The sequence below is a fragment of the Lontra canadensis genome, unplaced genomic scaffold (assembly GCF_010015895.1).
Source record: "Lontra canadensis isolate GAN:19392208 unplaced genomic scaffold, GSC_riverotter_1.0 scaffold32, whole genome shotgun sequence".
Classification (NCBI taxonomy): domain Eukaryota; kingdom Metazoa; phylum Chordata; class Mammalia; order Carnivora; family Mustelidae; genus Lontra; species Lontra canadensis.
The window spans coordinates 4,365,470-4,494,940 of NW_022631026.1; the positions used below are offsets into that span (position 1 = coordinate 4,365,470).

The 129,471-nt window shown below is 50.3% G+C and overlaps 1 protein-coding gene across 2 annotated transcripts; it reads left to right on the plus strand.

Moving 5' to 3' along the window:
• Positions 1–29,621: 29,621 nt before the first annotated feature.
• Positions 29,622–110,490, plus strand: RNF144A (ring finger protein 144A). Of its 2 annotated transcripts, none has more exons than XM_032866784.1 (8): positions 29,622–29,640; positions 77,219–77,364; positions 87,249–87,353; positions 87,496–87,556; positions 93,155–93,362; positions 96,629–96,776; positions 102,239–102,328; positions 109,822–110,490. In XM_032866784.1, exons 2-8 carry the CDS (start codon positions 77,230–77,232, stop codon positions 109,951–109,953), a joined length of 879 nt encoding a protein of 292 aa, XP_032722675.1. In that variant the 5' UTR covers positions 29,622–29,640; positions 77,219–77,229; the 3' UTR covers positions 109,954–110,490. The 2 variants fall into 2 exon arrangements, with proteins under 2 accessions (XP_032722675.1, XP_032722673.1); XM_032866782.1 differs by lacking the exon at positions 29,622–29,640 and adding an exon at positions 61,459–61,475.
• Positions 110,491–129,471: the final 18,981 nt, after the last annotated feature.

Below are 129,471 nucleotides of genomic sequence, written 5' to 3' on the forward strand. Positions count from 1 at the left end.
TCCAAACAACTCAGGGAGCGGCTCTAGAATCACTATGATAGGGCTGGCCAAGTCAGGTTCTTAAATTCTTCTCTGCCTCAGCCCCAAAGTGATGCCTCGCCCCACCCACAGTCTGTTGAAGAAAACGAGTCTTATGTCACTGCCTAACTGCAAACGAGCTTGGAAATGTGGAGAAACATGCGGATATTTAGTGAGCATTAAATGTCTGCCCACAATTAAGTCCAACTAACATTGAGTATAATTTAATCATCCCTTCAGAACTGAAAAGGGCTCTCTAAATTCTGTTGAGCCACAAGGGCCATATTCTATTGATTGCTATAGAAAAGCAGTGTAATAAAATGTCAGAAGAACTCTGCATCTGCCAAGAACCTTGAGTAATAGCAGCGCTTACGCCACTAGCTAGCAGTGATCTTGGAATTGTCAAAGGCCACTTTAAACCTCAGTGTTTCTATATGTGCAACAAAAAGATTAAACTCGGCCTTCTCTCTGGTCTAAACGTCTATTGAGAATCTATGGCATTTCCGTCTGAGCCAGAGAGAAGTACTAGTTTGCAAGAATCGTGGAAGACATGATGCATTTACTTCATATACTTCAAATACTCCTTGAGTGCCCAGAACTTGTCCTTCCCAAGCAGAGTGTGGTGGTGAACAGGGCAGAAAATGTCTCTACCTTCTGGAAAAGATGCCAAGAAAAGTGATCTTACTTTGTTCTTGGCATAGTGACCTTCCTCTTTGTGACTGTTAATCTTAAAAACAAGGCTGCTGCTTATTTTACCCGCAAAATGAGTTTATTAGGAAGAGCAGAGAACTGCAATCTGGGACAAGCAAGCTATGGCAAAAACCACAGACAAGTCTACCCAGCAAAGGAGAGGAACGCTCTTTTGTGAAGGAAACTGGGAGGGTGGGAAGGCTGTTACCCACAGAAGGTCCATTGGTGTAAACTGAGAGCTGGAATGTAGTGACTCCTTCTTGGCTGAGCTGTGACCGTTTCTCATGGGCTGGGCTGTTGGCCTCGAGGAAAGCCTTCCTTCCTCCCTCGTGTGTAGTAAAGCAACCTCTACCTGCAAAGTCCCTCTCTTCCTGCTGGATTTGTGACTGACCAGGAGTGAGGGGGCCTGAGAGCTCCCTCCTGACGCCCCTTCAGTGAGGTATCCCCTTATTAATTTTCACAGTGCTGTTTATTTTACCGCCTTTGTATATTGCATTTTAATTTTTGTCATGACACATCCCTACATTGTAGTCACACATGGGCATATTATTAGCTGCATCTATCGGTCTGCTGGAGCAGTCGAAACAAAATAACCAGGGCCAGAAGCCTTAGACCACAGAAATGGATCATCTCACAGCTCTGGAGGCCTGAAGGCTGAGATTTAGGAGTTGGCCGGGTTGGCTCCTTCTGAGGCTGGGAGGGACCATCTTTCCCAGGCTTCTCCTAGCTTCTGGTGCTTTGCTGGCAAACTTCAGGGAGACCCAGTTGGTAGAAGCATCACCAAGCCTCTGGGTTCAAGCTCACAGAGCATCCTCTTCAGGTGTGTGTCTGTCTACCCTTCTTATAAATCACATTGGATTAGGGACCACTGTGCTCCAGGATGGCCTCCTCTGAATTAAGGACATCAACAACAACCCCGTTTCCATAGAAGGTTGTACCATGATGTGGTTAGAACTTCACCCTAAGACTTTGGAGGCACTCAAATCAACCCACGGCAGTGCTCTTAAATGACAGCAGGGCTGAATTTTTTCTCTCCACTTGTATTTTCTTCCTTGAAGTTTTGTTTTTCTTCCTCAAGCTATGATTCTGGTTGTTTTGACCACATATTTCCTGTGATAGTAATGCGAGCTTCCTTTTTTGCATCTTCTCTCCGGACTGCCTAGGAAAATTGCTGGAACCTTGCATTTTTTTCTAGCTCCAAGGGTGTTTGCAGAGCTGATGGCAGAGCTGCCTGGGGACAATCCTTCTTCATCCTGTCTCATGTGGACTTTCTGTGCATGGATGGGATTATTTGGGATGTGTAGGCTGGGAAAGAAAGAGGAGGCCTTAGATATATATATATATATATATATATATATATATATATATATATATAATTTATTTATGCATGAAAAACAGAGAGAGAGAGAGACAGATTAAGAGGGAGAAGCAGGCTTCCCGCTGAGCAAGGAATCCTATATGGGACTGGATCCCAGGACCCTGGGGTCATGACCTGAACTGAAGGAAGATACCCAACCTGCTGAGCTACCCAGGCACCCCAAGGAGGCCTTTGAGAGGCAGGAAGCAGGAGTGCAGATCTGGGGAGCTTTCCCACGAAGAGTGGCAGAGACTTGGCTTTGCCCTGTCCCTCTCGGGCCACCTGGGGCCCCTGGGGAACTGAGCCCTTTGATGGGCAACTGTGGCCAGCCTGCTCAAAAGGGATAGCAGGGCTTCGAGGAGACTGTCAGAAGACCTGGCCACATGCTGAGGGTGAATACGGGTCACATCCCTCATTGCCAGAACCATGAAACCCTCCTGATTCTTGGGTATCCCAGCCAAGAGAGTCAGAAGAATAACCGACATTTAGTGGCTGGCGGCTCTCTAGAAACAAGGGATTGCATCTAAGTGGATTTTATTTGATTTTTGTAGAAATATTTTATTTATCCATTTTGAGAGAGAAAGAGAGAGATGGAGAGAGAGGAGGGAGGACGAGCAGGGGGGAGGAGCAGAGTGCCCGACTGGGGCTCCATCCTGGGCAGGACGCTGAGATCATGACCTGAGGCCAACAGTTAACGGACTGAGCCAACCAGGTGCTTTAAATTGATTTTAAAAATAAAAGGAAGGACAAATTTTCTGTACTTATAGAACGTGTGATTATAAGTTCATACAAACTGTCGAAAATGTTTTTATTTTAAGCCACGAGTGTGAAGCTTGAGCTTCCCCCCATTTTCTGTTGAGAGGAGAAACTTGAGAATGGAATTCCATTTCTCTGGTTTGGGACCATGTATGGTGTCAGTCTGTTTCACCATCTAGCACAGAACCTGGCCTCTAGTAGGTAATCAAAACGACACTTGTTCCGTGAGGGAATGATGAGTTACAAACACTTAGGAACAATGGGTATCTTTTAAAATGGGCTTGACATGAAAGACCTCTGGGGAAGATGGCACCAGCTCATGACCTGTGAAGGCAATGGACTGAGGAGTGGACGTGACCTTGAGAGACAAAGGCAGCTTTTCCCTGGAGAGAACCAGGATGGTCGCTCCGAGGCAAAGCTCACAGTAGATGATCTCACTCTGTATTTATTGAGCACTTAGCATGTCCAGGGCCCTATGGGAGACACATAGGAAAATGGCTTCATCACTCTTCTACAGAATCTTGAGATCTAACAACCAGACAGTAAATATCCAAAACATAAAGTGTGACAGAGGACATGATCGACACAGAAACGAGCTTAATGTCTGACAAGTTCAGAGATCTGGAGATAGGGGATGAAGTCATCATAGAAAACAATTGTTTGAGATGTATTGTATGTAAATTTAATTATCACTCATGGTGTCCTCGTTCCCTGACTGATGTCATTAACGAAGACAGAGTGGGAATGAAGTCATACACAGGTCAACTCCTGAGCACACCCCGGTCTCAGCTACACACTCGGCTGAGAGCATGGATCTTCTGAGCACTCTCCCTGCCAGTTCTAGTCGCTTCTTTCCCTTAGAAATCCTATGCCCCTGTTTGCGGTAGAAATGATACCCAGTATGGACCCATCCAGCATGGAGTACATGGGCTCATTTCCATTCCTGGGGGATTTGCAGACATCCATCCATCTGCCCATTCATCGCTGGGTCCTGTCTGGTGCCCTGACCACATTCCAGGAGGGGCAAATACTGGTTCTGTGAGGAACCGCTCTCATCTCCTGTTGAGAGATCAGAGCAACCGAGTATTAGGATTCTTCTCACTGTGCCTTTTTCTTTCATTAAAAAAATAAAATAAAATAAAATAAAATAAAATAAAATAAAATAAAATAAAATTTATTTGAGAGAGACTGAGCAAGAGAGAGAGAGAGAGCTCCAGCTGGGGGTGGGAGGAGTTGCAGAGGCTGTGGGAGAAGCAGACTCCCTGCTGAGTGGGGAGCCTGACTGGGGCTGGACCCCAGGACTCTGGGATAAGTAACTGAATAACCCAGGTGCCCCTCATGGTGCCTTTTTCTTCAATAATGACACTTCTGTGAAGAATTTGAGAGACCTTCGAGGTCAGGCGCCTGTTCATGTCTTTGAGGAGGGGAGATATTGACCAGAATAACTTCTCAGTGGAGATGAGACAAATTTATGCTTTAAAAAAAGATGAGTATGTAGCAGAGGAAGATAACTCCTACACAGCCTCCAGGTGGTTGAGAACCTTGTATAATGGACGGAAATGGGAGGGATAATCGTTAAGGACTGCGGAGTCCGTAGAGTTTGGTGTATCAGTCATGTCGATGTCGCTTTGCGCTTACCTGACCTACTTGGTCCCTCCCCAGATGGTGATGACACGCGCACTCTTATCACCTGTGTCTCCCAGCCAGAAACAGGGCGGCACAATGAGATAACTCGCTTAAGGGGGTCAGGCAGGTGGAGGCATTCTAATTCAGAGCCCGCAGAGGCGGGGATGGTGTTGAGGAAGGCCGCTCTAGCGGCTGCTTCCCGGTCATTCAGGAGGGGAGTCCACGCGTTGAAGAGGCATTGTTTCACACACACCAACAAGTTTTGCTCAGGGTGCATGCCCGAGAGGCGCCCAATTCAGCACTTGGACAACTTCTAGCTCCTAGCGGGAGTGGCAAAAATAAATCCTGCAGGAATTCTGCCTGCCACAGTCTCGGACTGCACCGAGCCAGGAAGCCTAGAACAGGAGGTGGGTTGCTGCGCCCGGATCTCGGGTACCCGACCGTCCGGCTGGCTCTCCTCCGTCCATCAGAGCCACCAGGTGCTGGGATGGAAAGAGCCTTCCGGGACGCCTTGACAGCCCCACAGCCGGGTCCTCGGACGGCCGGGCTCGGGCTGCGCTTCTGCGCGCTCGGGTCAGGCCGGGGCCGCGCGGGGACTGTAGCCCGGCCCCACTGCCCGTCCCAGGGCTCCCCCATCGGCCGGGCCGCCCGCTGACGCCTCCCGCACGGCGAGGGCTGGTGTCCCCGCCCGAGTCCCCGCGGCCGCCGCCGAGCAGCGACCCCGCAGTCCCCCGCGCGCGGCGGGCAGAGGCGCCGCCCAGGGCGGGCGGAGGGCGGAGGGCGCAGGGCGGCGGCCGGGCGCGCGGCGGGCGGCAGGGGGCGCTGCGCGGCGGGCGGGGGCGCGGGCCGAGCCTGGGCGCCCGCGTCTTTGTGCCGCTCGCCGCCGCCCACTGTCCCCGCCGGCGGCGCGCCCCGCTGGAGGCCGGGCTGGGCAGAAAGGGCGGCTCCGGCGGGCGCGGCGCGGGCAGGGAGGGCGCACCGCACGCGGCCCCGCACACCCGGCCTGGGCGCAGCGCTCGGAGCCCCGCCCGCGGCCGAGCGGGAGCGGCGGTCCCCGGAGCCCCGGCCACGCGGGACCAGGTGGGTGACGCGCGTCGCTTTGTGTCGGCATCGCGGGAGCTGGGCGCGGCCGAGCGGGGACGCAGGGACGGGGCCGCGCCGGGGTCCCGGGCGCTGGGGGCGGGGCGGGGACGCGCGGGCTCCCGGCCGAGGGCGCCACCCCGGCCCGGCCCGGCCCTGCCCTGCCCTGCCCCTCGGCCGCCCCAGGCGCCGCGGCCGCTCGGGAAGCTCGGGTCCCGCGTCGCCTCCCGAGCCGGGAGCCGCTCTGCGGCGCTGCGCCCCCGGTGCCCCGGCCGGGCGGGCGGGGGCGTCTCTCGGGCGGGGACGAACGCAGGCCCGCGGGCCGCGGGGTCTGGCAAGCGCGAACCGCCTGGACGCGGAGGCTGCGGGAAGGTCAGCCCGGCCGGGTGCCGCGCGCCCCCGCTTTGCCCATCCCCGCAGCCCTCCCTCGGAGCCCTCCGCTCCTGGGGGTCTCTGCATCTGCCCTCTGGCGATGCCCCAGGTCCTGGCACCTTCCTGGGCGCCCAACGCTGGTCGCTTGGGCAAGGCTCGGGTCACGGGGAGGAAGGGGCTACTAACTGTACCCTAATGATCTCCATGGTCAGGTCTAGGATGGTCACTTAAAAAGTTCCCTCCCTGCCTTTCTTTTCAGTGAATTAAAAAAAAAAAAGTCCAACAAATACCCTGTGCTTGTCTTGTGCCTGGAAGAAGTCTGGGTGACTGAAAAGGGTTAGAGAAAGTCCCCAGGGGATATCCGGAGCGGGTGCCGCTGCCCCGAGGAAGGGGCATGTGACCCCTGCACTGGGAAGACCTCTGACTTGGACATGCCGCGATGCACAGTTGTGCCACGAGGCACAGTTCTGCCGGGAAGCTTCTTCCCTGGGAGTGGGGCCTGGGGATAGGTAAGGACATTCTAGTGAAGGGGGGATGTATGAGGGGGTGCCCCCACCCCAGATCATCCAGCGGAGGAGCTGTGTTATGAGGTCAAGGGCGGGGCACAAAGTAAGTCCATGCAGACAGGGTCAGGGCCGCTTTGTGAGGGAGGGCTCCTGAGTCAAAGCTGGAAGGTGGGGCAGGTGAGGTGTGGTAGGAAGGGCACCCGGTGGGAGGGAACTGCGTGCTGGAGGAGGGGTTGGGAACAGGAGGTGTGTGGGGCCAGAACCTTTCCCGTGGGTCTGAGCTTCCCTTCTCCAATACTGAGATGAGGAACCTGGTCCCTTGTGGTTTTCTAGTGACTTTACAATGTTTGTTTTTATTATTTTGTAAAGAGTGCAAAGGAAATGTGAGTGGAGATGTCTGATGGGGACAAATTACGGTCTTTGAACTGCAGGCTGACTTGGGTCTTGATCCGGTGGCGGTGGGAGCCCTTGATGATTTTGGAAGAGTAGAGTAGAATGAGTGAGCTGAACCCTGCTTTGTATCATGAAGGAGGTGTTGTGCCGTGTGCCCAGTGCTGCCTCTAGAGCCCGACCCACTCCCCCATCTCCCACCTACTGGGACCACTTACCAGAGGTCAGGCATGGTTTGCAGATCTCAGGAGAAAATGGGATGCAAATAACCTAATTTTAATGGGATGGGAATTTTCCAGATCCATCACAGTTGGAGTTTGGAGGTTTACACGTTTGAAGGGGCCCTGATTCTAATGCCAGTAGCTGGGGAGAGCTGGGAACTCCGGGGCTGGGGGCGGAGACACAGAGAGGAGTGCCTGGGTGGGCACCCACAGGCCATGCATGGAGGGGGGATGGACAACTGGCAGAGCACTTTGACACGCGTGTGCTTTAGGAGCACACGGAGTGCCCCTGGTCTGGTAGTGCGTCATTCCCACGTGCAGATCTGCCCTAGAGGCCGGTGCTTCTCTTGTAGACTTGGTGTGGTTTGGGACTTGGACGGGACCCCACACACTCTTCAGTCGAAGCTGCTGACGTTTAGCGGGGGAATCTGGGGCTCCGCCAGAAGCTGGGAGCCACGTCGCTTGTTTTTCCCATTGTGGTTCATAATTTGGCCCTGCTGCCTTCTTTTGTTCAAATTCCCCCTCCTCTTGAGAGCCTTTCTCTCTGGTGGTGAGACCGGAGGAGGCCTGTCCTGCAGACTGAGAATCACAGAGCTAGATGGTCACCGCAGATTCCTAGCCCAGCTGCTCATTGGGACTTGGAGGGAAGAGAGGTCAGAGACCCCAGCCTGGGCACCCCCACACAGGGCTGTGGCGGGCCTGGGCCTGGCCTCAGCGTTCCGGCTACAAGCTGTTCTTTCTCCTGCTCTGTGCTTGGGCTAGTGAGAATGGGGACCTGTCAGCTGCTCCGGGGGTCTGGGGGTCTGGAGTCACTCGTGGGGATACTGAGGCCTCAGACGCTAACAGGGCATCTGACCAAGCAGGGACCGCCCCCTTCCCCTGGATCTCTGGGTGTGGCATATCAGAAGGAGCCAGGAGGCTGTGAGCAGAATGGATTGCTTCCGAGGAGGATGGACCTTCTCCATATTCACTTGGGTAGCTTCCTACCTTGGAGATCCAAGAACTAAGTTGAAGGTGCCTTTCCTTAACGGCTAGGAAAGTCATCCGAGGTGATCATTCTCAGGACCGGCTTCCTCTGTCCTCTGTTTTGGCATTGCTGACACACATGAATAGCTTTTCTTAATTAGAGGAAGAAATTGAATTGCAGCAACTGTTCACATACTTGCTGGGGATTAGTCCGGAAGGATTGTACAGCCTCTGACCCAGCTAGGGACCAACGGCAAGGTCTTAGCCTTCTTTCGTGGCCCCAGATATTGCACTGTAAAACTCAGGTGTTGGCTGAAGTGATTTCCAAGATCCAGAAATAATGATGTGCTGTGTTAACGGTATTTCCCAGGAGAATCAGCATTGCAGGATAACTCACCAAATGCAACCAATTTTAGGGATTTTTCAAGAAGAGTGTTTTCACCTACAAATGATGTGTTGAGAGATAGGCTTTGGAGGTGGTGGTTCTTGGGGGTGAGACTGCCCATCTGCCTTTCCTCCTGGAATCTAAAATCTGAATTGGAGCATATTTCCTCAATGGCCTGGACTCTGAGATCCGGGCTTCCCCTGGGGAAGCAATTTGACAAGGTAGATGCAGTGTTACCAGGACAAATCAGTTCGTGGGTGGTGGGAAGTAGTGTAGCAGCCAACGTTTCCAAGTTCACCTAGCGTTGGCCACAGGAGAGAGAGGACACAGCAGTTAGCAGTCACGTGGCAGGTCCTGTCGCCTGATAGGGCCCTGGCTGTGGCCCCCGTTCTTCTAGGGCCCTCCACGATGGACACTGTGCCTGTCCCCACCTTGCAGAGGATGGAGGTGAAACAGAGAGTGGTTGGGTTGTCCAAGGCCAGGCACATGGTAACTATTGAAGCCCATGTGGGACTCAGGAAAGAATATATATATCCTGGGACCTTATGGCGGCCACAGTTTGGGGGGGGGGGCGCATGTTCTCAGACTGTTCTATGGGGTGGCGTTGGTGTGTAGAGTGCAGCGGGCCACAGTGAGGGGTTTGTCTGCTGGAGCCAGGGGTGCCAGAGTCCCCGTTAGCTGGACCACATGGGAGGGTTAAGGTCAGATTCTGGGCCTGGGAACTGCAAGCAGCAGCCAGGGTGGGCCAGGAGCTGAGGGCCGGCCGTGCTGCCACAGGCCTGTTCTCCAGGAGGCTGGCTGTCTCTGAGCGTCTTTCCAACTGGGATTCCCAAGTGTCAACAGTTGCTTTCATGGCTGGTGTCTTCTAAAAGGTCCTGCCAGTGTGGGGTTTTCCTTGTTTAGTTTTGGAGCCTCTGTCCCTTCACTTCCCTCCCCGCAACCCCCCCAGGTCTGCTTGCTGGAGGAGATTGGGTTCCGAGAAGGTGAGCAGAACCACGGCAGCGGCCATCATTTTTACAATCCGGGAACCTGTCCTCTTGCATTGCTGTACCCTGAGCAGGGCCGCTGTGAATCCCTAGGCCTGTCGCGGCCTATGGCCTGCTACGGAGGGCCTCGGAGCTGGGAGTCGGGCCCAGCAGTGCAGCTGCCGGCTCCCGTAGCTTCTGCCCCAACTGGCACAGCTCTGTGGGGTGGGGGTGGGGAGCCTGTGCCCAGGCCCAGTAGAACAGAGGGGAGCTTCGTCATTGACTCTCTCTCTAGCAGGGTTATTGGCTAAACAAGGTTTTGTGTCTGTCTTCGGAATACCTCCTACTTACGTGATTTTCCTGGGACCCTTTATGACTGCCAAAGGGTCGGGCTCTAAGCAGTTCTTTGGAAAGGGCATGTGTGACTTTGGGGGAAGCAGCATTTTAAGGCTCTCTGGAGGGAGGTGGGCCCGTGCAGGCTGCCTCAAGCATGGAGAGAATGCCTCCCAGACTTCCACTGCCCTCCTGCTGGTCTGTGGACCGTGCAGGAGCCCTTCCTCTACGGTCTGACTTCCTCTGGGACATGTGTTAACCGGCTACTGACGGGGTGCGCTCTGATCCTCCCTGTTTGCCCCCTGGTGGCTGGGTTGTCTGCGGGCTGTCCCGTCCCCCATCACTTGCCTTCCCCGCCGCCCCCTCTCCCATCAGGCTTGCCTGTCTCTCCCGCAGGAAGGGCAGCCTTCCAGGGGCAGAGAGGCTGGCCCTCTCCCCCAGCTTGTGGGTGATGGGAAACGTCCCCTTCCCAGAAGCATGCAGACCTCTGAATTAGGCACCCTCTTCTTCCTAGAGGTAAAACGTTCTCTTCAACAGCTGTTCCGAAGCCAGAGTCTACACAGGTACTTTCTGACTTTCTTGGGAAACATTTTGTCAACCCCAGTGGAGTCCCTCCTCATCTCTCCGTGGACCTCTTGTCACTTTGCTGCTGGGACAACCTCAGCTACCGCCATTGCTTGTTGGGTACTGAGTGTGCCTCCGGTTGAGCCTTTGGGATTCTTCACTGCGTGGCCCCAGCCCATCTCTTCGGGGTGGTTCTCCCAGCAGGCTTCTGACCGGGGTCCTGGGCGTCGTCCTGCCATCTCCGTGTGCCCCCTTCCTAGTGGTCCTTTCAGTCTGGGAACACGTACCGCCTTTCTCTCAAAGCTGTAGAATCATTAACGTGGGGCTAGAGGTGGGTCCACTCCCTGGGTGCTGGCATCTTGCGATGGGACACTGGACGTGTCCGGAGCACAGGCCGGAACTTCAGGCCTTGGGTCCTGGCCAGCCCTTTCCCTCCCAAGCCCTGGCTGTCCCTCTCCCGTCTGCAGGCCGAAACGTTCTCTCCTCCAGGTGCTTCCATAGCAACTTCTCCTTCACAACCTGTGACTGCACTTAAAACTCTCTCCTCTAATTTTAGTGGTTTATGTAACTGTTTGATTTCCTCTGCTAAATCATAAGCCCTACAAGGGTAACAACTTACTCATTTTTGCATGCCCCTAGCGCATATCATGCACTTTCTAAGTCCATGTGTGTTAAGTGATTGAATACAAGATCGAGAAGCTTGGCTCATGAGGGAAACAAAGAAATGGGATTCGAGTTTACGTTCTGTCCTTCAGCATGATCTGAGCTGCTCCAGAGGGTTCTCGCAAGGAGGCGAGTCCACCGAACAGCGCGCCCCGCAGGAGCGTCAGACACTGAGCACAGAGCAGGCGGGAGCGTTGGTTTGGGCTGGAGGATGAAGGCTGGAGCACGGGGCCCTGTGGGTCGGGTGCAGCACAGAAGGCCTTGCCAGTCCTGGGCCCTGTGGTTGTGTTGACAGCAGACCAGCTTCAGACAAGGGCTTGCTGGGCTGCCTGGAGGCACTCTGTGACGCTGGGGACGATGAGGCAGACGTGGGCCTTGCTCTGTGGGTACGCACAAGGACCACAGTGTGCGACCCTAGTGTGTGTCACGCGAACGCTGGAGACGGGCATCAGTGAGCGCAGACTTGCAGGGCAGAACAGCGCTGACAGGCAGCCCCGTGCCGCACGCCGAGGGGCGCGGGGTGGGGCCAAGCGGGATTTGTTCTAGAGGATCCTGAGTTCCCGGCTGGTGGTCAGAAGGTAAGAAGGTCCTTCCGCCTTACCCTTTGGGTTTTTCCAGTGGGAGACTGAGGTGCTCTGGGTGGAGAGGTGGTCGGGGTTCCTAGAAAGAGGGTCGGGGACACACACTGTGGGCCATTGAGTTACATGGTTCTCCCCACAGAGGAACCGGGAGGATCAGCTGCGACGATCCCAGAGCCTGTGCGCGGGGTAACTCGTATCCAGGGGTTCGGTTTCTCGAGTGTCTTGTGCTCTCCTTCGGTCTCTGGCTCCAGTTCCCTTTCACACACTTCGCACAGGCTGCGTGCTCCAGGAGCTTCACAAAGTGCGAAGGCTTCTGGGGAGCTCGGGGGCCCCTGAAACCAACAGTCCCAGAAAGTGATTTTTCCCGACGCCCCCGTTTGCCGCACAGTCGTCCTCGGGAGCACACACAGCAGCGCTCGGTATCCGAGCACCGTGGAAGAGAAAGAGCTTCCAGAAAGAAGACGTTCGGAGCTGGCGCCTTGGGATGGGGATTTATTGGCTAAAACTGTGTTTCCTTCTTCCTAACGGCTTGGCAGGCGCAGTGGCCCCGGTGCCTGGTGTGGATGAGACAGACCGGGCGCTCTGCTGAAATCACAGTCACTTCTTTCTTCTCCGCGTCTCAATGAAGCATCAGCCGCAAGCCCTGGGAACCGGGACAGTGTGGCTGTGGGAGGCCAGTGGCGCGGCGGGGAGGGCTGGATGTAGCGGAGGAAAGAAGAAAGGTGTCTGTATTCCCTCCGCTTGCGGGACGCTGAGAAACCACCTCTGTGTCAGGGTGCAGCGTCCGCCTTCCAGGCGTGGGCACCGACACCTTCCTGACTCGCCTCTGTCCTCGGGCATGGGGGCCGTCTCTGCAGCCAGCGGATGCCCCCCGAACCTCATCCCCGGTGTGATGTGTGAGGAGGTGGGGCCTTCGGGAGGTGCTTAGGTCAGGAGTGGGGAGCACTTGTGAATGGGGCGGGTGTCCTGAGAAACAGACCCCGGAGGGCCCCCTGAGCACCCCTGCAGTGAGGGCACAGTGAGTGGACGGTCGGCCTACTGTGCAGGACACCGGGCTCTCAGCAGACACCGAGTTTGCCAGCACCTGGATCTGGGCTTCCAGCCTTCTCAACTGTGAGAAACGGATGTCTGTTGGTTAGAAGCCACCCGGTAGCTGGGACGGTGACTGCGGCAATTCCAATAAACGCAGGTGGGCGGCAGCAGCCGGTCACCCGTTGTCCCAGTGTCGGGCCCGCCCTGTTGTCAAAGACCCTAGTGAGGTCACAGCCATAGATTCGGGGGGTTAGGAGCCCAGCATGACTTTTGGGGACACGATTTGACCTGTAACATGTTAATTATGTGTCTTCGTGTGCTCCCGTATGTTTGGCTCACGCGGAAGGCTCATGAGCAAGGACTTAGAGCACTGGGTTCATGTTTGTTTCCTCTGTGGTGGCGGGCAGGGGCATTGCTGGTCCCGGCTCTGCGGCTTGGGGCTGCTCACGAGGGCCACGTTCTGCTCTGTGGCTCCTCTGTCCTTGGTGTGGCACCTTCTGCCCTCCTGCTGGGCGCCCCGGGGTCCCAATGGCACAAGGTGCTGCAGGCTCCCTTCCCCGTTCAGGTGCAAGAGGGTGGCGGGAGTTTGGCGACACTTGTCCTTCTGTCCAAGAAGAATGGGCTTTTCGGAGGGCACCGTGGCTGCAGGTGAATGGGGAGCTGGGGGAGGGAGAGGCCACGGGGGCCGGGAGGATGGTTCTGGAGCGGATGGGACAGCGCAGAGCGTGAAACCTGCTGCCTGTGTGGGTGTGCCCTTGCTTGCTTGGCTCACCTGCTCTGCTTTGAAAGGTGGGAATCGTTCCGGGCGAGGTCGGGGTCCGTGTGCACGTGGCTCACGTGGTCTCAGGGTCTTGCCCGTGTCGCGTGCGCACATCCGAACCTTCCCCGAGTTATTTGTAGTTTTGGGCGCGGCGAGGAGCAGGGAATCACCGCCCTGTCCTGCTCATCTCTGTGCCCCTTGGCAGCCGGCCCGGAGCCTGGCACCGAGTAGGTGCTCCATGAGCATTGGTCGAACTTCGTAGGCCTCTTGCCCCTCCGAAGAGGCTTGAGTCCCAGAGCAAATTCATCTGCTGCTCCTTCCCTCCTCTTGTCCTGTCTGCCCGTTCCTCCGGCAAACCTCCTTGGTTCCAAGGCGGAGGAAGGGATACGCAGTGAGAGTGAGGGCGAGGACGAGGAGGGAGGGAGGGAAGGGGGCTGGGGAGGCCTTTCCAGAACGAGACGGGGTACGGGCTTATGTAATCAGCGGGCAGGTGTGACCCTCTTAGACTTCTGGGATTTTGTAAATTCCAGTTTCATTCCAGGAAAAACAGCCGGTTGGGACACCCAGGAGTCCCTTATCCTGTGGCAATGCCACTCATCCTCAGCTTTTTCCCATTTGTGCAATAGCTTAGAATGTAAGGTGTGTGTTTTTTTTCTTTTGTTTTTAATGCTGATTAGTCACGGAGTCCTCACCCAGGGACTGGACTCTGGAATAGGCAAACATGAGCATGTTTCAGAAGGAAGTGTTTTCAGTTCCTCCTTCTTAAATGAACATTCCCCTTGCCACAGAGTGGCCGAGGGGACAGTTCTTATCTGTTAATACTTTAATCACTCCCATGACTCCTTCTCCTTTGGCCCAGTGCCCTGCTTCCCTGACGGTGACCTTGTTTTCTCTCAGTTCCTGGCCACGTGCAGGCTTGTGGGTGCAGGCTTTCTCCTGGGGACCAGCTCAGGACCGGCTTGGGCTGTGTCCTGCCAGCCTGGCAGGGAAGGCTGCTGTCTGCAAGACCGGGTTTATCTGGGGAAGGCAGGACCTCTTCCTGGTGAGGCAGAAGCAAACCTGGGCAGAAGGGGGAGAGCACCAGGGCAGTAGGGGGCGCTGGACTGACCAGCATGTAACCTCTAGCTACCTGGGCTCCTGAGCCTGTGACCAGTCCCGAGGGAGCTTTCTGTGCATGTAGGAAGCACACCAGGTTTCCAGGATCTCATGTGAAACACAGAGTAGAAACGCAGAATACCTCAGTAATAACTTTTATATTGATTGCATATTGACGTGATGTTATTTATTTAAATAAAATGTTACTAACGTTAATTTGCCTTGCTTATTTTTACGTTTTTTAAAAAAATGTGTCAGGGGGCACCTGGGTGGTGCTCTCCTTGAAGCTTCTGACTCTTCATTTCGGCTCGGGTCATGATCTCAGGGTCCTGAGATCGAGCCCTGTGTCGGGCTCCCTGCTTACTGGGGAGTCTGCTTGAGATTCTCTCTCTCCTTCTGCTCCTCCCCCTGTTTTTTTTTTTTTCTCTCTCTCTCAAATAAATAAATCTTAAAAAAAAAAAAAAAAGTGCCAGAAAATGTAAAATCACAGGAGCGGCCTGCATTGTATCTCCTCACTGTATCTATTTCCTCACTGTAGCACTGGTCTGGAGGGACTGGTCCCCATGTGTTTCTTTGGGGGTTCACTGGGCTTTCAAGCCTCCACACCCCCGTGTAGAGGCCTCGGCTGGGGTCACCCACTGGCGGGCCGCTCAGTAGTGCGTGTTGTGCTGATCCGGGCCGTGTTCTTGTCACCCCCACTGGGTGTCCGGAGCTGAGGCCTGATGCTTGAGGTTCCCGCCTATCCCTACACCCTCTTCTCTGTGGCCTGTGTTACTTGGCGTCTACCCTTCAAGGGACTGAGCTCAATTTGGTATCAGTTCAGTTGGAAATATCCTTGGACTGTGTTTTTTTCAGAGTATGAATTGAGGCGATTGGGTTGGACAAACAACATCTTGATCTTTGAGATTTGCCTTGACTCCCACCTTGGCACCACGTGAATTGCTGTAGGTCCTCCTCATCCCCCCTCCCCGGGCTGCCCCTGTCTGTCTCCCAACCACCCCCCTCCCCCGCTGGTGATTTTCCCCGTACACGGGCACTCTCCCTACCAGCCTAATGGGATCAAGTAAAGTGCCCCCACCGCATGTTCCGCACGTTCAGGCCCAGGGAAGGCTGTTGGACAGAGCGCCTTCTTCCTTGAACCCCTGCTTTCCTAGCTGCTCCGTGTTTTCTCCTGCATCTTGGAAGCCTGTGTCTTTTGCTGGCCGGTTCCATTCTCTGGCCTGTTGTCCCTGGCTGGCTGCATTGCCGGCTGTCACCTGACATGGCCCCATGGTCCAGGGCATCCCAGGGTACTCGTGCCCCCACATCACCTGTTTTCTCCCACATCCCGCTTCCTTCTCTGCCAGGCACCCTGCCAGCCCCCCTCTGCCACTTCCTGGGAGCTCTGCGTGGCCCCTCAGGCCTCATGGAGTCCCTGAGCGGCTCTGGCATTTTGTGGATGACGTGGTGTGGAGAGCGCATCCTTTTACTCACCGGACACAACAGGCCCTGAGCCTCTGGCCTATGAGCTTTGCAAAATGAAATATTTTTAAATCTTGGAAACCAGTATTAGCTCCAGAGTGTTAAAAAAAAAAAACAAAAACCAAAAAACCTGGAGAATTGATGTTGACACACGTGTCCTATTATGTCAACAAAATATAATTGCCATTTAGTCAAGAGAAACTCAAGGCACAATTTTATAGGAATTACATTTAACCTGAAAAGACGGCATTGTTTACCGGGAGGTAAAACCTTTCTGACCAAGGTACTGTCCTCCATGCTTCTGTCCTCTCTGCAGCTCTCCTGGGCCGTAGAGCAGAGGCTGAGATGTCCACGTCTGTTTGTCACACTTTCTTAGGGTGCATTGTGGTGGGCTGGGTTCCTGGAGGGAGGACACATCTCCCTCCTGTTCCCAACACAGGACCTGGTACCCGCAGCTTCAGGGTGTTAAAGTTTTAACTCCACGCAATCCATTTAAAAAAATAAATAAAGGACTTTCAGATCTGCCTGAAGTGTTATGCGTTCTTCTTTCTGAAGCATCCCCACAGAGTGGTTTTTAAACTCAATGGCATCTATAAGCTGATCCCAAATGGCAAACGCCCTTAAATGAGCTGCTGACAAGAATAAGCATCTGGAAGCTGCAAACGTCGTTCGTATGATGTTCGTTTAAATTGTGTATGGCTCTCTCCTTGTACGGGCCCTCTGTATGTTATCAGTACCGTTCTGTGTATCTCCAGTCAGTCTGGTTACAATGTAACTACCATGACACAATAGTAAGTACCTTGGTTAGTAAGAAAGATTTTTCTCAGTAAACAAGACATTGTTATTTGAAAGGATTTCTAAGAGGAATTAGGTAAAAGGAACATTGGCTAATATGATGGCTAATCTGATGAAGGCTGGGACAGAACAGGAAGTGGTCAAGGGTAAATCACGTTGGCTCTGCAGAAGGAAAACGTTTGTAGGCTTGACTGGGGCCAGCTGAGGGGGAGGGATGGCTTAAGGACAGATGGATAAATGCTGGATTTTTATTTGCAACCACAAATCCTGCTGACAGTTGAGCTTTGGGGAATCTAGCCCAAGGATATGATATTCAATGTGGGGGAAAAGAAGGAAATAGCATTTAAATAAGCATTGAACAAATGCCTCTCATGTGTATGTGCGCGTGCGTGTGTGTGTGTGTGTGTGTGTGTGTGGAAAATGGAAAAACATCTAAGCAGTCCCAAATGGAAAACATCTAAGTATGGTTAAGTAAATATCCTGCTCTAATTAGATAAGATTTTTGGAGATTGTGGACATGGGAAAATGTTTATAATACATCATCAAGCGAAAACAACTGTGAGACCCAGTTGTCATATGCCAAGTGGTTCAAACCTAGAAAATATTCTGAGGAAAAGGGATCCTAAATCCTAAGGATTGTGGAAATTAATGTTTTTGATTTTTTTTTTTTTAATAGGGACAGAGAGAGAGGTGGGACAGAGGGAGGGAGGGACTCTTAAGCAGGCTGTAGGCCCAGCATGGAGCCTGACATGGGGTTCACCCCCTAGACCCCGAGACTGTAACTTGAGCTGAGATCCAAAGTCAGATGTTTAACTGAGCCATCCTGGTGCCCCTACTTTTTTTTTTTTTTTTAATTGCAGTTATATTTTACAGTGAACTAAATGATTCTCATTCTAAAATTCATTTAATTGTAAATTTTGCCCGCTGACATACACACATTTTATTATTTCATACACGACGAAGGTATCTTCCAGCAGATAAATGAACCGTGTCTGCAGTGGCTGATGGCTGCTGGGGGCTTGAACAGGAATGGGGAACGAACACGGAGAAGCCTCCTGTTACTGATAAATAACACAAGCCATCCGAACTGCCACATTTTTCCTGCAGGGCCCTCTTTCAGAGCTCTTTTATGTCCCAGCTCTGCTCATCTGACCATGGGCAGTTAACGTCAGGAGCGTGACGGACCGTGGGGCCTGCAGAGCACACTACCGCCGAGCACCTTACCGCAGAGCAGGTGTGGTCCCGGCTTGAGGGTGGGGTTGCAAGACTGCAGGGAAGGGGGCTCTAAATCCTGCTCCAGGCTTCAGATCGTGCTAGGTCTTCTGCAAACCTCGAGACTCTCTGTAAATTTCTCCTTTTATTCATCTAAAGAGAGGGAACAGTACTCAGATTACTTCCTTTTCGGGACTTTTGCAAGGATTGAATAGATCGTGAATAAGAAAACTTAGAGAAACCGTGGAAGGCCTAACCAAAAGGCAGATTCACAAGTAACCCTTTGACACTTTACGGGAGTGAGACGTGAGAGAGTGGGGAATGCTGCCTGCTGCACCTCAGTTCCCTCTGGAAAACACGTCCTAGTCGAATAAAATACTGCCCTTCTAGTCTTCGAAAACCAAAACCATCAGACCTGTCAAGACTGCTACACTTTAGCTTCTCAGCTAAAATGAGGACGACCTAAATGAAATAATGCCATATTTCCTCCTTTCGCTATATTTCCTCTTTTAATTGTTGTTTAGCTGTATGTTTTCGGTTAGGATGCCCAAAAACGTGACATTGCCGGTAGGCACAGGACATCTGTACTCATTTTACTCTTCACAATTTTAGCCTGACTGGATGTTTATCAATTTTATGGATCTTCTGAAGAACCAGCTCAGGGCTTTTGTTGTTTTTCTCTATTGTTTTCCTGTTTATGATTTCATTGATTTCTGCACCAGTATTTTACTGTGTCTTTTTTTTTTTTTTTTTTTAATTTTGGCTTGCTTTGGGCTTAAAATGGCTTTTCTAACTCTCATTTCCTAAAGAGGCAGCTTGGAGGGCTGACTTTAGATCTTTCTGCTTTTCTAATCTATGCATTTAATGCTATAAATTTCCGTATAAGTGCCGCTTTTGCTACATTGTACTCATTTGGTAACTTTTATTTTTATTTTCATTCATTTCAAATGTTATTTATTTATTTATTTATTTATTTTTTGAGACTTCTTCCTTGCACCAAATGTTATCTAAAAGTGTGCTGTTTAATCTCCAGATATTTGGGGATGTTCCAATTTTCTGTCAGTGACTTGTAATTTAGGACCATTGTGATGTGAAAGCAGAGCTTAATGATTTCGATTTTATTTTGTTTGTTTGTTTGTTTGTTTGTTTGTTAAGGTGGGTTTTATGGCCTAGAACATTCCCTGTTAGCTAGAGGAAAGTATATTCTGTTATTCTTGGTTGGAATATTCTGTGTGTCCGATAAATCAAGTTGCTTGTTGGTGCTGCTTTGCTCAGCTGCGTCTTGACTGATTGCCTGCCTGCTGGATCTGTCAGTTCCTGAACGGACGGACCGGGTGTCCGCTAGGACTGTGGATTTGTGTATTTCTTCCTTGCAGGTCTGCCAGTTTGTGCTTCTGTAATTTGGTACTCTGTTGCTAGTTGCATATACATTTAGTGTTGCTATGTCTTAGAGAACCGACCCCTGTATCCTTATGGAATGTCCCTCTTTATCTGCAGTGGTTTTCCTTGTTCAGAAGTTAGTGTTGTCTGAAATTAATTAACATAGCTACTCTAGCCTCTGCGGGATCAGCATTAGCATGCTCTGTCCTTCTCCAGCTCTCACTTTCAGATGGAGCCTTCCTATTTACAGTGGACTTCTTTAAACAACATAATTGAGTCTGGCTTTTTTATTCACCTTGAAAATCCCCTCTTTTAACTTTTAGCCAACATTTTCGGTTTACAGTTTACATTTAAAGTGATTCTGATGTAATTGAATTAATATCCATAGTGTTCATAATTGTTTAAGATTTTATTTATCTATCTATTTATTTATAATATTTTATTTATTTATTTGACACAGAGAGAGAGAGTACAAGTAGGCAGAGTGGCAGGCAGAGGGAGAGGGAGAAACAGGCTCCTTGCCAAGCAGGGAGTCTGATGCGGGGCTCGATCCCAGGACCCCAGGACCATGACCTGAGCTGAATGCAGTTGCTTAACTGACTTAGCCACCCAGGCAGGCATCCCTAAGATTTTATTTTTATGTGTTTATTTATCTTAAGATTTTATTTTTTTTTCTTTAGACATTTTTTTATCTATTTGAGAGAGAGAGAGAGTATGAGTAGGGAGGTGGGGCAGAGAGAAAGGGAGAAGCAGACTTACCACTGAGCAGGGACCCTGACTCTGGGTTCGATCCCAGGACTCAACACCCAAAGTGGAACTCGAACTTACAACTCTGAGATCAAGAGTCACATGTTCTACCACTGCCTGAGTCAGGTACCCCTAAAGATTTTATCTTTAAGTAAAGAGTCACAAATTCCATCCCCTGAGCCAGCTAGGTGTCCTGTAATTGTTTTTGGTCATTACATCTGGTCTTTTTTCTCCTTCTTTAACTGACTTCTTTGCTTCTTAATATTGTATATAACTCCTTTTCATCTCCTCTGTTAATATATCAGTTATACATTTTTGGTAGTTTCTAACATTTTTTTAACTTTCTAACATTTTTGGTGGTTGCCCCAGAGTTTGCAATATATGTTTGTTAAGTAAACTGAGCCCACTTTCAAATAATACTATATCACTTGATATGTAATGATGTTATCTTTAGACAGTATTGCGGGATCTTCTCTCTGTTCCCTTATGACTTTGCTCATTTCTCTTATCCATATGCTATAATTACCCAATACATTGCTGTTGTTAGTGTTTAAACAATTTTCTTTTAGATCAATTAAAAGTAAGAAAAATATTTATTTTATTTTTCTAAGTTTATTTATTTATTCATTCACTTGCTTATAATGATCTCTACAATCAACATGGAGCTTGAACCCCACCTTGAGATCGAAAGTCCCATTCTCTTCCTACTAAGGCAGCCAAGTGCCCCCAAAATATTTTATTTTAACTTCATTTATTCCTTCTTTCTTTTCCTGTGTTTATGTTGATCTGCATTTTTGACAAATCACTTTTCTTCTCTCTGAAGAACTTTTAATATTTCTTGCAGTGCATAACAGCTGGTAATACACTGCCTCAGGTTTTGCTTATCTGAGAGTGTTTATTCTCTCTCAGTTTTGAAGGATAGTTTTGCTGGAAATAATTGAATTTTAGGTTGGTAATTTTCTTTCAGTTTTTAACTATTTCATTCTGCTCTCTTCTTGCTTGTATGGTTTCTGAAGAGAAATCAGACCTGATTCTTTTTCTTGCTCCTGTCTTGGTATGGTGTTCTACCCCCCATCCCCCTGCTCTGGCTTTTTTAAAGAATTGCACTCTGTCTTCGATTTTTCCAACTCACCGCTCGCTATATGAGTAGGTGTACTTTTTCTTTTTCTTTTGGTATTTATTCGCTTTATGTTCTCTGAGCATCCTGAATCCATAGTTTGGTGTCTGTCATTGATTTTGGTACATTCTCAACCATGATTCTCACTTTTAAAAAAAAATAATTTTCCCCCTGTTCTCTCTTATTCTAGTATTCCCATTATGCATATGTTGTGTATTTTGAAATTATCCTACAGTTCTTGGATGTTCTGTTCTGCTTGTCTTTTAGTTTGGGAACTTTCTGTTGAACTCTCTTCAAGTTCACTGCTTTTTCTGTCAGGTATGCTCAGTCTTCTGGTGAGCCTGACAAACACATTCTTCATTCTATTTTTTTTGTTGTTGTTGTTTTTGTTTTTGTTTTTTAAGATTATTTATTTATTTATTTGACAGACAGAGATCACAAGTAGACAGAGAGAGAGGAAGGGAAGCAGGCTCCCCGCCAAGCAGAGAGCCTGATGTGAAGCTCAGTCCCAGGACTCTGGGATCATGACCTGAGCCAAAGGAAGAGGCTTTAACCCACTGAGCCACGCAGGCACCCCGGCATTCTTCATTCTTTAGTAGGGTTTTTATTCTACCATTTTCCTTGGTTTGTTCTTTAAAATTCCATCTCTCTGCTGATAGAACCCGTGTGTTCTTGCATTTTTTCTACTTTTTCCATTAGCACCTTTAACACATTCATCATGATTATTATAAATTGTCTGATAATTCCAGTGTATGTGTCTTCCCTGAGTTTTGTTGTGATGCTTGTTGTCCTTTCAGATTCTGATTTTTCTTGCCTTTTGGCATGCTTTGTGGATTTTTCGTTGTTGTTGGTATTTGGTGTAGGAACTAAGGTAAAGCGCCATTAGGGTGCGGTTTTAGGCTAATCTGGCTAGGAGCTGAATTGTGTTCATTTTGTGCTGAAGCCAGAGGTGCCTGAGGCTTCAGTTCCTCTAGGGCCTTGTGGTCTTTAGCATTTTCTCCTTGTTGAGTTGTGTCCATCTCTTGTAGATCTCTAACTGTCACTCATTGTGATTGTATGGGAGCCCGTTCATGGGCAGTAAGTTGAGGGGGGTATGTTCCGTATTCTCTTCATCAGAAGGATGAAACTTCTGTCTCCCAGCAGGCCTCTGTACCCAGCCCTCTCCAGAGTTTCTGAACTATTTTGTTCCTCCTTGGGTGAGCCGAGGAGGATGCAGAGCTAGAGTCAGGCCACTGCCCTTCCTCAGGTTAGGAGAGGCCTGTAGGATGAGTCTGTGAACCGTTCTAGCCATCTTTCATTTGGTTACTCTTCCCCTGGCCCAACTGGGAATGGGGTTTTCTTGGCTCTTTGCTATGAGAACCTCATGTGGGATTCCCTGGGAATGGGGGGTGTCAAACCCATGAACATGTAGGGGTGCCCTCAAGGCTGTGGCTCCAGCAACTCATGCAAATTACCATGCAGGTGTTCCTCCCACGTGTGGCCCCAGTAGATTCTCCTCCTGGTGAATGGGTCTTGGCTGTCACTCTCTGTCTCACCTCTCTCCAGATTTGGGGGGTTGGATTGCCCTGTGACCCAGTTTCTGATGGTAGCTTGAAGGGCTGGGTTGTCGGTTTGTCCAGCCTTTTTTGATGAGGATGTGACCAATTAGCTTCCCCATGCTACACATGTTGGCACTGAAACCTGTAGCTCCCACCCTGCGTTTTTTTTTGTTGTTGTTTGTTTGTTTGTTTGTTTTAAGATTTTTATTTATTTATTTCACAGACAGAGATCACAAGTAGGCAGAGAGACAGGTAGAGAGAGAGGGGGAGGCAGGCTCCCTGACAAGCAGAGACCCCGATGCAGGGCTCGATCCCAGGACCCTGGGATCATGACCTGAGCTGAAGACAGAGGCCCAACCCACTGAGCCACCCAGGGGCCCCTCCCACCCTGCGTTTTATACCCATGTGTGCTCTTCTTCCTTGTTCTTGTCCACTTATAAGCCCTGTGGAGGCCTGGCCATGGTAGTGGACATAGACTCTCACTATAGTGGGAAGCTGGCCAATTCTGTGCATGTAGGCTTTGAGTAAACCTGTAAGTAAAATAAAATGAGTCCTCTAGTCTCTTCCAGCTTTGGCCCCAACGTTTTCTTCTAGATGACTTACGAAAGCTTGCAAGATACTCTGCAGCCATTGTGTGTTCAGAATTTTCAGTCAACTGATAACCTTTGCCCTAGTAAGCAGAAAATGATTATCTGGATAATCTTTGCATGGATTGTTTCATTTCTCTGCCATCTATGGGCCATGATACAATTGGCTTACAGATATTAGGTGTTCAAATATTTTTGAAAAAAAAATTACAGTGAGTGACTTGGATAGAATATTTTCAGGAAATATTTGATGTAAATGGTAGTCTTTAAAACTGAAGTACAAAAGAAGCCACACACAAAAGGTGACTTAGTATGTTATCCCATTTATATGAAATATCCAGAATAGGTAAAACCATAGAGACGGAATGCAGATTGCTGTTTTTCAGGAACTGGGTGGTGGGGGGTGGGGTGGGCAATCCCTGTTTAATGAGTGATGTGTTTTGTTTTGGGGAGATGGAAGTGTTTTGGAACTAGAGGTGCTGATTGCGCATTGTGAATATAATCCATGCCACTGAATCATTTACTTTAAAATGGTTAATTTTATGTCATGTGAATTTCATGTCAATAAAAACATATATTACATTAAAAATTTAAAAATCTAGAAGTACAAAAACTTTTACAGTGCAATGAAATTCTTTCTGCTGCCCCAGGCCTTTAGCCTCTAATCAGTTTCTTCCATATACTTGCCCACCTGCCCCCCTTACCTCCCTTTATAAGTGGGAAATACTGCATATTGCTTTTTGCTACTTAATCTGGAGATTTTTTCCCCCTTATCAGGACATAAAATCTACCTTCAAACTATAGAGTCAAAGGGATTATTTTCCAAGTTCTTTAAAGTTGGTGTATGCTTTATCTCACCATTTCAACACCCCTCCCTTCGGTAATGCTTCTGCTCTAACAAGCTTCTTGTTTTGTGCCTGATTCAGTATCCAGTTGGGTAAATCAGTCAGCTCTTTGTGTGAGCAGGTTTAAAGCTAAGAATCAGCTTCATTTTTTTATGAGTCATTTCTCAGAATCAGGAGTGATGGTGGAATTAGCCAAATGCCTTTTATCACAGCAAGATAATTAAAAAAACAACTCATTTAATTAATTGATAGTCAATGAGCCAATGAATTTGTTCCATAGCTAATCTCACAAATGTCTTCATTGCTGGAGAAAGTATTTCATTTTCCCCCAGAGAAGACAAATGTGGAACAACTAACTGCAGGACAGCTCTAAAGGGAAGCCCGTGGGACCCTCTGTCCCCCAGCGTGCACGACCATTAGTGTACAACGCCTGTAGACAGAGATTGCTTTCTTGGCTCCGGACAAGACCTCTATTCATATTAAAGTCAAACAAATCGCATATGTGAAAACCTTCACTTATCCTGGCTGCTCAGGCTGAAATGCAAAGGACTGTGTTGACTTGGGGAAGAGAAACTTGCACATTGGGCAGCAGCTAAAAGAAATCCTCAACGTGGAAACTGAAAGATTGGGGGAGAAGTAAGAAAGATTGCCTTTGGATTCCTTTCGTGTCTGTGTGTGAGGAGTTGTAGGTAAGCGGGGCACTTTTTCTTCATGAGCAAAGTTCTGTGCTGGTGACTGGTCATCATTAGACACCAAGTCTAAAAGTGCATCCATCATGGAGAGGAGAGAGAGACAAGGAGAAGGAGGATGAGTCTTCACTAACCAGTCCTAGTTTAGATGTGAGAACAGGCCCCACACTGAGGATTTGCTTCAGGGACCTGAGAATGCAAAGCAAGGGGGTGTTTTTGTAGGATTTTAATTCGGAGTTGCAATATTTTGCACTTAATGTGATCTTTTGTGAGACCAAACAAAAATATTTTTTTCCTCAGTGTGTATTATTCCATGGGCAATATACTACATCAAAAATCTTTAGCTAAAAAAAAAAAAATCTTTATCTCTAAAACCTTAGAGTTATAAATGCAGAAATTAAAAAAGTTCAGTTGGGAATAAAATGAAAAGTAAAATTCCCTTTAGTCTAAAATGATTATCAATGGGTTTTCCCTTTTTCTGCATTCTTCTAGAAAAATTATGTGTGAATGCATTACTTAAATTTATGTTCACAAATTGTATTGTTGTATAAACGTCTTGTACTATGTCTTTTTATTTGCTGTTGTGTCTTAGACATCTTTTCATACCAACCCATCCAGGGCTGGCTCATTCTTGACTTGCATGGATGACACCATGTTATTTATTCACTTTGTCCCTCTTGCTGGACATTTAAGTAGCTTTTCAGTGTTTCCTCTTTCAAAGAATGCTACCAAGACTATGTTTTTACATACATAGGAGATATTTTTGCCAGTCTATCTGTAGAATAAATAGGGTGGCACGTGTGGGCCAAAGGTGTGCGTGTTTTTTAATATATATATTTAAAGTTTTGTGTATTTATTTGAGCGAGAGAGAGAGTGAGCAGGGGGATGGGCAGCAGGAGAGAATCTCAATCAGACTTCATTCCCAGGAAAGAGCCTGATGTAGGGCTCAATTCCACGACCCTGAGGTCATGAGTCAGAGTGGAAATGAAGTCAGAGCCTTAACCAACTGAGCCACCAAGTGCCCCTGCATGTTTTATATTTGGATCTATTTCCAAATCATTTTAAAAATGGCACCTATTATTATACTCCTAAAATAATAAATGAAATTTCCTATTACACCACACTCAACAGTATGGACTTTTTATCCAGCAGTGTTGAATTTTTAATCATTGCTGGTCTGATGGCATCTTTTTTCTTCTTTAGTTTTGAGGTTTACTTTGAAAGGCCTTCACCACTCCTAGTTATAAATTTAGTCCTTTTTTTTTTTTTTTTTTTGTAATCTCCGCTCCCAACACAGGGCTCGAACTCACGACCCTGACATCAAGCCCATTGAGAGTCGCATGCTTCTCTGACTGAGCCAGCCAGGCGCCCCACATTCCATCCATTTTTGTGTCACTCCTACCCGGGATCTCAGCGGCTGGTAGGAGGGCAGAAAAGGTTGATAACCGAGCGCGTACCACTGGGCTTGAGCTCCACCACCGTCTGTGCATTCCTGGCGCTCTGCAGAGCTGCGCGCTAACAATAGCGGGGCTTGTGGGGAAATGTCAGGACAGGAACTGACCGCTCACATGCCCTGCGGCTTCAGAGGCCAGCCAGTGCTAAGAGCAGCGCCTGGTACCCAGGCCAGCGAGCTGTGTTTGCAGGCTGCCGCCGCTCATACTCCACATGTATGAAAAGGCCCGGCGGGAAACACGGCCACATTTTAGCTCCAGCCCGGTTGTTGGGCTGGGGCAGCACGGGAGTGGGCAGCTCCCTGGCCCTGGGGCTCCGGAAAGGATGGGTCAAGGGTCTTTGCAACCTGCTAACAGCCTGAAAGCCCACACGGGCTCCAGGCACACCCCTCTGTGTCCAGAGCTCTGCAGACGGCTTCCCTTTATACATCTTTTTAAAAGGCAGCTAGAAAAGTCTCTTGTGGCCCGTGCGCCAGCTGAGCAGAGAGCTTCTCTTTCCTGCTCAAGATGCTAATTCTGTCGCCCAGCTCTTCTTCCCCAGGGAAAGTGGCGTAAGCAGCCAGTCAGAGACTGCATTGTATTGTGTTTTGTTGGAAGGGTCTGAATTTATTGCCAAGTAAAGGCAGAGAATAAATTTGCCAAAAATGCGGTCAGGTTTTCTGGAGTCAGTATCTTGATGTGTCAGGACCAAAGAGGGGTCCTTTTCCACAGGTGAAGAGGCTGGGCCTGTGCCAGGCGACGCGGGGGGCAGGTGGGACCCCCCCCCACCTTCACAGGGAGGCTTCCTAGCCAGGAGCCGGGTCTTGAGTGATGCAGGGCTGAGGCTGCGCCTGGGAACACTTGTCATTTTAGCCACAGAGCAGCGAGGAAGGAGTAGCTGTGGGTCTATGCACCGGGGCATATCTCACGTCTGGTCACATTTAAACATTTGCTGCTCTCGGATGCCCCTCTTTGAAGTGACTAGAAAGACAGAATTGATTTTGTCCTTTGCCCCCTGAGCAGACACGCCTAAAAATAAGCCAAGTTCAGATGTTGGTGTTACGTTCCTGAACAGGCACTGCACTTGAGAAGAGAGTGGGAGATCCAGGCGTGATCTTGCCTTACTCAAGCTTTTTCCAGTTGATGTCTGTCTGTTTGTTTCTAAGTGTATTTATTTCAGCAATCTTTACCCCCGATGTGGGAATCAAGATGAACAGCCAAACGTTCTACCAACTGAGTCACCCAGGCGCCCCTGCTATTTCTTTTTTATTAATAGTTTCACGAGGTACAACTGACCATTTTAAAGTACAGCTGACCCTCGGGCAACACAGGTTTGACATGCGGGGCCCACTTATACACAGATTTCGTTTAATAAATACAGTACAGTTCTGTCAATGTACTTTCTCTTCCTTAATGATTTTCTTAACAACATTTCCTTTTCTTTATGTTACTTTATTATAAGAACACAGTATACAATACCTCTAACATACAAAATATGTGTGACTCGAATGGTGAAAATTTTATGTGCTTATTGGACATATCGGTCTCTTGTTTAGGGAAATGTCTCTTCAGACGTTTTGCCCATTTTTGATTTGGGTTATTTGTCTCTTCTTTACTCTTGAGTTGAGTTGGTCCTTTATATAATCTGGACAGATACTAGGTCCCTGTCAGTCGGATGTTTTGTATGTATTTTCTTACCTTCTGTGAGTTGTTTTTTTAACCTTATTGATGATGTTTTTTTGACACCTGAAATTTTAAAATTTCTTTTTTTTTTTATTGTGTGTGCTTTTGACGACATACCTAAGAAACTGGTGCCTAATGTAAAGCCACAAGGATTTAACTCCTATGTTTTCTTTGAAGAGTTTTATGATTTTCACTCTTACATTGAGGTCAGGCCTGTTGTGGGTTAATTTTTTGTGAGAGGTATAAAGTTTGTCTTGTGATTCATTCCAGGTGCCGAAAAGACTGTCACTTACCCTTTAAAACGCCCTGACATTCTTGTTAACAACCAGTTACCCGTTGATGTATGGGTTTATTTCTAGACTGTCAGTTCTAATCCCGTGATCTGTGTGTCTGTCCCTATGCCAAGGCCACACCATCTTGATTACTTCGGCTTTTTTTTTTTTTTTTTTACATCAGGAAGTAGGACTCCAACTTTCCTTCTCTTTCAAGGTTCTTTTGGCTATTCAAAGTCTCTTGCATTCCCATATGAATTTTAGAATCAGCTTGTCAATTTTAAACCAACAACAAAAAAAGAGAACCTGGGATTTGAGTAGACAGGACACTGAATCCAAAGATCAGATCAAGGAGTATTGCTGTCTTAACAACATTGTCGTCTGACCCTCGTGCACAGGATGTCTTTCCATTTATTTAGGTCTTTGAATTCTTTTTTTTTTTTAAGATTTTATTTATTTATTTGACAGACAGAGATCACAAGTAGGCAGAGAGGCAGGTACAGAGAGAGGAGGAAGCAGGCTCCCTGCTGAGCAGAGAGCCTGATGCGGGGCTCCATCCCAGGACCCTGAGATCATGACCTGAGCTGAAGGCAGAGGCTTTAACCCACTGAGCCACCCAGGCGCCCCTGAATTCTTTTAATGATGTTTTGGTAGTTCTCAGTGTATAAGTCTTAAACATCTTTTGTGAAATTTATTTGTAAATATCCTATTCTTTTTGATACTATTCTAAAATGGGTCTCTTCTAAGAGTTTATATTTTTTTACTCCATTCTACCAAATTCTGCCTTTTGATTGGAGTGTTTAGACCATTTTATATAATTACTGATAAGGTAGAATTTATACCTGCCATTTTGCTATTTGTTTCCCTTGGGTCCTTTGTCTTTTCTGTTCCTTTTCCCCTCTGTTGTGTCTTCTTTTATGCTAAGTAGTTTATAGTACACCATTTTAATTCCATTGTTCCTTTTTTAGAATATGTTTTGGAATTATTTTCTGAGTGGTTGCCTTAGGGATTACAATGAACATCATCTTGTCTTATTTTTCGCTTTTCTTTGGACCTGACTGTGTCCCTGTAGGAATCCAATCGGGAGAACTCTGATGGCTGTGACTGGAAGGGGAGTGGCCAGAAGGTGCAAGCCAAGGGGTAGTTTATTATCTGAGAATTATCTGTGTGGGTGGATTTATCTGTTAACTTCTGGGTGGAATTGGGCTGTTAATACCACAGACCTCTCCAGTGAACCATGATACTTCTCAAATGTTTGATTCCATACAGTTTTTGGTGGGTCCGTCCATTGCCTTCCCTCCTGGCTTGGAGATGTGAGAGGCCGGTGCTGGCGTGGCTGAAGTCAGCCTCGTGGGTCTCGCTTCCTCCTCCTTCAACCTGTTCTCTGAGCTCCTGCGCTCTCCTCACGTTCCCCAGGTGCCCAGCCCTCTGCTGAGTCTGGCACGCTCGCGGTCCCCAGGGCTGGAGGGACCCCGGGATTTGGGCAGAAGACAGTTCCTCTCCTCCCCTCAGGACTTCTCGGAGGTAGTTTTGAAATTGGAAAATGAAGGCTTGAAAACCTTCATGTATGTCTTAGTAGAATCTCGGCCACTGGGGAGACTGTAACCCTGCCTGGGTAGATTTTTCTGTACCTCTTAAGCGACATCGTGTAAGCGATTACCTACTACACTGCTCCTGAATTAATTTTAAGGATGTTTCTCAACATATTATGTTCAGCTGTTAGAGTCATTAATATTTTATGAAGATTTCCACATGGGTCCTCATTTACTGCTTTTAACAAGCTGTGAGGTTGATCTTGCTGGTCTTGTTTGGTAGATCGGGAAACAGGTCTTGAAAATGAGTCCAGGGTCTCACTGATTTATTAATTCATGGAGAACCAGAGGGCTGTGCTCCTGGGCCCTGTTGCAACTCAGGACCCACAGTGAACACAACAGATGCAAACCCCCGCTCTCATGGGGATCCTAGTTTAGTGGGGATGTGAGTGGAGGATGGAGTGGGGGTGGGGACGGAGACAGACCACAGACAGCTGACAGGTGAAGAAGAGAATTACATGTTTTGTTACAAGGCCTGCATGTCGTGGAGAAAACAAAAAGCAGACCAAATTTAGGATGGTGGGTAGCTTGCAGTTTTAAAGGGAGTGGTTAGAAAGGTGTCATTAAAAAGCGGACATTTGAACATGGATTTAAGGAGTTGTGCTAACTAACCGCTTGGTGTCTGGGACAAGAGCACTGCAGTTAGGAGAAAAGCTGGTTGCAGAGGTTCCCTTGTGTCTTGGAGGAAGCAGGGTGGCTGGAGGGGAACCAGCAGAGGGACACGAGTTGGGGTGGGGGCTGGTCAGGAGGTGACAGGAAGCTCACGATGTGTAGCACTGCAGACATTGGGGAATTCTAGGTTTGATGATGGGAAATCAGTGCAGGGTATTAAACAGAGGAGAGACAGGCTCTGCGTTCCATTTTATTTTTATTTTTATTTTAAGATTTTATTTATTTCTCTGACAGAGGGAGCATAAGCAGGGTGAGTGGCAGAGGGGGTGGGACGAGGGACGCGATCCTAGGACCCTGGGATCATGACCTGAGCCAAATGCAGACACTTAACTGACTGAGCCACCCAGGTACCCTGCATCCATTTTGACAGAGTCACTCTGGCCTCTGTATTGATACAGGATGTAGGGGTGGAGGAGGAGGGTAGATGAAGAGACCATTTAGAGGTCAGTAGAGAAATCTGTTACAGTAATTCAGACAAGAGATAATGGTGGCTTGCCCTGCTGGTAGCAGTGCAAGTAGTGAAAAGTGGTCATATTCTGGTTAGTTTGAAGATAAAGTCCCTAAAATGTCCCAGGAGAATGGGTGTGGGGTGCAAGAGGAAGGGTCACATCTAAGCACGTCAGGGATTTCAGCTGCTGTAACTAGATTGAGTTGTCCCCCACTGAGACAGGAAGTCTGCGGAGAGGGAAAGCTGGGCTACAGGAACGTTGGAAGCTCAGTCTGAGACACTGAGAGGCTGTAAGACAGATGGTGAGTGGACAGCTCTGTACATTCCCCTAGTGAGGACTGTGATGGGAGCTGGGGCACAGTGGGAGTTTTGGGCCTGTGGATGGTATTTAAAGGAACACGATCAGATGAGATCCTAGGGAAAGGCGAGTTGTGAGGACTGGGCCCTGGGACATTTCTAGCTCTATGAAGAACGAGAGAGAAGGAAGAGGCAGCAAAGGAGACCAAGCAGGAGCCGCCAGAGATGTTGGAAGCCACATGAGATCATCTCAGAAGCAGGGAGTCAGAAGCTACGGTCCGGTGACATGAGGGCCGAGAGTTCTCTTGGGTCAGCGCCAGGCAGGTCATTGGTGGCTTTGGGAAGAACAGAAGAATGGCAGGTGGGTCTGGTGACTGCGGGAAGCAGAAGTGCCACTGGAGTGAGTTCAGAGGGAAGGACGGAGGGGAGGAGTTGGAGACATATTGTTGACAACCGTCGTGAGAAGCTTTGCCGCAAAGGGAGCAGAATATGGGGCGGTGTCTGGGTAAATAAGGCCGAGAGCATTAATTTTTGGTTGGAAGCATTAACATTATACTTACAGGCTGGTGGCAAGTTAGTAGAGAGCAGAAGATTGATAATGTAGGACGGGGGCTGTTTCAGTCATTTCTTGAGCAGGCGAGAGGTGCGTCTGTGTACAAGCAGTTCTTGCTTCAAGAGGCCTGCAGGTAAGTGGGGGGAGGGTAGGCTAGTGACAGATATGTGGGGACCCAGGTATGGTGCTCACTCAGTAGTTTTCCTCTGATTGCTTCTATTTTCTTTGCAAAATAAGAAACAAGGTGGCCAGCGGAGGCAGCCATGGTGGAGGAGGGGTTGCGAGTTTGGGGAGACCAGGGAAGGAATGACAAGTCCTCTAGAAAGAGTGTTCACGTGGTAGCATTGGGAGTACCCCTGAAGCAAGACCCCAGTCAGGGAGATTGTGTGTTTCCTTAGCTCAGCTGGGGAGCAGAGGCACCCAGTAGGTCAAGAGTCGAATTCTTGTTTGGCCGAGCAGAGGGTGCAGAGTGAGAGGGTGACCTGAGTCGACCGTGTCTGCAGGAGAGAGATACGCCTGCAGAGCTGCAGATGGTGACGCAGAGGGGTGGCGAGGAAGAGCCCGGGCTGGACGGACGATGGGTGGAGGGGGCACAGAGGAGGGTCAACGCTATCCAGTTCGGGCACCTGGTGGGACTGGGTGAGGGACATCGGAGCTGGGCTGCAGCTGTGCAGGGAACCAGGGATCCGGGGCCTTGGCAGGTGCCTAAACTCCACTGTTCCTCCCTTCGAGGCCTGGCTCCCACTGCCTGACTTCCCAGGGCCTACCCCCGCCATCCTGCAAACCCCGATGGGCAAGCCCATGTAGCTGTCTGGCCCCCGGAGCGGGGCTGGGAGCACACGGCCAGCAGCACGATGCTTCGTGCAGGCAGAGGCAGGTGTGGGGAGGTGGGCAGGACTTCAGCACCCTGGAAAGAAAGAGGAAATGCGGACGTTGACATTTACAGCTGCTTCTTCCCCTTCCTCACGTGCCTTGGAGACTGTGTGCTTGCCAACCTTTTGCTTTTTAACCTAAAGTTGAGCTTTTTCGGGTGGTGGCATCTTTCTGAGCAGTGCGTGTACCGGCGCGGAGATGGAGAGCAGGTCCACAGGTGTGAGGGAGGCAGGGAAGCTCCCTGGGGAAAATGCATTGGGGCCGGGTGGACTGGCCTGTTTTCCTGCCCACACCCACCTCCCAGGACGTTCTGTTTGCGAGTCTGTCTCCAGCAAATTCCAGGAGCGGTGAAATGGCTTCAGAATCACAAAAGAGCCACGTTGAAGAGGCCAAAATACCAGAACATGGCATTCCAGCCCAAGCAGAGAGCTATTTTTAAATGTTTAGGATTTAGAAAGAGAAACAGTCTTCATGGAATACGAACCACCCCCCAGTTCACACTTTGGGGATTGAAGTAGCTAAATCTGAAAGATAATTCTGGTTTGCTTTTCTCATCAAGTGGAGAATGTCATTGGTGAAAAAAGATGTCTTGGGCTGAGCAGCTGTGGCCTGGCCTTGGCCGTGAGCCAGCACCAGGAAGGGCCCACCCTGAAGCCCCCCGTTAGCTCTGCTCTGGGCTAGTGAAGCTTTAGGGCAAAGGTCCTTTGAAACACTAACTAGCAGCAAAAACATCAGTAGTGCTCTCGGTTTCAGAGTGGCTGCGGGGGTTAAACGGGCGGTATTTTTAGAAATGAGAACAGTTAGAGATGCTGTTGTGAGTTTCCATAGCTGAAGGCTCTGTTCAGATAAATCCTAACAAGCACATTTTCCGTGTGTAACTCAGTTGCCATTTCTTTTTATTTATTTTTGTCTCTTTTCTGTTTGTGGGAGAGCTTTGGGCAGCTTTGGTCCCTGGGCTGCTCTGCCGGCCGGCAGGTGTGAGGCTGGGCTTGGCCTCCACAAGCACTGGGTTTCCACCTGCTGGGTTGGAGGGTGCGAGCGGCAGAGAGAGAGAGAGAGAGAGAGAGAGAGAGCACATGGCCCTGGGACTGCAGGCCTCTCTGGACGGGTCATCCTCTCACCTCCGTGGGCATCGGTCACATGCAAGGCCGCACGTGGGGCTGGGAGGGACCGGGGAGGTCAGGTGTTTCGCTTTAATGTTTCTCTTCGACTGATGTTAACAAGCTGACCGCGTAGAGCTCCAGTTTCCAAAACGGAGGCGATGAGGAGTGGGTGCTGAGGCCGGGAAGATGCCGGGAACTGAGACCCTGTGCATGGCTCTGGGGCGGGGGTGGGGACGGAGAGAGAGGACAGAGGTCTCCGCAGCCACCTGTGCTGGACCCTGCATATTGGGAGTCAGAATCAATCCATGGCTGATGGAGAGCCACTAAAATTTGTGAACGGTAATGACAGTATTAAAAAGAAAAAAAGTGTTCTGGGCAGATTCATTGGGGGCCATTGTGCTTCTGATATGAAGAGAAGATTGGAAGCAGTGAAAAGAGTCAGATGGGAAAGTTGGATCACGTGACCTAACAAAATCCAGGGACTTCCCCCCGATTTTAAAAGTGTAGTAGTTTCGGGGCACCTGGGTGGCTCAGTGGGTTAAGCCTCTGCCTTCGGCGAGCCCCACATCGGGCTCTCTGCTCGGCAGGGAGCCTGCTTCCCCCTTTCTCTGCCTGCCTCTCTGTCTACTTGTGATCTCTCTCTGTCAAATAAATAAATAAAATCTTTAAAATATATATATATATATATATATATAGATAGATAGTAGTTTTTTTGGTTATTCCTAAAAGCCTAACAACAGAGCTTCATAGACTCCTGCATATACAAAGTTACCAAAGAAATCTCATGCCTTCTCCTGTACTTGGAGTTGCATAAATAACTTATGACCTTAGCTACATTTAACATTGCTTGATTAAATATCAATGAGGAAACCATTAGTATTGGGTCATTATAATTTATTGTCAAATGGATAACATAATTCAATTACCTCAACTCATTTTCATTCTGACTTTACTGATTTTAATAATTGATTTTACGAGTGTGTTCCATAATTTATTTCTCGTATTTTAAAAAGTGTCTATCTATCTATCAACACATTTGAATTTAATACGAAGGTGATAGAAAGGGCATCTCATTGGCTGACTGGTTTGGCAGTGAAAAGGATCTTTGTCTCTTAAGTTATTAGAACAAACTAAAAATGCAAGTAATAAGCACAAACATGTAATTGAAGCATTGTTATAATAGAGTCATGCCCTGAAATATTTTATATGGAAACGCACATTAAAATTTATATTTTTTCAGATTCTTTCTGGGTATGTTGGTTGAAACAAGGTGCCGCAGGAGAAAAAGTAATGAGTATGATTAAAGCGTTTCTATAGCCTTAGTCCACTGTATTGATGTACTTCCCAGAAATTGGGCCTTGCATGACTGATGTCTTGGTAATTTGTTTTCTCACAGATCAGGTGGCTTCCCAAGGTTTTCTTTTGTAGGAAGATCCAGTGATTAAATTATTGGTGGATCACTAAAGCTAGTTTTTATTTGATTATTAGGTGATTTTTGGCATATATGTGGAAGAAGTTTCACTTCTTTAGACACATGATCCATTCACATATATGTACTTAGGAACAAAATGATCTTGAACTGGTGCTTTGTGGGAGTCCTGTTAGGAACCATGCCCAGCTAGGGGAGCGGCCATAGGTACTGAAATCCAATGCATTATTTGCAGAGTTTAGGACTATCACTGTGGATACCATGGATGGGCAGGGTTGGTGTGTAGGCAAGGAGGGGTGCCAGTGGGCTTTGGGGATCTATCCCTGGAAGTGTAGGCCATGCAATATGGCCACCCAGTACCATGCAGTTTTGTCCTGGGTCCTCTTTATGCAGCACTGTGGTGTGAGTTGGAGAGAGCACCAGAGAATATAACCTTCTCAACCCCCCAGCAAGGAGATCAAAGGCAATGTGGGGTTTTGAAAAATCGGAATGGGGAACATTTTGTGATTTCTCCACTGTATGAGTAAGTGAATGTGAGGTTCCACCAGAAACAGGGTGTTTTGTGTATAAATTATTTCAAGATGGGGAAAAATCATATTTCATAATCTTTGAAGAGGGTGCTAGCCTAAAGAAAACATTTCACAAAACTCTTTTCTTTTGTAAAGGAATCAAGAAGTTTTCTGTAGAACAGAGAATAAATCAAAAGTGCATGCTCTGAGCAAGATTCTTGTTCCATTAGCAGACAGGACATGAAGGATGTCCTCTGTACTAAGGATCATGACATCGCGGATGTTAAGAGCTGGTGCCGGTGTTGAATTTGGACCTCTGTAGCCCAGAGCTGCATATCTGGTGGTGGAGATGGAGGCAGGGGAGGGTGTGGGTATCTTCCAATATTTCCATTCAGAGATCTGGCCACCAGCTCAGATAGACCATCCCTGTTCTCTTTAAATTCAGAGCTGGCGAGTCAACAGTGGGCTTTCTGAATCCATCCAGGATCCGTCCTTGCTCTTAACCTCAGACTTTGCACTTTGAAAGTTTACCAGCTCAGCTGGTTCCTTAATTTTTAAATAAGTACACACACATAGTAAAATCATGAAAGTAAAACTACAAAGAAGATATTAAATACCAATTTAAATGGTCTCTTTGATTTCCCCAGAGAAAACCAGTATTTTTTTTTGTTTACTCATCTAGAAAAATGTAGTACTCATAAAAAGATACTCTTTTGATCTTTATCTTTTAACGCTTGATTTATTAACTTTAGAGAGAGTGCATAAGCAAGCAAGTGGCAGGGGTGGGGTGAGGAGGGGCAGAGGGAGATGGAGAGACAGAATCGCAAGCAGACTCCTTGCTGAGTGCAGAGCCTAAAGACACTGGGCTGTACCCAGGACCCTGAGATCATGACCTGAGCTGATATAGAGAGTTGGCTGCTTAACCAACTGAGCCACCAAGCGCCCCAAAAGATACCTTTTTAAATGTAAACCGGTAAGCCATTGGAACCCTTCCAAAGAGGGCTTTTAAGGAAGCGTCAAGTAGGATGTGATACACAGATGTCCTCACGTGTGCGAGTTACCGGGCACATGTAGGGAACGTCCTGCGTCCTATGCAAAGATGTCAATACCGTGGCATCCTATGAAGAACGCTCCTCCCCCGTCTGTCCACCCTGCCCCCCCCCCACCTTCTAACCCTCCCTTGAGAGTCTGGGATGTGTGTATCCCGCTAAACCCTGTAGAATTTGACTCTGAGAAATGGGCTCCCGCTGTGAGGAGACCTGTCTGCTCAGTGCTCTGTTTCTGTGGTTTCACTGTGTGGTTCTCTGTGGCTGAATTTATTCAACCTCCCATTCTGGGTACCAAACAGTGTCGACTCCCAGCAATCCATGCGTCTTTCTGCCAGGGGGAGTTGGGTGATTTCACTGTCTGGCCTAGAACATTCTGCTGTTGATATTTGGGCCCAGGTCTTTGCATTTTTTTCTTGATTATATAGTTAGGAGGAGCTTCTGGGCCTGAAGAAAGGCTAATTCATGACCAACTTCAGGAGAAAATGCAGTGATTTGAGAAGTGATTTTACCCGTTTGCGTCATCGTCAGCACTAAATAGGTTTCTTGGAAGATCCCTGCCTGTCGTATCCCATCGCTTGTGTTTGTGGGCTCCTTAAGTTCTGCCCAGCTCATAGTCGAGTGAGCGGAAGGTGCCCGGGGCACAGAGCTTTCTGCACGCTTAATCACCACCTGTTTCCTCTTTGTAAAAAGACTGTTCCTCTCTTTGGTCTCATTTTTTTGGATTGGGTATGTTCTTCTCATTGAAAACATCCTTAATATATTCTGGAGAGTAATGTACGTTTCATGTGTTAAACTACTACCTCCCCATTTGCGCCATGTATTTTTACAAGGTGTGTCTTTTGATGAATAGACATTCTGGATTTTGGCATATTTGATAAAGTGCCAACCTTGCCCGTTTATCTTTGGGGCCTTTCATTTAAGACGCTCTTCTGTATCTTGAGGTTGGAAGTTACTTCTATATTTTCCTGTGCCAGCTTTAACATTATGTGGAGTTAATTTTGGTGTGTGATGTAAGAATCCAATATGATCTTTATCCATAGAAAAAATAATGTACCAAGAACCATTTATTGAGTAATACGTTCTTCCCATTGATCTGAAATACACATTCCGTCGTGCATTCTGGTTTCCATATGTGCACAGGTTTCTTCCCGGGTCTTCTGTATTTACGTGTTTATTCATTTGCCCACCTCTGTATCAGTGCAGCATGCTCTTTTTTTTTTTTTTTAAGATTTAATTTATTTATTTGTTTGTTTGTCAGAAAGAGAGAGAGAAAAAGCACACAAGCGGGCAGAGAGGCAGGCAGAGGCAGAGAGAGAGGCAGGCTCCCTGCCAGGCAAGGAGCCCCATGCGGGACTCAATCCCAGGACCCTGGGATTATGACCTGATCTGAAGGCAGCGGCTTAACCCACTGAGCCACCCAGGCCCCTGCAGCATGCTCTTTTTTAAAAAAATTATTTTATTTCACTTATTTACTTGAGACACAGAGGGACAGAGTGTGCGCATGAGTGGGGGGAGGGGCAGAGGAAGAAGCAGACTCCCCGCTGAGCTGGGAGCCTGGGGCAGGGCTTGATCCCATGACTTTGAAATCATGACCTGAGCCGAAGGCACGTGCTTAACTGACCAAGTCACCCAGGTGCCCCATCATTCTCTTAATTATTGTAGCCTCTACTAAGACTTGAGATTTGGTCCCCTCACCTTTTTTCCTCTTATTGAGTGATGTTTGGCTGTACTCAGACCTTTGCTGTTCTGGAGAAATTTTAAAGTTAATTTATGAAACAACAGGACAGCCATTGTTAACAGTAAAACCTTTTGGGTGTTGCTTGAATTGCATTAGTTCTGTATGTCAGTTTATAAAGAATTTAGGGTTTTTTTTATATATATACTGAGTCTTATTCATGAACATTGTATCTATCACTGTCTTTACATTTGTCTTCACAGATTTTTTTTTGGTAGTTTTATGCTTCTCTGTAGCTAGGTCTTCCGTCTTCTGTATTCCTCTAGGTACATACATTTTGTATGTGTTTGGTCCTAGGCTCCTTAGTCTGGGCTGCTTTTCCATCTTTGCTGGAGGATAAACATGTAGTTGACATTTGTACGTTGATCTTGCATTTAGCCGTTTTACTAAGCCTTCAGTATTTCTAATATTTTGTCCATAGATCTTCATATACAGAAAGTCGTATGTGACTAAATATTGTTTATTCCTTTTCAATTCTCCTCTTTTCTTGTTTTCCTGTCTGAGTTTGGCCCCTTAATACAGTGTTGCATTGATATAATAGAAGATGTCTTTTCCTTGTTCCTGATTTTTTTTTTTTAAGGAATGTTCTACGTTAATTAAAAATTATGTTATTGTTGCTTTTTTTTTTTAATGTTTCTTATTAGGTTAAGGAAGTTCCCGTATGCTTCTGTTTCGCAGAGCTGTGTTTTATGTTCTTAATCATAAATGCATATTGAGTTTTAACAAAGGTTGTTCTGCATCTGTTAGGATGACCGTGTGGTTTCCACCGTTTTCCTCTTACTGTGCTGTATTACAGGTGTTATTCCAATGGCAAAGTCTCTCATACTCCTAAGGTAAATCCAGCTCGTTCAACTTTATGGCTTTTCTCCCCTAAATACAATTCTGATACACATCTGGATTCTCTTTGGTCTTACTTTGTTTAATTTTTTTTTCTTTACTCATGAGTGAGTCTGCCTATATTTTTGCTTACTCTAACTGCTTTTGTCTGATTGTGAAAGACTTTTTTTTTTCTTTTGTATCTATTCCTTGCAATATGTTGTGTATGATTTGAATTATCTGCTCTTGAAATTTCGGTTGCACTCAACTGAAAACAAGACCTAGTGCTTCCCTTGTTGGGAGATTTCTATCTGCTTAATTTTTTTTTCAAGGCTTATAACATTATTTGAAGTCCTTTCATCTTTTTAAAAGATTTTGTTTATTTATTTTTGTGAGAGAGAGTGAAAGGGAGAGAGAGCACAAGCACCACGCAGAGTGTTGTGGGGAGGGGAGAAGCAGATTCCCTGCTGAGCAAGGAGCCTGATGCAGGGACCAAATCCGAGGACCCCAGGATCATGACCTGAGCTGAAGGCAGAGGCTTATCCGACTGAGCCATCCAGGCTCTCTGAACTCCTTTCTTTTTGAGACAGTTTTCTTAAATTATATTTTTCTAGGAGTCTATTTAATATTCCCTTTTTCAAGTTAAAATCAGTGCAAAATTACTCATTGAATTTTAAGTCTCTGCTATTTAGGTTTCATTACATACATAGTTTCTTTTCTTTTTTTTCTTGACCAACTTGCCAAAGAGTGTACATTTTATTATTATTTTCAAAGAAAAAACACTTTTGGCTTTGTTGATTCTCTTTAGATTTATTTGTGTTTTATTTTCATTTTTATCTGTAATGGGTCTTCCCTTCTACTATGTGTTTATTCTGTAGTTGCTTTCCTAACTTCTTAAGCCTCAGACAACTCAATCCCGTTTAGGCTTCTTTTCTAATAGAGGCATTAAGATAATCAGTTTGCCTCTCACTACTGCTTTAATGGCATCTCAACTTTGGTTAAATGATATTCTTATCATTGTTCTGTACTTTCTTCTGAACCCGTGAGTTATGAAGTCTTTTACAGTTCTCACATCTGGGGACTCTTTACATCATTGATGTCTGTCTTGACTGCACTGAGTGCAGAATGCCTGGTCCTTGTGATACCATGATTTGAAATTTGCTGGGTCATTTTTTTTTTTTTTAATGCCCCGTGTGGTCTCAGGTTTTGTAAGTTCTGTATAGTTTCGAGAAGTTTGTGAATTCTCACTTTGTTGATTATGAGGTTTACATATTTATTAAATTTACATTGATAGTGCTTTTTATATCTCCCATATTTTTACAAATTTTGTATGTTTGTTGTATTATGTAATATCTAATGAATTTCCCCTCTGATGGTGTAGTTGACATTTTTTCAGTGACTCTATCAATTTCTCTTTTTATGTTTTGAAGCTATTCGATGTATACAAATATAGAATTTGTATAGCACCATAATGAAGTGGACCTTTTGTTGTTATGTAGTTGCTTTCTTTTTTCTAGTTATGCTTTTTGGCTTAAATGCTAATTTTTCTGATAGCTTTTTTTTGGTTAGCACTTCCCTGGATCACTTTTTTCTGCCCTTTGACTTCCAATCTTTCCAATTTCTTAAGGTTTTCTGCATCTGCCTCTCGTTACAGTTCAGTTTTATCATTTTTTTTTTCCTTTTGGCTATCAATTTCATAACCCATCTATTTCTTATGAGCTTTAATATATTTGGATTTCATCTCCCAAGTTATTTTATACTATTTTCTTTCTTCCTTTTATTTATTTGTTTATTTTTATTTATTTTTTTAAATATTTTGTTTATTTATTTGACAGAGAGAGAGAGAGATCACAAGTAGGCAGATAGGCAGGCAGAGAGAAAGGGGAGGAAGCAGGCTTCCCGCTGCACAGAGAGCCTGATGCGGGACTCCATCCCAGGACCCTGGGATCATGACCTGAACTGAAGGCAGAGGCTTAACCCACTGAGCCACCCAGGCACCCCTCTTCCTTTTTTTTAAAATGCATGTTCATTTCTTTATAATCTTATTGTAATTTTTTCCTTTTATAATTGGACAGTTACACATTCTATTCCTTTTCTCCTAGTGGATGCTGCTGAAATTTTACCATATAATATACATAAAGTCTAAGACAAATATTGTAAATCCTTGGTTTTTAAAATACGCAAAGCTATAGAACTCTGTGGTTGACTCAAATTTATAAGCTATGTGTGCTTTTTCTTAGTTCAATATTTTAACTGGGCTTTTGTTATTTTCCAGTGTGAGGGAACTTTATAGGATATAATTCATCCTACTGAGAGGAGTAGCTATCTCCCCTTTTTGTTTTAAGGTCATTACATCTTTGTTGCTACTAGAGGTGTGGTCTCCTGAGTCCTAGACCCATTTCTGTATTGGGAGTATCCCGGAGGGTGCTAAGCCTTCAGTCAGGAAGGCGCTGGTGCCTCCGTGCAGACTGTCAGTGGAGAGTGTGCGAGTATTACTGTGAAGACCTGTTCGTCGGTCAGTTTGGACTGAGTGAATGATGCAGGTCCAACCTGTATGCAAGTAGAGAAGCTCCTTCCTCCATTAATATCCATCCATAAACATAAAGAAAGGACAGGACATTTTCAAAACTAGTTATTTTCAACAAGGTATTATAGAGTTTTTAGTTCTATAATTTCATTTTACTTTTATTTTCTATAGTGTATCAACATGTATATAAGGGGGCTCACACCATGACCAGGCACAAAAGAAAAGGCCGATAGTATATATAGATTTTTAAAAAAGAAACCTCTTTGTCCCATGTTTTTCTGAGGGACTTGAACTTCTGAGACCCACCAGGGTTTCATTTTCCAATGTGTTTGTTAGGTCTGTGGCACTGTGCCAGACCCTGTTAGGGGCTATCAGATGGGCCTTTCCTCCTGAATGTTTCCCTGTATGGCAATACCCGTGTGTCTGGATGTAACCTCGTAGAACCTTCAGCTCAAAGGAAATCATGGAGCTCTGTGCTACAGCAGTTTCCAGAATTATTTTGGGGAGGTGGTGGTGCGGTGGCCCTTTCTTCAAATAAGTCTCACGGTAGGCCAAGGTCTTAAAAATAAATGGAATAAAAGTCAGAGCCTACTCAGACTGGAACAAATTTGGGGCACCTGACCCTGCACTAGCTAAGGCTTCCTACCCTGTCCTCTGGTCGAGCTGGGGAGCTGCAGAGCCCACCAACACTCCTGTGCCTTTAACCCCTCCCTCTAACGGAAGAGAAACCAGGAGCTCCAAGGGGGTCACGGCTCGGCTGGTGGCCGGAGCAGAGTTCACGTCTACACGGCTCCTTCTGGGCTCTGCCACCACCAGCTCATTCCTACAACCAGCTAGTGTGGCTGCTCCCTGTGGAGCCAACCAGGACTTGAGGTCACATTTCCACCATGAATGACTTCTTCAATGCAAGCTTCTGTCTGTCCTGCCCTTTTGCTTGGGGAACCCCAGGTTTCCAGCCAGACTTGCCGCATCTCCTCAACCCTAGCCCTGGGCCTGCCGTGGGCTTCCCAGGGAGACCGCCAGCTCGGCAAGCAGCCTGCGGAGTGTCCCATAGCGGGGACTCATCTCGTCCCTGTCTTATGTCTGCTTCAGGCTCTCATTTGTCTTCTCACTGCTGGCCACAGAGGGACCGGTTTTTTCAAACAGACAGGCCACATGCTATTTCCGTGCTGTGACTTTCCAGGGCTCCTTCCTGGCCACCTCTCCAACCGCACGCGGGAACAGGCTGTGTTTGCAGCTATAATGGGCACACTAAATACCGGTTAAATTCCGAGTACGCGATCCCTGCAGCTCCTTTCTCCAAAAGTAGCTGTAAAAATACCACAGAGCGGTGGGTGCTCCGAGGCCATGGACAGTGAGGTGGTCCCTGCAAGCCTTGTTACGGTTCATGGATGTTCCAGGAGAGCCCAGAGAATACATGAAGGGGCTCTGATTCCTAGAAAACTGTGTCTGGTACCACCGAGTCTCGGCTGCCCGCTGGCTGATTGCGAGTTTCTGTTTTCCTGAGGCAAGACACGCAGGCAGAGCTGTTTATTTTTCTGTAAAGTCCCTGAGGACAACACCTTCCGTAACTGTCCCCGTGTCCCCCGTGTGCCCGTGTGTGGCGCGCGCGTGTACCTGGCACGAGCCGTAGTCGGAGGTGTTCAGAGCCTCCCGCCTCCCCGCTGTCGTCCGAGGGCCTCCGGTGTTCTCCCCACCCCGTGCACGCAGTGTCTCACCGTCCCCGTGACCACCCGGACAGGTGGCGGCACGACGCTTGCGGTCAGGAGGGGACGGAGTGTCCGAGAGCTCCGGAGCCTGGCGTGCTGTTGACTCTGGAGTCCAGGTCTGCTGGGTTTCACAGAGATACGAGCTCCGTTTCTCCGCTGTCTCCAGGGAGGTCCCCAGAGCTGCTGTGTTCGGATCTCGGGGCATCTGGGGCCAGTGTGCGGCCCCACTCAGCATGTCACTTCTGGAAGGCTCGGTCATGTGTCTTCCACTCCCTTGCTTACTATCAGATAGCGTCCACGTGCTATAGAAGACTTGGAGGCCGTTTCCACATTATTGCTGGTTTCTCCGCCCTCAGGCTCTGGAGTGATTGGTCTAAAATGACAAACATGAAGACACTCTGTTCAGAACTCCATCCGTGGCTCCCGGGGCCTCGGCGGCCCAGTTCAGACTCTGCGCCTGGCCTGGCTGTGGTCTCATACTCTCAGGGCCTGGTGACCTCCGGCTGGAGTGCAGGGAGGGCTTTTCACGGCTTCCTCCCTCCCCTCAGTAAGGCGCCTGCAGGAAGCTTGTGCTGGGACGAGTCTGGTGCGAAAGCCCCTTCTCTGTCCCTGAGTTTGCTTCTGTGGCAGCCCCCCACCCCCCCGGCCTTACCCTGTGCCTGGGTGCGGAGGTCACGGATCTGCTCGACGGCGACTGTGCTGTGAGCTCAGCGAGGAAGGCCTTGCGTCTGCAGGGCTTTGAGAGAGCCCCTGGAGGTCAGACACACATGGGAGTGTTGCTGAGTGAAGGAGCAGCCGGGACGCAAGCCCCATTTGTGTCCCCTTGTAACTGCGATGCTGTGACCGCCGGCGGGGGGCGGGCCGGTTTGCTTGCCGCGGCGCGCGTGGTCCTGGCCCCACATGCCTGATGCACGGGGTGCCCTGGAGTCCGCAGGGGTGGTGCTCCTGTGCTGTCGATCACGTGCTCTTCCAGGGAGCTTTGCGAGTAACACTGTCCTGTCTCTAAGTACTGAGACTGTTTGGGGCTTCTGGTCTGGGCATCTTCTGAGACCCTAGAGCACCCCTAAGGGTATAATCGGAGAACCAGCCCTGCAAAGGCCTGAAGTAGAAGACATGTCCTGTGTGCTGTACGCCTTCCTCAGTCTCTGAACCCGACAACCCCTTGTCGGTGCTGTGGGCGTCTCGGCCCCCCACCCCACCCCGTTCAGCCCGGTCCCAGTGTGTCTGGGTTTTAGCAGCCTGGTACTGGGCTCTCAGGGTGTGGAGGCTGCTGCCGAGGCCCTCTGATCCAGGATGAGCCCCGTGAGGCCTTAACAGACTGCAGTGGGTGGTTAGGATGGAGGGAACGTATGGACCGCCGCAGGGCTCCTGTCACGTTCTGCGAGGTGACAGATGGAAGGTGGTCATGTGCGCCTCCCGTGGGGTGCTGGAACCGGTCCCGCTGAGCCTCGCCCCAGCCTTCCCTTTGCGTCCTCACTCCTCCGACCTGCTGCTCCCCTCGCAAGGCTGGCCAGAGGTCCAGAGAGTCAAAGGGCTGTTTCACGACAAAGCTTGCTGGCTTGCTAACTTCTGCAACAGAGACAGCCCAGACAAACGGACAGAAGAGAGGACAAGCCCGCCTTGCTTTTTCCCCACCCCTCTAGCTATCACCTGGTTTGGAAGGAAAGAAAAGTTTTAGTAGAGCAGCCTGTTAAAGAGAAAGTTCCAGGCCCAAGCGTCCAGTTGTGTGTGCTGGAGAGAGTGTACATCTGGAGAGAGTGACCCGTGTGACACCCCCTCAGGAGCCCGTGGCTGTTGGAGCAGCAGGTGCTCTGGGAAGTGGCAGAAGACAGCCATGACCTGCGCCTTCAGCCGCCACGCAGCTGACCCTTTCCTGAATCACAGGGGCACGATCGTGGCGCTTTGATGTGGATCTTCTGTGCCAGGCCACAGCCTTATTGTCCACTATTCTGGGAGCGACCCTGTGACCATAATTGACTTCCCAAAGGATCCTTCCCAGTAGGGCAGTGGTTCCTGGGAATGTGGGCAGGGGGACGTGCAGGGCAGGGCCTGGTACAGGGTCACTGATAGCGGTTCTCCGTTTCTGCTGCATGTGCCCAAGGACACTGAAGTCAGAGACACACGCGTGCTGTGTGCTCCTTGCCTGCCTCGTGTGCTTGGCAGGGGAGGCGGCGTCACCTGAGGGCGAGGCTGTGCTTGGCTGTGGGGTTGCCGTCCGGGTTTCAGACCCGCGCAGGCCGCACGCTCACAGAACGCTCCTGTTTTGGCAGCCGAACATTCTCTTCCTCTTGTTTCCAAACCCCCTAGGGCGTGTGGTGTGAACTGGGGTAGAGGACCCAGAACCCTGTTCTCTGCCCCCTGAGGCCGCGTGGTGCAGGGCCTGGGTCTGTGCTGCCCCTGGCCTCCAGCCGCAAGCCAGGGGTCACGGGCAGCATTGGTATGAGCTCTGCTTAGTCTCCATGTACACTAGCTCACACGTGCTGGAGCCCAGTGGACTTGAGGCCGTGCGGGAGCCGAGCCCGGCCTGCATCCCCTCAAGGGTCGTGGCCTTTGCCTGTGTGCTCAGAAGGGCGACTTCTGTCTGCACGCACAGTGGCGAGGGACAGGCAGTCCCCCCACTGACCGCTCGGCAGAAGCACTTGCAGCTAGGACGCGACACTTTATATTAAATGTTAGGGAGCGCTGGTGTCTGTCCTTTGGGAAGAAGTTTCCAAGCTCTGTCCCCTTCAGCTCTGCGATGAGCTCGCGACTTTCGGGGCAAGGGGCAAAGGTAGAAAGAAGCAGAGGGACTGGGAGGTGGGACGGGGACAGAGAACTTCTGTGAAGGAGTTTGATGGTTAAGAACACAGAGACCCTGGAGTCCATTTGGTCGCTTGCATCCCGGGGAAGTGTAGGCAGCTGGAGCAGCCGGTGGGGTGCCTGGGCCCCTGGGACCACTCGTGGCTTGTCTGGCATGACATAGGTCTCCGACCTCGGTGCCTGCTCTCACGTGGGGCCTATGCGGTCCGCTCTGTCATTTCCTTGCTCTGACCCTTTGTTTGCTAAGCACCCCACCCCAGACTTCACTCCCTAGGATTCTGAGAATCAGTTATTCTTTACAAATGCACACGTTGCCTGTAGTGTCTGGCCGATGGAAAATGACATGGAAACACGGGAGGAGGAATGTAAACTGTGCAGTGTTTTGGTTTTTTTTTTTGGTCATTGAAACCCTTTGATTTTATTTCCTTCTGTTTCTCCCCTGGGGTGGGCTGGGAGGTGCAGCGCGGACGTCTGTCCCTTTGGAAGGACACCTTTAAAGCCCAGCCGCGCCTCTCACAAGTTTCCAGAGCAGCACTTCGAGTCCGGCTTACGTTCTTACTTTTGAAAATGCGACCTAGCGAAGGTTTGCTTCTGGTGCATGGGAGGCATGCCAGGCAGGGAACCTCTGCTTTTGTGTTAGAACAGTGGCGTGGGGGGAGGGCGGCCAGGATCCCAGACGCTACTTGCTCAGGGCGATGAGAGCGGCCGTCTTGTGTTGGAGAAGGTGCGGGCTGATGCACGCAGCTGAAGGAACTTGACCTGGTCTGTGAAGTGACGATAAAGCAGTCGTGACTCCTGCTGGGTGTACATGAGACAGTGCTGGCGTGCAGACAGGCCGATGGGGGTTAGAAGAGCCATGCGCTTGTTCTCCGCATTTATTTCTTCTCCGTGCCTCCAAGTCTCCTCGTCCACAGAGGACGCGGTCATGCCTGTGATGTCTGTGCCCGCGTGGGTCCCCGTGTGTGCCCGGCGAGTGTCACAGGGTCCTGGCCCTGCTCCCAGAAGCACGTCCACGAGTGGTTTGTGCACTTCCTTCTGCGGAAGAAAGAACTGGCTTGCGTGTTGTTTTGAACTTGGCAGCAAAGGGATGGTGTGAGGTCATTGGTCAGCGTAATGCCAGCTGAAGGGGTGTGTGTGTGTGTGTGTGTGTGTGTGGTGCTTTGATGCTTGAGGTAAACCAGGTCCCCTTGCTGTCTTTCTTGGCTCGTGGACTTATCATTTTTCTTCTTTATGCCTTTTGCTGTATTTTCTCTTTTAAAACATCATTTGATAATGCACATGTACTAAAAATTTGGAACCATACAGTGAAGATGAGCGTGGCGCCCGTGCAAGAGTGGCCCGCGGAGACCTGGGAGGCTTCCGCGGGTGGAAGAGAAGAAGTAAATGTCTTTCTTTTCCTACATCGAATGTTAAGTCGGTTCACGGATTTCTTGCTGCCCCTTGTCCCATCCCAGAAAGGCTGCTTGCTCTGTAGGTATTTGATCTATACTCAGATTATACTCTCTTCCTTTAGCTGTACTCAGGTGTTAAAATGATGTATGCAGCCCAGATCCGACCGGGAAAGAACGAATTCTTTTCTGTGGGTTGGAGGCATTTTATTTTTGAGACCAGACTCCTGTAAAAGTGCACTGTCTGTCTCAGGATGCTAACTGTTCATTAAGTTCTGTGTTGATCACTGACGTTGTTCAGGGCTCTGTGAGTACAGCTTTTGGGGATCCAAAGAGAGACGTAGATCCGGCCTTGAAAGAGATCTTCATGGGTTTGGAGAGATGAGATGTGCTCAGCAAGGAGGCCATTAGCATTTATTTCAGTAAACGGGAACCCTGGCGAGGTCCGTCGTGCCATGGGTGGCCCTGTCAGGCCACGCCTTCACTTCCACAGCGTGGCTGGGCCTGTGTCTCGTCTGTGGGTCTGCCTGGCATTGCTTTGCTCTCATGTAGTGACATCCTCCTGATCCCAGAGGGCCCTCTTCCGTGAAGCATTCCTGGCGAGGCCGCCTGGACATGCTGCCTCCTCCTGGAGCTGCTGTCCCTGGAGGCAGGGTGGACATGGGACTGGTCGTGTCTGTTGGCATTTGGAAACTCCCCGTCACTTACTGTAAACATGTGTCACATTTTGTGTGAGCTCTAACCTTCTGGCTCATTGTCCTCATCTGTAAACTCAGGGTACCACGAATATATCCCTTTGGGCTGTGGCGACAGCTACATCAATGGGATAGGTAGACTTAAATAGGTCATACCGGGCAATCAGTCAATTATGAGTTATTTCATCAGCTGTGTGTAAGCTTCCTGAGGTGGGGTGTCCTTAGCCGGCACCCAGCCCAGGTTCCCACACAGAGGATGTTTTCAGTTCATGACTGGACAACCCTATGCTCTTCCTCTGGTTTGTCCCATCATGAGGCTGGTGCCGAACTTTTGGGGGTCTTTGAACTGTGGTAGGGTTGGCCATGGAAGAGAGACCACATGAGTGTTATGATTTTATTTTATTTCATTTTATTATTTTCTTTAAGGATGGAGAGAGAGAGTGGAGATGGGCAGAGGGGGAGGAGAGAGAGAGAATCCTAAGCAGGCTCCATGCTCAGCACCAAGCCTGACATGGGGCTCAATCTGACAACCCCGACATTGTGACCTGAGCTGAGATCAAGAGTTGGAAGCTTGACCGACCATCCAGGAGCCCCAGCATCCTGGTGATTTTAAAAGGTGGATGGGTAAGAGGACTGTCTTGTGCACGGGAGCTGAGGACTGGGGGGGACGAGCTGTACAGAGACTGGACTCTGGCTCCCATGTCCAGGGGAAGGAGTTCGACTCCTGAGATCCTGTGTCTGGGTTTGGACATGTGATGACGCTGCTTTCTGAACTGCTCCTTCCACAGAGACACACTGGGGCCTGGAGAGGAGGGGGCAAGGTGCCATCGAGAGCTCCCCGGGGGAAGGAACGTTCTCTACTTCAGAACGCAGGCCTGACCTGGTGGGGCAGATGTTCACTGTCACGGGCCAGGCAAGGAGCCTTCAGGTGGACACGTGTCCGTCCATTTTAGGGGTGAGAGAACTTCTGCCCAGTTTGTTGTTGGGGCCCCGGAGTTAACACGTAGCCCGCCGGGTCGGATGGGTTCTGCGTGCTCCCTGGTCCCCACTGAGACCTCGGTGCCACGCAGCCGGGAGGCCCGGGCCCCCCAGCGCCCGACGTGCCTCGCCATGGGCTGAGCTGCCGCTTGGCTCTTGTTCTCCTCTGCGAAGCCCCTTTGTCTTGCTTCATTCCCTGCTCAGACAAATCTGTGTAACTGAATCCTCATTGATGCCGTCCCCCTGGGGGCCTCCACCCAGAAGGACAGAAGGAGAGAACATGGCCAGAGGAGGGGCTCGGACAGACCCGGGAGGGTAACTTCCTTCCCTCCCTTCTGTCCTTCCTTTCCGTCAAAGAGGGGGGCCTTCTTGCTGTTTTAGGACACCTGGAGATTAAACCCAGGGCTTCTGGGTTAGATGACTTTTACGTGCCATCGCTGGATGAAGAATTGGGGTTTTTAAGATGAATTTTATATAGTTTATCTCCCCAGACAGCCGCACGTGAGAGGAAGACGCGGGGCACGCGGTGTGCACATGGTAGGGGTTTGCACGGGAGAACCGTCCCTCTGGGAGCCGCGCTGGGGACTGGTTGTCAAGTTTCGTGGCTCCTCACTCACCGACTGGCCCCCACAACCAGTTTGGAGGCAGTGCTGTGGAAGGACTGACGGATGGGCCCCCGACAAGAGGAAACTGTTGCAGGTGGAGCAGAGATTTTAGTAAAGCAACAGACAACAAAACCGACAGCCAGAGAGCACATCACCCTCTGTCGAATTCTCCTTCTGTGGAGTCCCCGTCCTGTGGTTTGAGATGGAGGAGGGTGCGGGGAATGTGGATGCAGAAGCCAGATCACTGCGTCAGGAGGAGTCCTCTGAGTACTTCTGTGGGACGCGTCCTTGGAGGGGTGCGTCGACGAGAGCTTCCCTCAGCTCCGTGGGCCGGGTGCTGCCGGGATGGGGCATCACAGGATGCATAAAACACTCTGCCCCGGGTGGTTTGTGACGTGGCCGGGAGGGGAGATGGGACCCATCCTTGGTGGCTGCAAGGGGGTGTGTTGGTGGCCATGGCGGGAGGCTGAGCTGCTCAGTGGTGTGTGTGCAGAGCTGTGCTTTTGGGGTCTGGGGGGAGGGCTGGGTCAGCGGGTTGGCAGCCCCAGGCCCCCTCTTGCAGGGAACATGTTTTCTTGCAATTACCCAGTTACAGAAAGGTCTGCATGTTTAGGGTTTGATGCGTTTTGGGGACCATTATGAGGGGTTGGGTATCCTCTTACACCCTTGGACATGGGTGTGAACATCTCACATCGACAGCAGGTGCATGTGGGTGTGACTTCACAGGAGGTGCAGGGCGGGTGGCCCGTGCCCTGGGTTCTGGGGAACATTACAGGGCTGTGTCTTCAGGGCTCCATAGATGAAGCCATTTCCCTGTCCTTTCCGGGTAAACAGTGAAAGAAGCATGACATTTACTTTTTCTTAATTTTTGGTAATTAATTTTATAATAGTAAAAGGAAATGCCTATTTTTACAGCCAGTACAGGTTCACTGGGGTTTTCCTATATTGTTTCCCATCTCGAAACAGGATGTCCATTCTAGTCTTAAGAGAGTTAAACATTTAGTGTAATTTAGTAAAGAAAAAAATAGAAAGAAAGAAAGAAACAAGAAAGAGAGGAAAACACACTCCAAACACCACAATCACACATTCAGTCCAAGAGAAGGCATTCACTCAGCAAACAATCGTTGTGAGGCCCTGTGTTTGCCTTGTTTCTGACGTCCTGTATTTAGTAAGAAAAGAGGTGCTTTGGTCGGCCCTGTGAGTGTCACCATGACACGTTGGCCAGGGCGTTTCTGGAAGATTTCAGCGTTGGGCTTACCCCCCACGTGGGGGATGTTGTCCTTCCAGGGAGCAGAATGCAAAACAGCAGAGATGCAGACGGGGCCGTCTCTGGTCGGCAGGAGCGGCTTCCCAGAACCTGCAAGCCTGTGCTTTGAGGTTTGTTTTGGGAGAAGGACAAATTGCCACTGTTGAAATCCCCAATCCCCAAAATATCCCTAGCAGCCTGTTATAAAAAAAACATTCTAAGGTAGAGGTCCATCGTTGCTCGATGCCCTCTCCAGGAGGGCCTCCTCCGCCGGCATCCCGCAGCACAATAAATAGTCTCGGGGAGCTGGTCACTTGGTCTGAGGAAGCTAGTTCCTTCAGTGGAATAAGAACCGTGGGGGGCGTTGTGTGCGCAGGATGCAGAGGGAGCCCACGGGTGGGCGAGCGCTGGGGTTCTGCAGGGGCCCTGATCCCCAGCAGGCACAGGGCCGACTTCCCCGCCGCCAGCCCTGGGATTCCACCTCCTGGATGCTGCCCCCTGGGAGCCCTCTGTTCTTGCATGGGTGTGTGTCTACACTACACAGACGCCTTTCCCCAAATTGACCCTTGGGTTCCTGCCTGGTTTCTGCTAATGGGGTCATGAGTTTATAGCCATCTGCAGGGCATTTTGGGGGCCCCTCCATCCCCGTGTCCTAGCACATGCCCCCAGTCCCCACCCCTCCTGGGACTCCCCAATGGTCCGTTGTTCGCTCCAGGACCAGAGGGTCTTAGCAGTTCACATGTGGAGCGGAACACATTCTAACCCATCTCTGCACCATTGAGTTGTTCCTCCTCCAGTCAGAGTCTACTGTGCCTGGCAGATGACCACAGACCAGGCTCTGTACGTGGAACACGGAATTCCTCATCCACAGAAGGGCCGGGCTCCTGGTCACCGTCCACAGGAGAGCTTCCCAGAAGCGCAGGGCTCAGGCACGCCCAGCTGGGGGAAGGACAGGAGACCCAGGGCCTGCAAGGACCCTAGCCCTGCCCCCCAGTGCCACCTGGCCTGACTGTGGGCACCTGCATCTCCTTGCCTGAGGACTTAGTGTCAGGAACCCCCTTGACCTGCCCCTGTGGGGGCTGCGGGTGTGGAGACGAGCACACCAGCCCCGCTTGGAGCAGTCCCTGCCCACGGAGAGCTGCTTCCCTTGCCTCTAGGATGGGGTGATGATGAGCAGGGAGTGACAGAGCCCCCCCACCTTCCCCAGAGGGAAGAGCTTCCATTCACCGCCCTGTCCATTGCTGGCGAACAGATCCTTACCGTTCACCTTTCCCAGCCTACCTCAGCTCCCCGCAGCGACGGCCGTGCTCCTGGCATCTCTTCCTAAATAAGCTACTTGACTCGGTCAGTGTCTCAGGGTCTGTTCCTGGGGGAAGCGAGGTGCATTTCTCCCATAGATTTCCATTTTCCTATGTGTGGAAATGGGGAAAAACCCGGGAGCTTGCTGGGAGAATCAGATCAGTTGAAGGACATGAACATACTTTTAAACTCAAAGCACAAATCTGTTTGTTTTTGGAATCTGTATTTTGGGGGTGCCTCTTATTAGCATTTCAAGGAACACGAATGGTTTCCAAAAACGGGTCACTGCATGCAATGAGACGCGGACATCTGTAGGGGAAACGGTTTCCTCTTGAAAGGAGCCTGCATTCTCTGGGACTTGTTGTTAGCTGCTTTTAAATGTGGGCCCCTCCTGCTCTATCACGCTGTTCCCAAGGGGCCCTGCAGCTGTGACATGGAACAGAGGGGACTTGTGGGGAAGGCGCTGTGCCATCGGTTGGGATGGTATGAGGCTAAGACCACAGGGCTCAGGCTGATGGTGACAGCGGTGGGAGCCAGCCTGCCCATCCTTGCCTGGGTCCCTTTATCAAGTGTCTTCTCTGGCAGCCGCTCTGCAGATGCATTCTAGAACCTTCTGGATTTCCTTATTTGCATTAGAAAATACAGAATGAGAATATCCTCTGGGATGACTCACGAGTTAAAATATGTTGGCAGAAGACATTTGTACTTTATTTTGGTTGAAGGAGGAGGACAGTGAATGTTTAGGGCACAGAAGGCAGGCAGGTCAGAATTAATGCCAGAACAAACTTCTGGTTGGCAATATCCAACTTAGCCAATTGCTAGTCATATCCTCGGCCAGGGCAAACCAAGGGTTTATTCTGGGAACATGGCACACTGTCCAGTAATTACAGTGTGGCCTGTGGCCCCGGCGAGAATGAGGCCCTGGGCTTCCCAGCAGAACTCTAGGGGCAGAGGACCCCCTCCGCTCCTCAGGGCCAGCCTGGTCTCCTCACAGCAGAAAAACCCACCTTGATAACTTGGTCCTTTTCTCCACCCATACAATGTAGCATTTGGAATCAATTTGTTGATTACAAATGAGTTGAGCCAGTTTCTCTAGGGAGAAACAAAGTAACTCTTCATCAGGACAAAGGATGCACTTTCGGACTGGTGGGGCAGCTGCCAACACCTCAGAGAAGCACTCTCCTCAAACATAGGAGCAGGCAGTGACTGTCATGCCACATCCTCCGAGAGCCGTCCCATTCCCTGGCAGTGACAGCAGAAGGTTGGCGGAGCGTGTCGGTCAGATGAGGTCTCAGGTTCAGGGACACAGTGGCCATGGCTTCAGGCATCTTGGGTCTCTCCTGCCTCCTGGTCCATGGCTGTGGCCTTGGTGACAGACCGTCATCTGTGATGGAGCACGAGTCATCACGACCACAGCAGCTGTCCTTCCTGGCAGAGCACTGACATAGTTTAGGCCCCATAACAGTGTGTCATGTCTGTTCATGTGTCTGATCCTCACGATGGCCATGAGAATCGCTGGGGCTATGTGCCCTCAGATTCCCGTGCTGAGTCCTGTCCCCAGGACCTTGGAATGTGCTATTATGTGGAGACAAGGTCTTTCTAGAAAGAATCTGGTAGAAATGAAGCCACTGGGGTGGGCTGTGCACCAGCACCACAGGTGTCCTCCTAAAAAGGGGAAATTTGGAGACAGACACATCAGAAGGGAAGACAGTGGGAAGAGACACAGAAGGAAGACAGCCACCTGTGAGCCAGGGGAGAGAGAGGCCTGGAACAGCTTGTCCTTGGAGCCCCGGAAGGAGCCAGCCCTGGGACACCTGATCTCAGACTTCAGCCCCCACAACTACTCACAGTAAATCGTGTGCGCCGCCCGGTCTGCCGTCCTTGGTTCTGACAGAACTCGCAAATGACAGGAGTCACCCTCCTTTAGTAGATGTGGAAACTGAGGCCTGGCTTGATTCAGTGACTTGCCCAGGTTCCCCTGGAGAGCAGGGGCTGCAGGCCTGTGTGACCCAGGTGATGTGGTGCCCCTGGGGTCAGCACTCGGTGTCCAGGCCTGGAATGTGGGTGACGTGAGCCTTCTTTACGTATGACTTTCCTGCAGTGACCTCTCAGTGGCCTGGTGTTTCCTCCTAGACCCTCATCCTCACTGGAAGTTTTGAGCTACATTTATGCCCCCAAAGCCATGGCCTGCATAAAACTGAGGGCATAAACATGTTTCTTAAAGAAAGTAAACCTCAAGGATGTGGATTTTTGTGCACTGAAATCACTCCTGGCTCCACCTGATTTTCCTAAACGTGTCTTTTTCCATTGCCGCATTTTCTTACCTGTTTGATTACGAAGGAGGGTGAGCACACACCTTGTGGAGTATCAGGTGGCTGTAGAAAGCCAGAAGCACTGATCACCATTTCATTTTGCTTCACTGTGTTGTCTGCTGGCTTCCTGCCGCCCCGCTGTGCTGTCCTTGTTCCAGAAACTCCAGCTGGCTTGAGGCTGGCCCCAGCCTGGAAGTTACTTGGGACCTTTGGGAGGGCTGTGCGGATGGGTGTTCTCTCCGCTCCCTCGATGTTTAAGAGGCTGTGAGGTGTGACCTTCAGTTGTCTGGTTTCTCAAGCCAGCCTGATTCCTTGGGCACCGTGAGATTTGCACGGAGTGGGGAGGGCCCCGATGAGCGGCCCGTTTGCCCTACGGGATAATCCTGATCTCATTCGGCACAGGTACCAGAAAGATCCAGAAAGCTGCAAAATAAACAACACAGCAGCTTTTGGGATGGGATGGTTATGACTGAAAAACAAATGGGGTTCTTAGATGGGGTCTGGCTGAGGACAAGGTAGTTTTAGGGTGATGGTGTTTTCCCTGACCCTTCCCTCTGGCCGACTTCCTGCCTTCTGCCCAGTATTTCAGCCCCATGGAGCAGCTCGCAAGGAATGGGCTGCCAGTCAATCTGTAGAGGAAGTGTAGGCAGCCCTGGAATCTCAGTGGGGTGGCCCGGCAACACCGATGATCTAGGCATCAGGAGTCCTGTCTCCTAGTTTGTTCTGCCGCTTGGGTCCTCGACAGAGGAAGTCACTTATCTCTGAGTGATGTAGAGAACGAGAGTGTGGACAATAGGATTCCCAAGGCTCTCCCTTGCTCTTTTACTGTATTTTTGGCGTGGATTCAACTCCCGATGTCTGACCTGCACCTCGACCTCCGCCTTAGAAGTGAGGCCTTGAATGCTTTCCTACTGCAAATGAAGAGAGTACAGAAGAGCTATTTCCAGCTTCCTGCTTTGCTGCTTTTGAACTGAATGTGGTTTTCCTTCTGATCTCTTCTCACTGGTTTGCAAAAGGGTGGGGAGATGGCAGCCTGGTTCATGAGTGCGGTCCTGGCAGGGATGGCTCCTCCCCCACCCTATGCCCACTGCCTCGTACACGTAAAAGCCAACCAGCTTGCCAGGTTGGAGCCAGCAGCTCCCACCCTCTTCCCTGGAAGCCCAAGCAATGGCACCCCCCTGAGCAGACTCTAATTTTAACTGGTCCCCCTCCTCCTCCGCCTCCCCACCTCCTTGTCCCAGGCAGGGTTGTTGGCACAAGCTCGCTCATTTGCGTGGCGGTTCTGTGGGTGATTGAGTGACAGTCTGAAATGCTGCTGTGCCCCTTTGCTCGTTTGTCAACTGTGGGGAGAGAACTTTCCCCCAATCTACAGCCGGGATATTATATAACTTCTGGCGTTCACCCGCACTCGTCGTCTTAAACCACGCATCCTTGTATGCCTGCAAGTTATTTTTACCTTTAGAAGAATTTTTCGAGTGGGTTGGGCTGAGCAGAAGCAGCCCCAGGTGATTTCTTCTATGGGCTAATAGCGATTTTTTGGAGTGGAAAAGTAGGGTTAGACTCCTCTTGGCACCCCTTTCCCTTTCTAGGTCCCCTGGTTCCTGGCCCCTCTAGCTTATGAACACCCCTGCCTGAGAGACTGGCGGCTTGCTACAGATGTGTCTTGTGACCGTGGCTGACAAGGCACCAGCAGTGTCTCTGGGATGTGTCCAACCTGTACATGCTCCTGTACAGGCCAAGGTCAGGGGTCCCATCCCTGGGCTGTGTCCTGGCTGGAACTTCCAGAGGAAACGTTTTATAGACACTTGCCGTTGTAAGGCAGGTGATCAGGAAGGACAGAGGTAGTGAGATCAGTTCTCTAGCTCACCTTAGCCAGACCGTGCCCATCTTCTACCAACGGGGGCAGAAAAATCCCAAAGGCACATGTTGAATGATCAGAGGCAGGAAGACCCTGCCTCCAGCAGTGCCCACAACGCCATGAGTTATGGTTGGAGCTGTGAGATCTGCATTACCTTGGTGATACTGGGCTCCGATATTTAACAGGGGAGACTTTGTGGGGCTTGACCATCTCAGTGTTCTTATCTGTAAAATGGGGATACGAGTGTGCACTTCACATCCAGCGAGAAGGTTAAGTGAAGTGGTATGTGTGTCGTGTTCAATCTGGCGCCCCAGGAACCATGAGCGTTGCAGGACTTGCCGTAGCAGCATGGCTGACGTGGTAACGTGGCAGCTGAGTGGGATCCAAACCCAGTGGCCTCTGATCCCAGAGACCACATACACCTTCCATGAAGGACGTTGTTTGTGTGAGGCTCACATGGTGTCTCATACTCCGTGCATAAAAGAGACTGAGGATCTTTCCTCAGAATTACAATCCCTGTTTAACCGCAGGCTGGCTGGGTTCGTCCTGTGGCACTTCCTAGGCCTCTGTGAGGATGTGGGCATAGGAGGGCTTCCACATTGTCATCAAACCCACAGAACAAAAGCTACAAAGCGTCAGGAGCGTGAGGCCAAGTGGCCTCGCTTCGACCCCGGGACTCTCGTCCACTTGCTGTGGAGGTTACCTTGTGGGGAAGGCGCCTCGGACACGGGCCCCTGAGATTCACACGGGGTCCTCTTGCTTGTCTGTGGGGGTCTTGGGTGATGCCACAGCAGGCTCGTGAGGGACGGACGCAGATTCACTCATGGAGAAGGAGAGGGGTGGCTGTTTATGTGGCTGAAACGGTGCCAGCGAGGGCCATGTGTGGGAAGGCCCAGAACTTCAGGCAAAAAGCACGAGCGCGTGTGGCTAAGGTGGAATGTTCTTTCCCGATGCCAATGGGATCCGAGTCCTGGGAGGCCATGAGGGCGGTATGGGGGCCGAGAATGAGGCTGGGACATGTCTGCCCAGCAGGCGCAGGCATTTCGGAGTGGAAATGAAATTTTAGGGGGATATACCTTTGTCACGTGAGTGAACCGTGTGGAAAAGGGGAGGGGCTGGGCCGGCAGGACCTTCGCCAGCCGCGTGCGGTCTGCCAGGTCACACGTGCACGCCGGCGCCAGGCCCCTCGGGAGCGGTAGCTGTGCCTGGCTACCTCGGGGCTCCAACAGCAGAGTCCGGTTGCTGCTACGGCCCTCAAAACCCAACATACTTACCGTCTGACCCTGTGTGGATAAAATTTGCTGACCGATGCGCCGCACCTTTCCTGGCCTTTGGGGTAGCAGGCTGTTCCGCGGCTGGAGGAAGGACGTAGGAGTCAGGACTGGTCCCAGTTTCTTGGGCTGTGGCTGGTGGTCCTGCTCCCCCGTGGATCACGGAAGGCTCGGTCACCGGCTCCCTCTCAAGCACTACCCTGCAGAATGGGAGGCGGAAGCTCACTCACACCGTTCTCCACGGGTGTTGTTTGAATGGGTTTGAAGCACGGTTCCTTCCACACGTGGCCAGTGGTGTCGCCGCCTCGTGACACCTGTGGCTTCACACCGTCTAGTTTTATTTCAGGCGACAGAGCCCTGTGGGTAGGAGAGCGGGCCTGGACTGGTCTCCGTGGCCGGCCTCCCTGTGCCTGGGCCCCTCTGCCAGATGCATGATAAGGGCAGGTGGCCCAGGAGTTCTCAATAAACAGTAGGTCTTATTATTATTTTTTTTAATTCTTATTTGAATTAATGACACTTTTTTCCTTTTCTTTTTCTTCCCCCCTTGTGGGGAAACCAAAAACTGTGCCCTGAAGCCTGGCCCTGTGAACACCTTTCTCCTCGAGCTGACAGGGGCTCGTCCAAAGTCTCGGCCCGTTGAAGGATGTTGAACCCGTTGACGATAAATTAAATGTCAGATCTTGGTTTCGAAAAAGACATATGGAAGAGCAGAGATGCACTGACAATTTTGGAACTCTAAGCCAGCCCAGAGGAGAAAAATGCTATTAAATATCATTGGGAACTTTTCTCTCAATTTTTGTAATAGTGATGTATGTTTCGTAACTCTAGGTAGGCAGGCCGGTGTGCCGAGTGAAAAGACACTATCCCTTCACTGCCTGAAGACCAGGAGGGAGACCCTTTCTTTATCCTGAACCACCATGAGTATAACATTCAAATTCAGTTTATTAGAACATCATAATCTTAATATATGTGCTGCTGAAGGAAGCCCAAAACATTGTGATTTTGTTTTATTTTATTTTATTTCATTTTATTTTATGATTTTATTTGGCAAAGAGAGAGAGTGAAAGAGGGAACACAAATAGGGGAGTGGCAGAGGGAGAAGCCGGCTTCCTGTTGAGTGGGGAGCCCAATCCCAGGACTCTGGGATCATGACCCTCGCCGAAGGCAGACGCTTAACAACTGAGACCCCCAGGCGCCCCCAAAACCTTGTGATTTTAAAATAGGGATGTCCATATTGTTTGCAAACAGATTTACTTAAACGTAAATATCAGGAAGTTCTCTTTGCCTCTATGCCTGGCCATTCCCTCCACCGTCAAGCCTCGTCCACTGAGTTAGGAGGCTGTTTTAGTTAAGATCCAGGGTACTCATACACTATCTCTTTATGCAGGTAAACATAAGTGCAAACGTACGTGAAGGTCACAGTGTTCAGGGTGCGGGATGTACCTCTGTAGGCTTTCTCTCTGTTTAACGTGTCTCGCAGACCTTCCCATTCTCATGCCTAGCAAGCCATCTGCGCTGTCGGCAGTGGCCCAGTGTCCACGGTGTGGACTCTCCACGCCTTATTCCACCAGTGTCCGACGTGGATCATTTTTCATCTTATGTTGTTTCAAACAGGACAACCGTGACTGACTTTACATACTGTTCCCGTGCCCAGAAGTGGGGTTTCTGGGTCAGGGATCAACATAGGTGAAGTTTGCAGATTTTGACCAAAACCTCTTTTCACCTGCTGTATCATTTTGAACTTCAACCCGTGCACCTGCACTTTTCCATTCTTCTGCTTCTGCTGGTTTTGATAGTCTTTTAAAAAATTGTATCCTTGCTCTTCAAGTTTAACCACGTTATGGGAAATACTGTAATGAGCATTTTCGTGCCCCTGATGTTTTTAATTCTGTGGATGAATTCCTAGACACGGGGCTTCCTGATCACAGGATTTCAAAACTGTTAAGGACGTCAGTGAATATTGCCTGTTGCTTGTCCAAAAGGCCTCTTGTTGCGTTTGCAATAATGCAAATTGATTGGTGTCTCTTTAACTCTAACCAAGTTATTGTAATTTAGGAAATGTGCAGTTGATATTTTACAGGTGGAAAATGAACCCTATCATTTTCTACGTGCGTACATCAGGGCTCCAAGCACTTGAGATCTGCCAAGGTCACGGAGCTGGCTGAGGGCAGAGCTGGGGCCGGGAGCCAGTGCCCTGGTTCCCAGGAAGAGAAGCTTGGCAGATTTTCTGCATGTTCACACCATGGTCCTTTGGGCAATTTCCACATAAATTTATTGGGCCAAAATGAGTGTTTTTTTATTTCACTGTAGAGAAAATCACCCTTAATTGCTAGTAGTTACTGAGCCATCCACTCAGCAAATATTGACTTTCCGCGTAGAGCACATCGAACCAGGTGTGATGTCGAACGTTGTATCAGGCAGTCGGTACTCCACGGGTGTAGGATTCTCCCCATCGCTAGGGAGCTCCTCAGGGAATAGACGGGGCAGTCCTTTTAGCACCCTGTTCCCACGTGCCCCCTGGCCAGGCATTGTCTGGCGTGTGAGTGTGCCGACCTCCTCTCGTGGTGTGGGTCTGCCGTGGGAGTGCTGCTGTGGGATCTCTGGACAGAGGGTTGAGCGGGCCACATGGAGACTGCTGCGTAAGGGACAGCACATTCTGGAGTGGGGACAGAGTCCACACAGTAAGTAAGGTAAACGAGACGGTGAGGCGTGCCGGGGAGGAGAGGGGAGCCCGGAGAGATGTGAGGACGTGTGTGTGGGGAGGCTCTTGAGAAGACCCTCAGTTTCTAGGGGGAGAAACTGGCTGTGGTCATGGTAGTGCCAGGTGCCTAGCTGGCAGGGACCCCGAGAAAGCACTGCAGCCCATCCCTTTGTTCCTGCAGGGGGCACGGGGGTGGGGGGCGGGGTGAGCCGGCCAGGAGAGGAGGGGAGACTCGACCTTACTCAACCCTGCAGAACTTGGACCTGCTTCCGTCTGGAACGCCAGGAAACCCGTGCACGGCCGTGGATATGTCTGAGCCCGGTGCTAACTTGTGAGTGAGGAAAACAGTGGTTGGACAGAGTGGGTTCTGTTATTTTTGGTGCTGTCAGACTATATTAATGATTCTCAAGTGACCAGAGTTTCACGTCCGTAAGAGAAACGGGTCCCATTAGACCCATTATCGCCGCAGCAGTGCCGTCCTTCCCCGAAGCCGACGTCTGTTCTCCGCGGCCGAGGGCTCCGTGCCTGGGTCCTGGGAGCAAAGACCCAGGCTGCCACGCTGCACTGGAAGTGAATATGGTTCAGAGACTTGTGTTATTCTGGGCATTCCCAGCAGGAATGCTCCCCCTTGGAAGCCCGCTCCCAGCTTGTGGCTGGTGTTTTCCTGGGAATAATCAGAAGTTCGCGTCTCCGTCTCCCTTCAGGAAAAGTTGCATCAGTTTATTTGATTACGCTCGGTCCCCCGGGGGTGGGCTGTGAACAAAGCTCCGGGCTCAGGAGACAGTGGGCTGCGGGTAGAGCACTGACCCTGGTCGTCCGGGGCTTTTCTTCTCTTGGCGTGGAAGGTCTGCCTGTGCCCTGTGGACCCACGCCACCATGTCAGAGCTAATTTTGAGTAAGTTCTGCCGTTTGTTTTTAACATCCGGTACAGCTCCCAGCATTGTCTGGCCGGCGGCTGCAGCGTGGAGGCAGGCGAGGCATCGGGAACAGGTGGGGCGGGAAGGGGTTTCCAGCACCGCCCCCGTCACTTCTCTCTGTCATGACTTGGTGGCTCTGTGTCCATCCTGTGAGCTCATCAGCACTTAGGGTCTCCCCACCCAGGGCCAGGACTGGGGGAGATGGGGAGTTCCTGCCCGAATGTGAGTTCTAGAGTGGTGGCTGGGGTCTGGATGTGCAAGGACTGTTGGGACTAGTCTCTGACTTGGTGGGACGGAGCTGCGGTGGGCGGGCACTTCCAAATCTCCTGGCGATCCTGTGTGAGGACAAAGCGAGGGCCAGCCTTCTTCATGGAGAGCTTGGGAGGCTCAGTGAGGAGAGATTTTCCCCTCCAGATATTAGCATTACAGTCTTTGGCATTGACTTTGAGCAAGACAGAAGAGCCTTCATGTGGGAGTGACCCATCTTCTCATTAGGGAAGTGGAGTGCTGGGTTTGCTCCTGCCCTGTAGCTTGCTAAATAGTCGTATTGTTAGCATCATTAAGCAAGATGCAAATGGAACAACCAGAAGGTTTTCTGTGATGAAAAATATTCTTCTCAGGTGGGAAAACTTAAAGCACCAGCAGTACATGCCCTCAGAGGGCAGCCTCTTCCATTTTCTAGAAGCTAGGACAGCCGGGTGAGTGGTTGCCCCTCTGTGTTGTGGAGGGGGTGACCTGGTAGGGGGAGGAGCCCTCCCAGTCTCCAGCAGGCAGGGCAGTGGGGTGACCGCTGGGACATGGTGCAGCCCAGGCTTGTGGTACAGGAAGGGAATGTGGGTTTCCCACCGCAGGAGAAGTATCCTGGAGTGGCTACTTGTTACTGTGGGACTTCGGGCAAATCACTGATCTTCCCCAACCCTGCTTCTTAATGTTTTAAGTGAAGATAATTGAGCCGACTTCCTGCCCCTGCAGTGTTGGTTGATGGAGTGCAGAACAGAGGTGGGGCAGAGAAGCCAGAAATAAAGGCCACTTCTCCTAAGAGCCCAAGAGATGCTGTTCCGATCAGAAGATAGTTCTGGGGGAACCGCCTCTATTCTGTCTGTGTAAGGAGAGCAAGACCCACTGGCTTGTCTCCTTGGCTCTTGGGGAAGGGAATTGCTCTCCGCCCCAGGGAAACCCACATTGCCCCATGGAGACAGGTCTTTTCCTACCTAGTTAACTAGGCAGTAAGGGAGAGAACAAAATCACGTATGGCAGATTTTTCCTTTGAGTGTGTTTTTTTCAGTTGTCGAATGGTAATACTGACCTCCTCGTGGAGCTTCTTGAGGGGGAAGAGAGCAAAGAAATCGAGATGTGCTCATTGCATACGTCAGAACATGGCCGTGGGCGCCAGAGAGGGGAAGGTGACAGGGAGTGATGGGTGTGGCCGGCTGGGGTGTGGGTGGTTTCATGTGGGGGATCAGAGGGTTGAGGAAGAGGGGGCTGTAATGAGCCACGTGCCGTTGTGTTTCGGAAAACATAAAGGTTAGTAGCGTGGTTGTCCCAATCGTCATAGTGCTGGGGTGACATACTATTCCTAAGGCTTGTCCTGCTTGTTTTTTTAACAAGAGAGCCCTTAAACGGTGGTTCTCAGACTGTTATGACACTGGAAAGATAGTTGAGGTCCATGGACCAGAATGCCGTGGATTCTGCCCAGCCCCGTGCACAGCGGGTCACAATTTATTAGTCGTTAGTAGTGAGCTCTGATGATACCCAAAGTTAGAGATCCATGTGGAGATATCATAGGAAGGATCTGTCACGGGTACGGTGAGTTCCAGGTCAGGGAGAACCAGTCCTGTTCTTCAGGTGGGACTTGCCTGTTGGTGCCCTGCCGGGATCGGCAATGGCACATGGTATGGTTTCCAGATCTAGAGACGTGGAGCCTGAATGTGGCTGGACTCCCACGTGGGCTGCAGGGCTTGCATGGGGGCCCCGTGAGCGCTCCTGGCCATGCTCCCAAGAGCAGTGGGGCCTTTAGAGCCTCCTGTGGGCTTTCCCATGAGAAGTGTCCCCTGGCTCAAGGGTGTGGGTTGGGCCCTCTGGCCTGTGCTGAACTCTTTCCAGAACACATCCTGGGAGCCTGAGGGTCTCAGTGGGCTGGGACACCAACGCAGGAAAGCAGAGACGTGTCCTTCACAAGCTTCACTCGTCTGTCGCGAGTACCCCTCATGTCCCATACTGGGGAGTCAGACTCTCAGTGTACAGACGAGCGCTTGTGCTCACGCACCTGGCGTTTTCAGGACTCCGGCTGCTCCAGTCCTTGCTGTGGTCGTGACCTGGAACCAACTCTTGGGGAGGCTGTCAGGGTCTTTGTGAGCCTTGTTCAGGAAGCCTGGGTTGGCCCCATGTGTGGAGCTGAGATGCCCATCAATAGGGCAAGGGTCAACAGACTTTTCTGGGGAGAGCCAGAGAGTGAGTATTTTAGGTTTTGGTGGCCTACATTTCTTTGTTGGCTTGTGATTTGGTGGTTTTATGATCTTTAAAAGTGTAAAAAAAAAACGTATTCTGAGTTTGAAGGCCATCTGAGGAGAGGGCCTGGCCCTTGGTCCACAAACCCGGCTCAATAAAGGCTCTGGGGAGCTCTGCCTGGCCCAGCATCTGCCTCTTCTGCCGCTCCCAGCATAATGTCTGCCACTTGGGGGAGGAGGGGGTCGGCTCAGGGGGTCTCACTGATGTTCCCGCAGCCAGTGGGCAGGTGCTGGAGAAACTCAGACCACCCAGACCAGCTCCTTCCCTGGCTTCTGTCCTGTCTGCTGGGTCAGAGCCCGGGACCCCTGACTGCCCTTGCTCACACCCACAGCCGACTATCAGCCGTCCCAGAAGCTTTTCCTTCAGAGTGTCCAGAATGTGAGCACTTGTCATCGGCTCTATTTGTCACCATGTCCTGTCCAACGGGTCCCGACCTCTGACTTGGGTTGCTGCGGCCACTCCCCATGGAGTGTAAGCTCCCAGAGGGCAGGACCTTCTGTCCATCTGCTCAGGGCTGACCTTCCTGGTGATTGGAGCCGTGCTGGAGCCTGGCACTCTGGGGTCCCCTTCGGTTAGTAATGGTGTGGGTGGGGGTCCCCAACCTCTGTGGCAGCCTGTGTGAGCTAAGTAACGTTTTCTCCACCCCAGCAACATCGACCTGCATTTCAGAAATTCCAGTGTATGTGTACACGTGCTAAAAAATGAAATCCAACCAAGTAAATTTGAAGACCTCGCTGGCTTCACTGAGCAGTCCCTGAGCCAGGCAGCGCCCCATGCAGCAAGGCGCAGGACACCATAGGAGATGGTGTTTGTGGGAGGGACGGTGGGCAAGAAGCCAGCATCAGCAGGAGGAAGAAGGGCTTGTTTCAGGCCAGGACGTCTTCTTTTCAGGGAATAAAGAAGAGCAGGGCTATTCTGTTTTGTTTTTTAAGATTTTTATTTATTTATTTGACAGAGAGAGAGCACAAGCAGGGGGAGTGGCAGGCAGAGGGCAAGGGAGAAGCAGGCTCCCTGCTGAGCAAGGAGCCCGACATGGGACTTGATCCTAGGACCTGGGATCACAGACCTGAGCCCAAGGCAGATGCTTAGCCAACAGAGCCACCCAGCTGCCCCGACAGTCAGGTTTTTTATCCTGCAGATGGCCTCACCAGAGCTGATCAGGACCTTTCAAAAGGGCTTTTAAAAGGTTACGTTCCTAGGAGAGGCTGCTGGGGACCTGTGACTCCATTTGGGGCTTCTTTCTTTTTGTGAACAGCATGTACCGTGCCCAGGTGTGCAGACTCTGTATGTTGCTGACCTCTGGAGTGTTCTTGGTCCTGGCCTGCCCATGCACCACCAGGACCTCAGGCCGGACCATTTAGGCCGCTTGCTTATTTGAGACACACGAGTGGGTCCCGGTGTCTTCCTGCCGGTTCAGTGCCTGCCTCCCTGCCCCAAGCCCCTCATCTCCTCTGGCTGCCAGGAGTGCCAGTGCCTGCCTTGTCCTGTGTTTCCAGTGTCCCCGGCCCCCCATCACCCTCCCCATCCAGCTCCTGGACAGAAGGAAGGCAAAGACACACTCCAGACATAACAGAACTTGGAATATCAGTACAGTAAAACATCTCTGAAAGGTGCAGATTTTACTCAGTTTTCTGGCTGGAGTAGATCAAATAAGTTAAAACCGCAGCATATTGAAAGGGGATTCCTCTCACCTTCCCTGAAGGTTCTTTGAACAGATTCCTTGTCATTTTCTGCCTTTCATTTGATCCCTTTTCCTTCAGGCTAAGGCCTCCTGGGGAAGGTGTTTCAGCCAGGGAAGGAAGGTTCTGGTTATCCAACGGTGCTCCGCGTTGCGCGCCTGGCTCTCGCGATCCCGTGTCTAGAACAGTGCTTCGGAATCGTGGGAACCGACCAACGCTGGCTAACTCACTGATGCCAGTGAAAGGGTCGGGGTGTGCCGGTGCGGGAACGGGAAGGGGAGGGCCTCCTCAGGTGGACTTGTTGGTAGGACGGGAGGGTGCCAAGTGTTTACAGGGTCTGATGGACAGAACAGGACTCAGGGGCGCAGGCACAGCGTGGGCTCAGAGACAGACCCGTAGTAGCAGGGCTGCGTCCAGGAGCTGCTGTCTTCCTTGAGACCAGTTGCCCACCTCTGGGAAGACCTTTGCTGCTGGGGCGGCAGCGCAGGAGGGAGGACTCTCACGGGAGCCGAGCTACCCTGCTCCGCTGTGTCGGAGCAGCAGGGGCTCGTGGACCTCAGGAACCCTGGGGGCCAGCTCTCGCGGCCAAAGTGGGGGCGAGGCCGTGGGTCCATGGAGGGCTGGTGACAGGCCGTGAGGGTCGCATGGTCAGTGAGCAACAGCTGGTTTCTTGACTCTTCCCAGAGGCCTGCTCCCACCCTCCCACCCCATTGCCTGTTCCTTATTCTATTCTGTCTTAATGCATGAACTCAAAGGATTGGCCAAGCCCCAAGTACAGGAATTTCCCAGGCTTACCGTCCTAGCAATAAGGCTTCTGCCGCTACCTCAAAGGAAGCAACACTGTGTCGGACCTGCCACCCCCGTGAGCTGGCCAGACACGTGCTCCCAACCAGCAGCGACTTAGGGGCAGGGAGACAGCCGGGGACGGCGTGGACCAGCCTCCCACTGCCCACACACTGTCCTTTGTCTGCCCGAGGGCGGTTAGGGCCGCTTAGGGTCAGAGTGTGGTTAGGATCAGTTCAGGCTTCATCATGGACATCTGTATATTCTGCAGCTCATCTCTCTGTATCCGCATCTGGAAAAATCAGATGGGACATAATGACGGTGTCACTGGTGGGGTTTGGCAAGAATGCTTTAGGGAGTTCATCCTCGGGTAGAAGGAAGTGGGTTGGGGCGGTGGGGGTTTGTGTGCCTTCTTAGCAAATCCCTAAATGGCTCAGAGTAAGGAAATCCTCTCTGAGAGGACAGTCAGGGATGCCTGGGTGGCTCAGTCGGTGAGGCGTCTGCCTTCGGCTCAATCATGATCCCGGGGTCCTGGAATCGAGCCCCGCATCGGGCTCTCTGCTCAGCAAGGAGCCTGCTTCTCCCTCTCCCTCTGGCACTCCCCTTGCTTGTGCTTTCTTACTCTCTTTCTGTTAAATAAGTAAAAAAATAGAAATTTTACAAAAGAGGGCAAATAATCCAGAGACCTCCTCCAGCCTAAGTAATGGTGTCCTGTGTTTGACTTTTAAAGTGTCCCTTGCTGGTAGCCACAGTGTAACATTCACAAATTGGAGCTGAAACAGTAGGTCCTTTGTGTCTCCTCTGCATTTCGTTCCTGGATGGAGGTGAGGGCACAGGCTTGTCTGGGCCGTCCGTGGGAAGCTGGCTGGGCCGTGGAAGCTACCAGCTCATTTGCAGCTTGCCTGCAAAGTATTTTATCCCCCTGAGCAGTGAGAGTGAGTGCCCTGCCGCGAATGCCAACCGTGTCCCAAGCCAAGCTGCCCACCGGAGTCGCAGGTATGCAGATCCGCCCAGCCAGGGAGCAAGGGTCTCAAGGTCCCAGCCCCCAACGTCACTGGAAATGTCTCTGGGGGGTTTTCCGCAGGAATCTGTCATGTCTGCGTGGGCTTCCCAGGGGCCTCACTACAGAAGGCATCAGAGCAGCAGCCTCTGCTCAAATCCTGTATTTTGTTCTGCGTGCTGTGATGGGACGGATGTGGGGTGGCATTTTCGGGGCAGGAAATGTCTCCCATGACATGGGCCCTCAGTGTCCAGCTGTGGCTGCTCCAAACGGCGGAGCCCTCTCCTCCGTCACCAAGCCCACCCAAGCTGCACGTAGCAAGTCCATGGCAGCCTCTCGCGTGGATCCGTTAACAACGGGAGCTGTGCACGGCGGCAACACGGACAGGCGGCCCTCTCCGCTCTGTGTCTCCTCCTCTGTTGATGGTGTCTGCCCTTCCCCGTTCCCCTGCAGACTCCGAGGGCGGGAAGCCTGCTTTGGATAAAGAACTGAGAGCAGCTCCCTGTCCCCGCCCCCTGAACACTGATGATCTGTGGTCGCCTCTGAGTGAGTGAGTGTGGTCCGGTTCACTCCGACGCGAACTCTTCTTGCAGCGTCACTAGGCCGCCCAAAGGATGAAAACCACACAGTCTAATGGTTAAAAATAAGCAACAAACCCTCCAACTAGACTTCACGCAGTATTTCTCAGGTGACATTTATGAAATAAATGTATTTCTCAGGTTTTCAGGGTCACCCCTGATAAGGCCATTTGGGAAAACAATAGCTTAAAAATGTTACTCTTTCCAGTGGAATCTGCATTTCAGTAGGCTTACTTGGGTTTAAGTGGAAAAGTTAAGTCGGTGTTTTTTTGTTTTGTTTTGTTTTTTTGTTTTTTTTGTGTTTTTTTTTTTGCTAATAAGCATTTTATTTTCGTGCATTTCAGATTTAGATGTACAGACTTAGATTAGATTCAGTTAGCAGATTTGGATTTCAGTTTAGGAAAATGACGCAGACGGGAAGGACTGGGAGCTCGCCTGCACCCGCTCCCCCGACTAGTGACGTCCACAGCTTGTGACCTGGCCTGGAACGTGAGCAACTGAAGTCCACACCCCATTCCCACACCCATACTTTTCACCCAGTGTCCTTCCTCCATCCCGAAGCCATACAGGACACTCAGGGCATTCCTTTCTCCTGCCTCCTCCGGCTTCCCGTGCCTCTGGCAGTTTCTCCGACTTTCCTTGCTTTGGAAGACCCTGAAGGTTGTGGGGGTTTGTCTGATGCTGGCTTGTGGGTTTGGGGAAGAAGACCACGGAGACACAGGTGCTGTGTCTGTCTCGTACACTCAAGGGTTCATGCGGTCTCTGTGACTCACCGCAGCTGAGGCTGCCTGGGTCGCCTGGCTCGGGTGCGTGGCCGCTTTCTCCACCGCACGGTGACTCCCCACTCCACGTCCACCGTGTCCTCTCCGGAGGAAGTCACCCTGCACAGCCACACTTGGAGTTGGAGTTAGGCTCCTGCTCCTGGTGGGGAGGCCACCAAAACTTCTTGGGTTATTTTCTGCGTGAGAGAAGTGTCTTTTCTCGCTTATTTATTTATTCATTCATGCATGCAACCACGTATTTAAGTCAGTGTGAGCTTATGGACGTTTACTTTCTATTTTGTGCTGTAATCCATGCACTTTGTGTCAGGCCCTGGGGGCCGGTGTGTTTGGCTCCTGTGTTGCTGTGACATACCCCAGCACTGTGGCCGGCTGCCCCGCTCGAGGACTTCTTGCTTTGTGGCATTACAGGACGTTCCAGAATCAGCGGGGACATTTCCCACGCAGGTCCTTCAATCTGCCTTCGTACCCTCGTTGGTTTGGTTGGAGTGTGCCCTTAGGAGCCCAGATCTGGGCACGTGGTGTGCTTGCTGCAGGCGGGGGTGTCCTTGCCTGTACGTGTGACCTGTGTCTGGGCCCCATCAGCCAGCAGAGCGCGGGGACAGCTGTGTGCCTGGGAGCCCGTGCGCGCTCGTGTCCGTAAGTGGTCCTGTTGGCAGCCCTCTGCACCTGCATGAGGCGTGTTGCGAGTTCCCGCTGTTGACTCCCCCTCTGATCCGGGACCACGTGGGTCATGGGGGCCACCTCCCCTGGCTTGTCTGGGACCTTCCACTCCCAACAGTGAGAAACCTGGCTCCTGCCCGCCGCCGTCCGCCAGCTTATTTGTTGATTCCAGTGAACACGGATGGTCGTCTCAGCACCGCTGACCCACCCTCCCGGGGAGACGGCTCTATCGGCTGGGGGTGGGGGCCTGTAGGCGGTTCCGTGTGCCTGCGTTCTTCCAGACTCTACTCTTTCCCACACTTACTCGGCTCAGCACTGGCCCCGCCCCTGCAGTGAGGTCCTTTAGTGTGTTTGTGGTAGAGTTAGATTCTCTCTCCCCTGTCTCAGGATGCCCTGGCTTCCTAAAGTTTTTTGTTTTTTGTTTTTAAATGCGCATGCATCCAGGCTCATTCTCTGTGCTGTGAAGTTTCGCTTTTATGGGTTTTGGTAAACGCACAGTGACATGAATATATCACTGCAGCTTTATGCGGCATATCCCCCCCCCGCCCTAAAACACCCCCCTCCGAGCAGCCAGCTCCCATCCTCCTTCTCCTCCCTGTCCCCTGTGATTGCTGATCTGTTTGCTGATCTGCAGTTTGCCAATTCCAGTATGTCATATAATTAGAACCATACAGGATGTAGCCTTTAAAAAAAAAGAAGAAGAAGAAGAGCTTTTTCCTCAGAGTTTCAAGCTCATAGCAAGATTGATGGCAAAGTACAGAGTTCCCACGCGTGCACAACGTCCTTCACCTTCACCGCTGACATCCCGCCCCAGGAAGGGCACCTGTTCCAAGGATGAACATGTATGGACACATGAGAATCACCGGAAGACGGTCATGTACCCTGTCAGCTCAGGTTGCCATCAAAAACCACCGCAGACTGAGGGAGGGGGCGGAGTGCTTAAACAGCAGGACTCTCTTTCCCACAGTTCGGAGCTGGAAGTCTGAGATCAGGTGCCCACGTGGGCAGGCTCTGGAGAGAGCCCCTGTCTGGCTCACGGATGGCCCGCCTTTTCCCTGTGTCCTCACAGGCCAATGAGAGTGCGGGAGGGAGAGACCCAGACGGTCCTTCCTGCAAGCCCCGCCCTGTATGACCTCATGCAACCTTAAGGACCTCCTAAAGACGGAGAGTCACACGGAGGGTTAGGGCTACAACTTTGGAATTTGGGGAGGAGGACACAGTTCTGTCCATAACACGGACAGTAGGGCTCACGCCTGCTGCTGCATATCATGTGGGTTTCCATAAAGGTACGGAGACACGTATTCACCATTGCAGTATCGTTCTGAATAGTTTCACTGTCCTAAAACATCCTCTGTAGCTCGGCTCTCGATCTTCCCCCACACACGATCACGGGTCTCCCTAATTCCACACGCTCCCGAATGTCCTGTCGTCTGAATCACACTGTACGCAGACTCTTCAGATCAGTTTCTTTCCCTCAGGAATATGCATTTACGTATCCCCTGTGTCTTTTCATGGCTTCCTGACTCATTTCTGTTTAGCTCTGAATAACAGTTTATTGTCTGGGCATCCCACCAGCTAAAGAAACTGGTGTATTTCATTCACTCGCTGAAGGACGTCTTCTTGGGCGCTTCCAAGTTTTGGCATTTGTGCATGAAACTTCTCTATACGTGCATGTGCAGGTTTTCCCGGGACTGCAGTTTTCAGGCCACTTGTGTAAATTCCTGGCAGCCCAGTTGGCTGGAAATCGTGAACATCTGCCCTCGAGCTGTGGTCCTCTCCTCCGGAGGGGGTAACGTCCGCATGTCTTCCTGAAAGGTCAGGAAACCGTGCGCTTGGATAAGTCGGCGTCTCTACAGTTAACTTTCTACTCAGCTACCATTCTCGTGTTTCTGCTACCATGACGGCCCCAAATTATGAGGCCGCAGCTTTCCACCACCATCGCCAAAATGAATAAGGCCCGGGAAGCTCAGAGGCAGAACTGAAATTCCTTTCTCTTGTATCTTTGCAGACTGAGGAGGCCCTGTTCTCTTGTCTCCCAGAAGGAGATCAAAACGAGCTTGAGCAGGGTCGTTCAATGCCTGGGCCTTCGTGTCTTGCACACACTGCTCGTGTGCTGGTTGGTGGCCGTGCGTTACCCCACCCTGGGTAACCCAGGTTACCCGATCTCTGTGCCTTGACTGCCTCGTTTATAAAATTGGAATGACGGCAACTTTTAAAATCTCAAAGTTATCGTGCAGATAAATGAAATGATGCATGGAAGTGATTAGCAAAATGCGTGATGCCCATGAAGCAATCAAGATGTGTGCGTGTATTTATATACATATACATGTAGAAACACTCATGTACATATAATAGGAAGATCTGCCTGTGACTGGCACTGGTGAGAGGAGAGAAAACAGCACGCAGCCTTGGATAATATATTCGCAAGTTGGTGAGATAAGCTGACACATGCAGCAGACCTGGAGAGCCACGCTCACCCAGAGAGAGACATAAAAGAGAATAGATGAAAGTCAGTATGCAGAGTCTAGCCCGGTGCCTGGCAGACACGGGTACTGTGCTGCGGTGTTTGAGGGATGATAACTTCCTGGAGCTGCAGCCCATGTGGACCTGGGTGGGGGGTGCGGGAGGCGGAGTGGCACAGACCAGCTGCTCTCAGACCTCCCTGTGGATGAGAATCCCTGGGAGGCTCGTGGGGACATAGATTGCTGGGTCTCTCCCTGCTCCCCCTGCCCCACCTCTGCCCCCACGAGTTTGTGATTTTGTAGGTCTGGGTCAGGGCCCAAGGAGTCGCATACTAGCAATTTCTCTAGCAGTGCCAGGGCTGATGTTTTGGGGAGCAGGTGTTCAGAATCAATTGACCGCAGGCAGCAGAGACTCCAGGAAAGCGGGGACAGCTGAGAGGGTTGAGAGAGCTGAGGGAGACCTCATAACACCAGGGGCTGATGGTATGCATGGAGGGCTCAGAGGATGCAGACATGTGATGGGGCAGGGAAGGCGTGTGGATGGGAGGAAGTGGGTGAGACTCAGCCAGCTTAGGCGAGTTTGTTGGAGGACTTAGGAGAGGGACAGGTGGTCAGTGAGTGGCCAACAGATACCCTGCCTTCCTTGGCCATCTTTGCAGAGGTGAAAATGGGAGGATAGGGACCCACAGACGAGCACAGACCAGAGCGCAGGGGTGGGATGGCTCCGGCCCATCCCCGGGGTGGGCTTGGGTTAACACACAGCCGGCCTTCCCTTCCAGCCTTCGTCCTCCACAGGCCACGAATCTTACACCACGTGCCACTCGGTGTGACCCAGCAGCGAGTAGCAAGTCGCTTCCCTCAGAAACAGTTTGAATTCCTTACATTGAGTAATACTCATAATTGACCAGATGTTCTTAAAATAGTTGGCTTCATGTGACTTGACCTTCCCATTAGGAAAACAAAGACCGTTTTTTTTTTTCTTTTATTGTGCATTGTGATTTTCTTAGCAAATTCCTATTTCAGCTTTGCAGCTGTTCAGTGTTTGTAAAATCATATTTGGCCCATCCTGTATGCAGGGGTGGCCCATGAAGGGCTTAAACAGTATCTTTTCTTTTTTTTTCTTTTTTTCGAAAATGTGTTCCATTGTTAATCTACATTTAAATCCTGATTTGGGGCATTCAGAGAGTCTCTAATCTCGAGGGGAAAGAATACTGACTCGGTGCCAGGAAGTCGGAATTTGACCTGCTTCGAGAGTAGTTCTCAGGGAGGGAAGTGAGGGGCCATGGTTGACATGTGCCCAGGGCAGCGGGCAGCTGCACTGTCTCGAGGTCAAGTGGAAATCGTGGTTCAGGAAGAAAGGAAGTGAGGGGTCAAGGCTGCAGTTGTGCAAAGGATCATGTCTTCAGAGATGCTGTAAACAGGAAATAGAGCCAAACCCAGAGGCTGGGGAGAGCAAGCAACGTCTGGGAGCGAACAGCCAGGAGAGGACAGGTGGTCTAGTGTGGAGGCAGAGGCGGTTTCTGGGGCAGGCGAGTGCTCCCATGATGCACAGTCTGCCCAGGATGTGCGGTCGGGGCTGTGAGGACTGCAGGAAAGCTTGTCCCTAGATGTCTGCTGTTCTGCCGCATCCTCGAGTGTGGTCCGAATTTGGACCGCACTGACAGCAGACCATAAAGCAGGAGGCTTCAGGTGTGCCTGGGGGGCTCAGTTGGTTAGGCGACGGACTCTTGGTTTCGGCTCAGGTGCTGATATCAGATTGTGAGATTGAACCCTGTCTCAGGTTCTGCGCTCAGCATGGAGTCTGCTTGAGATCTCTCTCCTTCTCCCTCTGCCCCTCAGGTGTGTGCGCTCTTGCTCTCTCTCTCTCTCTTTCTCTTTCTTTCTAAAATAAATCTTTAAGGGAAAAAAAAAGGCAGGACGCTTTCATTTTGGTTTGCTTCTTCCAAAGATTTCCACCAGCACGGGGGACTTCCTGAAAGACTGAATTTATCCTACAGTTTCTCTGCTCAGCAGCTTGTCTCTCCCATTAACCCATATGGGTTCATGTCCAGGGTCTTGAACCTGACATACGATAGTGACTTCCACCTACCAGACAGGTAAAAAGGCCCAGGAATCTTAAATATATTTCTTCTCACTCTTCACAACAAGCAAGGGAGGTTGTGGTGTTTAGTTTTAAGAAGTCAAAACACTAAAGTTCCTAGAAGTTATGAAGTTTCTCCAAAATTAGTGACCAAGTGGCAGAACAAGTGTTTGAACCCAGGTCTGCTCCCTTCCAAAGGGGGGAGCTCTTTCCCCTGAGACTGCTGCTACAGTGCCCTCCGGAATCTGAGCCTGGGCCATAGCTCACAGCCACCTACCCTGTGCTCTCTGGGAGGGACAAGCCAGTCAGCAGCCTTTGGCCCAGGCCTGCCATGCCTCTTATATAGGTTTTGATCCCTTATAGGGCCAGCTAACATTCATAGTCAAAACCTAATCCTCACTCTGGAGAGTGAGTTTAAGCAATGTTACTTAAAAAAAAAAAATCCTTAGGGAGTCAAACAAAAAAAAGATACAGAGGAATATGAAGGAAAAACAAAAAAAAAAACAAAACAAAAACCTTGACTCATGAGCCCAGGATCTAGAAAATGCTTGTGGACATCTAAAGTAATAATAACAATGTTATAATAATAATTAATAATAATAATACTAGTATGGATAGATTCAAGGTATGGAGGAATGTTCCAAATTAAAATGAACTTAGGGGAGTGCACATCTGGTTCTCTCTGCACCCCCAGATAGCTGAGTGACCTCAGATTGTGAGTGCTGGCCCCATGGGCGGCTGATCAAAGGACAACTTGCTTAAATTACGTCGAAGGCACCAACCAATCCAAAAGTTATTTGAATTTGTGTCAAAGAGTTCTTTTCTAACAACAAGAAGTTGTTAGATTAGATTAAGGTGTTCCTGGTTGTTAGCAGTCTTGGGAGGAGTCCAGATCCTCATGGGCACTGTCCCTTTCCTGCCCTGAATGCTGATCTCTGTCCTTTCTCCCCACACGGATTCCTGCCAGCCTTTAGTAGCTGCCCTCATCTGCTTAGCTCTTGAAGGTCAGGCTCTCCCCTGTTTATCTGTTAGTTCACACCACTGATGTCCCTGTGTTCTTTGTCACTGTGTCTTATCTCCTCAGACTGCATTCAGGATTGTGCCATAGCTTCTCCCCCATCTGGACGCCCAGCATAGAGTCCACAGAGCTGAGTCCTGCCCGAACACTGGCTTAGTGATATCTAGTGAGCTACGACTGACAGAACCTGAGAAAGGGATATAAATACATTTTCAGAAGTTCTCATGACAGCTCCTTATCCCTAAAGATAACTTGTACAGATGATGGAAATGTCTGATACCTCCGAGTCTTTCTCGCAGATCCATAAAAGGATGGCTGAATGAGACCTCTCGGGAGGGGGAGTAGGTCTTCCCTGGTCTTTCCCGAGCACTTCCTGTATATGCCAGGTCCTCACAGCATCCCCAGGGGACGAGAGCTCATCAGCCCCATCACACACACGAGTGCAGCAAGGCCAGTGATGGCCACAGAGCTGCCCGTACTGGTTCTGGGTATCCTCTTTGTCTCAGAGCAGAGAGCTCCTTTTCTTCTTACTGTGGGGCTGCCAGTCTCTGTCCAGGGAAAGATGTTAGCGTACTTTCTCTTCCGTTTTGATAGCTGCTCTCTTTGACCTGTGTGAAATGGCACCTCCCTTCCAAACTCAAACTTCATCCTCCTCATGAAGCTATTTTAACGATTCTACCCAGACTTCCTTGCATCTTTACCACATACCCGGAGCACTGATTTCTCACATCGACCATATCCTGCCTTATATTATCAATTAGCTTTTTATGTGACAGAGAGAGTTCCCGAATTGAATCTGAAGACCCGAAGGCGGGAAATTGTGTCTCCTACGTCTCTGAATCTTTCTAAGATGCTAGAATCATTTTGTGTCCCTTCCGGTCGTTGGTTGGTGTTTTGATTTGTTTTCTTCTTCCTGTGTTATATCTTTGTTTTAATGTACACCTGCCTTTGCTGTAAGTGGAAAACTGGACAAGACAAATCCCGATGCCATGGCCTTGCCAACTAGCAGGGAAGGCAGGTGTCTCTTGCTATCTTTTGCTCTTTGTCCCCCAGTTCAAAAGCGGGACAGAGAAGGGCACCTGTTGTCCAAGTCCGTTTGGACCCTGAGAGCTGGGGGTCCCTCTCAGCATTCAGATGGCCCTGGACCGTGTCTGAGATTTTAGCAAACCTGACTCCATTCTGAGTTTGAGGCGCAAGGAACATGCTTACTGATTGCAGGTGCACACTGGCCCTCACTGGCTTCAGTCAGGCTCCAGGAGTTCAGGGTGAGAATGCGCCTGCCTAGAGGCAAGGGTGCGTCCGTTCACTCAACCAGCAGGTGCAGAGAGGCCACTGTGGATCGATCGGGTGCTGACCTACCAACCAGAGACCACACTTGCCCTGCCTTCCCCAAGCAGCAGGCGGTGGAAATCAGTGTGATAAATATGAACAGAAACATCCATGCTGTCAGGAGGCAGGCTGTGGGCAGGTTAGGGAGGGTTTGGGGAGGATGGGGAAGTGAAGGGGGCTTTTATTCATGTGTAGGGAGAGTCTGCTAGACACCAGGCACGGTGAGGTGTACCTGGCCCACGCACGTGAGCAAGTCTGCTCTAAGGCCCTTGCCTGCCTCAAGCTCACATGTTAGGAAACCTGCGTGTGTGTAAGGAGGCGTCAGTGTCGAGCTGACTCTCGAGGGTGAGATGACACCTGGCAGCGTGGCTGGAAGCCTGTGAGGGAAGGTGCCTTCTGCTCAGAGGGCCCTGAGCGTGAGGAGGGGGCTTCAGCCGCTGCTCCCCCGGGATGGTTCAACAGAGACTGGAGAGCAGCTTCATCGTACCAGACGGTTTCAGCAGAAGCTTGCGAAGGTCTTGGTCTCCTGGGCCAGGTGCTTGGTCGGGGGGAGAGGGCTTACTCAATGCCCAGAGGAAGGAGGGACGGATGGAGGGAGGGAGGGATGGGATGGGTCATTTGCCATTTTGAGGGTCGACACGATCATACCGGCTGTGTGGGAAAGGGGTCCCCCACAGACCCAAGTCAGGAACCCCTGCTTACAACCCAGAGTGCCCAAATGCGTTGTCTAGAGCCGTGGGCCCCTTCCCGGGGATCTCGCTGCAGCCGGAAGGGATCCCTGCCTCGTTCTGCCAGTGAGTTCACACAAGGGGGTCTGACGGCCCGCACTTCTCTCATTGCAGACTGCTCTGCCATGACCACCGCGCGGCACCGGCCCACGTGGGACCTGGCCCTCGACCCGCTGGTGTCGTGCAAGCTGTGTCTCGGGGAGTATCCAGTGGAGCAGATGACGACCATCGCCCAGTGCCAGTGCATCTTCTGCACTCTGGTTGGTCCCTTGGGGAGAAAACTGTGGTTGAAAACACTTCCAGGAGGAAGCTCTTGCGTTCGTTTTTCATGACCTTGGACCCCACCTTTGCCAGGGACAGAGTCTCTCATGCAGTTCCTGGAAGATTTTGCCTTGGAACCCATCAGGCACCCCAGTAGATTTCCGTCCCAAGAGCTCGCGATGCAAAAGTTAGAGGTTAAACAGAGTTGTAGAAGCTGGAAGTGCAACTGAGGAACGCTGATCATGACGTGTGCTTTCCTTTCCAGAAAGAAAGAGCTTTACCAGACCTCATTTTAAATTTAATTTAATGATTGCATCCTTGAGATTATAACTCAAGGTGCTAAGCTAGTGAGTGCACACAGAGGATACCTGGCTATTCGTGTCAGCTTGCTCCGTGTCAAGCTACAGAGGATGCTGAAATCACATTTAAATTTCTGTGTGCCTTAGCCAGCATTATTTGGGGCCCAGTGATCTGCTCTTAGTGACCACAGGGACCCAGGGACCTCTCTCCCTCAGGCCTCACTCATACCCAGCCTGTTACCCCTCAGAAAGGGAAAATGAGGATATGGGGTTTATTTTCAGTTCATCTTCTTGAATTCTACTTGATTTCTCTTCCCATTCAAGGAATAAAAAAGAAGAAAGTCCAGAAAAGAAAAAAGAAAAAAAAAAAAAAAGAATGTTTTCTTCCAACTATAAAAAAAACCCGAAAAAGTTGCTTCTGAATTTAACCGTGTTATAAATGGACCATCTGGGTGGCCTGCCGGTGTATTTTTCAAATGTCTAGGTTAAAATCTGTCACCAGACAGCCGTCCCTACCCTTTTGCAGGAGCCGTGTTCTCCCTCCCTGCCTTTGTTGCCTAGACCTGACTTCGTGTCTCCTGATGTCTCTGGGACGTGGGCACGTTTGATGGCATGTCTCTTTCAGAGATAGGGAGATGGAGCTTTGCAGACCATCACGTCTCCATCTTCTGATGCTGCCTTTCTGAGGGACAGGATTCTGTACCCCTTAAACACCTTGTCCACCCAGGACTCACCATTGCTCTTCACTAAAAGTTCACTAGACCACACCACAGGGAGTCGGCCTCAGTGTTGATCTGCGAGAAATGCAGCTCCTTAAAGCCTCAGGAATGTCACTTCAGCCTGGAGGGCAGGAAATTGCTTTTGACATTTTCCTGAGATGGGAAAGGATGGGAGGGAGAGGGGAGCGGGAGAGGCAAAGATGCGGACCTCCAGTCAGTGAGCAATGGGAATGGGACTTGGTTTCATTTCTAGAGGAGGAGCTGGGGGGGGAGCAGTCAGGACAGAGTAAAGGTTTCCTTTATGTAGGTTGCCTCCCTCTTGCCTGAGGGAAAGTCTTCTTTGGTCTCCAGGGGTGGAGTCAGTCCTATCTGTCCTGTGCCCTTGGGGGAGCTTGCTGGTCTCAGTCACCTGCTCTTCCCCTCCCCCACCTTTCCTCCTTTCATTGTTGTTGTTTTGGTTTTCTGTTCCTAGAGAATTGTAGTAAAAACCAGTAAGCAACTCTAATTCACATCAAGTGCTTAATGTAAGGGGGCCGACTTTGAACGGGGGGGGGGGGGGGAGATCGATAGCACTGTCCCCACAAAGAGGGGCGTCTGCAGTTCTAAGAGATAGCAGGACACTGGAGATTTTTTTTTTCCTCACAACCGGGTATTAAACATGAAAATGTTGAAAAAACAGTCGCACTTGTTTCTGCACCAAGAACAGAGGAAGCACCTGTGTGTTGACAGACTGAGAGTGGGGGAGGTGCCCGCGCCCCATTTCTTCCCTGTGTGGGGGCCTCAGGTCGCCCTGGCCCACCACCACGGGCCGCGGCCAGAGGAGTCGTAACTGCCCCTTTCCTGGGGGACAGACAGGAGAAGGTGGGAAAGAGAAAAGAGAGAAAATTGTCTGGAAAGAAGGAAGCCCTCTAATAAACTAATCCCTGGAGGATTATTGTTAGGTTCTGAAGGATGTTGACCTCAAGGAGGGAGGGGCCCAAGGGGAAACCAGGATGGGGAGGTCAGGCATCTCTGCCTTGAAATGCAGGTGCTGTTTCTGACCTCGACGGCCTCTGAGGCCTCCTCTGTATGTTGGGTCCCCCAGTAGTTAACGGTGGGGGAAGCTGAGACTTAAGGTTTATAGTCAAGTGCTCTTTCCACGATGACCACGCCGTGGCTCCTGAGGTGGACGGTGCCATACATTTTCACTGGAAAATGTACCCACAGTCCAGCCCCTAAGCTTACTGCTCCCTGTGTGGCTCTGGCCTGGCACGGAAGTTGACCGCCCAAGGCTGGCTCGGAGGGGCCGCTTTAGAACCCAGTGGAAACTTTCCTATCAAATACCTCCCAATTCAGCCCCCTCTACCATGACAGTCCCACTTCTGCTTGTGTGTCCACGGTGGCTCTATCCAGTCACACTTTCTCCAATAGCTAGCTCAGATGATCCTCTCTAGTTTGGGCCCTTTGGGTGGAAATGCCACCATGTAATTGGGTCCCTGCCTTTATCCAGACTCAAAGCTCCTGTTCCCTATTCCCTCCCCCGTCCTCAGTTCCTGCACGCAACTGCTCCGAACTACTGGACACTTCCAGCTCCTCTTACTGTATTTGGTTCCTTCTGTCCCACTGTGTTGTCGTGACGTCTCCTTACCGATATCCCCCACTAGAGGAGCGGGGATTTTGTTTTGTTTCATCGTTCCCTAAAGCTGAGCTGAGGACTCTTCCAGCAAACGGAGAAACCGACGTGCTTGCTCTACCTTGTGGATAAGAAGGGGCGGGGCACTGCTAAGGATCTCCATCGGGGGACCTTGCCCACGACGGGGCAGGGGTCCAGGGCCCTAACTGCAAGAGACTTGGATGGGTCTTCAGGGTGAGAACAGGGAGGGGGGCTTTGGGATGGAGGGCACACAGTGACACTCAAAAAAATGTCTGTCACTGGAATGGTCGGTGCTGGAGTTCTCAACAGCTTGTGTTGCGTGAGGAATTTGCTACTCTTACTTTTCTTACTTTCACGATTGCAACTGCTCTCCCTCCACCTCTCCCTCTAATCTGAGATGTGTCTAAGAAATCCTAGTGTCTTCAGGTTAAGAGGAAGCCAACTGGGGCTCGCCACATGGTAAGAGGGAATGCTGGGAGTGGTTTTCAAACTGTCTGTCCTTCAGCTCAGGGTCCATTCAGATGCAAGTCTCCAGGGGAGACTGTAACTATGTCAAGTGGTTAAAACAGGTCATCTCTGTCAGTGTAGAGTTTGGGCACCTGTCCTGTCATCTGTCCTGCACGTTGGCTCCTGGGGGCTCTGAGCACCCTAGGCCTCTGTGGGGCACAGCTCCCCAGCTTCTGCTCTCTGGGCTGGGGCCCAGTGCTGTAGAGGGCCTCATCCTAGTCTTGGGTCTCACGATGGGGAAAGGCATACCTTGCGGTCCGGGGCTGAGAATGGACCAGCGGCCTGGGGCTTCCCACTGCCAAGATGGTAGCCACATGGACACGTAACTCAGCAAGGCCTTTCTGTGTCCCTGTGCAGACCTGCTCCCTGATCTGCATGGTCTCGAGCCATCACCCAGGCCCTCGGATTCTCTGCCCACACTGCTCACAGGCACGCCACAGTGATTTTTGTCTTTATCCCTGGCTTCTAGGTTCCCTCAAACTCTGCCTTGTGGGTAGAAAAGGAGGGGGAATAACGTTTGTTAATTGCTGGTGACATACCACATTCATCTCACTTGTCATAAAATCCTGTGAAGTGGGCAGAAGTCCCCCATCTCATGAAGAGACACAGCAGCTCAGAGAGATGAAATGCCCCGCTCCAGAATGCTCTCTGGTTGCCTCCCTCACTTGGCGCTTGTGTCCTGATCCGAAGCTTGTCTACTAGCGGCCCCTAAGAAAACTCTGACTCCTGGCATCTCTTCTGCTGGGAAGCTACACACAGGCCTGGGGGCTGCCCTGGAGTCATTTGTGGGCCACTCCAGGTCAGGGGCAGGGGCCGTCCTCCATACGCCCCTGGGTCTTGGCACCTTCCAACCGAGGAAGGACACGCGGGGTCTTTCTCTCTCCCTGTTATGTGCACCTGACCCTCCATCCCAAAGCCCCCCTCCCTGTTCTCACCCAGAAGACCCATCCAAGTCTCTTGCAGTTAGGGCCCTGGACCCCTGCCCCGTCGTGGGCAAGGTCCCCCGATGGAGATCCTTAGCAGTGCCCCGCCCCTTCTTATCCACGAGGTAGAGCAAGCACGCCGTCGGTTTCTCCGTTTGCTGGAAGAGTCCTCAGCTCTGTGGACAGTCGAGACAGCCTAGGGCACTGAGGGGAAGTGAGTGGAGCCTCCCTCTATGGAAGGAACCCTCAGGTGTCCCGATTCTGAGCATCTGTGCGTGGACTCATGTTGTCCCCCACTTGGGCCTCAGAGTCACATATCTGTGTCCCCTTCTGTCTGCACACACACAGAGACCCCTCAGAGCTGCACACAGAAGTGCACTGACTCTCCCATCATCACGAGTCCCCCCTGAGACTTCTCTGCCTTCCATAGTGTTGGCTCCTAGACTTTAGGTGCAGAGCAAATCTGTATTTGTTGAGTGTGTGACATGACAGCTTCTCCGTGTTTCTGCCTCTAACACAACACCTCTGACTTGCCTTCCACTGGGAGGTCTTTGCAGTGAAGGTGAGGTTTGCTTCAAGACTCATCTTTGCTGCTCTGTGACTTTGGTTTTTCACATCAGCTGATTGCAAGCCTCGTCCGCATTTGCTGCTTACAGGTGTGGTGGGGTGGGGGGCTGTGCTTGCTTCCTCCCCCCGCCGCCCTGCAGAAGAGGCTGCTCCCCGCAACCCACAGAGGAGGCTATGCCCCCCGACAGAGGAGGCTGTGTTTCCCCCACCCCAGGGAGGGGCTTGTGCCCCTTTCAGAGGAGGAGTTCACACTCTCTCCGGGATCTCCTCCCACCCCTGCCCCAGCCTCGAGTACAGCCCCTGCCCCAGGAGAAGGGAGTCCAGGATTCCCTGGTCTCTGTGCAGGAGCAGACCAGCTTCAACTCCAGACTCTTCGTTCCATGTAGAGCAGTGGTGCCAAGGCCTCTGAGTCCCCAGAAAAGCCCCCAGGTTGTCAGAGCGGGACTGAGTCCTCTTCAGACTGTCCTAACCGTCGCCTCCAGATCTCCCTCAGCCTCACCCTGCGCCCCGCTCTCGTCCCGCCTCATCAGAGCCTGCCCGTTATTGGCCGCAGCCGGGTTCTCAGAACAGTCCTCCTGTGCTCCGTCAGTGGGGCCGGGGACCCCCTGCAGGACTCCACGGGGGATGCCTCATTTTGATGGTCGATTTTTCCAGTCCCTGCTGGCTCCAGGCCAGGCGGTGGGATGTGTCCAGTTCCCCCGATGAGCTGCCGTCACTGTTACTTCCCGAAGCCAGGGCGGCACACTGCCCTGATGGGGACAGTTGGCCTGAGCCCCGCTTACCTGGTCTCCTTGCCCCACTCAGGTTTACCCCACCCGGCTGAGGCTGAGTTCTTGAATGCAGTCTCTGCTGGGGTAAATCCACTCCAGCCACACTAGGAGGAGTCCCCACCACCTCCCACGCGAAGCCCCCCGCTGCTGCATGTGGCCCGAGCCCCCTCCTGCCTCTCCGGTACCAGCTGCAATGTTGGGCACACCTGTGGTCAAGCCAGCCCTTCTCCTGGGGTCGCTGTGCTTCGTGTGGGCCTGATGTGGGAATGGGCACTCTGTGCTCTGCCTTCCTTGAACGAGCACGCCCCCGTCCAGCCCTGGCCTCACGTAGCCCATAGCTGGCTTGTCTCTCTCTTTGTTTTGATTGTGCTGAAGGAAGCCGCCCCCCCAAGAGTTGCCACCTCTGGTACGGTTCCAGCACGCCCTCTCTCAGAAGCAGGTCCTGTCTGCTGAACCAATCTAGAAACCCCAAACAGGTGACAAACTCACACCTGTGGACTTCCGACTTGGTGCTCTTCAAAGAGAGTGTTTCATGCCAGGTCTGGGGCTCCCCGTCCTTACTGGGCATCTATAATCACAAGCCAGCAGAGGGGTGTGCGTTCCCTGGGTCCTGGCCTGCATGCAGGGCCCACCGTGCACTAATATTCGGGGCAGCCATAGCCATAGGGGCTGCCATGCTGACACCCACGGAAGGCGCACAATGCCTGCCCGGGCATGTGACCGTGGCCACCTTGGGTTGGCCTCGGGGTTGGAACAGGCGTGGTGGTGGCGGGCTTCTCTCCTCCCACAGTGCGTGGAATGGGGCCCCAGAAGGTGTGGTCCCTCATGCACAGCTGGGAGCTGAGTAGGCTGGGAGTCAGACCCAGGTCTGTGCTTCCCGGGCCCCTGTTCTTCAGATGGTGTCCACTGGGGTCCCACCACTGGGGTCCCACCGCTGGGGTCCCACTGCAATCTCTTGTCTTGCCTGTTCATTAAGGAGTGGATCCCTGAGGATTGTAAGCTACTCCGGCTCCTTGAAGCACAGTTTCTGAGCGGTTTTCTCCTGCTCTCTGGGTCTGCAGCAGCCCACAGACCTTCCAGTGAGAAAACAGCGTAGAGACTTGTTGTAGCTCAGGCAAGGCCGCTGGGTCTCTATGGCCCACTTCTCCTTGACAGGAAACTGAAGCAAATCTGCAGTGCCATCTCTTCTTGGAACTGGGTTCCAAGAGTTGGAAGACAAAATGGAAAATGAAATGCCTGGAACATTCTGTGGCTCTTGATGCTCCCCTTCCTTCCTTCTGCCCTTTGTGCAGCAGATGCCCCCTTTCCTGGGATGTCCTTGTCCCTCTGGCCAGTGTTTCCCCTCTGGGAAGCCTTCCTGACCACCCCCTGGGGGGCCCTACTCCCCATTAGGGTGTTAGGAACACGGCACCATCCCGACCTGCAGGAGCATCTTTCCCTGCAGTGGTGGTGGGGGGGCTTGGTGTCATAGCCTCCGAGCATCGGGGACGTGTACAAATGCATTGTAGGGCGACTCGGACTTCGCCAGCTTAAAGTACATACAACAGGGGTGCCTGAGTGGCTCAGTCAGTTAATGGTCTGACTTGATTTCAGCTCCGGTCTTGGTCTCAGGGCGTGAGATCAAGCCCTACATTGGGCCCCATGCTGGGTGTGGAACCTACTCAAAAAAAAAGTACCTATAATTCTATGTCCTACTAAAAAAAAAGAGTAAGAGGAAGCTGGAAGTTCATACTAAATGATTGCCCATGAAAGAGTTCTTCATTGAGGAAGAAGGCAGAAATTAAAAACAAAAACAAAAAACACCCCGCCCCCCCTTTGGAGTCAGGCACAAGTGAGCCCGGCTCCAGCACTTGTGGAGTGTCTTTGGGTCCATTCATCACTTCCCTGAGTCTTTGTTTTCTCATCTGCAAGCTGGGAGCCCTGAGGCCTTGCAAGATTCTTGCCGCAGGGAGGCCATTGGATCCCTGAGAGCTCCACAGCAGGAAACCCATCCATCGGCTTTTGCACTGTATCTCTATTCTGAGAGAAGTTCCTTGGCCCATTCTTTCGCCCTCCTTTTGAGACCTCTTCTTGCGATTAGATGGAAAAACAGGGCTTGCAGTCGTGACCGCTTCACATCTGGAAGGAGACTGGGCTGGTGTTCCAGGGAGGGCCTGCCAGGTGCTTGGATCCGCGTATCTTCTTACAGAGTAAACACACGGGCACTCCCAGAACTCTCTGTGCACCGTGCAGAGGCTCCCAGCGGTCCAGCCGGACGTGACGTGCTCACTGTTGGGCTGCAGACCCATTCTGAGCAGTGAGGTTCAAGGGCGTTGAGATGCCCTCGTGCAGTTTCCCACGGGCGTTAGGTGGTGTGCTTCTCGGGGAGCCCAGAGCGTGCTGTGGTGCATGGCCCTGGGAGAGTTGAGGGCATTGGACCGTTCTCCAGAGATCCCAGATAGGCAAACTGATGAGAAAAAGTAAAATCATCATCTTGTGGCTAAGGTTCCTGTAGATTTTTATGCGTCTGACTCTAGGAATCCTACCATGCAGACAGACACACTAGAGGCGCCAACAGTCGCTATGGTCATGGAAGTTGTGCTGGGTGCTTTTATGTTCTTTCTTACAATCGCAGAAGCCCAGCAAGTTGGCCATCCCTGTTTTATGGTCAAGGGAGCTGTGGCCTGAACTCATTAGGGAGCCCTTCTGTGGCCTCTGCCTATAGCACTTCCATGAGTCTGTCTAGCTCCAAAGCCTGTGGTCTTCCTCCCGCCTCACAGTCACCTAGCCATTCCTGATACACTCCAGGTCGCTCCCGACTGGAAACACAACATAGTCACAAGGGTCGCAGGCCACCACTCCATAGCGTGGCTGTCTCCCCGAGACAGCTGCTGTGGCGCTCACAGCCAGAGTGGGGGATGGGGGCCAGGCCTGCCTGCAGCTCTGTGGAAAGCCCCCTCCTCTGCTGCCCGGCCTCCTCCTGGTGTGGGTTTTGATGGCGTACCTCTAAGACCACAAACCCGGGCCTCTGGGAGCTCTCCATAACCATCGCCCTGGGAGATGTCAGAGGTCTGGGCATTATGGAAGTTCATGGAGCCTCTGCACTCACGGGCTGCCCAGGCAGGGCTGAGGAGTGCAAGCTGACCTTGGGCTGGGCTCTGGGCACCCGTCTTGCTGCTGACGCATGAAGCCTTGCATTCTGGGGGAAATGGCTCTTTCTGAGGATTGCCAACACAGCTGCTTCCTGTCTCCAGTGGTGAAACATTCTGATGTGCCAGAAGGGTGAAACTTACCCATTTAGATCGAATTATTATACATACATACACTGTTTTTTTTTTAATAGATTTTATTTATTTATTTGAGAGAGAGCATGAGAGAGCGCAAACAGGGGGAGCAGCACAGGGAGAGGGAGAAGCAGGCTCCCCACTGGGCAGGGAGCCTGACATGGGGCTCGAGCCCAGGACCCCGAGATCATGGCCCGAGCCAAAGGCAGACACTTAACTGAGCCACCCAGGTGCTCCAGATCATGATAACTTAATCGTGTTACTGTGACAGTGGTGTTGGTGTCATGAACCCCAAATATTAGACTGGGGCTGTGATTGAAGTTGACGTGGGGATGCTGTTGAGATGGTTGACGCTGGTTCCTCTTCACGTAGTGGCCCCAGTGTCGGTGCTCTTCCAGTTCTCCTGTGAACCTTTCAGTCTCTCTTGCTGCTTTCGGTGGCGAGCCAACCCGGGGAGGCCGCATCTTTCTTCTAACTGTGCTCTTCCGGGGAGCGAGGGTTTCCCAGGCTCGTAGACGGGGCGGGAGCACACGGGCACTGTGTACGGCTTCCTCCTCCTTGATAGAACTCTGCGGTGTCTCCCCCTTTTTCTGTCTGGCTGAGACTTTGAGCCATCCTTCAATGGGTGCGGTGGGAGTCAGTGACGGCTGGGGAAGTGGGGTTCGGGGGTGAGGGTCGGCATCCATGTACAGGTTATGGTGGGGGTTGCTGGGGCATTTCCGAGTCGAGCCAGGCCGGGCTTGACGCAGGGCTCTCTGCCCTTGCTGTCGGGGTCCGCTAACAGGCCCCTTCTGTGGGGACTCAGTGTTCACACCCGAAAGGTGAAACCATCCTCCCCTTCTTGTAAGAATGATCTAAGGAGTGCAGGAAACAGTGGAGTAGGAAGAACTGGGTGCAATGCCTGAGGTCTGACCCTGACCTTCTTCTCCGCTTCTCCTCAAACCGTGAGACGCGCCGGTGTGGTGTTGGCCAAGGTTGTGTGTGCAGATCCCACCTGCTGCCTTCGTTCTGCCTGGAATGGGGGGGGCACCCCGTAAATATTTGTCCATTGATCAGAACCTCTAATTTGGTGGTCGCTGTGGGCCGCACATTGAAGACAGGGAGCCGCGGCGGGACAGCGCGCCGGGTTACGCATCAGTGGGTCTTCACCCTGAAGGAGGTCAAGGCGTTGAAAGACGCTTCTCTGTTCTCTTTCTTTTCAGTGCCTGAAACAGTACGTGGAGCTCTTGATCAAAGAAGGACTAGAGACCGCAATCAGCTGCCCCGATGCCGCCTGCCCTAAACAGGGCCGCCTGCAGGAGGATGAGGCACGAGCACCCGAGCAGACGGGGTTTTGCACGTGGGCCGGGTGCCCTGCTGCACGGGGGTGGTGGGCTGTGCGCAGGCGGACCGGGCTCTGTTCCAGCCCACAGCCACTAAAGGTCTTGTTTGTGTTCTTTCTCTTCTTAGATTGAGTGCATGGTTGCCGCTGAAATTATGCAAAGATACAAAAAGCTACAGTTTGAAAGAGGTAGGTGCCCGGCGTGGTAGGGGTCGTGGTTCCCGGGCGGAGAGTGGGGGCATCGGGGGCGGCGCGTCCGGTGGATAGCCTTGCGCCTGGTTTGGCCATGCTGGAAGGAAAGCGTCCATGTAAGTTAGATTCCTGAAATGTCTGCGTCGTTTTGAGTTCTCTGCAGAGCTCCCAGGTGGAAAGTCTTTGTTGGGGTTCTGCATGGTAATGAGAAGGAATCCTAAAACATACCTCGTTAGGGAGATTTGGGTGCAGGGGGCGGTTTAAAGAGATCTGACCCTCATGGGGCGTGATTATTCCTCAGCCAGGTTAGGGCTAAGAGTACCGGGACTAAATTGTTAGACGGTGCAGAATTTAAAAGCTCCAAAGGCACAGAAGGACGTTGGGAGGCCACCCGTAGGTGGAAATGTGGCAATCGGCATCTTGACAGAGAGTGTAGTCTGTCCCTTTGCCCTGGGGGCCGGTTTGGAAAGGTGGGCGCCGGGCCCAAGTCCCTTGTCTCCGTAAGTATTCTGATGGCCCTGCCAGCTTGCCCCCTTCTGTAAACATGGCCCCTGCAGAAGCTAACTGACCTGCCCAGACTTCCAGCTCTCATGGGTCGTAGGGTGGAGTGTGGACCAGGTCTGTGTCCTGCACACCCACTTGGCAGGAGCCAGGCCTGCCACAGACCTCAGGGTTTCCCAGGAGCACTGAGTGGCACGTGCAGAGCAGAGATGACATCATTTCCACGGTGGCCTTGCCAAGCATTGAAATGTGTTGGATGTCCAGGACTGGCCTTTGGCTTGGCTCTCTGAAGTGTGCCAAGGTCATAAAATGATGTTTTAAAGAGTCTGTGCCTTCCTTTGGCTTCATTCTCATATGTGTCCTGGACCTTGGGCTCACCGGAAAAGGAGCAGAGTAACAGACATGTTTAGATGATGCTTCTTATGCACGATTTTACCGTGCATCCAAACTCTGACCTTTTCAGCTCAGACTGTAATCGTTCAAGGGTGCTCTCCCCTCTTCCTGCTCTGGTACAGAGAGAGCCTCGTCTGCATCAGATGCTCATTACTGAGAGGCAGTCCTGGGCTGCATGTTTACAGGAAAACACTCAAGATGGGAAGAAAGAATAGAGCAGAGGAAAGGATCAAGAGATTGCTAGCTTAGCCAAATGTGGAGAGGTCTTTCTTTCTTTAAGAAATGTTAAAGGTAGTTGCATTTCCTCTTGGGGCTTATTTCTGGGGGGAAAAAAAAAAGCAGTGGGAGGCCAAGTTAATTTTTTTTTAATCAAACAGGATTCTGATGGCATTGAAATTGTTTTCAAGAGCTTGTTTATTTAAATGGCATATATCATTTTGTTTGGGTTTATAGTTTAAATGTAAAAAAAATAAAAAAAAATAAATGTAACACCACGCGATATAGAAGTCAGCGTGGGGATCTATACAATTGATTAATTTGGATTTCTGAAACTTTCAGTCTTGTCTGAAAATATTTTCCAGAGAGAATCTTGACAGAAACTGGTAGTTCTTTGGGTTTTAAGAAAATTAACTTTCTCTGACTTTGAATTTCATGTAAAAATGCAGCTGTATAAACTCTCCTACCTAATAATTTCAACATTGTACTTTCAAATACTTTGTAATTTCAAGTGCTTTGGATAAGCCAAGGATTTTTTTTTTTTAATCTTGCATAAAAAGGAAGCCAAGTTGACTTATGTTAACAAAATCTCTCAAGGCTATTACTTGAGAACATTTTGCTAGCATTACGTGAAAACACACAATGAACTCAGACTTACTGTGACCAAAGACCTGTCTGAGTGAAATGTTAAAATGTTGGAGCTCACATGACGCAATTGCTTCTAGCTAGGACGGCGAACAAGTTTTGAGATATGATCGGAAGGGGAGTTTCTGGCCTCGTCTGTCATTTTGAAATGCATTCGGGGAGGACGCCCAGGAGGAGGACCCAGCTCCCTGGTCCTCTGACAGCACCTCGTTCCTAATCAGTCTAAGTTGTAAGCGTTGTCTCTGTTGTGTCTTAGAACGTCTCCTCTCACACACCAGCTTTGCTCTTTCATTAAAGTGCAAGTACAGCTGACACAATGCTATGCTAGTTTTAGGCATAGCAAGCTTGATTTTCATCTCCTCCCCCACTCCTCCAGTTGGGATCTTTGCCAAGGAGACTGTGGGCTTGTTTTTCTTTCTGACTGCCCACTTATCCGTGTGGGAGACTCCAGAGGCTGATGGGGGCCGCTGCTGCAGGGGGCTACCCCCCTTGCACACCCCACTGCGCTACACCCATGCTTCTGGCTAAGCCACTGAGTCAGAAGGCAGGTGTTTCTCTCCCCGTTCCTCGCTCCTGAAGTTCTTGCCATCCAGGGGCAGTATCTGTGACCTCCTGGATTCTTTATCCTTGGGACAGCAGGTCCGATGAATGCCGAAGTCAGGTCTTGTCCTGTGTGGCGTTGGTGCTTTCCGCCAGAGTAAAGCCCAGACAGATGAGCCCACTTGATGAGCTGATCCATCAGTAGGCAGACCTGACCGGGGCCAAGGACTCCCCACAGGATGGGATGTGCTGCTGCAGGGGTGTGGCTGGAGCACGAGCCTGGACAGGCGCGTGGAGAAAGCCGGAACCCTGACTCTCCTTGCATGCTTCCCCAAGAACACCATGTTTAAAAAGAAAAGCACCTTTTTAAAAAAGTCTTGGGCTTTTTTATAAGCAGAGCTACTGGGGATCTGCTTCCTTTATCTAGGGTTAATGTGTCTTTGGGAGGTGGGAGCTGAGAATATTTTCTTCTGCTATGCAAGAAAATAGGCCACTGGTCTTGCTTGAAAGCCTGTGCTGTGCACAGACGTGTGTGTAAAACATTAGATACGATGTATCAGAGATATAGTGTGCCTCATGTATAGTATTAGTTATATATGCGATCCATAGCCTTAGATGTCAGTTCTGACATGCTTCCCCAAAAGAAGAGCCGTCTTTTCCCAGTGTGGATTTTCTTCCTGATCGATTCCTGTCTTGTACACCGGCTGGCAGAACTCGGCACGGTGATGGGAGTGTTGGTGCCAGCCCATGAGAGGAGCCCCGGGGCCGTATTTGCAGGGTTTGAGGGGTCCTGGAAGCACAGGAAGGGTGTTTGCCTTCGGCAGGCTGGGACAGACTCTTTGCCCTTTACCTCTCCGATAGGGAATCTTTCCCCAGAAACAGGCAGTTCCTTTCACAGCTCCATGAGGACACAAGTCACACAACTGAAGCCATTACCATGGAAACCTTCACTAGGTCTCCTTGGCCTCTGCTCCGTTGTATAATTGAGTCTCTGACGATGAGGCCGCCTAGTAGCTGCATTTGTTGTGCGAGGAGAGTAACTGGGAGGTTGGGCACAGCCTCGAGGTGTGTGAGGGCCTGCAGCCCGCCCTGACGCCTCCAGACCCCTCACAGCAAAGGCGGGGCCGAGAGCCAAGGGAACCCGCAGGGTCTGTGGGAGGGCAGCAGGCTCACTGACACTCCCAGACGGACCACCACTAACCACAGGGTCCCAGTGGGAAGAGAGCAGAGCAGGCGCTCTCCCCATGTGCCCTGCGGTGGTTGGTGTGCTAAGTGACCTGCATTGCCCTGCTGCAGGTGCTGTGCTCATAGGGGGCCCCAGAATCTAGCTGGGGTGGAGCTGCCCCCTCCAGACTACTCACTAGCACCAAAGATAGGGAGCCGTGTGGGGACCGTCAAGAGGAGCTCAATGAGACTGGGGAGAGGAGGGTCGGGGAGGGGAGGGGTCACCTGCCTCGCCTTCATTCCCCGGGGTGGGGACCTCCATGGGGGGCTACTCTCCCTCCTCCTTCTTCTTGTCCCCTCAGCTCAGGGGAGCTCCCCCACACATATGCCTCAGAGGTGACCACTACGTTGTCCCACAGAGCCACCCCCCACCCCGATCTCATGGCCACAGACATTTCTAGAAAAGCCACTGATGGCAAGAGCTAATCCTCCTCATTCACTCACCATTAGGAACCTCATGAAGAGTTTACATTACTGTAATGAAGTTCAGCTAAAATGTAGCATATTTTCCTGGATTCCAGAGTCCCTTTATATTAGCAGGTTCTACTATATCCTCCCTAGACCTACCAACTGGATAGCTTCCTGCCATTAATTAATTCTCCCTTCCAAATAACAGGTCAGGGGAGGAGTTAGGTTAGCGCGGGAGTGGGCCAGCCGTGACCAGTGGCCCAGAGTGGCCCGGCCCACAGCCTGGCGTTGTAAATAAAGTTTTATTGGAATAGCCATTTGCGGATCAGCATGGCTGCTTTTGGCTACAGTAGCGGAGTGGAGTCATTGGAGACAGACCACACGACTCTCAAAGACTAAAATACACTCACTGTCTGCTCCTTTGCAGAGAATGTTTGCTCATTCCTGGAATAGAAGACCGTTTTCAGGGTTGTACCTGACACAGCTTATTCCTAGAGGGCTGAATCCGGCTTCTCGTTTAATTGGGGAACATGGCACACCTACGCGTGTCCTGTGGCAGCCCGTGTAGGTGAGGTCTGGGCGCGTTTCCAGCCCTGTCCAGCCCCCAGGCGGCTGTAGGTCCCAGTGTGTGCACGTCCTGTCTGCGATGCAGGTGAACTTAACCCACCCCTGGCTGTCGGTCAGTCACACGGCCAGGAAGCTCCCAAGTCCTTTCATCGCCTTCCAAGTGTCCCTGGCAGATCCCAGTGGTCTCCAGTTACTTCCCCAGAGCCGTGGCTGGAAAGCTTAGAAACCAGTGGCCTACTTGAAGGCCTTTGAAAATAGCCCTCCAGCCTGTGATAGGTTTTTGGCAAAGCCTCAGCGTTCTGTGTGGTTTCCTGTCAGGTCCTCACTGCCACTGCCCCTCCCTGAGGATTTGGCGTTACCCCGACAGGCTGTGAATGAAACAATTACCCATGTTCGCGAGGAAGGGTAGCTCAGGCCCGATTGGGAGTGGAAGCAGGAGGGTCTCCTGCTTTTCAGAATAAAATCTGTCACTGTAATGGGGCTTCTTAACATCTTGGTCTCTAGTTGGAGAGGCAACCTGGCCATTTCACACAGTAGTTCATGGCTTAGATTTAAATTTGGGAGAAGGGACAGCCTTAGGCAAATGAGCCCTTTAATGAGAAGAATTCGGCCATGTTCCTTCCCTCCTTTCTTTCTGTGCTCCTTACCAAACGCTGTCCAAGGACCCGCTTCACACCTTGCACTGGGCCAGGCTGTGAGGCCGCAAAACCAAAGATGCAGGCCTGACTTTGGGAAGCTGCATCCTGGGGAGGTGGACCAGGAAGTGGACCGTGGCCTGTGAGCACTCAGAGAGAACCCAGACCAACCACTGGTGTGTGTGTGTATGTGTGGGCGGTGCTTCCCAGGAGCCGCGGGCAGCAGCATTACTAAAGGCCTCCGGGTGTGTTTTGGGAGGGGTTGGAAGTGGGAAGCGTCTGGAGGGGCGGACCAAGAGCCAGACAGGCACCGGGTCATGAAGGACATAGAAAGACTGCAGGGTCTGGACATTCCCTCCCTATTAAAAATGTGAAGCCACACGCTGCTGTGATCCCTCAGTCCGAACACCCCCGAGAGCCTCCGTGTGCAGATGTTGACTTGCCCATTTTTGTCTCCCTGTGCCAGAAGTGCTCCTGGACCCCTGTCGGACATGGTGCCCGGCGTCCACCTGCCAGGCTGTGTGCCAGCTCCAGGACATGGGCCTGCAGAACCCACAGCTGGTGCAGTGCAAAGCCTGTGCCATGGAATTCTGCTCTGCCTGCAAAGCCAGCTGGCACCCTGGCCAAGGCTGCCCGGAGACCATGCCGATCACCTTCCTTCCCGGAGAGACCAGGTACCCTCTGCCCAGTTACAGTGGGAGAGGGCTGAGGGAGAGTGGCAGAGGGCTGGGGAGAAGGGAGAGAAGGAAGCCACATCTCTTTGAATGGGGCTCCAGAAGACATGACTGCTTCTGGATCAGTCTCTTCCTCTTGAGCCTCGTTTAATAAACCTGGGTGGGTGGGCGGGTGGGTTGATTATTTTTGAGAACTGATTATGTGTCAGGTACCGTGCAAAGCAGTGGCACTGTAAGCTGGCACTGTCTGCCCAGGAAGCAGACACACGCAGCCTGTCTGGAAGGACAAACGTACGGACAGTTTATTACCGTGAGGAGTTTGAAGTCCTGTGGTACCTAAAGTTGTCCAAGACCCCACCGTGTGGAAGGTGATCTGAGACGGGGGCACAGTGACAAGGGTAGGTGGTCAGTGGTTGCAGATACCAGAGGGATCACCAAAAATAGGTTTCCAGGTGTCGGGGAGCAAGGGGCTGCACTTCCCTAGAAGAGTGGGCCGGCGGGAAGATGGGGGGACGGGGAAACGGACTGTATCTCCCCCCTTTTGTCCCCTGGTCAGACCCTGAGGCCGAAGCCTGGGGAGACACTGCAGCATCAGTGTATGTACCTTGAAATTAAGTCGGATGAGTCCTAAGCAGTTGGTAATATTCAGCAATTGATGTCCTATAAAGTCTGGAGCACAGATGGTTCCCCAATATGGTGTTGGCCCTGTGCCTGTTGAGGCTGTGTTCTTGATCGAGGGACTCCCACTGGCCATCCAAAGGTGTGGTCACCAGCTGCTCCCTGTTTTCCTCTCCCCTGTTTGCTGCCGCGCCCCCACTGCCCACAGCTTCACCTGCACGGAGAACCTCTCGGCCCATCCTTCCTCTCCCGGGTCTGCACGTTTGTACCTGTGCCTGCGTGCCCCCCACCCCCCTCTTTCCCTGGAGACCCCTCGCCACAGGTGAAGATGGGCTCACATCCCTCCTTCGTCAAGCTACCCCATTCCCGGGGCAGGGCTGCTGACCCCACCTATGTGCCCCCACCAGATACTGTATTGATCGGAATGCCAGGCACATTCTGCTGGAGCTCACCTGCGTGTGTAGCTGATTCCCCCACTAAGCTGAGCTCCCCACCTCACGGCCTGGGCTTGCTGGGACTTTGTCACCCCAGATCTTGGCATCCAGCCGGCCTCGGATGCTGGAATGAACCGCTTCCTCCTTTTCCGTGCAGTAGGGTTGCGTTATGTTCTTTCTTCCCTCAGCCCATGTTCCCGTCCAGCACCTGACCAGCTCCGAAGACTGTGGTGTGTCTGCCCTGGGCAGATGGCGAGGAAGCGGTCGAAGATGCCCATCTATTTTCATAAATTTGAGTTTATAATAGTAACGGTTGTTATTAATAATAATTTGAAATGTAATTCAGGTGCCTGGAGGTGTTTGGAAACCATCGTCCATTCCATGTGAATTTCTAGGCATGCCGCGCCACACCGGAGCTTACATATTTCAACTGTTCCCATTTAAAAGTCTCCCTGAGACATAGTCTTCATTCTCCGCTGATAACGTTGTCCCCGTTCATGGAATTTCCCTCCAAATGAGCTTATGAATCACATGAGGAAATTAGTTCCATTACTCTAAGGTCACAACTGGCTTTCAGACCGAAGCAGTGTTATCTAACCCGATGGGCAGCCTCGGTCGCTGGGTTTGGTGCCCGTGACTGTTGGGCACGGTGCAGCAATCCGGAGGGCACAGCTCGTGTTTGCGCAGAGCTGTGTTCCCTGGGCCCGCTGGAGGCCCTTGAGTGTGACCACCCTGGCTCAGTTCGAGTCCCGTCCTGTGCAGCCTGGTTGCTGTGTGTTTTGTCTTCACATTGGACAAGAATCAGAGCAGGAGAGACTGTTACCTTTCAGGGGGACTAGAATAACAGCTGCTGCTTACTGAGTGCTTACTGCCGGCCCGCCAGGCTCTGGGTGTGTGTACCACGTGCACAGAAACCCTTTCCGGCCTCGCTGCACCCTGAGGTGGATGCCGATAGCCTCGCTTGGAGCAGGGGACGGGCACACTCACGCTGCTGGTACCCGAGCCACATGGTCAGGACCTGTCTCTAGACCCCGTGCTCCTCACGGTGAGGACACGCTGCCTCCTTCGGGGATGTCCCCACTGGTCACCACCTGCTAGTGACCAGCACAGAACCACATTCAGTGGGATCCCACGCCTCACTGAGGAGGAGGCCCTGCTAATTATCCGATAGCTCATACTATAGGCAAACGATTTTAATCATTATGTTTACTATGATGCTTGTGGAAGGTCCTTCCTCCAGAATGTACTCCAAATGCCAGAATCTGCTCCTGTCCGTGAGCGTATGCTCCAGAATGCATTAGGTTCTAGAAGGCTGCTCTCTCCAGTGGGAGATTGTTTTTCTCCTGCGGATGTTGGACTGATACAGTGAGTTCAAATAATACAACAAATGCGTTCTCAGAGTAGGTGATACCTGCTTGTAGCAGCTGACCACTCTTTCTTCCAGACATTTCCATGCACATTTTTTTAGCTTTCTCTTTAAATTTAATGGCATGGGATGAACATTCTTCTGGGGTCACACCAAAATGTCTCTGTCCTCTCTTTATTAGCAACATAGAGTGATGGATGTCGTTTATGGCCAAGGTCACCCATGCTCGATGTGACAGTGTGTTCCTGTCACATGTTTTGCTCCAGCATGCCCACACTGAGAGGCCCGAGGCCCGGTGCGGCTGTTACAGCCAGTCTGTGTCACGCCAGCCGTGATGCCGGGCTTATAGCCCGTCACGCCAACCACTGTGGACCTCACCAGACTTCTCAGGAAAGCGACTCTGTAAAGACAGTCCCAGTAGATCTAACTCATCAATGAGCACGGATTTTTAACATTTATTATTTTTTTCCTGATAACAGCAAAGTACATAAAAATTCTCATCGATCCTTTGGAAATTAGACAAATATATGAATAAAGACATAAAATTTGACCATCATCCCATGACACGGACACCTTCTTTATAAACCTCTGCCATAATTTATTTTGTCTACACATATCTAAACCTGAGTACATACTGATATTGCTTTTAAATCCAACTAGCTGATCCACATGGTTTTTTGGTGAATGTTTTACGGAGTCTTAGTTTCATTTTATAACATTTAATAACAAGCAGCCTTGGCCCCCTATAGTCGCACTAATGGTTGCAGCCTCGCCATCCTGACTGTACCCTCCCACCCCACCCCACCCAGCCCTGCCGAGCCTCCCACTGATGGACTCTCCCCCCGCAGCTCTGCTTTCAAACTGGAGGAGGACGACGCACCCATCAAACGCTGTCCCAAGTGCAAGGTCTACATCGAGCGGGATGAGGGGTGCGCCCAGATGATGTGTAAGAACTGCAAACACGCCTTCTGCTGGTACTGCCTCGAGTCTCTGGACGTGAGTACAGCCGTGAGCTTGACTTTGAGCTTCTGCCTGGGAGGGGAGAACACACCAGCCATTTCCTAAAGAGCTTCGGGAATGCGTCTGGGAAACAGAAGTAACATCATCGGATGTTTCTCTGTGCTTATGAAAATATGGATTCATCAGTGCAGTGGTAGGAGGAGTTCTGGGAAACAGGTCAGCTCGGGCTTGGGATTCAGCCCAGGTGGATGGGGTCTTCAGGCCTCAGGTTTGGTCTGTGGGGACGGTCTTGGTTCCACCTGCTGTCACAGAACGCCAGAGACTGGGAGCTGAAACAAGACATTTATTGCTCATGCTCCAGAGCTGGGTAGCCCAAGATTAGGATCCGAGCAGATTCGGTTCTTGGCATCTGACCCAGTGCCAAGAGAGACAAGAGAAGCTTTCTCTTGGTTTACAGATGGCCACTTTCTCACTATGTCCTCATGTGGCAGAGAGAGAGGTGGGTGTCTTGCCCTCATTGTACAGGGGCACTAATCCCATCATGGGGCGTCTGCCCATCTCATTACCTCATTTGAGCCTAATCACCTCCCAAAGATCCCACTTTAGATAGCATCACATGGGACAAGGGGGACTTGGCTTCAACTTAGGAGTCTGGGGGGATGCAAATGTGTAGTGCACAGCAGGGAGCACAGCAGGGGCTGTCAGTGCACTAGGAAGGATAAACAGAGGCAGGGGACAGGGAAATGGGGTGGTGGGGGCACAGTTACTTTGCTGACCTTCTGTCACCTTCACGACAGAAAAACACACACTCTGAGCCATCTGGCAGAATGGAAGTTCCCAGCCTCATATGGCCACCTCCTTGCAAGCGTGCCCTGTGCTGAGTGCTTCCAAAACACTCTGTACGCCAGTATCTCTGCACTTCCTGCTGGGAGTGCCTGGCTCTCCCCTCCTGAAGCACCTTTGTTTTTTTTTTTGTTGTTGTTTTGTTTTTGTTTTTTCTGGAGTTTCAAGGCCAGATGCAAAGAACACTTCTTTTCAGTGCCATATTCTCCTTCCTCACCCCTATTAGGAAAACGGACATTTTGCCAAAGTGATGACATTCTGACTTTAGTTTTACAAGAGTTTATTTGTACCTAGGTTTTTGTTTTTGTTTTTGTTTTTAAGACTTACTTATTTAGTGTAAAAAGAGAGAATGCATGCAGTGGGGAGGGGCAGAGGGAGAGGGAGAGGGAGAAAGAATCTTAAGCAGGCTCCATGCTCCGTGTGAACCTGGCACCAGGCTCCATCTCACAACCCTGAGATCATGACCTGAGGCAAAACCTAAGAGTCAGACGCTTAACCGACTGCACCACCCAGGTGCCCCTGTACATAGGTTTTTAAAACCACAGTTAAGTAGCAGATATAGTCATCTGTTAAAATGACTGTGCTTAGTGACTGTGAAAACACATCAAGTCATGTGTCCTATGTATTTATATATGTCTGTCCTATACAGCAGGACAACTCTGTCCAGCTCTTCCAAAAATAGTATTAAGCCATTAAGATATAACTGAAATAAAGGAGGGTTGCCACAGATGCCTGCTTCACCTTTTTAGGAATTTGTCCACAGCCTGCCCCTGCTTCCCTCCCTCTGTGACATCAAAGCATTTTTCAGGGGAAGTGTACCTCCTAGGGCCCACATCAGAGCAGTCAGCTTAGCTCCTGAGGCACAGGAAGGGGCCACCATCTCAGGGCTCCCAAGGTGAAGGAAGAAGGATCCCTAATGGTGGGTCGAGTGGAATAACTTTGAAACTTTGCCTGTTGTCTTCCGGATGGGTCTACAGATTATCAGGAAGAAAGTAAATGCCTGTTTGAGATGGAATCTTAAAGAAGGTAACAGGTCTGTAACATAAAGGCCACCTTTAAAGGTGTTAGCTAGATCGCTTCTTTTGGGTTTATTTTGAGAAGTCTGTTTTTCCTTTATTAACTATAAATTACTAAAGGGACAGTAGCACTGTGTGTAGCTCAACAAATCTTGGGAAGATAACACCCTTTTGCTATCCTGGAGGCTTCATTATCTTACCCAAGGTCAAGTTTAAGAAATCAGCTTGGCAAGATTAATGTTCTTTATCTTAGATCCAAGCAAGTGTGTTCTGTGACCTTGTGTGGTGGGAAGAGACGTCTAGAAGCCTGTCTCAAGCACTCCAAAGTCCTTAGGGCCTCGAAGTTTTCGGATCTGTGTACTACATATGTATACAGTATATATATGAGATAATATGTGTGTGTGTGTGTGTGTGTGTGTGTATGGTCTTTCTATATATAGTTTTGTATTGTACCATGTTCCAATTTTAGGGGGAAAACTGATTTTTAAATTAGGATGTATCATCTAGTGTCTGGTCTGCGGTTTGCCACTCCTTATGACTTTTCCTAAAGGGGAGTGGAAGGGAAATGTCCATTTTACTCTGTGTTACCCAGTCTCCTTGAAGACTTTTTGGGGGGAAGTCTTGGACCCAGGCTGACAGAAGCAGGAGGTGTACTTCCGGGCGTGATCACTGCCCTGCTTTAATGAAGCTACAGGAATGGGAGCGGTCTTCACGGAGCACAAGGCTGTAGACCCTGCTCTGGTCCCTGGAGAAGAACCCTGTCTGTCTGTCTGTCTGAGTTCTGAAGCCCCTCCATCCCGACTCTGCCTGAACTAAGGACCCCGGCGCCGCCTTGCCCTTTTCCACCGTGAAAGTCATCCATCCTCAAGGCCAAGCACTTCCTGTTTATAAACAAAGAGCTGCTGAGAAATGACCCTGGGGCCTTAGAACGCAGATTATCAGGGAAAGGGAGTCTGCTGTGGAGCGGTTCACCGAGGGCCATCACCGTGATTTAAGACAAGTGCGAACGCCTGGCTGGAGGCCGGCCGGGCTTCTAACACAGGAACGTGCGTCACTTGTCTTTCGCTTGCTGGTGTCCACTTGGCAGGGGGTCTAGAACCTGTGTGGCTGCTTCCTTCCAGCATGTGCCTCGTTCCCTGGCCTGTGCCTGTCCCGGGTCCTCAAGGGTCCGCCCTTAGTGCTCCCCCGCATCCCCTCTGGGATGCCCTCCCAGCAAGGGACACTCGCACTTTCTTCTGTTTTTTTGGGGAGTACATAGATCATCTTTGTTAGGGTAATTGTTCAGTGCCCACCCTGTGCGATTGGCTCTACACACCCATCATATTTGATCCGTGCGTTCTTTCGGTGAGAGTGGGAGGTATTTCCTTTCCCAAGGGCAACCCAGGAAGATTTAACAGCCTTTCCCAAAGGCACCGGAGGAGTGAGGAACGAACCCGCATCCACTCTTTCATCTTTCAGTCTCTGAAAAATACCACAGTTTGGGGTTACAGCAGCAGCGGCCAGAGTTTGACACAAAAGGCCCGAGGGGATTTATTTTTATCTTTGAAGATCTCTGTGATGGCAGCTTTCTGCTGCGTTCCATTGTTCCCGTTTCCAGCCGGGGGCTTAATGGGACCTCCCTGAACAGTAGTCAAGACAAACAGTCCCGTGCAGAAATACATCCGGATTCCTGGCAGGGCCCGGGGGCTGTTCTTCCCAAGGCCTTTGCCAATAAACTTCAAGTCACGAGGAAATCATGTATATTTTGTAAAAAAGCATCTTAGAGTGGAAGGTACCATTTGAACGTGCTTCCGTTCAGCCCCCGGGACTCAGAGCTGCAGCGCCCCTGATCAGGAGAAGCTGGGGTCGCCCGGACACATTTCGGGTTTGTTTCAGAAAACGAACTCAGAAGCTATCTGTTCGCCTACAGTGCGAAACTTTGTCATAGGCAGTCTGGGAACACAAGACCCAGGCACGGAGATTGAGCTAATCTCCGCGTATGATGACGTCAGCAGAAGGGAAAGCAGAACTGAGAATTCAAGGAGGGGCGCCTGGGCGGCTCAGTTAGGCTCAGTTAAGCGACTGACTCTTGGCTTCTGCTCAAGGCCATGATCTCAGGGTAGAGCTCAACTGTTGGGGCTCCGCGCTTAGCGGGGCATCTGTTGGAGAGCCTCCCCCTCCGTCTGCCCCTCCCCCTGACTTACATGTTCTCTAGATAGATAGATAAATAAATAAAATCTTAATTAGAAATTCAAGGAAGCGAGGTTCACAGTGGACAGATGTCAAAAATTGTTTTAGAGACAATGAAGCTCGGGCTGGAAGAGGCTTCCTCTTCATTTATGCCCAGGCTTCCTCCCACCGTCGAAAGGACTCAGGGAAGGGCGGGGAGGCAGGTGGTGGCAGGCTGGGCCTTCCAGCATCCTACAAAGGCTTCCCGCTGCGACCCCAGAGAGACCAGTGCTCTGTGATGCACACGGTGCAGCCTGGCACCAGGAGGAGGCCCTGGATGGTCCACAGACTCCAGGCCGGCGCCATTCTCCAGAGGGGAGCCAGGTTTGCTGAACGCAGTCCCCCAGTCTGGTTCAAGCCAGGCTGATTTTTAAGGGCCAGACCCCAGGCTGTACGCGCGGCAGCCCAGGACTTTCGGAAGAGTGACTTCCCCGCCCTCAGTAACACTGGGCCTGTTCCCTTATTTACCCCTTTCTCAGGATGAGGCTGTCTGTTTACACCGTTGGTTGAGTGAGTAAACAGCCGTCAGCCCCTCCTGGGTACCGTTTATGGAGCTGTGTCTTTGTTTAACGGGAGAGAAAATGGTACTTCCTGTTCGGAGGGCGGGGAGCAGAGGGCTTGGGTAGAAAACCCGTTCCGCAGGCTCAGCTGGTGCTTGCTCAGGGTTGGGGTGCCACGCACGGAGGCGGGCACATAGTTCAAGCTTGTCCTCAGTTGGGGGCCCCAACTCCTAGAGCCTGAGGACGGCTGGAGATTGGATGGGAGGAGAGAGCCCCGGGGGCGTGGGGAGCAGCAGGAACAGGATGTCTCAGTGAGTCAGAACTCACTCCAGACCGGCGGACGGCCCGTAGGTGGCAGATGGTTGCCGACCCAGTTGTTGCTAAGTAATGAGTCCGCTTTCGTGGTCTGAGCTGAAAGGAAGAGGCACTTCGCAGGTGACAAGCCCCACGGTAATGGAGGAGGACGAGCCAGAGATCAAGGGAATCCTCTCATCCAGGGGTAATCCTGAGGGCGGGCGGGCGGGCAGGCAGCAGGACGATGTGAAGGCCGACGTGCTCCCGTGGAATCAAACACAGCCAGGGCCCCCGAGCCGCTCCTGGGGTAGCAGAAGCCTGTGACCTACTTGTTCATAAGCCCCGCATCCCAGAGATTATGTGTCTGCAATGGCAGGAGGCAGAAATCTGGGGCAGGGCTCCCTCTAGTGCCCACAGCCGCGTCCCTCCGGGGATGCTCCCCCGACCATGGAGCACCGAGATCCCACCGGGCCGCCCAGCACCGCGGGTGCATGTCCTTCCTCGGCCACCCACTCCCTCTCAGACCCCCACTTGCTTTGGAACTAAAGAAAGAAACTCGGCCCCGGCAGGACTCGCTCACGGTTCCGAGGGGAACCTGCCATCAGCCCCGCTCTCTCGCTCTCTCTTGTCTTCGCAGGATGATTTCCTCCTGATCCATTACGATAAAGGACCCTGCCGGAATAAGCTGGGCCATTCCAGGGCGTCTGTCATCTGGCATCGGACACAGGTAGGAGGTGACTCACCTGGAACTTTGATCTCCGGGAGAGAGACCCGGTGCGCCAGGGGCTTGGAGACACGCTGTGTGGAAAAGCAGACCTGGTCGGCATGGGTCCCACCTGACTTTCTTGGTCTAAGATCATGCTTACCGTAGCCCTAAGGGTACCGAAGGGTTAGGTTGCAGGGTACCCTCAGGGTAGCCCTGGCCCGAAGTGGCAGTAAGTATGCATCGTGATTCGCACGTGAGAGCTCCTTAAGGTCAGACTGGCTTCCCCACGCCTGACCCACGGCTTTGATGGTGAGCCTCTGGGTGGCTTAATCCTTGCGTGGCCCTTAATGCGGATCTTTCTCTAGTGGCCTTGGGGTAAGCAAGGTAGTCCCAGGAAGGGGGGACAGAGAGAATGGAAAAAGTCCCTCCCCGGGAGTGTCTAGGCGGCCAGCGGGGTTTCCGCAGGGCCCGTGCATTCATGTTCATGGAACACGCGTCCATCTCCCGCCGCGTGCCAGGCCCTCTTCTGGGGCTGGAAGTACTCCAGGGGATAAGATTGATGTGTCCCTGTCTTGCGGGACCCGCATTCCGTGCAGGGACAGGGATAACCGGTGCCAGGAGTCAGCGGGAGAGGAGATGGGTTAGGAGGGCCTGGCCGGGAAGGGCCGTTGGAGGTGGTGCCCATGGCAGAGTGCTGAGTGACACTAGCCCTAAAAGTAAAATTCCCAGCGGCTCTACTGGCAAAAACGGGTGTACTGGGGAATAGCGTAGGAATGCCACTTGGGACAAGCAAGCTACAGCCAAACCATAGGCAGGTCTGGAGAACAAAGGAGAGCAAGTCCCTTTGATAGAAGAAAGGCAGCCGTAGGGAAGGCTGTTACAAACATCAGAAGTCCTTTGGAATACACTGCGAGCCCCAAATGTCGTGGCTTCTCCCTGGCTGAGTTGTGAGCATCTGTCCGTGGTTGGGCTGCTCCTGGGGGAGTGGGGAGGAGGAAACCATCCTTCCTCCTGCTGAGGAAGCAAAGGAATAGCTAAAGTAGTATCCCCATGTGGGTCCCTGTTGGGTCTGACCTGAGGACAGCTGAGGTCTCCCTGCTGACCCCCCGATGCCATTTTAAATGAGGTTTCCTTTGGATAATGTTCACAGTGATGAGGAGGAGCTGGCTGTGGGAGTGGGGGACAGGGCAGAGGGGGGACAACCAGACAGGGGGAGGCAGGCAGAAGAGGGACAGTCAGGCAGAGGGGGGACAGTCAGCCAGGCAGGGGGGGAGATAGGCAGAGGAGGGACAGTCAGGCAGGGGGAGAGTCGGGCGGGGGGCAGTCAGGCAGGAGGGAGACAGGCAGAGGGGGACAGATGGGGGGAGACAGAGGGAAGTGGGAGGGTTGGGGGTAGAACCATGGGGTGATTGTCTGAGGGGACAGAGCAGGGGTGAAGCAGAGCAGTCGGAGATGGCATGAGAGGCCAGCCCCCATCTGCCCTCAGGCTCACCACCCCTGTGTGGCTGGTTGAGGCAGGTGGGGCCGCCCAGGGAGGGGTTGGAAGAGCCGGTCTTGGGGCAGAGGCCCCGGAAGTGCCCTGACTCCCTGTCTCTAGGGCCCGCGTGGCGGAGCTGCTGAGGCACCCGGCAGGGCTGTCGGGTCCTCCAGTGACTGCGCCGCAGTGACTCCCCATTTCTAGGGGTGGTGTTCGATCACTGTGTGTCCTCTGCTGACGTTACAAAGTCCCTGTGTCTTCGCTTTCCCAATTTTAGATGCGAAGTTAGATAACATCGTCTTAGGAGAATTTTTTGGAGAATTTTAGCATGAGTCCTTGTGTTCCTCGTAGGCTGCTCTCGTATTTTTGTGGGACTAAAAACATCACGTCCAAATACATTCTACCTAGAACCCTGCCGTGAGTTTTCCCACAAAGTGTCCTGCCCTGAGCAGAAGGGTCTGTCACGTAAAAGTTTCGCACAATTCCATTCTGTCTGAGTGACGTCACTTCGTTTATCCGGTGTCACAGGGTCTCGTGCGGACACAGTGGTCTTGCGAACAGGAGGCAGCAGTCTCAGGGAGGTCTGGGAGGCTCTGGCTGCAGGGTGCCAGAGATGTCCAGCTTGCCCGCCCCCCCACCCCACGCAGACTGCTCCATGGGAGCAGGAGATGCTCACGTGTCTGCGCTTCCTCTGCCCCTCGCCCGTCCCTTAAACACCGTCACTTAGACACGGTCACTGTCTCTGGTGCTGGCCCAGGGTCCGGCGTTGGCATCCGGCGTCAGGGGTGGAGGTCCATGACCTCCGCCCTAGATCCGTCTCCTCCCTGAGGACGCCGTCACCCCACCGGCGAGGGTCTGCCCCACACTGGCTCTTCCGTCACACTGGCTCTTCCTTCGCTCCTGAGCAGGGAACCCTAGGGCCACCCCCCACGCAATGAAGGGGGAGCTCCCTTTTAGCCAAAGGATGGCATTTAAGAGAGCCAGCGGATAACTGGGCTCTGTATGCACACCCGAGCCTGGAGCTGTGCCCACGAGCGCCTGCGGGGCCAGGCTGAAGGGCGGGAGCGCGCCCCAGGCAGCCCATCCCCGATGGCCCGTGCGGGGAGCCGGCCCGAGGGTATGTCTCACAGAGCTCCGTGGAACGGGCACAAGCGCTGTCTCCTGTCCTAACCCAGGGTGCTCCATGCCTTCGGTCTTCAGCCGATCTTGAGACAGCTGCGTTGCTTTCTGGCCGTAGACTTTGTGCTGGTGAAACAAGGATACCGGAGTGGACTATCACAGAGGGGTCACCGATGACTTCTTATTCTGTTTATAGGGAGGTGGGACCAGCCCTTGTGACCCCAGTGATAGGGGAGCCCTCCTTGTGCACTCCCGGTCCCTCCTGTGACCGCATAGCCCCCCTCGGCTCCCAGCTGCCGCTAGCTTTCCCCATGTAGGCGACAGAACATGTATGAGTGGAACTTGGATTTTCCCTTGAGATCCCCTCCTCCTCCATGTGCCCTCCATTTTGTGACATGCCTCTCCAGCCTCCGTGTCACTCAGACAAGAGGCCTGGGTGACCTGGACCCCCCAGTTCCTCCCGGGCTCACTCCCCTGCAGCTAGTGTGTCTCCTTTGTGTGCCCTAAACCCCACTCCCGGCCTTGCTCCCTTTCCCGCTTCCCCTCAGGCAGCACCACTGTCCAACCCTCTTGGAAATGCATTGGTTTGCACGGCCAAGGCCGGCCGTCTGCCCCGTGGCCCTCATGGCCCATCTTGCAGGTACCGTGCTGTCTGGGTTCCCAGAGCACTCGTGGTGCAGAGTTGGAATGTGGGTGCCCCAGAGCCCTTGGGAACCTGGATAGGAGTAGAAGGAGTTGAGGAGAGGCCCGTCTAGAGGGTGCAGGCAGCCCATTGGGGGCCCCCAAGAACCAGCGCATGGGATCCAAGTCTCCTGGAGAGGGGTGCCATCAGTCCCTACGTCCATCCCTGTGATACCTGCATCAGCCCCCGATCCCACTCCACCCCACCTGGGGGCTTCCCGGATGCTCAGCTTTTCCTGACTCTCTATAATCCTGTGCTCACGTTGGCAGCACACATACACATACACATACACATACACAGATACTCCTCCCAGGGGTCCTCCTTTGTTAGGGGCTGAATTACCCCCCCCCCCAAATTCACATCTTGTAGCCCAAAGCTCCAGTGCCTCCGAACGTAACTGTATCTGGAAGTGGGTCACTCAGAAAGGTGATGCCATGACCGTGGGGCTGTTGGGTGGGCCCTGATCCAGCGTGACCGGTGCCCTTCTGAGGAGATGAGGGCACAGTCAGGTGCAAAGGGCCAGCCACATGCAGATGGGTGCAGCTCGGCCTCAGACCCTGTGGCCCCAAGGATGGTGAAAAGAGAAATGTCTGTGGTGCTTGGTTCTGGTGGCCTGAGCTGATGAGAGCTTTCTAGATGGCCTTCTCTTCTGCACACAGATGGTGGGATGGCTTAATTTAGTTGTTTTCCACAATCTGTGCTCCCTCCCTGGGAGGCAGTCCCTCGCTTGAACATCTGTGTGCTGATGGTCCTGAAATCTGCTGGCTCCTCCCCAGAGCTCGAGACCCATGTACACACCGACTGTCTCATAGATATCGTCACGTGGGGACCCGCCGGTCGCTCACGCTCAGAACATCTGAGTGGAACTCATTGTTCTTCTCTTATTACCGAGGTCGCACATCTGTCCCCTCTGGCCAAAACTGAGCGCAGCATTCTTGGGTCCCTTTGCATCTTGCTGATTTTGCTTTCTGAATTGTCTTCTGGTCCGAGCCTCTCCTCCCCATCCCCCTCTTCCCTTCCACCTGCCTGGCCTGCTGGGAGTCCTGGAAGGGTCTCCTGGCTCCATCTTCTTTCCTGTGGGTCATCTTCTGTAAATCCCCTGGAACTCGCCTGCTCCCTGGTCTCTCAACATGACAAACAGCTTCCGAGCGGTGACCCTGCGCTCCCTGGCTTGGCTCTGCCGGACCCCGCCCCGATGTCCTGCCTGCACATGTCCGGTTATCTGTGTTCCCTCTGAGACTCTCTCTTCTGGCCCCTCAGCACATCTGCACCTGGCTCACGCCGCCTGCAGCTGCGGCCTCCCCAGGGAAGCCCCCCGAGCTTCCCAGCACCTGTTTTCTGCATCTCAAATCCATGTGTGGGCAGTTTTCACCCCTTTGTCACAACTGGCGTCTGCCTGCCCTCGCACCAGAACCCGTTCTTTCAGAGAACAGAGAGGAGCCTCAGGAGTTCAGAGCAAAAAATATTCACCAGCAGAGGAAAGAGGAGCTATTACCGAAGGCGGGCAGGAGAGAGGCGGGCGCTGTCCCCTGGTGGGCATCGGCGTAGCCTCAGCTCACTGCCGGCTCTCGTACATCCTGGAATCCATCGCCTCAAGCGCACACCCCAGCAGCGCCATGGTTGGTATTTAACTGCTGGCTCCCGGGCAGGGGACGCCCCAGTCTGCAGCGCTGCGTGGTGCAAACACTCCCACGGTGTCTCTCTCAGGCTGTCGCCGTGATGTCCCTGCAGGGGGACCTGGGAAGAGCCATGTGAGTGGCCACAGCCCTGGGTCCCTCACCCCTGTCGCCCAGCCTCTGCCGCATGTAGCCCGTGCTTGGCAGGGACTGAGGCTGGAGGCAGATGCCCAGCATCAGTGAATTAGACGTTCCATGCATTCACCTCACATATCTTTTGATTTTGGCGTCTTGTCCCCCAGCACCGGAGTGTGGTTTGTAGAACTCTCCGGGGGAGGTGACTCAGAGCCTACCGGTTCCCTGCAGCCGGCTCATCTCCTGAACACCCATGACGCGTTTACTGTGGGAGACACCGGGGGCCGCGCACGGTCAGAGAACCCCGCCAGGCCGTGGACTCCCCAAGATTGCCAGCACGAGCGGTGCTGCGCTGCCGTGACGCCCTCGGAGCCTGGACCCACTGACCCCCGTGTCTCCTGCAGTGACGGACCCAGGGCCTGACACATGTTTGTAACACACTCACTGACTGGCTGTTTTTGTTTTGCGACATTTGTCCCCTATGTCACTCTTTACCTCTGGCTGCTTTCCTTCTGGCAACATCTGCTCCCGTCACCAGTCGGCCTGAGATTGGTGTCCTTGCTTACAAAACGAAGGCAGAGTAAGAGGCAAGAAAGGGTGAAAACGAAGGCGTGTTACTGCCCAAGAATGGGAGCATTTGGTCAAGGATTTTGGTATGTTTGTGACTGCGAGGAGTCCCTGGCTTCTTTGGGACTGACCGTGTGCTCCAAGTGGCAGGGATTGCACGAACGCCCTCGAAATAACCCTTGCTGGCGTTTTCATCTCTTCTGAAGTATTGGTGTGCACGTGATTTTAACAAAGCCTGACCTGACTTCACATCCCGTAACCCACCGTCGACATTACGTTCAGACGGACGGACGTAGTCCACAGGCGGGAGAGCCAGGCTCCTCGCGTGAGCGGCGTGGTTGCAGAAGCATGTGGCGCCTGCAGGACGGTTTCCAGGCGGAGGTCTAAGCGGAGGCGTACTCTCTTCCATATATCTGGGTGCCCTGGCCTGGTATCAAGCTTCAGAGCCGATAATGGCCCTTAGAGATCTTGTACCTTGATGGTTTATTTTATCTTTGAAAATGATGAGGCACAGAAACATTAGCAGGGGAGTGTGAATTAGAAAGGCGTGCCTGGGCGGTCGTGTATGTATCATTGTGAACACTAGGTGGCGGTCTGACTCTGCCCTCGGATGGCCCTTGGGGCTGCCCTTGGGGATTGCCGCCAGGGCCAGAGGCTTTCAAAGAGGAAACACCTGGCTCTTCTGACCAGCCACACTGCCTGACTTCCCTGACAGCTTGTCTACATTTACTCACCCCTAGGCGTAAGCATGCGTTATAAAACAAAGCCAAAACTTGTAACAGTTTTGAAAGCAGTCCTGGGTTTAAACTCCGGAAATGTCATGGGTTGGCTTCCTCCCTGATACGCTGTGCCTGAGTCTCTCCTGTTCTCCCATCTGGAATGCCCGATCCTAGTCTTTCTGTTGCACTAGCTACCCCTTCATCTTCGTGATCTCAGTCCTCCATCCTCTTAGCAAATGTCTGACCCTTGGACTCCCTTTATACCTGGAACGTGATGGCAGTGTACTGGCAATCAGTTAAATCTCAGTGTCTTTCCAGTGAACTGGGTGCTCCTCTAGGATCCATGATCCGATGTGTTTCTGCATTTGTAATACCCAGCACAGTGTCTGGCTCAGGGGAGGTTTGTTGGCTAATTAGATATATAGACAGATAGTGGTTTGGGTGCTTAGATAGAAGGAAGGGGGAGGAAAGGGAAAGGAAGAAAAAGAAAGGGCAGGAGGAGTGAAGGGAAGGCAGCGAAGGGAAGGCAGTATTGGTGAATGGGCGGGTAGATGAATGGGTGACTGATGGATGCACGATAGGGTAGGTGATAGGTGGGGGGTATATGGTTGTGTGAGGAGGATAGGGGGATGGATGATGTGTGGATGATGTGTGGGTAGATGGCAGGATGGATGGATGATATGGTTGGGTGGGTGTGTCGATGAATGGATGGGAGGTTGATGGGATGGATGATATAGATGGGTAGAGGAATGGATGGATGGGTGGGTAGGTGGATGGATAGGAGGATGATAGGGGGATGGGTGATGGATGGATGTGTGGATGGGAGGATGGATGGATGATATATGGATGGATGGATGGATGGATGGATGGGTAGATGATGGATGGAAGGATGATGAGGGATGGGTGATATATGGGTGGACGGGTGGATGGCTGAGTGGATAGATAGCTGGGTGGTTGGGTGAACGGATGTGTGGGTAGAAGAATAGTGGGTGAGGGATGGTGGACGATGGGTTCATGGATGGATGGATGGATGGATGATGGGTGAACAGATAGATGAGTAGATGGGTAGCTGGATGGGCACATAAATGGATGATGGATGGGTAGAGGATGGGTGTGTGGGTGGTTGTGTGGCTTATGCTTCGTCTGTGGAACTTGCAGACTAGCCACCTTACCCTCTGTCCTGTGTTTCCTTCTTGCAGGTCGTGGGCATTTTTGCTGGATTTGGGCTCCTGCTATTGGTGGCCTCGCCTTTCCTGCTCTTGGCCACTCCATTTGTACTTTGCTGCAAGTGTAAGTGCAGTAAAGGTGACGACGACCCATTACCCACCTAGAGGAAGACACGATGCTGGAACAAGACCCTGCCTCTGGGAAGCGTGGCTCTCCCCCACCCCGCCCCACCGTCCCCGCTCACTAAACATCTTTCTTGCCTTATGTGCCCCAATTGAGCTTCACAGTGTCACGCTGGATGCCGTGATTTCAGGGACTAATGTCAGAACTTCTGCTGAGGCCCTGGGGGCAGTCACCTGGGTGTGGGGAAGGCAGGCTGGCGTGGGGAGGGCACGTCACCACAATCCGTCTCTGCCGACTTGACAAGGGAGGTGCTGCACGGAGCGCACCAGGCGGTTTTCTCCCAGTGGGGATAGACTAGGAGTGTCTGATGGTTGCTTAAGAGACCCTTTTGTGCAAAATGTCGTCCGTCTCCTCCTTGGCGTCAAGATGGTGCCATGTTGCTGGGAGAAGAAGTCTTTTGAGGATTGCAACTCACTTCAGACAGAATCCGATAATTCTGACTTGAGAAAAGCACTCTGTTTATGACAACTGTTTTTATTACTAATGGCATTTAGTAAAATCCTTTTTTAGAAGGCGTTCTTTTTTTGTTGTTGTTTTTTTGTTTTTTGTTTTTTGATTTTTCTTCTTCCAACTGAGTAGTGAAAAATCAACAAGGTGCATCTACACCATCCTATGCCTTTCTGGAAATGTGCATTTTAGGAAGATATCGTTAAACGACTTTTCTGGCTTGGCCACTTTTCAGGAGATTTAGAAAGCCTTACGCGCTCTTTGTGTTTTTCTTGAAACTTGTAACGACGTTTCAAACACGACAAGTGGTATACTGTTGTAAACGTGGGTTCCTCTGTTGTTGCATTTCTTAGAAAATACCAGTGTGTTTGAGAGGAGTATCTTCATCATTACATTTTTCCTTTTTTGTTCTTGTTTTCTCTCTCTCTCTCTCTCTCTCTCTCTCAGGGCTTCTCTCTTCTCATCCAGTTATGAGCAAATACTTTTTAATGTCTTTGGAAACCAAGTGCTTTACTCGGGACTCGCTCTGCTGGGAGTCACGATGGTTTGGCTGCTCGCCTCCACCTCCTCGTGTAGACAGTGAGAGGAGAACAGTGCTATTGGTCCTCACCAGCAGGGCTTCCTGGCAAGACTAGAGGACTCCTGGGACCTGGGGGAGAAGCTTCCTGATTTTCAGTTTTTTTAAATCACTAAGTTACTTTGGAGAAATCTGTGTCTGACATAGCTCCAAGCCCTGTTGCTAACCATTTTGCCCCACTGGAAAAAACCTTCCATTTCACTTATTTTGATTAGGAGACCTTACCTTTCAGCTCCTCCCAAGCTGGGGGTGACTCTTCCCCCAGCAGCGGAATGGGCGGGTCGGTAAGACACACGCTGCAGCTGCTGATGTTTAAAAAGTGGAGAAACCGTCTTCTTTAGAGAGAGCGGGCTTGAATAGGACTTTCAAAGCCACCTGCACTTTTAAGGAACAAATTGACTGCATTGAACTTGGGACTTCAGAACTAATAGAAAAGCAATTGTAGATTTATTATAGTGGCGCTTTTTAAAACTTCCTAGACTTTCCACAAAGGAGGGAAATGGAAACAAAATCAAACCAGTTTGCTCATTGCAAGCACATTTGTAAAATGTGGTGGTTTTCCAGGCGTGTTTGACTTCTGCGTTTCTGTGTTGGCCTCGGGTCCCGGTTTACTTCCCCGTATAGAAGCATCTTCCTGATTTCTTAATGTGTGATAGATGAGAACACAGAATCCCTTCACTCTCCACTTGTAGTGTTTATTATCTTTATGACCTGAAGCCGTTAGGAAATTAGTCCGTGTCAAAATCACATTCAGAACATTCTCCTTACGACCATGGTTGAATTTTTAATTCAGTGACAAAACAAGAACGCACATAAGATCATCTTTACAGTGGAGCCTGGGCAGTGATTGATTCTCTGCAGCTCCAACTGTTGCAACAGGGTCTGGTGGTAGATGGCTTTCTGGAGACAGTGATGCTCTAGGAGTCCTAGGATCAAGTTGGTGGCCGAGACTGGGACCCATGGATGCACTTGTGTAGCCAGACACTTTCAAATGCCTATCAAAGACAGCAGCAGGCTTGTGCCTCTATTTCCAGTGTCCATGGGCCAGCCTCGCCCCATCCTGGTCCACCTTTCTTTCCTGCACCAGCTGCCTCCCACTGCGTGTTCTCCAAGTCCACCCATAGTAGCACTCTTCTCCTTGGGGGGTGGAACCGGAGCCTTTGGAAAGGAGGCGTTCTCTGGGCTGGAGCTCAGATGTCTTAGTGGATTGGGCCTTCCATCTAGCCTAGAGAAACCCACAAGCAAATCACACTCCTCCATAGCCTCAGCCGTCCTCGTGCCTTCACTTCTGACACGTTTCCCAAGCGCATGTTTCAAGCCAGGCGGGGACCACAGAGATGGGGCCGGCCGTAGCCAAAGTCACGCCTGCCTGCTCTGAGTCTTTGCACCAACCGTGCTTCCGTCCACTTGCTTTGCTTTCATAGTCAACTACAGTCGTCCGTTCTTAGGAAGATACCAGCAGGACTGCATTGAGGTCTTACGTAAACTTGGATTTCCCCTGCTGACTACTTCGATTTCGGTAGGGAACGCCATTCCCATCGTTCATGGGGATGCAGGCCCACGTCTTAGACTTTAACCTTACCATCGCTCCCAGGGGAAACTTGTGGGGGTGGTCTATGCTTCGTAGGGGGACTGTCCTATGGCCGAGCTTGTCTTAGTTGAAAATTGCATTCGCTTTCACGGATGGTTTCGTGCTGGCCTTCTGGAAGCCCATGCATGTTTATTCCTTTGGAGGCCTTGGAATCCTGGAGGGGAGGGAAGACGTTAGACCATGGCTGACTCGACTGATGTCTGGTTGGGGTCGCTGGAGGGGCGGCTGACCTTAGGTCCTCTGTGTCCCTCTGAGCCGTCGTGCCTTCTCAGTGGACGTGCCTGGTCTCTCAGTCTGGCTGTGTCATGCACTGTGCAGCCCCGCCCTTGAGTTTCGCATTGGTCGCCGGAGGCCGGTGCCCTCAGAGGAGGAGGCCCCGCAAATGGTCATGCAGCAGAGACTGGCACCGGGTCTGACCATAATCACATCCTTCGATTGCACGAGCCACCGTCCAAATCCGTTCTTCCTCACCCTCCAGGAGTTGCCAGAGACTGGGGGAATCACCTCGTTACACCCTTTTAAAGGGGGACAAAATCTCTTTACGACATACTATTTCATAAAACCAGTTTAGGAACCAGGCCAATTCCTGATTAGAACCCAGGGCCCATGGGGAAAGGGAGTCTCAGCTACGTAAAACTTACTCCAAGATGAGTCTATCTTTTTCGTCTATATCGCAGAGTTAAAAGTTATTTAACCAATTCAAAGATGACATTTTTCCCTTGGTGGTCTTTAAAACTTAGTGGGTTGGAAAGAACCAGGGAGGGCTTTTTGTATATTTCTCAGATTTTCATTTATTAATAAATAAATACTCCTGTATATAAATATAAATATATATATATATGTAAATCAGTGAAATCATCAAGGGAAAACATTTTGCATGTATACAGCTTCATGAAGGTCTCTTTAAAAAAATACCAAAGCTTGTTTGTTCCTTCTAATTACTCTAAGCCCTTATGAAAATACATGACATGAAGAGATTCTGGCTGGTGTTGCCAAAAATGCCAAATGGAAGGAAGGGCCGGCACTCAGATGTAGTTGCTAAAGCATCAGTCCCAGGAGAGCTCCGTCCTTCTTCTGGTTTGTGTACTCCTGTCTTCCATACTTCCGGGAGCCCTCGGTGAGGGGAAGGCGCCTGCCACACGCCCTTCATTCTTTGCTCACTTTACCATGGGTGTATTTTAATCTTGTATAAACCTATGCATGAACAGGTCACGCACATGTACACAGTACGTATTTGACAAGCGGTGGTAAAACACAAAAGTTTGGTTTGTGTTTTTGAAACGTCAGTCCACTCTGTGCCACTAACACTGTGATGTATAAAAGAACTGTTTGAATGCCTTTTAATGTTGTGTTTTGTACTTTGGAATCCCATGGGAAAGTTTGATTTGTAATTTCAATACATATTTTAAATGTATTGTGTCTTATGTAGTTTGTCCCCCTTTAGAAGGGATTTCTTTTTAAAAGAGATTTTGGCTGGAATACAGGTTACTTTTGTAAATCCTGTCTGGCTTCATCTTTTGTATGTTCTTTGTTGACACCTGGCCTGGGGGATTGAAAATACGATGATTGGAGGGGAAGGGAGCAGAAGCGGCCGTGGGAGAGGGATCTCCCATCACTGGAAGAAACACGTTTCTGTTCTGAGGTTTTCTCTGCTGGGAGTGTTCTCAACTCTTGGTGCCAAATGGATCTGAGTGGCTGGGGAAGGGTCATGTGTCCTCTCCTCCTTCTGGAGCCAGCCTGGTAACACGGCATCGGAAAGCATCTCTACCCTGGCTGCCTCCCAGTCCAAGACAAGTACTTACAATCCTATCAGAGTTGATGGGCATGCCATGACAACCAATGGGCATCCTTTTACTACTGGGGGAAGAAAGAACAGACACAGATGCTGTTTGCTTTCATAGTAATTCTGATAACTCACCTTCATTTTCATTCCTTCATTTAGACTTCATGGGAGAATATATACCTTATTCATTAGCAGGAAGCTGCAGGCTAGGAAGAGGCACCTGGTCCTGGTCCTATGGTTGCATGTTAAAAACCATCCTTAGAATCATAAGGTGCAGATCAGAGGAGGTGTGTTTTGTTAGCCAGTGTTTTGTTTTGTTAGTGATTCATGGCTGGCCACAAAGACACTATTCCTAGTCACTAGGAGCTCCTGGTCTGGAGGACTCAGATCTGCCAAACAGTGATGAGAATAAGGTGTGGCAGGTGCTCTGGTGGGCACTTGCACAGCACTCAGCCAAGGGGACAGGTCAGAGGAGGCTGCTGGGAGGACCCCGTGTGTGACCTGGGTCTTGCCAATGAGTAGGTATTAACTAAGCAAATGCAGGGCGGGAATGTTCGAAGGAACAGTCAGTCCATCAAGCAGGAGTTTGGCCCAACTGGTATACCTGGGGGCCGGTTATCCAGGTGTCCAAGCTCAAGGGCACAGTGTGCAGAGCTCGGGGACTTGGCCTTCATTCTAAAGCTATGGGGAGTGTGGGAGAAGGCTGTCAAGACTGGGGGCCTTAAGCAATAGAAATTTATTCTCTCATGGTTTTGGAGGCTGGAAGTCCAAGACCAAAGTGCCAGCAGTGTTGCCGGTGAGGACCGTGAGGAACAATCTGTTCCCAGCCTCTCCTTGGCTTCTCCTGGTTGGCTGGCAATCCTTCACCTCCCTTGCCTTGTAGATGCATCATCCCAATCTCTCTCATCCTCACCTGGTGTCTTCTCTGTGTGCAAATTCCCTCTTTATGAGGACACCAGTCATTGTATCTGGGCCCACCCTAGTCCACGATGACCTCATCTTAACATGATCATCTTCAAAGACCTCATTTCACATTCACAGGTCTTGGGGACTGGGACTCCAACATCTTTTCTGGGGATACAACTTAGTCCATAACAGGGAGCATGGTCCACATGTAGACAGTCCTGCCCTGATGAGGCCCAATCAGGGAAGGCAGACAAGAACAAAATGTGAAGTATTGCCCAGGTGGGGTCCAGAAGCTTCTATTGCTGAAGGCCCCCTCCCCGAAACAGTCCTTCCCCACTCCAGGGTGGGGCCTCTAGTGGTCAGAAACAAGTCCCAGACGTGCTGTGATCTGGGCACATGACCGCATGGGGCATCCATTTCCTCATTTGAAAACGCAGGTAACAATACCTCACAGCATCTTTCTAAGGATAAATGGGGAGGGTCAAGTCAATTGCACAAGAGAGTGGTAAGATGTGAAGCCATTAATGAGTCCTAGCAGTGATGGGGTTGACAGTCCTATCAGGAATGCCCACTCACCTCCTCTGACTCCCAAGCATCACCCACCCGAATGTTCTCTTTCCTGAATTCATGACTCAGATGGGGTCTGACCACTTTCCTGCCTGCATCTGGTTCACGCTACCTGGGACACTGATGCATGGTTATGAAGGGCTCTGGTTAACACGAAGGAAAATGGGGCAAAATTCTCCATGTGGGAAACTCAAAAGTCATTCATCTGTTCCCCTGGGCAATTATCTGGGTCTTTTTAAATACATATTTTGGTTTGTTCTCTTAACTTATTTTTGTCCCTGACTTAGAAAATCCATGCCAGAACATAAATAATAGTGTTCCCCACCACACCCGAAGGACCCTGTGGGGCATAGTCTGTTTCCACTCCTCAGGACCTCCACTTATCGCAACCTTTATGAAAGGCTCAAAATGTAAAGGGGAATAAATTTTGAGAGATTCTGAATTGGACTCCATTTTATCTAGGAATTGAACATTATTATTAGGAGATGTTCATGTTTGTATCACCAACTCCTACTATGGTGAGAAATACAGTAGGGACCTATTAAATGCTTGTTCTGGGGCACCTGGGTGGCTCAGTGGGTTAAGCCTCTGCCTTCGGCCCAGGTCATGGTCTCAGGGTCCTGGGATCGAGCTCCGCATCGGGCTCTCCACTCATCGGGGAGCCTGCTTCCTCCTCTCTCTCTGCCTGCCTCTCTGCCTACTTGTGATCTCTCTCTCTGTGTCAAATAAATAAAATCTTTAAATGCTTTTTCCATGAAGGGGTTCAGCTGTTGCCGTGTGTGTGTGTGTGTGTGTGTGTGTGTGTGTGTGTTTGGGGAAGGAGGGTCAATCACTTGGGGTCACTTGGTTAAAGAAATCAACCACCAAATTTGAACTAGAGGTATATAGACAGTCTAGAAGTAGATGTCTCATTAAAGGTGTAAAAAATTGAGACCCTCTTATGATCCAGGAACTTTGCTTATGCCCTACATTGGTTAATTTGAATGCTCACAGACCTGCCAAGACAATTGTCTCCATATTACAGTGAAGAAATGGGGTCTTGGGGAGCCATGACCACAAGTGACACCAATAGGAAGTAGCCACACGGAGGGACCCTGGGCTGCCTGCTGGGCCAGCATGCCCACTCTACACTTTTTTTCAGTCCTTCCTTTTCTGACCCACCTTTGTCAACATGGAGAGACATCCCTCCAAGGTGTGTGGTGGCTTTTTTGGTCTTGTCCCTGGTAGTGGTGGAACTCTGGGTCTGAAGATAGTATTGCATTTGAAGGCAGAAGATCCTGATCCTACAAATATTTATCCTGCTCAGTGAGGGAGAATAGGGGCCCCAGGGAATCTCAAGGGGGAAATAGTTCCTCTAGAGGCACATAGGCTGTCTCAGATGCTTTCAGATACTCTGAACAAAACATGTCTCACCATCACCCCCCATTTATTACACCATGACCTTTCGGGGTCTCTGGATCTGCTCCTGTTCCTTCCAGATCAACATTGTAGACAGCTGAAACTCATTCTCATAACATACCTGGAAACGAAAATATTATTATTGTCAAAATTCTTCACCTTATAGGTGAGGGAAACTGAGGCTCTTGTTAAGAATGGGCCCAGTAACAGTGACTAGTAGACTGTGGAGCAGAGACCCACCTCCCGTCTTGTGGAAAAAAAACTCAGGACCTGAGCAAGATCCCAAGAGCCACGTCAAGGGCAAGGGCCCATGGTGAGAAGGGGAACCTCTCCTCAGAAAATATTTCAGAGATGGGGGAATATGGCCACACTTCTGGGATCAAGAGGAATTCACAACAGCATGAGGACTTTCCAAATTGGGCTTCCAGGATGGCAAAGTACTTCCTAGGACAGAATCACCTTGGAAATAGACATTCCCCATGGTATGAAATGGAATCAAAAGAAGAGCAAGGATGAAATTGAAAACCACAGATGTAAATGTTGACAAAGGCCACTCAGGACCTTCTGGAAGAGATTCACTGTAGCCGAAGACCAGGTATGAACTTGCAGGTCATGGATGAAACACAGCAGACACGGTACTATTGCTCCTACCCTGGACACCTGCTTTACGGAAGTCACTGATAACGAGAACACCAAGAGATGCAGAGCTTCCTAGGCCCTGTCCTCATGGGACTCAAGGTCTAATGGGATCTATGGGTAAACCAGCCACCGTCTTACCTGAGAGTACAGGGACACTAGCAGGATCTGAATTATTTTTCTTTATTAACATATAATGTATTATTTGCCTCAGGGATACAGGTCTATGAATCATCAGGCTTACACATTTCACAGCACTCACCATAGCACATACCGTCCCCAATGTCCATCACCCAGCTACCCTATCCCTACCTTCCACCCCCCAGAAACCTTCAGTTTCTTTCATGAGATTAACAGTCTGTTATGGTTTGTCTCCCTCCTGATCCCATCTTGTTTCATTTTTTCCTCCCTTTCCCCCCAACCCCCCTGCCCTGCCTTTCAAATTCCTCATATCAGAGAGATCATATGATAATTGTCTTTCTGTGATTGACTTATTTTGCTTAGTGTAATACCCTCTAGTTCCATACACATCATTGCAAATGGCAAGATTTCATTTTTTATTGCCTCATAGTATTCCATTGTATATATACACCACATCATCTTTATCCATTCATCTGTTGATGGACATCTAGGTTCTTTCCATAGTTTGGCTATTGTAGACATTGCTGCTACAAACATTCAGGTTCACATACCCCTTCAGATCACTATGTTCGTGTCTTTAGGGTAAATACCCAGTAGTGCAATTGCTGGGTCGTAGGGTATCTCTATTTTCAACTTTTTGAGGAACCTCCATGCTGTTTTCCAGAGCAGCTGCAACAACTTGTATTCCCACCAACAGCGTAGGAGGGTTCCCCTTTCTCCACATCTTTGCCAACACCTGTCATTTCCTGACTTGTTAATTTCAGCCATTCTGACTGGTATAAGGTGGTATCTCACTGTGGTTTTGATTTGTATTTCTCTGATGCTGAGTGATGTTGAGCACTTTTTCATGTGTCTGATGGCCATTTGGATGTCTTCTTTGCAGAAATGCCTGTTCATGTCTTCTTCCCATTTCTTGATTGGATTATTTGTTCTTTGGATGTTGAGTTTGATAAATTCTTTATAGATTTTGGATACTAGCCCTTTATCTGATATGTCATTTGCAAATATTTTCTCTCATTCTGTCAGTTGTCTTTTGGTTTTGTTGACATTTCCTTTGCTGTGCAAAAGCTTTTGATCTTGATGAAATCCCAATAGTTCATTTTTGCCCTTGCTTCCCTTGCTTTTGGCACTATTTCTAGGAAGAAGTTGTGTGGCTGAAGTTGAAGAGGTTGCTGCCTCTGTTCTCAGGGATTTTGATAGACTCCTGCCTCACAATGAGGTCTTTCATCCATTTTGAGTGTATTTTTTTGTGTGGTGTAAGGAAATGGTCCAGTTTCATCCTTCTGCATGTGGCTGTCCAATTTTCCCAATACCATTTGTTGAAGAGACTGTCTTTTTTCCACTGAACATTCTTTCTTGCTTTGTTAAAAGTTAGTTGACCATAGAGTTGAGGGTCCATTTCTGAGCTCTCTATTATTCTGTTCTACTGATGTATGTGTCTGTTTTTGTGCAACTACCACACTATCTTAATGATGACAGCTTTGTAATAGAGCTTGAAGTCTGGAATTATGACACCACCAGCTTTGGTTTTCTTTTTCAACATTCCCCTGGATATTTGGGGTCTTTTCTAGTTCCATATAAGTTGTAGGATTATTTGTCCCATTTCTTTGAAAAAAAAAAAAAGGATGGTATTTTGATAGAGTTTGCATTTAATGTGTAGATTGCTTTAGGTAGCACAGAGATTTTCACAATATTTGTTCTTCCAATCCATGAGCATGAAATGTTTTTCTATTTCTTTGTGTCTTCCTCAATTTCTTTAACGAGTACTTCACAGTTTTCTGAGTACAGATTCTTTGCCTCTTTGGTTAGGTATATTCCTAGGTATCTTACGGTCTTGGGTGCAATTATAAATGGGATCAACTCCATAATTTCTCTTTCTTCTGTCTTACTGTTGGTGTATAGCAATGCAACTTATTTCTGTGCATTGATTTTATATTCTGACACTTTACTGAACTCCTGCATGAGTTCTAGCAGTTTGGGAGTGGTTTTTCTTTTGGGTTTTTCACATAAAGTATCATTTCATCTGCAAAGAGTGAGAATTTGGCTTCTTCTTTGCTGATTCAGATGCCTTTATTTCTTTTTGTTGTCTGATTGCTGAGGCTTGGACTTCTAGTACTATGTTGAATAGCAGGGCTGATAATGGACATCCCTGCTGTGTTCCTGACCTTAGTGGAAAAGCTCTCAGTTTTTCCCAATTGAGAATGATATTCACTGTGTATTTTTGATAGATGGCTTTGATGATATTGAGGTAGGTACCCTCTATCCCTACACTGTTAAGAGTTTTGATCAAGAAAGGATGCTGTACTTTGTCAAATGCTCTTTCAGCATCGATTGAGAATATCCTATGGTTCTTGTTCTTTCTTTTATTATTGTATTGTATCACACTGATTGATTTGCGGATGTTGAAACAACCTTGCAGCCCAGGAATAAATCCCATTTGGTCGTGGTGAATAATCCTTTTAATGTACTGTTAGAACCTATTGACTAGTATTTTGGTGAGAATTTTTTATCTGATCCATGTTCATCAAGGATATTGGTCTGTAATTCTCCTTTTTGATGGGGTCTTTGTCTCCTTTTGGGATCAAGGTAATGCTGGCCTCATAAAATGAATTTGGAAGTTTTCCTTCAATTTTTTTTTTTTTTGGAACAGTTTCAGGAGAATAGACATTAATTATTTATTAAATGTTTGGTAGAATTCCCCTGGGAAGCTGTCTGGCCCTGGACTCTTTTTTGGGAGATTTTTGATGACTACATCAATTTTGTTACTGTTTATGGGTCTGTTCAGGTTTTCTGTTTGTTCATGGTTCAGTTTTGGTAGTTCCTATGTTTCTAGGAATGCATTCGCCATTTCTTCCAGATTGTCAAATTTGCTGGTATATAATTGCTCATAATGTGTTCTTATAATTGTTTGTATTTCTTTGGTGTTGGTTGTGATCTCTCCTCTTTCATTCATGATTTTATTAAATGAGGTCCTTTCTCTTTTCTTTTTGATAAGTCTGACCAGGGGTTTATCAATCTTATTAATTCTTTCAAAGAACCAGCTCCTAGTTTCATTGATTTGTTCTGCTGTTCTTTTGGTTTCTATTTCATTGATATCTGCTCTGATCTTTATTATTTCTCTTCTCCTGCTGGGTTTAGGCTTACTTTGCTGTTTTTTTTTTTTTTTTCCAGTTCCTTAGGTGTAGGGTTAGGTTGTGTATTTGAGACCTTTTTTTGTTTCTCAAGAAAGTCTTGTATTGCTGTATACTTTCCTCTCAGGATTGCGTTTGCTGTGTTCCAAAGAGTTGGAACAGTTGTGTTTTCATTTTCATTTTCATTTGTTTCCATTGATTTTTTTCAAATTCTTCTTTAAATACTGGTTGACATATTCATTCTTTATTAGGATTCTCTTTAGCCTCCAGGTATTTGAGTTCTTTTCAACTTTACTCTTGTGGCTGAGTTCTAGTTTCAAAGCATTGTGGTCTGAAAATATGCAGGGAATGGTCCCAATCTTTTGTACCAGTTGAGACCTGATTTGTGACCCAGGATGTGACCTATTCTGGAGAATGTTCCTTGTGCACTAGAGAAAAATGTGTTCTGTCTGTTTGGAATGGAATGTTCTTAATGTATCTGTGATGTCCATCTGCTCTGATGTGTCATTTAAAACCTTTATTTCCTTGTTGATCTTTTGTTTAAGAATTTTTTTAAGATTTTATTTATTTATTTGACACAGAGAGAGAGAGAGATCACAAGTAGGCAGAGAGGCAGGCAGAGAGAGAGGGGAAAGCAGGCTCCCCGCTGAGCAGAGAGCCCGATGCGGGGCTCGATCCCAGGACCCTGAGATCACGACCCGAGCTGAAGGCAGAGGCTTAACCCACTGAGCCACCCAGGTGCCCCTGATCTTTTGTTTAGATGATCTGTCCATTTCAGTTAGGGTGTGTTAAAGTCCCCTACTATTATTGTATTATTGTCAATGTGTTTCTTTGATTTTGTTATTAATTGGTTTATATAATTGGCTGTTCCCACATTCGGAGCATAGATACTTAAAATTGTTAGATCTTCTTGTTGAACAGACCCTTTAAGTATGATATATTGTCCTTCCTCATCTCTTATTATAGTCTTTGGCTTAATTTTAATTTATCTGATATAAGGATTGCCACCTTAGCTTTCTTTTGATGTCCATTAACATGGTAAATTGTTTCCCACCACCTCACTTTAAATCTGGAGGTGTCTTTAGGTCTAAAATGAGTTTCTTGCAGACAGCATATTGATGGGTCTTGTTTTTTTATCCATTCTAATACCCTGTGTCTTTTGATTGGGGCATTGAGCCCATTTACATTCAGGTTAACTATTGAAATATATGAATTTAGTGCCATTGTATTGCCTATAAGTTGACTGTTACTGTATATTGTCTTTGTTCCTTTCTGGTCTGTTACTTTTAGGCTCACTCTTTGCTTAGAGGACCCCTTTCAATATTTCCTGTAGGGCTGGATTGGTTTGTGAATTCTTTTAGTTTTTGTTTGTCCTGGAAGCTTTTTATCTCTCCTTCTATTTTCAATGACTGCCTAGCTGGATATAATATTCTTGGCTGAATGTTTTTCTCCTTTAGTGTTCTGAATATATCATGCCAGTCCTTTCTGGCCTGCCAGGTCTCTGTAGATAGGTACGCTGCCAATCTAATAGTTCTATCATTGTATGTTACAGACCTCTTGTCCTGAGCTGCTTTCAGGATTTTCTCTTGTCACTGATACTTGTAAATTTTACTATTAGATGATGGGGTGTAGACTTATTTTATTGATTCTCGGTGCTTCCTGGATTTTGATGCTTGTTCCCCTCTCCAAATTAGGGAAATTCTCTGCTATAATTTGCTCCAAAATGTGCTCTGCCGCCCCCTTCTTATTTTGGGATCCCAATTATTCTAATATTGTTTCATCTCATAGTATCACTTATCTCTTGAATTCTCCTCTTTTTGTCCAGTAGTTGTTTGTCTCTCTTTTGCTCAGCTTCTTTATTCTCCATCATTTGGTCCTCTGTATCACTATTTCTGTCTTCTCCCTCATTTAGACTAGTAGTAAGAGCCTCCATTTTTGATTGCACCTCATTAATAGCTTTTTTTAATGTCAACTTGGTTAGATTTTACTTCTATTATTTCTCCAAAATGAGATTTTATTTCTCCAGGAAGGGATTCTCTAATATTTTCCATGCTTTTTTTTGAGCTCAGCTAGCCCCTTGATGATGATCATCATCCTGAACTCTAGTTCTGACATATTATTAATGTCTCTATTGATTAGGTCCCTAGCCATTGGTACTGCCTCTTGTTCTTTTTTTTTTTTTTTTTTTTTTTGGTGAGTTTTTTCACCTTCTCATTTTATCTAGATAAGAATATATGAATGAGAGAACAAAATACTAAAAGGGTAGAAACAACCCTAGAAAAATATGCATTAACCAAATCAGAAGAGATCTGAAACTGGGGGAAGAAAAAAAGGGGGAAAAGAAAAAAGATATATATGTATATATTATACCGGTGTATAGTAGAGAGCCACACACTTGATTTTTGGTGTATTTTGGTCTGTTAGAAGAAACTACCTCCCAAAATTTTAAAGAAAGAAAAACTTACATATATACAAAAGTAAGGGTAAACACATGAAGGAATGGAATATGACTTAATGATGAAAATTTAAAAAGATTCTAAAAAAGGAATTGAGAAGATGAGAAGTTGGTTGAAAAGAGAAAAGAAACAAAAAAAGTAAAGAATGTGAGCTGGCTGGAGACTAGAACAAAGCCATGCACTAGATTTAGGGTATATTTTGATCTATTAGAAGAAATTGTATCCTACTTTTTTAAAAAAGATTTTATTTATTTGACAGAGAGAGACACAGTGAGAGAGGAAACACAAGCAGTGGGAGTGGGAGAGGGAGAAGCAGCCCTCCCACTAAGCATAGAGCCCAGTGCGGGGCTCAATCCCAGGATGCTGGGGTCATGACCTGAGCTGAAGGCAAATGCCTAACTGAGCCACCCAGACACCCCATGTATCCCAAATTTTAAAGATAAAAAAAGACATATGTATACAAAAAATAAGATTAAATACAATGAGGGGGTAAAATATGACAATAACAATGAACATTTAATAAGATTTTTAAAATACTTAAAAATGTTAAAATAGGAAAGAGGAAAAATTTAAAAAATAGAATAAGAAAAAAATGAAATTAAAAAAAATTAACTTTGAAAGACTAAAGGATCATGGGGAAAAAAGCCTTGAATTTTATGTGTTGCTTTCCCCTAGCTCTGGAGTTCCACTGTTTTCATTGATTGGTGAACTTGGTCTTGGCTGGATGTTCTTGCTGATCTTCTGGGGGAGGGGCCTGTGGCAGTGATAGTCCAATGTCTTTGCCCGAGGTGGAATCGCACCACCCTTGCCAGGGGCCAGGCTAAGCAATCTTCTCTGGTTTGCTCTCAGAGCTTTTGTTCTCTGAATTCTTTCAGTGCTTTGGAGGATAGGAATGAAGATGGCAGCCTCCCAATCTCTGGCCCGGAGGAGCTGAGAGCTCAGGGCCCCACTCCTCAGTGCACTGTCAGAGAAAAGTAGTCAATCCCTCCCATCTCTCTGGTCTCCAGCCACACTTGTGCTCACCCAGCCTGTGACCAATTGTTTCTGTCTCTGGCGCTCAGCCCCATTTGGAGTCTCCAAACCCAGCAGGTTCCTGCATGGCGCTTCTGCACCGCTTCTCCTGAGGAAGGAAATGAGTCTCCCTAGATCTGCTGCTTGTGGGGTCCCTGCTCGAAGAGCAGTGGTCCAACTGTTCCTCAGATCACAGTTTAAAGTAAGTCCGACCTGAAAGCCCCCACCTTGGCCTTGTCTCTGTAGCCAGCATCCCCGCTCTGATACCTGGGAGCACTGTCACACTCAAGCACCCCTGGTCCTTCTGTGCCCCTGTGGGTCCTGAGACCACACTGTCCTCATGAGGACCCCACCCCTGCTTAGCCTCTGGAGCAACGTCCCTCAGTGGAGCAGGTTTCTGAACGTTCTGATTTTGTGCTCCACTGTTCTACTGCTTGCTGGGAGCTGTCCCCCCCACCAACCCCCTGGTCTATTTTCCATTTGCTTTGGATTCACTTTTCGACACATCCTACCTCCCAGAAAGTGGTCACTTTTGCTAGAATTGCTGCTCTTCTTCTCTTCTGTCTTTTGTTGAGTTTGTAGGTGTTTGGAATGGTTTGATAACTATCTAGCTGAACTCCTGGGACCTGATTATATTTAGGTCCTCTACTCCTCTACCATCTTGCCCCTCCCCTCAGGATCTGAATTCTTAATGGCAAAAGCAATAGATGAGAAGTGACTAATGAGGCTACATAATGTCTCTGTAGGAAGGGAGAATCTCTGGAGATTTTGTGTTCTGTTTGCACATAACAGTGAAGATCCTGAAAAACAAACCTTGTGATACAGAAAGGGAAAAGGACAAAAACGCAACCACACTCAGCTACTGGAGAAATTTTCTGGGACAGGAGGATAAGGGTGCAGTTAAAATGTAACCTGTTTCTCTATTCTGCACCATGGATTCAAAGGCCATGCACAGTGAGTGTTAAATAATACTTTAAGTTTTTAACATTAGTGACAAAGAGCAATCGTCATGACACTAGATGGGAAGTTATTACAAACAAACACCAGTTAGGAGAAGCAGACAATGCAGAGGGGCAGAAAAGAAGGAAAGTTACAGCCAAGCAAACTTCTGGTCTGCAAAGTGTAAGTGAAAGCATCTGCAAAAAATACAATAAAATAAAATAAAATTAAAATAACAGCCACTGTGGGGAGGTGCAGATGGCAAGGCGGATGCAGGTCTGGAAGGGAGAGGATCTCTTAGGGTGCAGTTTCGCTCCCTGCCTGTTGCCTGACTCAGCTCACTCCGCTGCTCCCCCTCAAGGTCATTTGCCTCGGAAATCTCGGAAATCTCGTCTAGGTCCTTGTCGCTGTGGATTCTGCAGCAACTCCCCGTTCCACTTTCTGCCTTCAGGACTCTCTGAGCAGCATTCCCAGCGGCACCCCACAAGCTTTCCCTCCTGTTAGGGAGTTCCCTTTGCATATTTTGTGGACTGTTCTCGAAGCCAGTACTCAATTCTTATCCCATGGTTTCCCCCCTGCCCCGGTGGTGGTCCCCTCCTTGCCTCCATGTCTACTTTGGAGGAGTCAGAGTGATGGTATCTATGTGCATTGCATTCGGGACCACTGACCCTGAGCAGCAGAAGCTGCCCCACAGTCCGTGTGCCTGGTGCAGCATGTGGGCAAGCTCCCTTTGGAGCTCTTAATTCTGTGGAGCCTCCATCTGCCAAGATCCCTAACATTCCCTGCCCGGGACAGCACAACCTGGCCCCTGAGGGCTCCCGCTGGTCTGGTGTTCAACAAAGAAATAGGCGAGCTACAGGTGAGCAGGGAGGCTTTGGGAAGAACGTTATAGCCAGAGTGGTGGCAAAGCCAGAGGGTTAAAGCTACCAAGCATTGTCTTTGTGTCACACAGAGCTCTCTATGTCCCTAATGGAGACGGGGACACTGAGCATTGTATTATATCCAAACTCTCTGATGGCTGATTCGTTCTCACTCAACCTGTTCAGCCCCATTTCAAGCACAGCCCCTGATACCCACTAAAGTCTTGCATTTGCAGAGTGAGCGCTCTGTGGTGCATTCCAGAAGCAAGATTTAGGGACAGCTTAGTGAGAAAGGACTTTCTGGTCTGGAGGAGCAGAAATTGGATGGAACCTCAAGCAAGAGTGTTCCAGAGGGTACCAGGTTGTCGAGGTCAGGAGACCTGGGATCTCATCCTGACTTCATCATTAGCTGAATGACCTCAGATGAGCGTTTTCTCTGAGTCTCAGGTTTACTTACCAAATCGTGACAATAGTCCCCATTCTGACCACTCCATCGGAGAGCATAAGCATAATGGATGGGAAGTTATTGTGTTTGCTTTATAGTGTGGTTTCATTCTTCCTATGGGGATTGGAGTTAAGATCGTACAATTCCTAACAGTCTTAGAACGATCAGATCCCAGTTGCCCTCCATCCATCTGAATATATTTTAGGTAGTGCTGCTAGGGCTGTAATCGTCCCTGGGGGCAGGTGGGTAGGAACTGGAGAGAACCAGAGTGCCTTTTCTCACGGGAATCTTCCCCAAAGAGCAAACGTTAAGCATGTATTTGTTAACGGACAGAGGTGTTCAGAGAGCAGAGGGACCCATAGGTCAGTAGGGGTTGGAGAAGCTTCCCGGAGGAAGAGAAAGTGGGACTGAGAGGTGAGGGGTGTAGGTTCAAACGGTGGAGGAGGAAACAGAGGCATTGCCAGGCATCGAGGTCCTAACATGCTATGTGCTTTACACAGGTGACTTAATCCTCCCAAACCGCAGAGGCAAAAACAACGACCTTTTTAGTATAAGCACCGAAAACGTACCAGACTCCGTGCTGGGTGTTTAAGGTACGAAGCAGAATCAACCTGGCACCTGGGGTGCAACCACGGGACAATCTAAGAGCCAAGACTAGTAGGGATTAGGTCAGGAATGGAGGCAAGAGAAGGAACACAAGAACCAAGACAAGGGTGCTCCAGGCAGAGAGGACAATGCGGGAGCACAAGCTAGAGGGCCCGTTGTGAAATGAGAGGGTGTGTATAGGGAAAGTGCAAAGACAAAGCTGTCATCAGACTGTTTTTTAGCTTTGTATTTGAGGAAAATTTCAAGCGTCTATAAAATGCTGTAGCGTAGTGTAGGGAGCCCAATATGAATTCAACATCCATCTTCACCCATCATCAGATCATGGCCACCGACTCTTGTTTTCTCCATATCTCACTCATTTTCTCCGGCATTATACTTTGAAGCCAATATCAGATATCTTACGGCCAATCTGTAAATATTTCCCTGGGTGTTTCTAAAGGGTAAGGACTCTATCAACTGTAACTCTAATACCATTATCCTACCTAAAAAATCAAGAATTATTACCTAAAAAATCAAGAATTATTACTTGATATCACAAATCCTTAGTCGGCATTTAAATTTTCCCTACCATTCTGCAGATTTTGAATCAGTTGGGTTTTTTAAAAAAGGTTTTATTTGTTCATGTGAGAGAGAGAGAGAGTGAGAGAGAGCATATGAGCAGGTAGAGGGGTAGAAGGAGAAGCAGGCTTCCCACTGAGCAGGGAGCCCGATGTGGGACTCAGTGCCTGGACCCTGGCATCATGACCTGAGCAGAAGGCAGACGTTTAACTGACTGAGCTACTCAGGCGCCCATATTCTTTGGTTCTAATCAGAATCTAAGAAAGGTGCCGACATTGCAGTTGGGCTTCTCTACACCTCTCGGACTCTGCAGCTTTCTCTTCCAGCAGATGTTTTTCCTTGCAGTACTTTTGAAGGAAGACAAGGAGCTATGCTTCCTACAGCATCCCACGTTCTGCATTTTGGGGACTGCATCCCTGTGGTACCATGTGCATGTTCTCTGGGTATGGCAGTCACATCTAGAGGTGCATTCATAAAGCATCTAAAGTAGGTAGACGAGACCTGAGGGGGCCCATCCAGGGTTGGTGTGGACGAAGCAGGACCATGTTGCGCTAATAACTTAAGGTTTTAGTTTGCAGTGTTTCCGCCTCTCCCGTGCCCCATCTTCCCCCCACCACCCCTAGCCCGACACTGTCAGAGTCAGACAGCAGTGGGGGCATCTACACTCGGGGATCTGGGTAGACTTATGGTGCCAAACATGCAACCTGCTGAGAAAAGCAGGACCTTTGATGGAGACACAGAATGGCGTGTGCAGCCAGAGGCCTGGGGCCCGATGGAGGCAGATGCCTCCGTCAGTGCCAATGCTGGAGTGTGTAGGTGCCAGTAACCAGAGGTCAGGCATCTAACGGCAGTCTCCATCCATTCTCGTGGGAAGACATGCTGATAGCTGAGAACCCCAAACTTTTCCACCTGGTGTTTTGTGGCTGTGAATCTTAGCCTGAAGCAAAGCCAGCAGGGGTGAGGGGCGACTCAGCCAGGTGCCAGGGGGTGGGGGAGGAAGCATCCTGAATGGATTCCTTAAGAAAAATTGTTTAAAAGTGGGTTTCCTGCAGTGAAAGGGGGCAGAAGAAGGTCATGATGCTTTGGGGAATCAGAATCTGGAAAGGCTGGTGCAGCTGGTGTGGCTGCTGTGGCTGGGGCAGCTGCTGTTCTGGGGGCCGCCACCCATGGAAACACTTATTTTGGGCACATCTGTGCCATGAAGGGTTACCCATCTTCTCACAGGGGCAGCCCATTGGGCTAATGTTTAAAACAGGGCCTTTCTAGAAGGAATCTGCTGTTTGACAGAGGCCCCCGCCCGCGGTTCCTGCTCTCCCACACGGTGGCCTTGAGCTTCACGCCCGTTTTCCTCTTCCGTCTTCTGAACTTCTCAGTACTTTCTTCCAAACGTGCGCAAGTCTGCGCTCGGAGTATCATGTTTTTCTAACTCTGAGGTTTCTGGTTGGAT

Coding starts and splice junctions, on each gene's coding strand:
- RNF144A (XM_032866784.1), top strand. CDS start 77,230: ATGACCACCGCGCGGCACCGGCCCACGTGGGACCTGGCCCTCGACCCG. Junction 87,354..87,495: donor GCCGCCTGCAGGAGGATGAG/GCACGAGCACCC, acceptor TTCTCTTCTTAG/ATTGAGTGCATGGTTGCCGC. Junction 93,363..96,628: donor TTCCTTCCCGGAGAGACCAG/GTACCCTCTGCC, acceptor CTCCCCCCGCAG/CTCTGCTTTCAAACTGGAGG.